At 51.0% G+C, this 118,538-nt stretch overlaps 3 protein-coding genes across 6 annotated transcripts; 2 read left to right on the plus strand and 1 right to left on the minus strand.

Moving 5' to 3' along the window:
• Positions 1–11,110: 11,110 nt before the first annotated feature.
• Positions 11,111–34,777, plus strand: Map2k2 (mitogen-activated protein kinase kinase 2). 2 transcript variants are annotated; one of them, XM_004654707.2, is made up of 11 exons: positions 11,116–11,266; positions 14,322–14,532; positions 23,294–23,440; positions 25,897–25,974; positions 29,030–29,081; positions 29,161–29,285; positions 29,370–29,583; positions 31,091–31,155; positions 32,235–32,296; positions 32,982–33,027; positions 34,527–34,777. In XM_004654707.2, exons 1-11 carry the CDS (start codon positions 11,175–11,177, stop codon positions 34,635–34,637), a joined length of 1,203 nt encoding a protein of 400 aa, XP_004654764.1. In that variant the 5' UTR covers positions 11,116–11,174; the 3' UTR covers positions 34,638–34,777. The 2 variants fall into 2 exon arrangements, with proteins under 2 accessions (XP_044990632.1, XP_004654764.1); XM_045134697.1 differs by lacking the exon at positions 25,897–25,974 and having other exon boundaries at positions 11,111–11,266; positions 23,294–23,474; positions 28,971–29,081.
• Positions 34,778–35,228: 451 nt separating this feature from the next.
• On the plus strand, positions 35,229–73,735 carry Zbtb7a (zinc finger and BTB domain containing 7A). Of its 3 annotated transcripts, none has more exons than XM_045134695.1 (3): positions 35,229–35,335; positions 63,721–65,006; positions 69,172–73,735. In XM_045134695.1, exons 2-3 carry the CDS (start codon positions 63,736–63,738, stop codon positions 69,644–69,646), a joined length of 1,746 nt encoding a protein of 581 aa, XP_044990630.1. In that variant the 5' UTR covers positions 35,229–35,335; positions 63,721–63,735; the 3' UTR covers positions 69,647–73,735. The 3 variants fall into 3 exon arrangements, with proteins under 3 accessions (XP_044990630.1, XP_004654985.1, XP_044990631.1); XM_004654928.2 differs by lacking the exon at positions 35,229–35,335 and adding an exon at positions 53,060–53,141; XM_045134696.1 differs by lacking the exon at positions 35,229–35,335 and adding an exon at positions 54,389–54,457.
• A 1,626-nt stretch (positions 73,736–75,361) lies between these two features.
• Pias4 (protein inhibitor of activated STAT 4) lies at positions 75,362–100,204 on the minus strand. The gene is made up of 11 exons (XM_004654929.3): positions 100,066–100,204; positions 95,590–96,001; positions 81,298–81,382; positions 80,624–80,665; positions 80,451–80,541; positions 80,242–80,370; positions 80,050–80,155; positions 78,626–78,699; positions 78,345–78,505; positions 76,867–76,997; positions 75,362–76,768 (listed from the first exon to the last, which is right to left on the minus strand). The coding sequence occupies exons 1-11, from the start codon at positions 100,090–100,092 to the stop codon at positions 76,506–76,508; spliced, it is 1,521 nt and encodes a 506-aa protein (XP_004654986.1). The 5' UTR covers positions 100,093–100,204; the 3' UTR covers positions 75,362–76,505.
• Between the last annotated feature and the right edge of the window lie 18,334 nt (positions 100,205–118,538).

The raw sequence follows: 118,538 nt of genomic DNA on the forward strand, positions 1-118,538 counted from the left end.
AGAACCCAGGTTTGATTCTTCAGGTTCCACATAAGACAGATGCACATAGTGGTGCATGCACCTGGAGTTTGTTTGCAGTGGCTCGAGGCCTTGGCACACCCATTCTCACTCTCTCTCTCTCCCTCTGGCTGTAATAAATAAGTAAAAATAAAATCTTTAAAAAATTAAGTAAAGCCCAGTATAGTGGTGAGTGCCTTTAATCCCAGCATTTGGGAGGTAGAGGTAGAAGGATCACCGAGAGTTCAAGTCCAGCCCGAGACTACAGCATGAGTTCCAGGTCAGCCTGGCCTAGAGAGAGACCCTGCCTTGAAGCAAAAAAAAAAAAAAAAAAAAAAGGGAGAGGGCTGGAGAGATGGCTCAGCAATGAAGGTATTTACCTGCAAAGCCTGATGACTTGGGTTCTATTCCCCAGTACCTACGTAAAGCCAGATGCACAAAGTGACGCATGTGTCTGGTGTTCATTTGCAGTGGCAGGATCTCTCACATAAATTTATTTTATTTATTTATTTATTTTTTTGGTTTTTCGAGGTAGGGTCTCACCCTGGTCCAGGCTGACCTGGAATTAACTATGTAGTCTCAGGGTGGCCTTGAACTCATGGTGATCCTCCTACCTCTGCCTACCGAGTGCTGGGATTAAAGACATGCGCCACCACGCCCGGCTTCACATAAATTTTTTAAACGTCTTATTATATTTATTTATTTATTTGAGAGAGAGAGAGAGAGACAAGGAGATATAGAGAGGAAGGAAGAGAATAGGCGCGTCAGGGCCTCCAGCCACTGCAAATGAACTCCAGACGCATGCGCCCCCTTGTGCATCTGGGTTACGTGTGTCCTGGGGAATTGAACGGAAGTCTTTTGGCTTTGCAGGCAAACGCCTTAACTGCTAAGCCATCTCTCCAGCTCCTCTCACATAAATTTAAAAAAATATATGTTTTAAATGAAGTAGCCAGGCGTGGTGGTGCACCCCTTTAATTCAGGAGGCAGAGGTAGGTGGATTGCTGTGAGTTGGAGACCACCCTGAGACTACATAGTGAATTCCAGGTCAGCCTAGGCTAGAGTGACAGCCTACCTCAAAAAACAAAAGAAAAAAAAGAAGTATAAAAGCCAGGTATGGTGGTGTACACATTTAATCCCAGAACTCAGGAGGGTCACCATGAGTTTAAGACCAACCTGGGCTACAGCGAGATCTTGCATCAAAATAATAATAATAGGGGCTGGAGACATGGCTTAGCCTTTAAGGCATTTGCCTGCAAAGCCAAAGGACCCAGGTTCATCTCCCCAGGACCCATGTAAATCAGATGCACAAGGGGGCACATGTGCCTGGAGTTCGTTTGCAATCGCTGGAGGCCACTATCTCTATCTGCCTTTCTCTCTCTCTCCCCTCTCTCTCAAATAAATAAATAAATATTTTTAAATAATAATAATCAATAAAATAAAGAAAAACAAAGCTAGGCATGGTAGGTCACGCCTTTAATCCCAGCACTTCGGAGGCAGAGGTAAGAGGATCGTCATGAATTCAAGGCCACCCTGAGGAAAAAAAAAGAGAGTGAGTGAGAGAGAGAAAGAACAGAAAACAAGCCAGGCATGGTGGTATAAGCCTTTAATCTCAGCACTCAGGAGGCAGAGGATCGCTGTGAGTTCGAGGCCAGCCTGAGACTACATAGGGATTTTCAGGTCAACATGGGCTAGAGTGAGACCCTACCTTGAAAGAAAAAAGGGGGGGCTGGTAGAGAGATGGTTTATTGACTAAGATACTTTCCTACAAAGCCAGAGGATCCCGGTTTGACTCTCCAGGACCCACGTAAGCCAATTGCACAAGGGGGTGCATGCATCTGGAGTTCATTTATAGGGGCTGGAGGCTCTAGTGTGCTCATTCTTTCTCTCTCTCTCTCCGTCTTTATGTGAAATAAATAAATTTTATATATATATATATATATATATATATATATATATATATATATATGCCAGGAGGCATGGTGACACATGCCTTTAATCCCAGCACTCTGGTAGGAGGATCACTGCGAGTTCAAGGCCACCCTGAGACTACATAGTGAATTACAGGTCAGCCTGGGCTAGAGTGAGACCCTGCCTTGAAAAATGAAAAAAAGAAAGAAGAAAGAAAGCCGGGCGTGGTGGCACACACCTTTAATCCCAGCATTTGGGAGGCAGAAGTAGGAGGATCGCTGTGAGTTCAAGGCCACCCTGAGACTCCATGGTGAATTCCAGGAAAGCCTGAGCTAGAGTGAAACCCTACCTTGAAAAAAACAAAAAAATAAGGAAGGAAGGAAGGGAAGGAAGAAGGAAGGAAGAAAGAGAGAAGAAAAAAGAAAAGAAAGAGTGGAGACTGCTCAGGTGAGCTGATGGCCTGGGTGTGGCCAGGCTGAATCACATCCTTGCGTTCTGCATCTTGTGCCCAGTGTGGACGTCCCCACCCCCAGAATGGTACTAAGCCAAGGACCAAGGTGGCCAGAGAGCGACAGGCCGCTGAGGGTCACGAGGCTGTGGCGCAACGTGCTTCTTTCAGATAGACACACTAGTCGTAACAGTGACATCATACAGACGCCAGGTTCATGTTCTCCCAGTCACGTGGGCTCTGTGGTCCTGAGGACAAACTCAGGGCTGTGCTCTTGCTGGGCTGGGCAGGTGTGCTTCCACTGGGCCACTGGGCCATGCCCCCATCCCTCTTTTTACTTCTCTGTTTTTCTTTTTTTTTGGGGGGGGGGGGACGTAGTTTTCAAGGTAAAGCCACCACTCCTGGCCTTTTTCTTTCTTTTGTTTTTAAGGTAGGGTATCACTATGGTTCAGGCTGGCCTCAAACTCACTGCAATCCTCCTACCTCAGCCCCCGGAGTTCTGGGAGCGAAGGTGGGCACCACCACGCCCGCCTGTGCACGTTCTTTGTGGGAGTGTTCCAAGGGCATGATGGAAAGGTCCAGGGTTTCTTTGCCCTTCATCTCCCTCCTCATCCGTCCCCCTCTACGTCCTCCTCATTCCCTCCTTCCTCCTAATCTTCCCCCTCCTCCTTTCCCTCCTCTTACTGCAGCGTCGCTTCGGGGACCCTCCCTTGTGGCAGGCCTGTGTCACGCCCTCTGACAGGGGTGTGGCAGGGCTGGAAGTCTGCAGGGGACTCTGGCCCCACTTGGGCAACTCTGACTCAGGCCTCATCCCCAGCCTATCCAGCTCCCGTCTCTTCAATCAGCACTGTTCCAGGAAGCCCTGGCCTCTGTGCTCAGGGTGGGGAAGATAGAACATTCCAGACAAGGCCTCCAAATGCCATGAGGAAGGAGTTTGGAGGCTTTGCTCTTACTAAAGAAGGGAGGCATTGGCCTGCCAATCATTTCTTCAGTAACAAATCTTTTGTACTATTTTATTTTATTTTATTCTGACCTAGAATTCACTATGTGGTCTCAGGGTAGCCTTGAACACTCAGCAATCCTACCTCTTCCTCCTGAGTGCTGGGATTAAAGGTATGTGCCACCACGCCCAGCTTCAGTTTGCCCTTCTACCTTGGCTAGGCAGGAGACTTCCATCACAAAGAGCCATGAAAAGGGAAGGGAGTGAGTCAGGGCACAGCGTGGGGAATCGTGTTTACAATCCAGAAACAGCCAGTGTGAAGGCCCTGAAGGTTAGATAAACACTTAGAGGCCTGTGGAGCTGCATTGAAATGAGCTGGGGACAGGGAGGTAAAGGTAGGACTGTGACCAAAGGTCTAGTTCCAGAGACTGAAAAGGTCAGTCCTATGACTGACTGAGGATGGCTCTACGCATTTCCCCAGGGGCTGCTGGACAGACGCAGGCCCAGCATGTTGAGGACGCTTTATTCTCCTAGCCGGGTTCTTGAGCTTCTCCTTGGCTTCATGGAATTACAAGCCATACATGCTCAGCTCCATCCTCTGGTCCACACCCTGCCGCCCTGTCCCCAGCCCTCCCTGTCTAGCCACGGACGGCCTCATGCTGGTGATTACTTTATGACCGGGAGGATCCAAAGGTCCCAGAAAATTCTGTCAATATGAAAGAGGGCTGAGACGCCCCATGGCTGCCCAGTAGGTGCTTTGCTTCCTGCAGAGGGGTGAGGGGCACAGACTGACTTCCCATGGCCCTTTCTTCTGTTGTAAGGGCTGTGGAGACCAAGAGCCACAGAGATTTATGATGGGACCTTCAGTGGGCTGCAAGTTCAAGTCCAAGATGCCCAGCAGCTGCTTCCTCCAGCTGGGCCTGTCTGTTCCCCTTTGTGGCCAAATTTTGTGGGGATGCTTTTCATCCCAGCACTCTGAGGTTAGAGGCAGGAAGATCAGGAGTTCAAGGTTATCCTCAGCTACTTAGCAAGCTAGGTCAGTTTAGGCTACATATGACCCTGAATTAAAGACCCAGAACTACTTCATCAGGAACACTGTCCTAATTCTTCTTTTTTTGTTGTTAATTTTTATTTTTTTAGAGAGAGAGAGAGAATTGGTGGGCCAGGGCCTAAGCTACTATAATTGAAAGCCAGAAGCTTTTGCCACCTAGTGGGCATGTGCAACCTTGAACTTGCCTCACTGTTGTGCATTTGGCCAACAACAGATCTGGAGAGTAGAACATGGGTCCTTAGGTTTCACAGACAAGCAAGCACCTTAACCATTAAGCCATCCAGCCCCTCATTCTTTCTTTCTCTCTTTTCTTTTTTCAAGGTAGGGTCTCACTCTAGCCAAGGCTGACTTGGAATTTACTATGTAGTCTCAGGGTGGCCTCAAACTCACAGTGACCCTCCTACTTCTGCCTCCCTCCCAAGTGCTGGGATTAAAGGCATGTACCTCCATGCCTGGCCCATTTGATTTTTGTATTTTTCTTATGAGAGAGAGAGAATTGGTGCTCCAGGGCCTCCAGCCACTGCAATCAAACTCCAGATGTGTCCATCATTCTTTTTGGCATCCACCATTTTGTGTGCATATGCAACCTTGCGTCACTTTGTGTGTCTAACTTATATGGGACCTGAAGAATTGAACCTGAGTCCTTAGGCTTCACAGGCAAGAGCCTTTAATCCTGTCACTTGGGAAGCAAGAGGTAGGAGGATCACCATGAGTTTGAGGCCATCCTGAGACTACATAGTGAATTTCAGGTCAACCTGGGCTAGAGCGAGACCCTACCTCAAGAAACAAAAAACAAACAAACAAAAAAGACAGGGGCTAGTTCTGTATTCAGGCTGGGCTGGAATTCACAGGCAAGAATGGTACCCCATTTCGGTCTCCAGAGTGCTGACATGACAGGGGCATACAACTTTGCTTGGCTAGGAGGAAGCTATGAGAGTCCGTCCAGGAGGATGACATAAGTTTTATTTAAAAAAAAAAAAAAGCCCTTGGCTACAAGATGAATGACAAAGATGACTTCCATCCAAGATTGTAGGACAGATGTCCTTCCAGAAGTTATTTTTTGTCAAGGAGTAAAGGTTCTGATGGCTCCTGTGAAACCTCTGTGTCACTCACATGAGGAAATAGTGCTGACCTAGTGTTTATTGTTTTTTTTCATCTCTTCTTCCCTTCCTTCCTCTCTCCTTTTTTGCCATGCTGGAGGATGGAACAGAGCATGCTAAAGATAAGCACTCACCACTGGGTTATACTTCCAGACTTTTTTGTTTGTTTTTTTTTCAGGGTAGGGTCTCTCTCTAGCTCAGGCTGGCCTTGAACTCACAGCAATCCTTCTACCTTGGCCTCCCGAGTGCTGGGATTAAAGGTGTGTGCCACCACAGCTGGCTATTTTTTAATATTTTATTTTTATTTATTTCAGATAAATCGAGAAGGGGGATGGGCATGCCAGGGCCTCTGGCCCCTGCAAAAGAATTCCGAACACATGTGCCACCTTGTGCATCTGGTTTACCTGGGTCCTTTGGCTCTACAGACAAGTGACTTAACCACTAAGCCATCTCTCCAGCCCCCAACATATTTTTATTTATTTATTTGTGTGCAGAGAGGTAGAGAAGAGACAGAGAGAGGGAGAATGGGAGAACGGGAGCCAGGGCCTCCAGCTGCTGCAAACAAACTCGAGATGCATGCATTACTTTATGCATATGGATTTACATGGGTTCTGGGGAATTGAACTCTAGTCATTAGGCTTTGCAGATAAGTGCCTTAATGGCTGAGCCATCTCTCCAGCCCCCTCGTTTGGTTATAAGACAGGGTCTCATGTAGCCTAGGCTGGCATGAAACTCACTATGTGGCTGAGACTAGCCTTAAATTTCTGCCCCTCATGCCTCAGCCCATACTGATGTGCCAGGCTTCCAGGACACTCTCGTGTGTTGTTGGTACAGAGGAATGAGCTTTTCTTTTTAAAAATTTTTTATTTATTTATTTATTTGAGAGCGACAGACACAGAGAGAAAGACAGATAGAGGGAGAGAGAGGGAATGGGCGCGCCAGGGCTTCCAGCCTCTGCAAACGAACTCCAGAGGCATGCGCCCCCTTGTGCATCTGGCTAACATGGGACCTGGGGAACCGAGCCTCGAACCGGGGTCCTTAGGCTTCACAGGCAAGTGCTTAACCGCTAAGCCATCTCTCCAGCCCAGAATGAGCTTTTCAAGGTATGTAATCAAAGGCTAAAAATGCCAGATTGTAAGATATTACAGACACACACACACACAAAAACTGCTTTGCAAGCATTTCCTTTTTTAAATAACTTCTATAATTATAGACAATAAACCATGGTAATTCCTCCCTCCCTCCCCCCACAATTCCACTCTCTTTCCCCTCTCAATCAGTCTCTCTTTTATTTTGATGTCATCATCTTTTCCTCTATTATACTGGTCTTGTGTAGGTAGTGTCAGGCACCGCAAGGTCATGGATATCCAGGCCATTTTGTGTCTGAAAGAGTGCATTGTAAGGATTCCTACCCTTCCTTTGGTTCTTACATTCTTCCAGCCATCCTTTCTGCAATGGTCCCAGAACCTTGGAAGGTGTGATAGAGATGTTTCAGTGTTGAGTACTCTTCTGTCACTTCTTCTCAACACTATGGTACCTTCTGAGTCATCTCAAGGTCACTGCCATCTGAAAAGAGGAGCTTCTCTAACCAAAAGTGAGAGTAGCATTAATATATGGATATGAACATTAAGAGAAATGCTTACTGGGCAATTTTGTGAACTAATATATGCCTTTAGTCAGACACCAGCAGATGTTACAACCCTAGGGCTCATAACTACCCAGTCATAGGTTTTCAGTATCAGGAATGTATTCCTTCACATGGAGGGCCTCTGGTGCAATTAGAGAGCAGTTGATTTCCCCTATAACAGAAATGGCAGTATTACACATGTTGGCTCATTTGGCCTTTGCAAGCATTTCTGACAACTGATCCCGAGTTAAACCATCACCTATGTGAGAGGAAGGACAATGTGTACATGTGAAATTAAAAGTAGCTTAAGGGCAGGAGAGATGGCTTAGTGGTTACAGTGCTTGCCTGTGGAGCCTAAGGACGCAGGTTCAATTCTCCAGATCTCACGTAAGCCAGACGTACAAGTTGGTGCATGCATCTGGAACTCATTTGCAGTGGCTAGAGGCCCTGGCATGCCCATCCTCACTCACTCATTCTTTCTCTCTCTCTCCCCACCTCTGTCTATCTCTAATAATAAATAAATCTTTTTTAAAAAGAATGGTTTTGGGCTGGAGAGATAGCTTAGTGGTTAAGTGCTTGCCTGTGAAGCCTAAGGGCCCCGGTTCAAGGCTCAATTCCCCAGGACCCACGTAAGCCAGATGCACAAGGGGGTGCACGCATCTGGAGTTTGTTTGCAGTGGCTAGAAGCCCTGGCGCACCCACTCTCCTGCCTCTCTCTCTCTGCCTATTTCTCTCTCTGTCGCTCTCAAGTAAATAAGTAAAAAATAAACAAAAAGAAGAATTTTTTTTGTAAAGTAGCTTGAGCTTCAATAAAGTGTCACCCTTAATCACATCAAGTAACATAGCCATTAAATATTTATTTCTGGAAGAAGGAAGCTAGGAGCAACCCAAGTCTCTGGAACGAGAATCAGGGATAAGAAGAAAGATACAAAGGTGAGGAGAGCTCACAAGCACAATGGTCTAAGTGGCAAAGATAAGAAAGGGGGTGTGCAATGCCCTGTGACTCCAACAATAAGCACTCCTTTGGTAAGAAGTGTGAGGAGATTGAGTGATTAGTTCCACACCACTGGGGACAAGAACATCCTGTACGTCCTAATACCCACGTGTGGATCAACATTCACCTGATATGGGAATTGGACTGAGGGATACCCAGACAGTATCATCCTTGTCCTCAAAAAATGTCATAAACCTAGCTGTGTGTGGTGGTGCATGCCTTTAATCCCAGCACTTGGGAGGCAGAGGTAGGAGGATTGCCATGAGTTCAAGGCCACCCTCAGATGACAGAGTTAATTCCAGGTCAGCCTGGACCAGAGTGAGACCCTACCTCGAAAAACCAAAAAAAAAAAAAAAAAAAAAAAAAGTCAAGACAACCTAATAAAAGTGTAGTGACAGGAACACAGAAACCACATAGCCATCATAGGGATAGGAACCACAGAAGCCATAAGCAAGGTGTCCAGAACTCAGGGAGCAGGACCAGAAGCTATCACAGGAATCAAAACGGTTGTATTATGACCTTTTTATTTAGACTGAGAATAAAACCCGAGGTCTACTGAATGCTGGGCAAGAGCTGACCACGCCCCCAGCCCTCACTGTGGGTTCCAGGCTGTCACTCTACCTCTCACCACGCCCCCAACCATCACTGTGGGTTCCAGGCTGTCACTCTACCTCTGATCACGCCCCCAGCCCTTACTGTGGGTTTTAGGCTGTCACTCTAAAAATGACCACATCCTGAGAACTTTTACTTTGTTTTTCGAGGTAGGGTCTCACTCTAGCCCAAGCTGACGTAGAATTCACTATGTAGTATTAGGCTGGTCTTGAACTCACCATGATACTCTCACCTCTGCCTCTCAAGTGCTGGGATTGAAGATGAGTACCACACTGGGCTGGCTTTGTTTTTACCTTTTATATAGGTCAACAGTTCACCAAATTTCTCAAGGTGGCTTTTCACTTTCTCCATAGTCTAGGCAGACCTTGAATTTGAACTTGTGATCCTACTGCCTCTACCTCCAGAGCAGCCAGGAAGCAGGAGTGCGTCAGCCCACTCTGGTTGTTCCTTACTGCACCAGCGCTAGTTAATCCTTGGCCATTACCACAGCCCAAGGTAGACAGAGAGGGTGGGGTAGGGAACAGGTGGGAAGCCCTTTATATGGAGAGGAACGGCTCCACCATGCAGTAGACCACTGTAAAAAAGTTCAAGGAATTGCACCTCAAGAATGGTACACTGATTATTTGCGATTATATAACGCAATAAAAAGATTACATAAAGGGAAAGATAAAATAAAATGAAATAAAGGAGTGGTCGGAAGGGAAGAACGTTGACAACATGCCAAGTTAGCAAAACGCTTGGCTTTGTGACCTTAGGAGTGCTCAGCTGAATTGTGGGCAGGTGGCTCAGGGCAGTAAGGAAACTGTAAAGACCGGAAGTAGGAGGGGAAGGATAAAAGTCTCCTTTTACAGCTTCAGCTTTTTAAATTTATATTTATTTTTTAACAACTTCCATGATTATTAACAATATCCCATGGTAATTCCCTCCCTCTCAATCAGTCTCTCTTTTTGATGTCATGATCTTTTCCTCCTACTGTGATGGTCTTGTGTAGGTAGCACTCAGGACATTGAGGCCAGAGGATTTCAAGTTCAAGGACCTTCCAAAACTATCACCATGTGATTGCTAAGGCCCACACTCATAACTAAACCATTGAAAGCTTGGCCTCAGACAGACTTTTACGCTAACCTGCGCTAGTAGTCAGAAACAGTTCAAGCATGCCCATGTACACAGATGAAAGAACAGTCCATCCATGCACTGAAACACTATTTAGCCAGGAAAGGAATGGGATGCTGACATGGTGTAGCATGCATGGGAATGGGTACGTGGTTCAATGAGACAGCGCTGTCAGATTCCTACAGACAGCAGTGGAACAGTGGGTGCCTTGGGCTGGAATGGGGACTGAGCTTCAGTGTGAGATCACATAAGACCTGGATGGCGGGATGGCTACAGAACATTAAATAGGTGCTTGAGCGGGGCGTGGTGGCACATGCCTTTAATCCCAGAATTTAGAAGACAGAGGCAGGAGGATCACCATGAATTCAAGGCCAACCTGAGACATCATAGTGAATTTCAGGTCAGCCTCAGCTAGAGTGAGACCCGGTCTCGAAAAAACAAACAAACAAAAATAATAATAAGGTGCTTGAGAGGCTGGGGAGAAGGCTCAGCAGTTAAATCGCTTGCCTGTAAAGCCCAAGAACCCAGGTTCGATTTCCCAGTATCCACATAAGCCAGATGCACATAGTGGTGCATGTGTCTGGAGTTCATTTGCAGTGAATGGAGACCCTGGCGCGCCTTCTCTTTTCTGCTGGCAAAAAAGAAAGGGGGGAGGGGCCGGGCGTGGCGGCCCACGTCTTTAATCCCAGCACTCTGGAGGCAGAGGTAGGAGGATCACCGTGAGTTCGAGGCCACCCTGAGACTACATCGTGAATTCCAGGTCAGCCTGGACTAAAGTGAGACCCTACCTCGAAAAACCAAGGAAAAAAAGGTGCTTGAGACTGAGGCAGGAGGATTGCTGCGAGTTCAGGGTCCGCCTGGGCTACCAAGTGAGACTCTGTAATCAAGGTTAACTTGAATCTGCTGGGTCTCCCACAAGGTCTTGGAATAACCCGCATCCTCGGGTCCATACCTACAACTATACACCCATCAGCTCGCTCTTCACAGCTCTTCCGCGGGCTGGAGGGGTCCTTCCCGCTGCACGCCTGAAGCGCATGCGCAAGCGCGCAAGTGCAAGGATCTATGGCGCATGCTCCAATCTCCGTCCCTAGTTCCTCAGGGCGGCGGGCTCGGCCTGGCGCGCATGCGCAGGCGTCGGGGGCGGGGCCCTGGCGGGGCTTCTCGCGAGATACCGGCGCTCCAGCTCGTGGCCTCCCCTCTGCTAGCTCGGCCTCTCGGTTCCCGCGGCGGCGGCGGCGGCAGTCCCTTTGCCTCAGCCCCGCCGGCCTCGGCCACGGCCCTCCATCGCCCAGCGCCGCTGTAGGCCGCGGACGCAGCCCCCGGCCCGCGTCAGCACCGCCCCCTATGGGCCCCGGCTGAGGCGCCGTCGGCCCGCAGAGCCCCAATGCTGGCCCGGAGGAAGCCGGTGCTGCCGGCGCTCACCATCAACCCGACCATCGCCGAGGGTCCGTCCCCTACCAGCGAGGGTGCCTCCGAGTGAGTGGGCGTGGCCAGAACAAGGGGAGTGGGTGGGGCAAGGTTGAGGGGCGGGGAGAGGGGATTGGGGCGGGGCCAGCGAGAACGGGACTTGAAGACCCCAGGTGAGGGGCGGGGTCAGGGTGAGGAGTCCCTGGGAGAGGGGGCTGACTGGATATATTCGGGAGGGGCTTGAGGCTTTGGGGGCTTAGTGAGGTGCACCCAGGAGGGGGTGTAGGGCGAGGGTTCCTGAATAATATCAGACTCAGAAAGAACCCCTAAATAAGAACAATCAGAGTGATGGGTGGATCCCTCATAATGTGGTCAGGATGGGGGCGATTGAGAAGACCCCAAAGGGTAAGGGGTTTTCAGATTAGGTTGACAGGTCCCTCAGCAAATTCAAGTTGATGGGGATGTGTGAGGGTCAGGACACGTACTAGGGGATCCCTGTAGAGAGAAGTTGGGGTCTGCAAGTGAAAAGAGTGAATGAATGGCACATTGAAGAAAGTATGGGTGAGGAAGGTCCCAAAGTCACAGAAACGGGGAGTAGCTCTGAGGGGATGGGACTGGGGTCTCTAAGTGACACAGGGATAGGGGGAGATGGGATAAAACTAGTTGCCTAGTTAGTATTAGGAGGGGTTCAGACACCTGGTGTTGGCCTCCGGGTGAGGATGGGAAATGAGGAGGGGGACTTGAATGGGGATGTTCTGGGATTCCTGCAAGCTGAGGGGATTATACAACAGCCATTGAAGAGGACAGATCTGGGGTCTCCTGAGACTCTGGGAAGAGACTAGGTACTGTCTTAAAGATGGTGGAATGTTCACCTGCATGGCAGAACTGCCACACAAGGGAAAACTGAAGGTTGGGGTACAGCTTGAGGTCCTGCCATTATGACCTCTTCCTTCTTGGTCCCCACTTGACAGGGTTCAAGAGAAGGAGGTGGGATGTGGGGGATAGTATGTTTGGTGGTCTCATGTACACATAGATGAAGAGTTGAGCAGGTGTTCTTTCATTTAAAGAAGCCTGGTCAGATGGCACAGGCCTGTAGTCACTGCACGTGGGAGACTCAGGCAGGAAGATCACAAGTTGAAAGCCCATTTGCACTACAAAATGAGCTCAAGGCCAACCTGGGCAATTTAGATCCTGTTTTAAAATTTAGAAAGCAGGACATCGTAGTGCACTTTTTTAATCCCAGCACTTGGGAGGCAGAGGTAGGAGTATCACCATGAGTTTGAGGCCACCCTGAAACTCCATAGTGAATTCCAGGTCAGCCTGGACTAGAGTGAGACCCTACCTCAAAAAAAAAAAAAAAAAATCTTTTTTTTAAGCCGGGAGTGGTGGTCCATGCCTTTAATCCCAGCACTCAAAAGGCAGAGGAAGGGGCTGGAGAGATGGCTTAGCGGTTAAGCACTTGCCTGTCAAGCCTAAGGACCCTGGTTCGAGGCTCAATTCCCCAGGACCCACATTAGCCAGATGCACAAGGGGTGCACGCGTCTGGAGTTCCTTTGCAGTGGCTAGAGGCCCTGACATGCCCATTCTCTGTCTATCCGCCTCTTTCTCTCTCTGTCTGTCGCTCTCAAATGAATAAATAAAAATATAAAAGGCAGAGGTAGGAGCATTGCCATGAGTTCAAGACCACCCTGAGACTCCATAGTGAGTTCCAGGTCAGCCTGGGCTAGCGTGAGACCCTACCTCAAAAAAACCAAAATAAATAAATAAGTTTTAAGAGGGCAGGGTGTGTGGCCCAGTGATAGAGTTTATGCCTAGAATAAACGGTGAGGGTTGGAGACGTGGTAAACAGAGTGACAGCCTAGAATCCACAATGGGGGCTGGGGTTGTGGTCCATGGTAGAGTGACAGTCTAACAAAAATACATTAATGGAGTGCAGGACTATAGCAAGTTATTATATCACTCTTGGTTCTGATTTTTTGCTCCAAAATAATTTTATTTTATTTTTTGTTTGTTTGTTTTGGCTTTTGGAGATAGGGTCTCACTCTAGCTCAGGCTGACCTGGAATTCATTATGTAGTCTCACGGTGGCCTTGAACTCATGGCAATGCTCCTACCTCTGCCATTTATTTATTTATTTATTTATTTATTTGAGAGCGACAGACAAAGAGGCAGATGGTACTCCCCCTACCTCTGCCTCCTAAGTGTTGGGATTAAAGTATGTGTCACCACACCTGGCCATTTTATTCTTTATTTGAGAGAAAGATGCAGATAGAGAGAATGGGCATTCCAGGGCATCTATTTACTGCACATGACCTCTAGACTCATGTGCCTCTGGCTTATGTGGGGACTGGGGAATCAAACCTGGGTCCTTAGCATTTGTGGGCAAGTACCTTAACTGCTAAGCCATCTCTCCAGCCCTCCAAAACTATTTTAGGGTTTTTTTTTTTTTAAGGTTTTATTTATTTATCTGAGAGTGACAGAGAGAGGAAGAGGCAGAGAGAGAGAATGGGCGTACCAGGGCCTCCAGCCACTGCACACAAACTCCAGATATGTGCGCTACCTTGTGCATCTGGTTTATGTGGGTACTGGGGGATTGAGCCTCGAACTGGGGTCTTTAAGCTTCACAAGCAAGTGCTTAACTCCTAAGCCATCTCTCCAGCCCCCCCAAATCCTTTTTTTTTTTTTTTCCCCGAGGTAGGGTCTCACTCTAGCTCAGGCTGACCTGGAATTCACTATGTAGTCTCAGGGTGGCCTCGAACTCATGGTGATTCTCCTACCTCTACCTCCTGAGTACTGGGATTAAAGGCCTACGCCACCACAACTGGCTTCCAAAACCATTTTAAACACTGCTCAGCCCTCAGTAAAGATGAGATATCTTGGTCCCACATCTGACCCCCACTTCCCAACTCCTGATGTGGTCTGGCAGCCTCCTGGGTTCCATGAGGTGCAGCATGTCCTCAGTTTTCCTTTTCAGTACAGGGATGGAGGCAGGGTCTTCTGTTCTGAGGATCAGCTTGTTTTCAGAAGCATGCCACTCCTTGATGTGGCCCTGTAGCACAGGCATGGGCAAACTGCACTTCTACCGGGTGAGTGGTCGCTGGGCAACTCCCTCCTGGCCTCTGTAGGGCAAGCCTCGTGGACCTGCAGAAGAAGTTGGAGGAGCTGGACCTGGATGAGCAGCAGAAGAAGCGGCTGGAGGCTTTCCTCACCCAGAAGGCCAAGGTTGGCGAGCTCAAGGACGACGACTTTGAGCGGATCTCAGAGCTGGGAGCTGGCAATGGTGGTGTGGTCACCAAGGCCCAGCATAGGCCATCTGGCCTCATCATGGCCAGGAAGGTGAGTGAGGCTGGGGTGGACCACGCATTCTCTTCCCAGGAGGGGTACAGGAACTTGGAGAGCCAGGTCTTAATGTTGTTGTCCACTGTGTCAGGGCTCTTGGTTCAGAATGGCTACTCAGAGTGTAGCAGTGTCAGTCAGATCTCATTTTTGTAAAATTTTATTTATTTATTTGAATAATAATAGAGCCACTGCAAATGAATTCCAGATGTTTGCGTCGCCTTGTGCATCTGGCTACAGGGGTCCTGGGGAATCGAAAATGGATCCTTTGGCTTTGCAGGCAAGTGCCTTAACTGCTAAGCCATCTCTCCAGCCCCAGTCAGATCTCATTTTTATAGAACTCTGGCTTCAACGATATTAGAAATTCCTATTCCAGATCTGGGGGTGCAGCTTATATAGTGTGTGACAGGCTCTGGGTTCCATATCCAGTACCACCTAAAGAAAACTGTTCCCAAAGCTGGACCTCTGAGTGCTGGCTGGAGATGGTCACACAGAGCTTGTCTCTGGATTCCTGCATGCCAGCTGGGAGTGTCGCACAGTTTTCAGGAATGCAGCCATTGAAAGTCTCAGTCATAGCTGGGCATGGTGGCACAAGCCTTTAATCCCAGCACTCGAGGGGCAGAGGTAGGAGGATTGCTGTGAGTTTGAGGCCACCCTGAGACTACATAGAGAATTCTAGGTCAGCCTGGGCTAGAGCAAGACCCTGCCTCAAAAAAAAAAAAAAAAAAGTAAATGGTGCACACCTTTAATTCCAGCACTCGGGCAGAGGTAGGAGGATTGCCGTGAGTTTGAGGCCACTCTGAGACTACATAGTGACTTCTAGGTCAGCCTGGGCTAGTGTGAGACCCTACCTTGAAAAACCAAAAAAAAAAAAAAAAGTCTCACTCATAGCTAGGCATGGTGGTGCTCATCTTTGATCCTAGTACTTGGGAGGCAGAGGTGGGAGGATCACTGTGATTTCATAGTGAGACTACCAGGTCAGCCTGGGCTAGAGTGAGGCCCTACTGCAAAAAGAAAAAAAAAAGTCTCAGTCATGTCTTTGGAGAAGCAGGAGGCGAGGATGTATAAATGTGTATACATGCACACAGAAGAGGTTGGCTTTCCTGAGCAGCAGGGTGGCTGTAGAGGAAGTGTCTTTGGACCACTTGACCCTGTAGCTGTGTCCCCCTACACTCGGTTGTATATGTGTGCCTGGGGTCTGCTCCACTGCTTGGCAGGGGCCACATGGTGGACTTGTCAGGTGGAAAATATACAGGTAAACATCCTCTGAAACTCCTGAAGGTCACAGAAATGCCAAAGCCTTCTGTGTCCACAGTTGTGGCCTGGAAGGAGTGGTCCCCATGACTGCCTTCCTGTGATTATAGTTCATCCTGGAAAGCTAGGAATAGTCATGATCAGTCTGCCATCCATACCTGATCCCGTGGCTGCCTATCTGCAACCAGATGGGGGCTGAGGATGTGCTTAGGTGGTTCTAGGTCCAGGCCAATCTGGCATCTCTGGCCCTCAAGTCTCAGCATGATTCCTGCAGTCCTTCTCCCAGGTGTACTTGGGCTCCAGCAGCACCTTGGGCAGGCTTTGGTGTGAACTCCCAGTCTCTCTTGTATAACCAGTCTGAGGTCAGCCATGACATGGGGTAAGGAACATGGTATGTGAGAAAGATAGCCCCAGTCCTGGCTTTGCCACTGGGCAGGAACCCACTTGACTGTCTACAGTGTCAGCAAGATGGGTTGTGTCATTCATGCCCCTGATCGGCAAGAAGGGTACATACGTGAAGACAGCTGCCCTCCTGACCAACTTTCAGGGACCTTGGCCAGGTTTGCCCAGCCTCAATTACAGCTGCTTCTCCTTTTTGGAAGGCCTGATGGGCTCTGGGTCTCTCATCCCTGCGTGTACCAGTTCCTTTGAGGCTCTTAGAGATGAGAGCAGCCACTAGCCAGGTGGGCCTCCAGGCATGTCAGGCACAGCCCATCCTAGTAAGAGGCTAGCATTCAGAACAAGCCCAGTTCTGTCATGTTGTGAGAAGGACTCAGTAGTAATAACCACATTCATTATTTTGACAAAACAGCAAGTCATCTTTTTTTTTTTTTTTTTTTTTTCTTCAAGGTAGGGTCTCACTCTAGGTCAGGCTAACCTGGATTTCACTATGTAGTCTCAGGGTGGCTTTGAACCCACAGTGATCCGCCTACCTCTGTCTCCTGAGTGCTGGGATAAAAGGTGTGCGCCACCACACGCGGAGCAAGTCTTGATACATTAGTGTTGTAGTCAGATCCATGTTGCTGGGACGAACATCCCAGACACCGTTTATGGGAGAAGGATTTCTGATCCAAGGGAAGTTCCATCAGTGGCGGAAGAAGGTGGCTGGCTCCTTTTCACAGATCAAAGCAGAGAGAAATCATGAACATCCAGCACCACAAATAAGCACAAACTGTCAGGTCAAACTGCTCTGCACACCTTTGGGCTGGAATCAAGATCCACCCCCAGGGCTGGAGGGATGGTTTAGGGGTTAAGGTGTTTGCCTGCAAAGCCAAAGGACACGGGTTCAATTCCCCAGAACCCACATTAGCCAGATGCATAAGGGGGTGCATGGGTCTAGAGTTCATTTGCAGTGGTTGGAGTTCCTGGGATGCCCATTCTTTCTCTTTCCCTCTTTTTCTTGTCAAATAAATAAGGGCTGGAGAGATGGCTTAGTAGTTAAGGTGTTTGCCTGCGAAGCCTAAGGACTCAGGTTTGATTCTCCAGGTCCTGTGTAAGCCAGATGCACAGGGGACACATGCACCTGGAGTTCATTTGCAGTGGCTAGAGGCCCTGGCGTGCCCATTTGCTCACTCTCTCCCTCTCTCTATCTCTAATAAATACATAAAAAAATACTAAATATACATATATATAATAAGTAAATAGTAGTTAAAAAAAAGAGGGCTGGAGAGATGGCTTAGCAGTTAAGTGCTTGCCTGTGAAGCCTAAGGACCCCGGTTCAAGGCTTGATTCCCCAGGACCCACATTAGCCAGATGCACAAGGGGCACACTCATCTGGAGTTCATTTGCAGTGGCTGGAGGCCCTGGCATGCCCATTCTTTCTCTTTCCCTCTTTCTCTTATCAAATAAATAAATAATAGTTTTTTGTTTTTTTTTAAAAGAGGGAGGGCTGGAGAGATAGCTTAGCAGTTAAACGCTTACCTGTGAAACCCAAGGACCCCGGTTTGAGGCTCAATTCCCCAGGACCCATGTTAGCCAGATGTACAAGAGGTCACACATTTGGAGTTCGTTTGCAGTGGCTGGAGGCCCTGACACGCCCATTTTCTCTCTCTGCCTCTTTCACTCTGTGTGTCTCGCTCTCAAATAAATAAATTACAAACAAAAAATTAAAAAAAAATGATCCACCCCCAAACACTTTAGGGCTGGGCCCTAGCGTCCTGCTCCAGTGATACCTCCTCTTGTAGGCTGCTGGAGACTTAAGCAGGAAGATTAACCTTAATCAAAAATACCTGAGACTGGGCTGGAGAGATGGTTTAGTGGTTAAGGCATTTGCCTGCAAAGCCAAAGGATCTCGGTTCAGTTCTCCAGGACCCACGTAAGCCAGATGCACAAAGGCTTGCATGCATCTGGAGTTCGTTTGCAGTGGCTGGAGGCCCTGTGGTGTGCCCATACTCTTCCTGCTCCCTCTCTCTCAAATAAGTAAATAAAATATTTAAAAAAATACCTGAGGCTATGTGTGACATACATTCACATTCAAACCACCAAAATTAGCACAATACAGGTGGGGGGGGGGCAGAATTGGTGACACAGGTCTGTTTTCCCAGCCCTTGGGATGCTGAGACAGTATGATCACCTTTTCAAGCCAGGGGTGGTGGCACATACCTTTAATCCCAGCAGAGGTAGGAGGATTGCTATAACTTTGAGGCAGCCTAGACTACACAGTGAGTTCAGACCAGCGTGAGCTGCAGAGTGAGACCTTGTGGAGCATTTTGAGTTTTGAAATGAGGTGTACTCAACCTGTACATGAAAAAAATATATATTATTTTGTGGTATGGTTTGTTGTTTTTTTTTTTTTCCCCCTAGGTAGGGTCTCACTCTAGCCCAGGCTGACCTGTAATTCACTATGTGGTCTTAGACTGGCCTCAAACTCACAGCAATCTTCCTACCTTTGCCTGTGGGTTTCACTCTGGGCTGACCTGGAAATCACTATGTAGTCTCAGGAAGGCCTCAACTCACCATAACCCTCCTACCTCTGCTTCCTGGTGCTGGGATTAAAGCTCTGCCACACCATGCAGGTGCTTTCTGTCCTTTAAACCAGTGGTGGGTGGTGGGTATTGCTCAGACAGCTCATCATGTAGATGTGTGCTTGCTTGCTCTCACTGTGTTCCTAGGGACAGTGGACACTGCTGTGGGCCTCTGGGCCAGCCTTCAGGGCCCTATACTATGTCCCGCTTGCCATTTGAAGTAAACCCCCAGCTCCCACACAGATCCCTGGCTTCTTTGCCAGTGTGTGAATAGTCCCTTTGGTTCACAGCTGCAGCCCATGGAAAAGGGGAATTTGTGGAATTCAGGGGTGTTTGGCTGGTGGAGAGGCTAGGCCAAGGCCAGCGCAGAGCTCTACAGGCCCAGGGCATGGAGAAGTGAGCAGCTGAGGGACAGGCTGAGCATGTAGACTTGGCAGACCTGAGTCATGGCCACAGCCAACTTCTCGTGCCCTGACCTCAGTACAGGTTCTTTATGCCCCAGTGCCCACCCACAGGCAGCTCTTTGTCTCCACCTGTCCTGATGACACCTTCCAGCTCACTGGAGGCCTGGTCCCAATGTCACCTTCAGGGTGAGGGCGTGTGTACTAGGGTGTGAACCCCAGCCTCGTGATTATTTGTGTACAACTGGCCTCTACACAACTGGCCTCGCTTCTGCAGATCTTCAGTGGCAGCTGTGTGCCTGAGGCTCTTTTGAACCTAACACAGCTTCTTCTTGCTGGGCCTGGTTTGTGGGCTCTCCTGGGCTTTGTGGTTGGGGTGCTCATGGTGTCTGTTCTGCCAAGACTCCCCCCTTTGGAGTTGTCTGAGGGATTGGATGACACTGACCTCAGTGGGTGAGGGCTTGGAGAAGGGATATTAAGGTCCTGGGGTGCTCTCCAAGGTCTCTGGTGAGTCTTAATTTTTTTTTCTTTTTTTCTTTTTTTTTAGGTAGGGTCTTGCTCTAGCTCAGGCCAACCAGAAATTCACTATTTAGTCTCAGATGGGCCTTGAACTCACAGCGAAACTCCTACCTCTACCTCCTGAGTGTGTCATTAAAGACATGTGCCACTGTACTCAGCATTTTTTGTTGTTTTTGAGGTAGGGTCTTACTCTAGCAAGCCCAGGCTAACCCAGAATTCCAGGGTGGCCTCAAACTCACGATGATCCTCCTATCTCTACCTCCTAAGGGCTGGGATTAAAAGAGTATGTCACCATACCCTACACCCAACATTTATTTATTTATTTATATTATTTTTTGCAAGGGGAGAGAATGAATGGGCATACCAGGGACTCTTGCCACTGCAAATGAACTTCAGACACATGCCACTTTTTTTTTTTTTTTTTTTTAGCTAGGGTCTCGCTCTAGTGCAGGCTGACCTGGAATGTACTCTTGTCATCCCAGGCTGGCCTTGAACTCACAGCCATCCTCTTATCTCTGCCTCCCAAGTGCTAGGATTAAAGGTATGCACAACCAAACCTGGCACTACTTTTTTTTTAATTTTTTTTTCAAAAGAGACTTTTTATTAACTTCCATGGTTATAAAAAAAAATCCCATGGTAATAGCCTCCCCCCCCCCACTTTCCCCTTTGAAATTCCATTCTCCCCATCTCAGTCTCTCTCTTATTTTGATTTCATCATCTTTCCCTCCTGTTATGATGGTCTTGTGTAGGTAGTGTCAGGCACTGTGAGGTCATGGATATCCAGGCCATTTGTGTCTGGAGGAGCATGTTGTAAGGAGTCCTACCCTTCCTTTGGCTATTACGTTCTTTCCACCACCTCTTCTGCAGTGGACCCTGAGTCTTGGAAGGTGTGAGAGATATTGCAGTGCTGAGCACTCCTGTCACTTCTTTCCAGCACCATGATGCCTTCAGAGTCATCCCAAGGTCACTGCCATCTGAAAAGAGAAGGTTCTCTATCAAAAATAAGAATAGCATTAATATAAGGGTATGAACATTAAGGAAAGTGCTTACTGGGCAGTTTGATAAGCATAGTATATACATTTAGCCAGATAGCAGCAGATGTTACACCCCTAGGGCTCATGACTACCCATTTTAAGTTTTCAGTATCAGGGATGTATTCCCTCCCATGGAGCGGGCTTCCAGTCCAATTAGAGGGCAGTTGGTTTCCACCATGACAGACGTACCAGTATTGCACCCATTGGCTCATTTAGCCTGATTGGCAACATATAAGGCTTGCAGTATCCACTATTCATTATCTTCACTGGTGATTTCTCTCTTTCCCATTGAACTGCATGCAGAATGGCTTCTTCCAGCTTTGTCAGCTGGTGGCTCTACTTTATGTGTGTGTGTAATTTTTTTGACAACTTCCATAATTATAGACAATAAGTCATGGTAATTCCCTGCCCCCTCACTTTCCTCTTTGCAACTCCACTTTCCATCAGATCCCCTCCCCCTCAGCCTCCTTTTTTTTTTTTTTTTTTGAGGTAGGGTTTCCACTCTAGTCTACGCTGACCTGAAATTCACTTTGTAGTCTCAAGCTGGCCTCGAAATCAACTGCGATCCTTCTACCTCTGCCTCCTGACTGTGGGGATTAAATGCGTGCACTACCCTGCCCAGCTCTTTTATTTATTTATTTTTAATATATTTAATTAATTTATTTGATAGAAAGAGAGAGAGAATAGGCACACCAGAGCCTCCAGCCACTGTAAACGAACTCCAGATGCATGTGCCCCTTGTGCATTTAGCTTACGTGGGTCCTGGAGAATCGAACCGGGATCCTTTGGCTTTGCAGGCAAACGACTTAACCTCTGAGCCATCTCTTCAGCCCGGCTCTTTTATTTTGATGTCGTCATCTTTTCCTCCTAGTATGATGGTATTGTGTAGGTAGTGTCAGGTACTGTGAGGTCATGGCTATCCAGGCCATTTTGTGTCTGGAAGAGTGCATTGTAAGGAGTCCTACCCTTGTTTTGGCTCTTACATTCTTTCCGCCACCTCTTCCACAATGGACCCTGAGCCTTGGAAAGTATAGACATGTCTCAGTGCTGAGCACTCCTCTGTCACTTCTCACCACTTTGGTGCCTTCTGAGTCATCCCAAGGTCACTGCCATCTGAAAAGAAAAGTTTCCCTAACCAAAAGTGAGTTTAAGCTCAGTGTGGTGGCGCATGCTTTTAACCCCAGCATGCAGGAGGCAGAGGTAAGAGGACTGCCGTGAGTTCGAGGCCACCCTGAGACAACAGTGAATTCCAGGTCAGCCTGGACTGGAAGACCCTACCTCGAAGAAACGAAAAACAAAAAAAAATGAAAGTAGCATTAACATATGGTTGTGAACATTAAGAGAAGTGCTTACTGGGTAGTTTGGTAAACATAATATATGCATTAACTGGACATCAGCAGCTGTTACACCCCTAGGTCTCATGACCTCCCCTGACATAGGTTTTCAGGATCAGGCATGTATTCCCTGGCTCATTTGGCCTGGGTGGCCAAATTTAAGGCTTGCAGTGTCCACTGTTGGTATCTTCTCTTTCTTCTTTCTGTCAGCTGGTCTACATTGCCACTTTCTGTATCTGGCTTTACCTGGATACTGAAGAATCAAACCCAGGCTGTACAACTTTGCAAGAAAGTGCCTTTGACTGCTGAACTATCTCTCCAGCCCTGGCTAGCAAGTCAGTCTTTCTTTCCTTCCTTTCTCTTCTTTCTTTCTCCTTCCTTCCTCCCTTCTCTCCTTTTTTGGTTTCTTTGTTTTTAGTTTTTTGAGGTCTCATTCTAGCTCCAGCTGACCTGGAATTCACTGTGCAGTCTCAGGTTGCCCTTGAACTAACGGTGATCCTCCTACCTCTGATCCTCCTATCTCTGCCTCTGGAGTGCTGAGATTAAAGGTGTGCACCACCACACTTGACTTGTTTTGTGGGAGGGGCAAGGTCTCATGTAGCCCAGGGTGGACCTGGAACCTGCCATGTAGATGAGGATGTCCTGTTCCTTCTGCCTCCTGAGTGCTAAGATTGTAGCAGCAGTTCGGTGGAGATGTTATTTACATTTCTGAAACACACCCCTCTTTCTTCTCAAGTATAGAATTCAGGGCTGATCTTGTTTAGAGGGTTTCATGTTATGTCTGTTACCATAGTCCATTTGAAGTGATTTTTATTTCCCTAAAGAGAAACCCTGTCCCCATATGCAGCTCTGGCTTCCCACCCCAGCTCTGGCATGCATGAACCCACTTCCTGTCTCTGGATTTCCTGTTCTGGACGTTTCCTACCCATGGACTCCTACACTGTGGCCTTTTGTGTCTGGTTCTCACTGAGCTGACATTATCAAGTCCTTCCACATGATGCTGTCAGTCCTCCTGTTCACAGCAGTGGTATTCCAGTGAGAACAAACCTTCTGATATGCTTAGCCTCCATCTGTGGGCAGGTGATATTTTCCCCATTAGGCCCATGGAATGACAGTGCCATGACCACTCAGGGACAAGGGTGTATAGACAGATGTGAGGGTTCTCCTCATGGGCATGTCCATACCCAGGAGTGGGGACTGAGCTACTATGAAGCCCCAGGGCCAGAGCACTAAGCTGTGGGTCTGCCTCGTTGCAGCTGATCCACCTGGAGATCAAGCCAGCCATCCGCAACCAGATCATCCGTGAGCTGCAGGTCCTGCATGAGTGCAACTCTCCCTACATCGTGGGCTTCTACGGGGCCTTCTACAGCGATGGCGAGATCAGCATCTGCATGGAGCACATGGTGCGAGCAGGGCTTGCATGCAGGAGCCATGGGGGTAGGCAGTGTGGCATGAAGTCCTGGCTGGTCCTGTTGCACCTGAGGAGCTAGGAAGACATGTCCTGGCCACCACTGGGGTCCCTGTATCACACTGGGCTTTCAGGGCTGGATGGGATGGAGTCCTGAGAACAGCAGTGGTCAGCCAAGGGCCAGGGATGAAGAATATCTCTCTAGGAGAGCCAGGTTCCACCCCACTGCAGTCCCCTTACACGTTGGGTTGACATCAGTTGTACCTTGCTTCCACGCTGTCGTCCCCTATGATCATTCTGAGATGAGGTAGGAAACGAATTTGAGCAAAAGGCCCTATATATCCAGGCATGGTGACGCATACCTTTAATCCCAGCACTTGGGAGGTAGATCACTGAGTTCAAGGCCACCCTGAGACTACATAGTGAATTCTAGATCAGCCTGGGCTAGAGCGAGACCCTACCTCAAAAACAACAAAAAAGCCCCATATATCTGTGGGGTCCCAGCCAAGTAGCCCTTTCTCACCTGGGATTGGGGTGGGGTGGTGATCTGTCCTCCCATGGCATAGTGACTGGTTGCTCCGGTGCCACCCGATCCCCTGCAGAAAGAAGGCCTCATCTTAACTGGTTCTACAGCAGCCAGGCACCTTGTTGGGACAAGCTGTGCCCTACAGGCTCCTCCCACACTGTTGACCAGTACATAGGGACAGAAGTGAAAAAGGCAGTCAGGTTGGGTACAGTGATTCATGTCTGTCATCGAAGCACTTGGGAGGCTGAGGCAGGAGGATCAGGAGTTGAAGGCCATCCTGGGCTCCATAAGATCCTATGCCAAGAGGGGAAAAAAATGACCTCAGGTTGGGTATGGTGGAGCACGCCTTTAGTACCAGCTTTTGGGAAGCTGAGGTAGGATCATTGTGAGTTCCAAGACAGCCTGGGCTAGAGTGAGACGCAGCTTCAAAAGGAAACAAAGACAAAAAAGCTAAGCCTCCACCCAGCCACCCTGTGGCCTGAACTTGACAGTGTGCTGAGCTGCAGGTGCTGCTGGGTGTCTTGTCAGGTGTGCTGAGGAACATTGACCAACCCCTGTTCTGCAGCATTGTCCCCAGGACACCTGATAAGAGCTACTGGAATACCCATTCCTACAAACTATGCTGCTCCCCTGTACATGGATGTGAGCAGCAAAGTGGAAAGGTCTAGAATCCCAGTCTCTTCTGGTAGTATTGTGGGGACTCAGCCTGATTAATTTACACTTGCATTTCTCCAGAGAAAAGTGTCCTCACACTTCCTGAGCTAAGCTTCAGGGCAGGATGGGTCTTCCAGAACATTCCAGTGGTGTCCTGTTGAGCACTATGGTTAGAGGGGAGGTAGGCACTCCCCTCTACAGACCTCCCTCAGCCTGTCAGTGTCCACAGTGAGGTTTGGAGGCATGAGGAACCTGTGGCAGTGGCCCTGGTTCCACACCCTGTCTGTAACTCAGGCGAGGCTCTGGTCATCCTCACTCCACCCATGGAGGGATCTCATCCCCAGGGGATACATGGCTGTGGTAGAGGCCTGGGATACTGCTCAGCACCCTGAGGAGCATGGGCCCTAGTGTCCATAGTGAGAAGCTACTGTCCCCAGCACCAGGCCACTATCACCTTCCAGTTCGCTCCTCCCTTGAGCCAGTCAGCGTGAACAAACCAACATGCCAAATGGGTCGCCCTCCTACTTACCCTACCACACTTGAGAAATAAGTACCCACCTTCTACCATGTGACTGTCACTTGCTCAGTCATTTACCCTAAAAGCATTCCAGAATCATATGTGGGTTTTCTAAAATTGTCCTGTGGTGTCAATTGAGCACGATGGGTAGACGGGACCAGACATCCCTGGGAGGCCACCAGAGAGCACAGAGGGAATGCTTCCCTGACCACACCTCTCAGGGACCTGGGACATAACCTAGGCAGTCCCATTTGGTGTCTTTGGCATGCTCAGTGCCCAAGGCCACCCCTGGCAGGCCAGTCTGGTTTGGAGCTCCAGGTTTGTCATCCAACAGCTTCTGAAAGGCATGGTGTATTTCCTGGTCCTCAGGTGGACTTGGGGCCACTGCAGAACACCTAGCACTGGCTCTGTACTGCCACTTCTAGCATCCCTTGTGCAGGATAGGGCCCTTGAGTCAGGTCCCATCCTCACTCTGGGATGAGCAGGGGATAGCAGCCAGCCTGTCTTGTCCCTTCTTGCCCCAAGCATCCTACTGTCACCGCTTGGGCCACACTCTGGAGAGTGCAAGAAATGCTAGTACCTTGGCTCTTGGCAGGGTTGTGCTCCTACAATCACCCAGGCTGCAGACAGCTGTGTGGCCAGGGCCAAAGCAGCAGCAAGACAAGCCACTAGGGAATAATCATTCATAAGGGCGCATCCTGGCTCCAGGTGCACCTAGCTGTGGGTCCTTTAGCCCTTGTCTCTCTCCACCCAGGATGGTGGCTCACTGGACCAGGTACTGAAGGAGGCAAAGCGGATCCCCGAGGAGATCCTGGGGAAGGTCAGCATTGCGGTGAGTATTGGGCCAGCTTCAGCCCTTCCATGTGGCCACACACAGTCATGGGCCTTGGGCACTGAGCCTCTGGAATGAGTTCCAGCCACATCCACTGTCTGTGAGACTCTGAGAAACTGACATCCTTTGGGTCCCCAATGCATTTGTCAGGTCTCTCCTGCCTTGTTGAGACGTGCAGGACCCCAGTTGAATAGCCCTGGGCACAGCATCTGCCAGTCTTCTGTGAAAGACTCCCACTTGTGGTGGGTCCACACTGTCGGCCACGGGGTCTCAGATCACAGAGTGGACTGCCTGTGGAAGGAGAAACCCTAGGGGAGAAATTGACCATGTCTCCCTACACTATGCCAATGCACAAAGCCTTTAGGGACCATGCCTGGTGCCACAGGCCTGTCCTCCCAGCTACTTGGGAGAATGAGGCAAAGCTGGACTTTAAGGCCAGCCTGTACTACAAAGCAAGACATTGCCTTAAAAAGTAAAGCAGCTGGGCATATCAACTTGGGCTAGAATGAGACCTTATCTCAAAAACAAATGATCAGATTTGGGCATGGTGTCTCACACCGTTAATCCCAGACAGAGGTTAGGAGGATCACCATGAATTTGAGACCACACTGAGACTACATAGTGAATTCCAGGCTAGCCTGGGCTAGAGTAAAATCCTACCTCAAAAAACCAAACCAAAAAAAAAAAAAAAACAGGGCTAAAAAGATGGTTCAGCAGTTAAGGCTCTTGCCTACAATGACCCAGATTCAGTTCCATAGTACCCACATAAAGTCAGATGCACACAAAGTGTTGCATGCATTTGGAGTTTGTTCATAGTGGCTAGAGGCCCTGGTGCACCCATTCTCCACCTACTCCCCACTTGGTGTAGTGGTCCCAGCACTCGGGAGGCAAAGGTAGGAAGATTGCTGTGAGTTCGAGGCCACCCTGAGACTACATAGTGAATTCCAGGTCAGACTGTGATAGAGTAAGACCCTGCCTCAAAAAAACAAAAAGAGAGGGAGGGAAGAAGAAAGATAGGAAAAAAACAGAAAAGTAAGGTAGCTGGGGCTCAGTGGGTAGAGCAGTTGAATGATGTCCTGGGCTCCATCCCCAACACCACATAAACCAGATGTGGTGACCCATGCCTGTTGTCCCAGCACTCGGGAGGTGGAGGCATGACGCGATCAGGTGTTCAGGCTTATTCTCTTAGTACATAGCAAGTTCAAGGCTAGTCTGGTCTCTGTGAGATCCTGTCTCAAAAGAGTGGGGCTGGGGAGATGGTTTAGTACTTAAAAGTGCTTGTTTGCACAGCCCACCAGCCTTGGTTCCCAAGCCACCCATGCAAGCCAAAAAGTGGCTCAAGGCTGGGTGTGATTGTGCACATTTTTAATCACAGCACTTGAGAGGCATAGGTAGGAAGATGGTTGTGAGTTTGAGGCCAGCCTGGGACTACAGAGAGTATCAGAACAGCCTAGGCTTAGTGAGCCCTTCCCTCAAAAACCAAAAAGGAAAAAGAGAAAAAAATGTAGCACAAGGGCCAGGCATGGTAGCGCATGCCTTTAATTCCAGCCCTCAGGAGGCAGAGGTAGGAGGATCACCATGAGTTTGAGTCCACCCTGAGACTACATAGTGAATTCCAGGTCAGCTTGAGCTAGTGTGAGGCCCTACTTCAAAAAAAAAAAAAAAAAAAAAGCGCAAACAACTGCTGTTCATTTGCAGTGGCAAGAGGCCCTGGAGCACCCATGCACTCACACATGGAAATAAATAAAAATTTAAGGGCTGGACATAAGGCTTAGTGGTTAAGGCACTTGGCCTGCAACGCCTAGGAACTCATGTTCAAATCTCCAGGTCCCACGTAGCCAGATGCATGGTGCAATGTTACACATGTGCACAAGGGGGCACACATGTCTGGAGTTTGTTCACAGCAGCTAAAGACCCTAGTGCACCATTGTCTCTGTCTTTCTCTGCCTCTCTCTCTCTCTCTCAAAAATAAATAATAATATTTTAAAATTTTAAGTCAGGCTCGGTGGTTCACACCTAGAATTGCATTGCTCACAAGGCAGATGTAGAAGGATTACTAAAAGTATGAGTGAGGCCTGCCCAGGCTACATAGTTAGAAAGGTAACTGGGGCGATAAGTCAGCAGTTAAAGGTGCTTGTTAGCAACGCCTGCTGGCCCAGGTTCTGTTTCCCAGCCACCTACATAAACCCAGACAGGCATTCATTTGCAGCAGTAAGAGAGAGACCCTTGCGTACCCATACACACATGCATGCAAATAAATTTAAAAGTAATTGAGTACACCTTTAAAAATAAATAAATAAAGCTGGGCGTGTTGGCTCACGCCTTTAATCCCAGCACTTAGGAGGCAGAGGTAGGAGGATTGGTAAATTTGAGACTATGCTGAGACTACATACTGAATTCCAAGTCATCCTAGGCTAGAGGGAGATCCTACCTAGAAAAACAAAAAACAAGTCAATAATAATAAACTGGGTGTGGTAGTGCACATCTTTAATCCCAGAACTCAGGAGGTAGAGGTAGGAGGATTACTGTGAGTTTGAGGCCAGTTTGGAACTACAGAGTAAGTTAGCCTGGCCTACAGTGAGACCCTACCTTGAAAAAAAAATTAGCCGGGTGTGGTGGCGCACGCCTTTGATCCCAGCACTCAGGAGGCAGAGGTAGGAGGAATGCCATGAGTTTGAGGCCACCCTGAGACTCCATAGTGAATTCCAGGTCAGCCTGGGCTAGAGTGAGACCCTACCTCGAAAAACCAAAAAAAAAAAAAAAAAAATTAAAATGCCTGTGGGAACTGAGGGGACAGGTGCGTTGCTGCCCTAAGACAGTACTGTGCTGCTCCCATAGCCTGTGACTACCTCTATCGCTGCACCCTTCACGCCTGCAGCCTCCTGGAGTTCCCAACACAGCTAGTGATCCAGGGCCAGGAACTGTCCTCGCTCCTGCCCCCATCCCTATCTTGTACCCAGCCTCCATGACACTGCTCTCTTACCTCTGCTTGCTAGCATTGGTGCCCACGGGACTCCAAGGCTGCCTGCGGTTCCATTCACTGTCCTGTCCACAGGTGCTCCGGGGCCTGGCCTACCTCCGGGAGAAGCACCAGATTATGCACCGAGGTAAGCACTGAACTCTGACCTCCGTGGCTGGGGCTGAGACCTCCATCCTAGGTGCCTCACCCTGCCTTTCTGTCTCCAGATGTGAAGCCTTCCAATATCCTGGTGAACTCGCGTGGGGAGATCAAACTGTGTGACTTCGGGGTCAGCGGGCAGCTCATAGACTCCATGGCCAACTCTTTTGTGGGGACACGCTCCTACATGTCCGTGAGTGTCCTGAGCTTCAGTCAAGGCAGGATGGGCACTGCTGCCTCTGACCGAGCCTAGCCACCCTCCTCCTCTCTCCGACAGCCAGAACGGCTGCAGGGCACACACTACTCTGTGCAGTCGGACATCTGGAGCATGGGTCTGTCTCTGGTTGAGCTGGCCATCGGTCGGTACCCCATCCCTCCACCTGATGCCAGGGAGCTGGAGGCCAGCTTTGGCCGGCCCGTGTTAGACACAGCAGACGGGGAGCCACAAAACATCTCACCACGGCCCAGGCCGCCTGGACGCCCCATCAGCGGTGAGGCTGGGGTGGTGACCTCCAGGAGGGGTGGATGGGGGACTAGGTGACAGCTGCCGCTTGCTGGCCCTCTGGGCACCAGCTGTCCCTGCAGGGGGCGGGCTGTGGTCAGCAGTCCTCAGATGGCCCTTGGCTTCCTGGGGACAGAGCTGTAGGCAGCAAGTACTCTCCTGTATGAGGGCAGCCACACCTGCTGCTGCCAGCTGGAAGGTTCCGGAAACTCCACTCAGCCAGGCTGTCAGCTTGCTGGCAGGCTTTTCCATTTTAGTTTGAAAATACTCAAGTGGAGCTGGGTATGCTAGTGTACACCTTTAACCCCAACCCCAGCCCTCGGGAAGGTGAGGTAGCGTTACTGTGTTCGAGGCTAGCCTGGGAGCAGCAAAGGAGAGGTAGAGGAAGTGCTCCAGCAGGGCAAAGGCACGTCTTCCAGGACAGTGCTCAGGCAGCGCACGTGGGGAACGCAGGCTTCAAGGGACCATTGGGCACTTAGGGAAAGACGGGCTGCTGGAGAGGGGAGGAGAGGCAGGGCTTGAAGTTGGGTGGGAATTAGGCTCATTTAGAGCCCACTGAGCCATGAGCAGGAACATGGTTGGTGTCTGGATAATATGGCTGAGAGAGACAGCTAGATAGGAGGTCACATGATACGCTCCTCACCATGCACTTGGCTGAGGTCTGTGGTCATCACTTCTAATTTTAGAACATTTAAACAACCCCCCAACACAGTCCTGTCCCCATGAGCTATGACCCCATCCCACAGCACCCACAGATCTACTTCCAGTCTTTGGATTCACCTGATCGTCACATTTCTGTCATGAAGGTTGCCTTTGTATCTGGTTCTTTTGCTGAGCATGGTGACCTCAAGGTTCCTCCACACTATGATATGTGTCAGTCTCCTCTTCATGGCTGAGTAATATTCCATTAAGTTGGGTGGCTCTTGATGGGTGTCCTAGGATGTGTTTAACAAGTGGACAGCTCAGCCCTTCCCCTTTCCTTTGTCCCACACAAGCTCCTTTTTGTCTTGGTATCATTCTTGGGCAAGGGCTCCCAGGTCTTTTATTGATTCCCCACCCAAGATGGTACCCAGGCACCATGCTGAAGCAAGGGATGATAGGGACAAGTGAGGCCTCTTGTTGGTAGGCTTCTAGACTGCCTAAGCCCACTGCCTCTGCCCAGACAGGTCAGGGTCAAAGTCCAGCTGCCAGCTTGACCTGACCAGCTGGATCTCAGATGGTCCAGCTGCCCCACCAGTCAACTGTTCCAAGTGCCATTGGGCATGCCTCTGTAACCAGCAGCACTTCTATGCAAGGTCACATTGCTGTCCTAGCTTTTGGCTAGCCCCTGTGGCTGTAGCACAAGACAGATGTAGCTCCACACCAATATGTGAGGCCCAGTATATTCAGGAGAGAGGCCATTTCCCCAGCAGATCCAGTGCAGGAGGGAGGTGGGGTGGGGGCCCCACTTCTGTTCCCAGGAGCAGCATGTCATCTTTCTTCTTGTCCTGCCATAGGTCATGGGATGGATAACCGGCCTGCAATGGCCATCTTTGAGCTGCTGGACTACATTGTGAATGAGGTGTGTGCCACTGACTTGAAGTGCTTTCCATGAGTGAAGTAAAAGGACCCTGGGGTACAGAGAGTGAGGGGGTGAGGGAGGCCAGACTGTCCTTAGGAAGCTGTCAGGTGTCAGAAGTGGCACAGCAGTCCCTCTCTCCCTAGGGGGCTGCTGCTTTAAAGTGACAGTGTCATAGGCCTATGATCCCAATTACTTAGAAGACCTATGTGAGTTCCAGAGCAGCCTGGGCTAGAGTGAGACTCTGTTTCAAAATGAAAATAGAGTTGGATATATAGCCTAATGATAGAGCTCCTGTCTAGAACCCACAGTGAGGGCTGGGGACATGGTCAATTGGGAGAGTGACAGCCTAGAACCCACAGTGAGGGCTGGGTTTGTGGTCAAAGGTAGAGTGACAGCCTAGAACCCACGGTGAGGGCTGGGGGCATGGTCAGCAGGAGACAACTGAAGTGTTGGGCAGAGGCCAATGTTCCCTTGCCCTCACCCATGTCTAGACAGTCATATGCTGCCATGCTCCTGGGAATGCGTTCAGTGAACCTTTGGAGCAGGCATGCTTCTGAGCAGGTCTCCTACTTAAGAGACTGAGGCTAGTGAATTATCTTTAATTTGTTGCTAGCCTGCACTACATAAATTCCAGGCCACGCTTGGCTCTTTCTTTCTCAGTCAGGAGTGGGAGGAGGCTGTAGTGAACACCGAGCGAGGTCTCAGGAAGGATCCAAGGGCCTGATGGGTTCCTCCTGAGGATTTCTCATGGCTCTTCTGGAGTGTGGGGTGGGGCACAGGTGGGTGAAGCAGGCATGGGGGTGCCTGGAAAGGCAGTCAGCAGCCTATAATTGTGGTCTTGGTCTGGGTTGTGTGGGGGTCCTGACAGTGACACCCCAAGCAGCTAGCACATCCTCCACCCCAATGAGCAGTAGGGACACATCTCCTGAATGACGAGGAGAGAGCACCAGATCATCTCCTTCTTGGTCACTGTGTCCACACAGTGGCTTTGTACAGTGCCAAGCTCAGAAGTAGCATAGACTCTGGGAGTGCCTGGGCCTCCGTGACCTTCTTGGTGACCTTCTCTCTAATCTCCACAGCCACCTCCAAAGCTTCCCAGTGGTGTGTTCAGCGCAGACTTCCAGGAATTTGTCAATAAATGGTGAGGCGAGTGTCTTGGAGTGGGTGGTATGGGACCCCACCCCAAACATACGGGTCCACCAAGACCAGTAAGGAGTTGTGATGGGTCAAGTATAAGATTTAGCTGGATACTTGAGCCCACCTGGGGACCAGAATCCCTTCCTAGCCACATCTATGAGCCCAGCTCACCCACAAACCTAAATGATCCAGGGCCAGCCTCAGCCGATATTCCTGCTTCCTGTGTGCCACCTCCCTGTGGGTTTCTGGGAGAGCCATCCTGCTGATTGGTCCTCACACCACTTATGGCCTCCTTGTGTCTGTGATGGACCTTACTGAGCACAGTGGGGCTCAGGCACTCTGCTTCCCCCAGGCTGCCTGTGTGTCCCAGTGGACAGCACATATGCCAAGGTGGTGAAGGTCTCCTTGGCCCTTTGCACAGCGCCCTGGCATGCCACGCAGCTGTCCTTCTCACAAGGGTGTTCTGTGTTCTGGAAGCTGCCGCCTCCTGCAGCATTGACACTTGTTTCTCTGAAGGGGGGGTGTCCCACTTTGGGCTCTGCCAGGGTGGAGTCTAGCCATCTATCCTGTCCTCCCTGTCAGACTCAGTATTTTCCATGGAGCTAGCAGTATCATTCCTCATCCATCCCTGGCCTCTGGTGCTGGCCCAAAAGCACTGATTAGCATCCCTATCTTGTCCCTTTCTGTAGCCTCATTAAGAACCCCGCGGAGCGAGCGGATCTGAAGATGCTCATGGTTAGTTACATGTGTGTCCTAACATTACTGGGGCATGGGCTACTGTCAAGCAGGGGTCACCAGCTTGGGTCTGGTGACAAGGTTGTGACTGTGGGCCTCAGCAGCCTGGCAGCAGGAAGGGTGGGAAGCTAAGGCTGTGCTTGCTTGGGAAGTGTCCGCCTCTCACTGAGGTGACTGGGCCACTCCCCTCCCTGGGACCTTTCTCTGACCTCACAGAACCCAATGTGTCCTTCCCAGCTGTGTCTAAGCCCACCTCCTGGGGTGGGAGACATGGTGGCAGCTGCCTGGGGACTCAGACCATGGTTGTTGAGGCCTTACAAGTAAGTGGGAGTTAAGATGCCACCTGTCATTCATGAATATTGCTGTATTGGGGGGGACCCTGCTAGCTAGGCCCGTTTGCACTTAGTGCAGAGTAGGCAACTGGTGTTAGAGCTGGTGGGACTTGTACCTATCGTCCCAGCCTGTTGGGAGTATGAAGCAGGAGGACTTGTATTCAAGGACAGGCTGAGCTACAGACTCAGACCCTGTCAGAAAAATACCTCAAAAAGTCACACATACCTACTATCCCAGCATTCAAGAGATGCAAGTAGGAGGATTAGCTCAAGGACATCCTCAGCTACAGAAGAATCTTGAAGGCCAGCCTAGGCTACTTGAGACCCTATCTTAAAAAAACACTAAGCTGGGTGTGGTGGCGCATGTCTTTAGTCCCAGCACTTTTTTTTTTTTTTGTTTTGTTTTGTTTTGCGAGGTAGGGTCTCACTGTAGCCCAGGCTGACCTGGAATTCACTATGGAGTCTCAGGGTGGCCTCGAACTCATGGCAATCCTCCTACCTCTGCCTCCTGAGTGCTGGGATTAAAGGCATGTGCCACCATGCCCGGCTTTTTTTTTTTTTTTTTCTGTTTTCTGTTTTTCGAGGTAGGGTCTCACTCTAGCTCAGGCTGACCTGAAATTCACTATGTAGTCCCAGAGTGGCCATGAACTCATGGCAGTCTTCCTAACTCTGCCTCCGAGTGCTGGGATTAAAGGAGTGTACTACCACGCCCTGCTAGCGAACACCTTTTAATACCAACACTTGGAAGGCTGAGTTAGGAGGATCCCAGTGAGTTCAAAGCCATCCTGGGCTAGAATGAGGTCAGCCTGGTCTGGAGCAAGGCCCTGATTCAAACAACAGTCAGTGGCTGGCCATGCTTTATGATTATGTAACCCAACCCTCCTAGACCCACATGGTCCTTGGCTTCCCACCTAGTGGAAGCCAGGAGGACCCAGGTCCCCAAGAAGCAGTACCACTAGGTCATCCCTAAAGTCCTGCTCTGCCACCCTAGCTCCTTGACAGCATGTGTCATATCCCCAAGCTACGCTCCCCAGCCTTGGGGAGGTGGCTGCCTTATTAGACCATCCAGCTTAGATCCCCGCCCCCAGGTGATCTTCCCCAAGGAACCCAGGACCATGCCTGGGGTCTCAGAGGGCTGGGGGGAGTCTCACGCCTGCCCCCTTTCAGAGCCACGCCTTCATCAAGCGCTCTGAGGTGGAGGAAGTAGACTTCGCAGGCTGGCTCTGCAGAACCCTAAGGCTCGACCAGCCCAGCACACCCACGCGCACCGCTGCCTGATGGTCACCAGCCACAGCCACCGGCCCACCACCTAGGAACATTTGTGTTCTCAGTCCGCCTCTGGGGAAGGTGACGCTGCTGTTGTCCTGGGACCTGCTTCTGTAGGTTTGAAAACCAAACAAATCGGAAAGAAAAAGCAACCTGCTTGCTGTGCTTCTTGTCCTGTGTCTCGGTGGGAGGCAGGGACATGGCCCGTGCCAAGATGTTACTCCATCTGCTGCCCACCTCCTACCTCTCTTGGTCTCTACCTCTTACCATGAGGCCTCCTCCCCAGCAGAGGGTGCAGCAGGAGGGAGGGCCTTCCTGTGGGCTCCTCAGCCCAGCTGGGCTACAGAGAGGAAGTGTTGGGTTTCCACACTGCTCCTGGTTGAAAACCCCAGCAGATCGTGAGATACTGTGTCCCTCCTGCCGCCTGCTGCAAGCCCCACAGATGTGGGGGTAGCCCTGTCACCTCCGCCCACCCGCCTGCCTGCCTGCCAGTTACAAGCCACCACTCAGGCATGCGTGACTGTCACTGCCACCTTGGGATCAAATATCAAGCTATGAGTCCATTTCCTAGTTCCCAGTTCTCTGAGGCTCCCACCAGGCCTTGCTCTGTGGACCTGAGAGTAACCAGCACTGGAGGCTGAGCCTGTGTTCCCTGAAGATGCCAAGGCCCTGAGCTGACCCCACCCCAACATGTCCTGGAGACCAGACAGGTGGGTAGGTTGGTGCTGGCTGTGTGCAGGCACACAGAGACCAGTGCTGGGCCAGTCTCTGCCAAAGTCAGGGCTTGTGGTCCTCTGGGATGCATGTGTCAGCTGCACCTTCCAGAGAGACCCTCGAGACTTCCTGTGGCCTTTCTCCCCACCCCACCCCCATGTAGAGTTTTGTTCTAACCCAAGCTGACCTGGAATTCACTATGTAGTCTCAGGTTGGCCTTGAACTCACAGGTATCCTCCTACCTTTGCCTCCCAAATGGCAGGATCAAAGGTGTGTGCCACCACACCTAGCTTCCTGTGGCCTTTTTAACTGCAGACAGCAGAAGGGCAATTTGGAGCCTCCTCCAGACAGCCTTCCAGGCTTTTGTCATGTCCCTCCCTCTCACATGATGAAAAAGTGTTTAGTGTTGCAAGTAGTGAAAGACTGGGGGACTGGGGCCACTCCCAGCCAATCAAGCACTGCTGCTGGAGGCCTCAAGGTGCTAGGAGCCCCCTCTCCTAAATGAAGACCAGGGCCTTTCCTATAGTTTATGAACTTCTGGCCAAGGGCCACCACCTACTGCCCACAGCTCGCAGCCAGGAGGGGCATCCCACCGCTCAGGAGGATTGAGACTGCTGGGCCAACCTGAGCTACATAACAAAACCATTTCCAAAATGTTTTAATAAAAATTGGGACTTGCTGGACAGGGTGGCACACACCTTTAATCCCAGCACTCAGGAGGCAGAGGTAGGAGGACATCCTGAGACTAGTGAATATATATATATTTATGTGGCTGGAGAGATGGCTTAGCAGTTAAGGCACTTGCCTATGAAGCCGAAGGACCCATGTTCTCTTCTCCAGTACCCACATAAGCCAGATGCACAAGGTGGCACATGTTTGCAGTGGTTAGGGGCCCTGGTGCACCCATTCTCTCTTTCTATCTGCCTTTAAGTTTTAAACATATGGGGCTGGGCATGGTGGTGCACGCCTTTAATCCCAGCACTTGGGAGGCAGAAGTAGGAAGATTGCTGTGAGTTTGAGGCCAGCCTGATCCTAGAATGAGACTGTACCACAAAAAAAAAGAAAAGAAGCCAGGTGTGGTGAGACCTTACCTTGAAAAAAAAGTTGGGGGGGGCGGAGAGATGGCTTACTGGTTAAGGATCTTGCCCATATAGCCTAACCACTGAGTTCAATTCCCCAGTAACCACTTAAAGTTTGTAGTTCTTTTGTAGGGGCTGGAAGCCCTGGTGCACCCATTCTGTCTAGCTGTCTGCTGGGCATGGTGGTCCAAGCCTTTGATCCCAGCACTTGAGAGGTGGGGCAGGAGGAACAGGAGTTTGAGGTCATCTTCAGCTCTGTAGCAAGTTTAAGGTTAGCCTGGGCTACACGAGAGACTCTGTCTCTAAAAATAGATAATGTTGGCTGGGCATATTGCTCAGTGGTTAGAGAAGCTTGCAAAGCCTACTGGCCAAAGTTCACTTTCCCAGTACCTTTATAAAATCAGATGCAAAGTACTGCATGCATCTGGAGTTCATTTCAGTGACAAGACCCACAAGGGCATACACATGAGCAGGTAAATTAAAATTTAAATATAGTAAAATAAGGCTGGGTTTGGTGATGCATACTTTTAACACTAGCATCCTAGAGGCAAGAACCTAGAGGGTGTCCTTAAGTTCAAGGCTGACCTCTGTTTTGAGTCAAGGCCATTTCAATGAAACAGTAATAGCCTGAGGGTGTGGCTCACTGGTGAGTGCCTGCACCCCCTTGTGCATCTGGCTAATGTGGGTTCTGGGGAAGTGACCCTTGAACGGGGTCCTTAGGCTTCTCAGGCAAGCACTTAACCGCTAAGCCATCTCTCCAGCCCATATTTTATTTTTTTATTTGGGGAAGAGAGAGGCAAGTAGAGAGAGATCAAGCACGCCAGGGCCTCCAGCCACTGCAGACTCCAGATGCATGTGCCACTCTGTTAATCTGGCTTATGTGGGTACTGGGGAATCAAACCCAGGTTGTTAGGCTTTGCAAGCAAGCACCTGAACCACTGAGCCATCATCTCTCCAGCCCTGCTGCCTTGTTGGATTCAAAGACTCTGGTGGGGTCTTTCCAGCCAGTGGCTACCAGATACGACCTTACAGAACGCAGATCCAAGTCATTTCTGGGATCTGTTCCAGGGGGCCTCGGACCATGTTTGAGGACATGTGTGGCTGTCTCGGGGGAGTGGGGGCTTATGACATGGTGGAGGCCAGGGCCGCCCTTCGGAGAACAGGCCTTGAGTCTACACTGCCATGGGGGACATCGTTGGGGCTGCTCTTCTGGAGGCCCTTGTGTTTTCTGTATCCAGAGCCTGGGGCTCAGTACAGAGCTGGGGGTGGGGGTCAGGGCAGAACTTTTTGGAAATTGGGCAGTATGGCAGTGTAGGTGTGTGACCAACAGCCTTTTTATGCTGGAGATGGACCTCTGCCCTGGGCAGTAGTGGGTTAACCATGTTCAAAGGAAGTATGACAGGCTTCCCAGAAAGCTGTGGTGGGCGCCAGGATAGGGACAATGCCTCAAAGCAAAATGTGCAGATGGGAGTGCCACCCTCCCTGTCCCCACTTAGGACTGGGCAGAGCAGGTGGGCCAGTCCTGCACCTGGAGCCCAGGCCAGGTGGTTCAGCCCACAGCTGGCTCCAAGTAAAAGGGACAATGGGTGGCAGGAAGCACGGGGCCTCCCAGCCTGGCCCTGGCTTCAGGTTCCAAGCGGGGGAGGAGCCTACTGAGCTGTGGGGGTGGGGGGGCTCAGCAGGTGAGGACACCACCTACTCCCTGGCCACACCTCACATGGTGACTCAGCCTCCTGCATAACAGCTGGGGAGGGGGTTCCAGGAGGACTATCAGGCCACAGCCTTGCAGCCCAGAAGTTTGGGAATAGCCATCCTGTCTGTCTGTCTGTCTGCCCACCCACATGGAAGGCATCTTGATACCCATCCTGCACTGGGTTAACAAGATTCTCCTGTCTCCACCCCTGCAGCAGCAGAGCCCCAGAGAGCTGAGGGAGTTGCCCAAGGTGACGTCACTTCATCCCAGGGGACCCACAGGGCCGGCAGGTCCCTTGATCACATGGCAACTCCCCTGGCTCTTGCTAACCGCTTTGATGGTACACAGACATGTAGGGCCAGCGACTGGTGTGGAGCTTCCAGCTGAGCCAAAACTAAGGAGTGAGCCCAAGGCTTTCTCAGGACCAAGGACACAACCCTAAGACCCCAAGAGTCTTGGAAAGGATGAACAGGAGTCGGAGCTGGGCTGTAGGTCTATGGGAGGTGGAAGGTGAGCCCTGCAGAAGAGCCTGGCCCGTCATCCTAGCCAAGTGGGAGGCACAGGCAGTAAGTTCTGGGGGCCTTGGCTATGTAGTCAATACACTATACAGCCAGCCTGGCTGACTTAGTGAGATACTGGTTTTTTTGTTTGTTTGTTTTTTTTTTTTGAGAGAGAGAGAGAGTGTGTGGGCATGTCTGGGCCTCCAGCCACTGCAAGGAAACTCCAGACACATGCACCTACTTGTGTATGTGGTGGGGAATTTAACCTAGGTCCTTAGGCTTTGCAGTCTTAATCTTAACCGCTAAGCCATTGCTCCAGCCCACGACCCTGTCTTTAAAATAGTAGAAGAGGACTGGGTGGATCAGTGGTGAGAGCTTTTCTAACATGTACAAAGACCCTGGGTTCCATACCCAGCACCACCAAAAAGAAAGGGCTAGCCAGGCATGGTGGCTCACACCTTTAATCCCAGCATTCAGGAGGAAGAGGTAGGAGGCCACCCTGAGACAACATAGTGAACTGCAGGTCAGCCTGAGCTAGTGAGACCCTACCTGGGGGTGGGGGGAGGGCTGCAGAGATGACTCAGCTGCCAAGAGGGCATCCTATGCAAGCATGAGGCTAGACAGGTCTTAGACCACTGGGTATAATTTCCAGAACCCACATAACTAGCTGGGATGGCCATGCACAGCTAATCCCAGCCCTGCAGGAGACTGGGGCTACAAAACCACGAGGACTCTGGAATCAGTAAAGACAGGGTCTCACTGTGGCCCAGGCTTGCCTTGGATTCACAGTAGTGCTCCTCCTGCTCAGCCTCCTGGGCAATGACTAAAAAATAAACCAGGCGTGGTGGCTCATGCCTTTAATCCCAGCACTCAAGGAGCATAGGTAGAAGGATTGCCAGTAGTTCAAGGCCACCCTGAGACTCCATAGTGAACTCTAGGTCAGTCAAGAGTGGGAGCCTAAACCAGGCATGGTAGTGCACGCCTTTAAGCCCAGCACTCTGGAGGCTGAGTTAGGAGGATCACTACATAGTGAATTTCAAGTCACCATGGGCTAGTACTAGACTCTACCTGGTGCCAGGCATGGTGTTTGACACCTTTAATCCCAGCACCTGAGAGGCAGAGGTAGGGGGAATCCCTGTAAATTCAAGACCACCCTGAGACTACATAGTGAATTCCAGGTCAGCCTGGGCTAGAGTGAAACCATACCTAACAAAAACAAGACCCTATCTCAAAAAGCCAATAAAAAAAGACTTTGGAAAAAGTGGGCCCCTGGGTAGATAAAGGCAGTTCCCTAAACAACTTTTGGTATCTTCAGGCCACCTTCCACAACCAGGCCTCCGGGCCTTGGCATCATCTGTTCCTGCCACCTATACCTCTCCTGTCACCTGCCTTCTCCAAAGCCTGTGACTTGGTCCCCTCCAGGCACACAGGATATATCCACACCCCAGCATGCAAAGACATTGGTCAGGGGTCCTAGGGAGCCTGGGAAGGGCATAGTGAACCCTAAGGGTCTCTGCCTTCCATCTTAGTTTTCCACTGTTCTCTGTTTTTCAATTTAGCACATGGACTTCAGGTCCTTTGTACATGCTAGGCAAGTATTCATCACTGAACTACTCTACAGCCCCTGCTTTATTTAATATATATATATTTACTATAATATATACATAATTTATTTATTTGAGACTGACAGAGAGAGAATGGTCGTGCCAGGGCCTCTGGCTACTGCAAATGAACTCCAGACGCATGCGCCACCTTGTGCATCTGGCTAACATGGGTCCTGGGGAATCGAGCCTCCAACCGAGGTCCTTGGGCTTCACAGGCAAGTGCTTAACCGCTAAGCCATCTCTCCCGTCCAATTATTTATACATACACACACACACTCACATATATATATTATTTTATTATTTACTTATTTGAGAGCGACAGACACAGAGAGAAAGACAGAGGGAGGTAGAGAGAGAATGGGCTCGCCAGGGCTTCCAGCCTCTGCAAACGAACTCCAGATGTGTGCGCCCCCTTGTGCATCTGGCTAACGTGGGACCTGGGGAGCCGAGCCTCGAACCGGGGTCCTTAGGCTTCACAGGCAAGCACTTAACCGCTAAGCCATCTCTCCAGCCCTATATATATTTTTTAATTTGCCAGAGAAAGGGAGAGAGAGAATAGATGTGCTAGGGCCTCCAGCCCCTGCAAATGAACTCCAGACGTTTGTGCCCCTTTGTGGATCTGGCTAATGTGTGTCCTGGGGAATTGAACTTGGGTCCTTTGGCTTTGCAGGCAAATGCCTTAACCACCAAGCCATCACTTCAGCCCTTACATATATATTTTTTTAATTTTAGCGAGAGTGAGGGTGGGGGAGAGAATTGGCACACCATTGCCTCAGCTACTGAAATCGAATTCCACACACTTTCGCCACCTAGTGGTCATGTGCAGCCTTACGCTTGCCTCACCTTTGGGATCTGGAGAGTCAAACATGGGTCCTTGGGCTTCACAGGCAAGCATCTCAACCACTAAGCCATCTCTCCATCTGTTTTTTGTTTTGTTTTGCTTTGGTTTTTTTTTTTTTTTGAAATTTTTTGAAGTGGGGTCTTGTTCTAGCTTTGGCTGTCCTGGAATTCACTATGTAGTCTCAGTCTGGCATTGATCTCAAGGCAATTCTCTTACCAATGCTTCCCAAGTTCTGGGATTAAAGATGTGGGCCACCACGCCCAGCCTATTTATTTATTTGAGACAATCTCATGCAGCCCAGGTTGACTTTGAACTCATTAGGTAGCCAAGGATGATCTTGAATTTCTGCTCACCTGACCGCACATCCCAAATGCTGAGTTTTACTTATTTCATGTGCATGTAAAGGCCAGAGGTTGACATCAGGTTCCTCCCTTGATTGTCGTCTACCTGATTTACTGAGGCAATCTGTCACTTGAACCCAGAGCTAGCTCCGCGATGCAGCTACTAGCTTACCAAGGCGATCCTTTTGTCCCTCCTGGAATTACAAGCATGTGCCACCATGCCTGCCTGGCATCTACTCGAGTGCTAAGGATCCAAATTTCAATCCTTACACTTGTGCAACAAGGGCTTTCTCCAGAGCCATTGCCTCAGCCTTTCTTCCTTTCTTGCTTGCTATTTATTTATTTATTATTGGGCTGGGGAGAGGAAGAAAGAATAGATGTACTAGGGCCTCTTGCCACTGCAAAGGGACACTTTGTGCATCTGGCTTTTTGTGGGTACTGGGGAAATGAATCCAGGCTGTTAGGCTTTGTAAGCAAGCAAGTGCATTTAACCACTAAGCCACCTCTCCACCCCAATTTTTAAAAATTTGTTTTATTATTACTATTTATTTGAGTGAGAGAGAATGAGCATACCAGGACGTCAGCCTCTGCTACGAACTCTAGATGCATGTGCCACCATGTGCATTGGCTTACATGGATCCTGGGGAATTTAACTTGGGTCCTTTGGCTTTACAGGCAAGTGCCATAACTGCTCAGCCATCTCTCCAACCCTCCACTGCAATTTTTAATTTGTTTTTTAAAAAAATCCTACTTTGGGCTGGAGAGATGGCTTAGCGGTTAAGCGCTTGCCTGTGAAGCCTAAGAACCCTGGTTCGAGGCTCGGTTCCCCAGGTCCCACGTTAGCCAGATGCACAAGGGGGCGCACGCGTCTGGAGTTCGTTTGCAGAGGCTGGAAGCCCTGGCGCGCCCATTCTCTCTCTTTCCCTCTATCTGTCTTTCTCTCTGTGTCTGTTAATAAAAAAAAAAAAAAATCCTACTTTATTTGAGAGGCAGAGAATGGGTGTGCCAGGGCCTTCAGCTGCTGCAAACAAACTCTGGACACACGTGCTACCTTCTGCATCTGGTTTACATGGGTCCTGGATAATTGAAACCTTAACCTTTAAGCCATCTCTCCAGCCCCCCAATTTTATTTATTTTATTTTTGTTTATTTTTATTTATTTTTGGAGGTAGGGACTCAATCTGGCCCAAGCTGACTTGGAATTCACTATGCAGTCTCAGGCCTGCCTCGAACTCAGCGATCCTCCTACTCATGCCTCCCCAGTGTTGGGATTAAAGGCGTATTTATATTGTATGTATTTATACTCATGGTGTGCTTTGCACAAGCAGAGTACTGGGTTCCCACACGTGATTTTCTTTGAAGGGACATGTATTATTATACCTGTGTCTATTGCCTTAACTCACTGTGGCCCAGGGCAGTCACAAGTAACTTGGAAACAACCCAGGTGTCAGTGTCACAGGCAGATGGATGGATAAACAGTACATGGGCTAGCCAGGCACTGGAGTATTACTCAGCCATGAACAGGAGGGGGAGTTGCGGGCTGGGTCCTAAGCCACAACTTCAGGGAACGGTGTGATCCCGGTGTTCAGTGAAAACCAGACACAAAAGGCCACACCGTGTGGGACTCCGTGGTAGGAAATGTCCAGAACAGGTCACTTCCACAGACAGGAAGTGAATTTGTGGGGACTGGGGAGGGGCTGCTGGGGTGGTGGCCGATGGGGCTTCCTTTGGGGTGATGGAATGTTCTGGAAGTAGAAGGGATGGTTGCGCAATCCTGGGCATGTGCTGAGAGGCAGCGAGCTGTACTAAGTGGGTAAACTGGAAATAGTGACTTCTCCCCGCCCCCAGCCCTGGCGGGGCTCAGGGACATCTCGGCTGAAGTCTCCCGGGTCCGGAGCACCTGCCCGGCCTTCACCAGGCCTCCTGTGGGGGCGCTCCGGGGCACCAAGAAGGTGGCTCCCTGGCATGGATACCAGCCAGGCTTAGCCAGGGGTGTGTCTGTCCCCAAGGCCAAGGGACCCAGCCGACCAGGCCCAGTCCCCACCTGCAGGAAGGGCGACGGGGTGGGGGTGGGCGGGCCCCGCCTGCCTGCCGCGCCCTTGAACTCAGGAAAACCCCGGCTCTGGCTCCGGCTCCGGCTCCGGAGGCCAGCAGGCAGGTGCTTGGAAGCCAGAGACCGAGGCACGGCCGGTGCGTCCCCAGGGACCGCGGTTCCCCCCAGCCCTGGACGTGAGCGGCGAGCACGGCCGCCTCCATCGTGGTGGCTTCTGGGCCAAGGGTCCCTCGCCGGACACGTGGGTGGGTGGCCCACATCCTGTTCAGCTCGGGACGTTACCCCGCCCGCTCAGGCGGGGGCGTGGGGGGGGGGCTAGCCACATTGCTTAGTCACTGGGAGTCCCTGCACCCCGCGAGGCCGACTCTGAGCCCCACTTTTAGTGTGGGGGGGGGCGAGAACGAAGGCCTACCCTCGAGGAGCAGAAGAAGGTCACGGCTCCTGTCCAAGGTCACACAGGGAGAGCTTGATCTTGACCCTTTGACCTTGGCTAAGGAAGGTCAGGGCGCCGGAGCCTCACACCTGCCACGGCCTCCATCCCGAGTCCCCAGCTCTGTGCCTCCTCCCTCCCCGTCTCTCGGGTGCCTGAAACTGAAACCTCGGTGCCACGGTGAAACCAGAGCCCTGTCCCTGCAGCCCGGCGGGAGGGCACCGAGCTGACTCCGCACACGTGGCAGGCGGCTTCCCCGAGGGAGGAGTCTCTGCATCACATCGCCGTGATTTAAAATAATAATACACAGTAGTGAGGAACCAGGCGCAGCTGTCCCCCCACCACGGGCCCTCCCCGTCCCACCCAGGCCCAAGTCTCTAAGCAGTCCCAGGGTTCTGTAACTGACTTTTGCACGATTTCTGGGGGGGGGGGGGGCGGTTCAAGACTGCTGTCCTTCATGTGGGGGTCCTTTTCAAAGGCTTCCAGGGTTACCTTGAATCAGAGAGACCCTCCCAGGGGCCCAGTCTCTCTGAGCTGTCCTGGGGCCATGTTTTCTCTGCAGTGGGAGAGACTAAAGTTAGACTCAATTGAGCACACTCAAGTGTGCTGAGGACAGGACACCAGTGCTTCCTGGGCCCTGCAAGATGCTAAGACAGACATTACCCAGAGTCCCCAGGGGGGTCAGGTTTGCCCCCATATGAAATCCATTGTCTTAAATGTGACCAGGTTTTGGTGGCAGGAGTTAGGACAGACGTCTGGGGAGACTGGGCTGGCCCCACCCACCATTTGGAATATGGAACAGCAGTAAAGGTGTTTGCCTGCAAAGCCCAGGACCCACGTTTAATTCCCTAGGACCCACATAAGACAGATACACAAGGTACTACATGTCTGAAGTTTGTTTGCAGCTGCTGGAGACCCCTGTCGCGCCCATCCTCCCTGCCCCCAATAAAATAAAGATCGAAAATTTTAAAAACTATCTTTAACCACGAAATCTCTCCAGCCCCCTGACTTCTTTTTTTAAATTAAAAAAAATTATTGACAACTTCCATAATTTTAGACAAACTATGATAATTCCCTCTCCCCGTTTCCGGCTTCATTTTTGTTGTTGTTTGTTTGTATGTTTTTGTTTTTGTTTCTCGAGGCAGGGTCTCACTCTAGCTCAGGCTGACCTGGAATTCATTATGCAGTCTCAGGGTGGAACTCATGGCCTCTCGAGTGCTGGGATTAAAGGCGTCCACCACCACGCCTCGCTCTCCGGTTTCATTTTTGAAAAAAAAAAAAAAATCTTTATTTATTTATTTGGCAGAGAAAGAGGAGGAGAGAGAGAATGGGCACACCAGGGCCTCCAGCCACTGCAAAGAAAATCCAGACGCATGCTCCCGCTTGTGCATCTGGCTAACATGGGTCCTGGGGAATCGAACTTGGGTCCTTTGGCTTAGCAGGTAAATGCCTTAACGGTTAAGCCATCCCTCCAACCTGAAGAAAAAAAAAATTTTTTAACTTTATTTGTAAGGAGAAAGAGAGAGTGTGTGTGTGTGTTTATGTGTGTGCGCGCACCAGGGCCTCCTGCCATTGCAAATGAACTCCAGATGCATGCACTGCTTCTGCATCTGGCTTTAGGTGGGTGTTAGGGAATCAAACCCTGGCCGGCAGGCTTTCCAAGAAAATGCCTTTAACCACAGAGCCATTTCCCAATCCCTATTTTTGGAGACAGGGTCTTATGTAGCTGGGAATGGCCTGAAACTCCTGATCCTCCTGCCTCTGCCTAAGCAGTGCTGGGGTGACAGGCATGTGCCACCAGCAAGTCATCCCAGCACTGGGGAGGTAGAAACAGGAAAATCAGGAGTTCAAGGTCATCCTTCACTACAGAGTGAGATTAGTGCCAGGCTGGGCTACATGAGATCCTGTTTCAAGAAAAGAAAAAAAGGGGGGTGCTGGAGAGATGGTTTCGTGGTTAAGGCGCTTGCTTGTGAAGCCTACAGACAGGGATTTGATTCCCCAGTACCCATGTAAACCAGGTGCACAAGGTGGCCCATGTGTGTAGAGTTTGTTTGCAGTGGCTAGAGGCCTTGGCACACCCACTCTCTCTATCTGCCTCTTTCTCTCAAATAAGTTTTATTGTTTTTTTATTATTATTTGAGAGAGTGAGAGAGAAAGAGGCAGACAGAGAGAGAGAGAATGGGCGTGCCAGGGTCTTCAGCCACTGCAGGGGAACTCCAGACCCATGCGCCACCTTGTGCATATGGCTTACATGGGTCCTGGGGAATTGAACCGAGGTCCTCTGGCTTTTCAGGCAAATGCCTTAACCACTAAGCCAAAGGATCCCGGTTCATTCTCCAAGGCTCACATAAGCCAGATGCACAGGGTGGCGCATGGGTCTGGAGTTTGTTTGTAGTGCCTGGATGCTCTGGTGTGCCCATTCTCTCTCTCTCTCTCTACCTCTCTCTCAAATAAGTAAATAAAATATATTAAAAACTAAACAAAATAAAGAAAAAAATTTCAGTAGCATTCATATAGCCATCAGCACAGTTCTAGAACTTTCCACCATCCCAAAGGGAGCTTCTGTCCCCATGAACTGTCATCCCACCTTCTTCCCAGGCACCCCTGAATCCACTTCCTGTCTCTGGTTTTGCCTGTTCCGGAAATTTCCTGTTATAAGAGTCCACTTGGCATGGCCTGATGTGTCTGGACTTCACTGCACATGGTGTCCTCATGGTCCCTGCCCTTGGTGCTTTGTGTCAGTGACTCTCATTTTTTTAAAATATATATATTTTTATTTACAACTTCCATGATTGTAAACAATATTCCATGGTAATGTCCTCCCTCCCCCCACTTTCCCCTTCGAAACTCCATTCTCCATCATATCCCCTCCCCCTCTCAATCAGTCTCTCTTTTTTTCTTTTCAATTTTTTAAAAATTATTTATTTATTTATTTGAGAGCGACAGACACAGAGAGAAAGACAAATAGAGGTAGAGAGAGAGAATGGGCGTGCCAGGGCTTCCAGCCTCTGCAAACGAACTCCAGACGCGTGCGCCCCCTTGTGCATCTGGCTAACGTGGGACCTGGGGAACCGAGCCTCAAACTGGGGTCCTTAGGGTTCACAGGCAAGCGCTTAACCGCTAAGCCATCTCTCCAGCCCCCTTTTCAAATTTTTATTAACAACTTCCGTGATTATAAAAATATATCCCATGGTAATATCCTCCCTTCCCCGACTTTCCCCTTTGAAACTCCATCCTCCATCATATCCCCTCCCCCTCTCAATCAGTCTCTTTTATTTTGATATCATCTTTTCCTCCTATTATGATGGTCTTGTGCAGGTAGTGTCAGGCACTGTGGGATCATGGATATCCAGGCCATTTTGTGTCTGGGGGGAGCACGTTGTAAGGAGTCCTACTCTTCCTTTGGCTCTTACATTCTTTCTGCCACCTCTTCCGCAATGGGCCCCGAGCTTTGGAAGATGAGATAGAGCTATTTGAGTGCTGAGCTTTCAAAGGTGTGATAGAGATGTTTCAGTGCTGAGTGACTCTCATTTTTGTCCTGAGTCTGTGACACTTTAAGTCAAACCTAGGGCTGGGATGTGGATAAGTGATGGGGTGCTTGTCTAAGTGTATGTGAGGCTCAGGTTGGATGTCCATCACCACAAAAACATTTTTAAAAAAAGTAAAATAAGGGCTGGAGAGATGACTTAGTGGTTAAGCGCTTGCCTGTGAAGCCTAAGGACCCCGGTTCGAGGCTCGGTTCCCCAGGTCCCACGTTAGCCAGATGCACAAGGGGGCGCATGCGTCTGGAGTTCGTTTGCAGAGGCTGGAAGCCCTGGTGCGCCCATTCTCTCTCTCTCCCTCTATCTGTCTTTCTGTGTCTGTCGCTCTCAAATAAATAAATTAATTTAAAAAAAAAAAAGAATCCTAGTTCCTATGGGAACAGGTTTAAAAAAAAAAAGTAAAATAATAAACTAAGTGAAAACCCTGTCCTCATGGCTTCAGCCACAATGGTCTCCTGGCTGTTCCTATAATAGGAAACTCAGGGCCTTTGCTGCGCCTGGTCCTCCTTGTTGTCTTTACATGGTGCCTGCTGTCAGATTTCTCTTCCTAGATTTCTCTTCCTGAAGTGACTATCTTCTGGCTGACCTGGAATTCACTATGCAGTCTCAGGGTGGCCTCAAACTCACAGCGATCCACCTAGCTCAGCCTCCCACCCGAGTGTAGGGATTAAAGGCGTGCGCCACCACGCCCAGCTGAAGTTACTATCTTGACCCACTTTTTTATTGTTCAGGCAGGGTCTCACTCTAGGTCAGGCTGACCTGGAACTCTGTAGCCAGGCTGGCCTTAAATTCACAATGATCTTCCTGCCTCAACCTCCAGAGTGCTGGGATTAAAGGAATGCGCTGCAACACCTGGCCAGGCAAAATATATATTTTTTTGTTTTTATTTTTATCTATTTATTTTTTGTTTTTATTTTTATCTATTTATTTGACAGAGAGAGAGAAAGAGGCAGAGAGAGAGAGAGAGAGAGAGAGAATGGGTGTGGCAGGGCCTCCATCTACTGCAAATGAACTCCAGATGTGTGTGCCTCCTTGTGCATCTGGCTAACATGGGTACTGGAGAATTGAGCCTCAAACCAGGGCCCTTAGGCTTCACAGGCAAGTGCTTAACCACTAAGCCATCTCTCCAGCCCCAAAATATTTTTTAATGGGCTGAAAAGAGTTGTGGTTCAAGGTGCTTGGTTGCAAAGCATGATGGTCCTGGATTCAATTCTCCAGTGTCCATGTAAAGCCAAATGTACAAAGTAGAACATGCATCTGGAGTTCTTTGCTCTGGCACAAGACCCTATAGCACCCATATTTACTGTCTCTCTCTCAAATGAGTAAATGGAAATATGTATTTAAATATTTATTCATTTATTCCCAAGAAGAAAGAGAAAGAGAATGGGCATGTGAGTTCAAGGCTGGTGTGGAGGATCTCTCTGAGTTCATGACCAGGCCAAAACTACATTGTGAATTCCAGGTCAGCCTGGGCTAGAATGAAATCCTACCTCAAAAAAAAAAAAAACAAAAAAAAAAAAACGCCAGACATGGACGGGAGAGAGAGCTCAAGAGGTTAAGGTGTTTACCAGCAAAGCCAAAAGACACAGGTTTGATTCCTTAGTACTCACCTAAAGCCAGATGCACAAGGTGGCACATGCATTTGGAGTTCATTTGCAGTGGCCAGAGGCCCTGGCATGCCCATACTCATTCTCTTTTTTCCTCTTTCTCTCTCTCTCTCTTAAATAAATTACTTAATTAAAAAAAAAAGCCAGGTGTGGTGGCACACACCTTTAATCCCAGCACTCAAGAGGCAGACGTTGGAGAATAGCTACCAATTCAAGGCCAGCCTGAGACTCCACAGTGAATTCCAGGTCAGCCTGAGCTAGAGTGAGACCCTACCTTGAAAAACCAAATATATATATATATGTATATATATATGTATGTATGTGTATATATGTATATATATGTATGTGTGTGTATACATATAAAATAAGTGAATTTTTTTTTGGTTTTTCTTTTTTTGATTTTTCAAGGTAGGGTCTCAGTCTAGATCAGGCTGACCTGGAATTCACTATGTAGTCTCAGGGTGGTCTCGAACTCACAGTGATCCTCCTACCTCTGCCTCTGCTGGGATTAAAGGCATACATCACCCCACCTAGCTTCCAGCCTTTTTTTTTTTTTTTAATATTTGAGAAAGCGACTGACAATGGGCATGCCAGGGCTTCTTGTGACTGCAAACAAACTCCAGACACATGCATCAGTTTGTCTATCTGGCTTTTCTTGGGTGCTAGGGATTTGAACTCTGGCCATCTCATAGTCCTTTTTTCCTTTTGGTTTTTCAAGGTAGTGTCTCACTCTTGTCCAGGCTGACTTGGAATTAACTATGTAGTCTCAGGGTGGCCTGGAACTCACGGTGATCCTCCTACCTCTGCCTCCCCAGTGCTGGGATTAAAGGCAAGCGCCACCAAGCCCAACTCATTTATTTTTGTTTATTTTTATTTATTTATTTGAGAGGGACAGACACACAGAGAGAGAAAGAGGCAGACAGAGAGAGTGAATGGGCGTGCCAGGGCCTCCAGCCAATGAAAACAAACTCTAGATGCATGCGCCCCCTTGGGCATCTGGCTTACATGGGAATTGAGCCTTGAACCAGGGTTTTTAGGCAAGCACTTAACCGCTAAGCCATCTCTCCAGCCCAGTGCATGTTTTCTTAACTTTTGTTTATTTGTGTATATTTGTGTGTGCACCCAAGGCCTCTTACCACTGCAAATGGAATGCCAGATACTTATGCCACTTTTTGGGTTTGGCTTTATGTGGGTACCTGGTAATTGAACCCAGGCTGTCTTTGCAAACAAGCACCTTCAACTGCTGAGTCATCTCCCCCCTCCCCCCCTTTTTTTTTTTGATAGAGCTTCACTTCAGTCCAGGCTGACCTGTAATTCACTATGTAGTCTGAGGGTGGCTTCAAACTCATGGTGATCCTCCTACCACTGCCTCCTGAGTGCTGGGATTAAAGGCATGTGCCACCATGCCCAGCTTTTTTTTTTTTTTTTTTTTTTTTAATTTATATGAGAGAGAAAGAGAAAGAAAGAAAGGTAGAATGGGCGCTCCAGGGCCTCCAGCCACTGCTACCAACAAACTCCAGACCCATGCACCACCCTGTGCATCTGGCTTTATGTGAATTGAAAGAGGGTTTTTAGGCTTTTCAGGCAAGTACCTTAACCACTAAACCATCTCTCCGGCCTTTGAGGTAGGGTTTCACTCTAGCCCAGGCTAACCTGGGATTCACTATGTAATCTCAGGGTGGCCTCGAATTCACGGCTATCCTTCTACCTCTGCCTCCTGAGTGCTAGGATTTAAGGCATGTGCCACCATGTCCAGCTTAGCCCATTTTTAGTTTTTTGAAGACAGGGTCTCACTGTAGCCTGGGCTGGCCTTGAACTCATGGCTATCCTCCTCCCCCTTTCTTTTGACAGCGGAGATGATAGGAAGGTGCCACTGGACCTGCCGCCTTCTTTCTACAGTTGGTATTCTTGGAGACACGAGTTTCAGTCATGGTCCTTTCTAGCCTGCATGTTCCTGTAATCCCAGCATTTGGGGACTTGGAGGAACATGAGGCCTGGGCCAGCCTTAGCTACATAGCAAGTTGGAGGCTAGCCTGGGCTACAGGGAGACCCTGTCTCAAAATGGATGGGCTGCTGGCTTCAGGAAGAAAGATTTATGTTCCCAGGTCCTCTGAGCAAAGTTCCCTGTTGGTCCCCACCCTCACCCTGGGCCCACATTACCCCACCCTGAGTCCCCTCCCACCTACTTGGCTGGTTTCAATGCCAGTTCTGGGGTAGTCACTTCCCCTCTGGGGGCCTCCTGGGTTTTCCCTTGAAGCTAACTTGTCATTACAAAAATCCAGTTCAATCCTTCTACGTGCTCAAAGGTGCCTTGAATGTTACCTCTAAAGAGTAATAAAAGGCTGGGCTCATGGTCACCCCAGCATGCGGGAGGCTGAGGCAGGGGGATCACGGTTGAGTTTGAGACCAGTCTTTGCTACAAAGAGACCCTGCTTCAGGAAACTACAAAAGAGAGAAAAAAAAGAAAATTAACGAAGTATGTGTTGTTGGCAAATGGGGGCAGGACTCAGAATATAGATCTGGACGTGGTGGCTCACGCCTTTAAGCCAAGTACAGAGACAGAGGTAGGATCGCAGTGAGTTCAAGGCCAGCCTGTGACTAACACAGTGAATTCCAGGTCAGCCTGGGCTAGAGACCCTACCTCTAAAAAACAAAATAATAATATAGACTGTGGTCTGTTTCACTTGGGCCAGATGGTAGTTTCCTGCCAGGAAGGTAGTGATGACAATAATTAATAACAGGAATAAGAATAATGACAAGCACAATTTGGGGGTAGAGAGTCCTCATAGGTACTGACCGCCCATATGTGGACTTGGGTACCAGCATGCTCCTCTCTCCGAAGGCGCGCGTGCACAAGGGGAAACTGAGGCATGGCGCTCCTCCCGCAGGTAGCTGATCGCACCCGGCGGAGGCATCGCCTGGGCGTCTACAGTGTGCACCGCGCCGCAAGGCCAGGATCAGGATCCCGTAGCACTCAAGAGTCTGTCCCCTCCTCTCCCGTCCCTTCCCCCTCTGGACCTCTCCCACGACCAGGGAGGAAGTGGCAGAGAAATGGACATGGGGGGAGGGCGAGAAAAGAGAAAAAACAGAAAAGTTGGTTTGGAGCGACGCTTCCCTACTCCCCACCTGCGAACCCCCGCAGTCACGCAGACGCGCACCGGGGCCCGGGCGGGGAGAACACGAGGGTCCCCGGGGCGTCCGTCCAGCGCACGCAGTCGGGTGTGGGGAGCGGCCGGTGTGGACGCCCCCGCCCTGCCCGGCCCTCGCCCACCCGGTGCCCGCGCCTCGCCCTGGGCGCCGCGGGTGGAGGAGGCGCCTCCTTTATGTAATCGCGGGACCGCAGGTTGGCGGGCTCCGCGCCCCTCCTTCCCCCTCCCCCCAGCACGGCCTTGGTAGGTAAACTGAGGCTCGCGGTGTGCGTGCGTGCGTGCGCGAGAGTGAGAGCGCCAGCGCGCGGCTGCGGGGCGCAGGGACACCCTCCCCGTCTCCCCCCCCATCCCCAGCAGCTCCCGGGGTTGGGGGGGCGCACGGTCCCCGACCCCCGCCCGTGCTCCCGCCCGCGCCCCGGGACTGTTTATCTGCGGCCCGCGCCCGCCCAGCTCCCCCCCGGCGCCCCGGGGAGCTCTGCGCCCAGATAAGCCGCGGGCTGGCACGGCGCCCGGCCAGGGGCGGAGAGGTCAGGGCGCGGGGCCGGCCGGGGGGCGCGCTCTTAGCCCCCTCCCCGCCGGGACCTCGTCACAGCCCCGAGTCGCGGGGCCGCGGGCGGGCGGGCGGACGGGCGGGCGAAGCCCCGCGGGAGGGCAGGGACGTGGCAAGAGCCGACCTGCCGAGCCTGTTCTGGTCTCCCGGGCCGGCTGGGGGTGGCGGGCTGGGCGTGGGGTGGGGGGGAGGCCGGCGGCTGCGGCACCTTTAAGACGAGGGAGGACCCCTGGTGCCCTCGGACAAACCAGGAAGGGAGTCGTGAGCATCATACGGGGCTTTGCTGTACTGTACGGTTACTGTAGGGGCAGTGACGCCGCCGCCCGCCTGCCCGAGCGCTCAGCGACGCGGCCGGCACCGAGCCCCGGCCAGGCGATCGGGCCACCAACACTCTCTGGGCTCCGGTCCCGCGAGGTAAGGTAGTCCGAGCTCGGGCTCCGGGTTCGGCCCTGGGAAAAGACGCTTAGGGTTTTGCAGGGTGGAGACGAGCTGGGTGGTGGGCACTGCGCGCACCGAGTGAGTGGTGGTGGTGGTGAGACCTGGGGACGTCCCCCAAGTTTCCTAGGAAAAAAACGGGGTTGCTTAGCAGCTGTCCGGAGCTTTCGGGGGCTCCCCGGATCTCCAGGGCTTTGGAGAAAGGGATCGGGGTCGAAGTGCACGATCTCCTGCGCCAGCCCCCCCCCCCATCCTCCCCAGCACCCGGGTGCATGGCTGGCTTCCCCGGGCTCCCGGGCGCGCGGTCAGCGGGGGAGGGGAAGCGGGGCTGCATTGAGGGTGCTGTGGGGGGGGAGAAGAGCCGGCGTGGGGACATAAGGGGGCGCGTCGCGTGCTAACTTTGCAACAGGGTACTGGGGAAGGGTGCGCTCTCGCCCCCCGAGGGTAGGGGGGAGATCCTATTCCGTGCTGCGTGCATACGTTGGAGTTGGCCAGGATGGAGCTCCATGGGGGGATGGGGGGGAGGGGGCTGAAAAAACAGGGAGGGGGCTTTGCAAAGGAGAGGGAAGGGGTGGGGTGTCCGGGTAGGCGGGCGGGGCCGCACGGTCCTCTGGCCGCTGTAGTTCTTTCTCTCTACTCGCGCCAGCTAAGTGGTAGGCAGCGCAAACTACACGTCCCAGGGTGCTCCGCTTCGGAGCCCCTCAGGGCGGGGCTCCGCGGAGGAGGGGCGTTGAGCGACGGGTTGGGTAGCCAATAGGCGCGAGGGATAATGCGGCGCGGTGCAGCGAGGGGGAGGAGTCTGCTCAAGGGGTGTAGGCGGAGCTTCCGCGAGCTCACTAGCCGGGGGCCGGTGGCGGTCCCGGCTTCCGGCTGCGCGGCCGCGGGCCGCCCCCTCCCCTCCTGGGCCCCTCCCGCTTGTTGTGTAACCGTCTCCTTAGTCCCCCCTCACCCCGGGCTCTGTAGGAAAAGGGGTTCCTCACTGCTTTTTCTTTTAATCAAGGCGTTCGCTTTCCCCCTACTGCCGGGGAAGGTAGCGACTTGGTGGGCTCTGCGATTCAGGAAAGGCTGGGGATGCGCGGCCTGGCGCGGGCCGGGCCGGGCGCGGGGGAGGCGACGGGCGGACCCAGATCCGGGGTAATTTGCATCGCCCTCCCCCCAGCCCGGGTGGGGATTGGCCGGCGGCGACGAGGGGTGGCGCGGGGCCGGGATCACTGCCGCCTCCCGGGCTTTGGATCCTCCAGCCAGCCGCAGCCGCTACCGCCGGGCCCGGGCCCGTCGCACTGCCCGGAAAGGAGGTAGGAAGGAGCCGGTCGTCGCCGTGCTTGGTGACCTGGCCTTGTCCCCTGGTCGCCGTCGTCATCACCACGTGCGCCCCTCCCCCGCCCGCGCGCCCCGGGTGGGACCGGCCTGGCCGGGTCCCAGTGCGCGTGCGCAGCCGCTGCCTCTCTCTTCCCCCCCAACAGACCGACCGGGGTGAACACTTGAAAGTCTTGGGGTGACACTCTCCGATAAAGCTCTACTGTGTCACCAGGAGGAAGTGAGAGGGCCATGAGCCCCACACAGGGGTGCACGTCCCCTCAGTGCACCCCACTTAGCTCATCACCCATGGGTGACGGCTTGGCTGCACCCTGCACCCCCTTCTTCCTCCTTGTCACAGCTGCCTTTTACTCCATGTCCAACAGCCCCTCAGTCAGGGCGTCACCCCAAGCGGCTCCTAGGCGATGAGGCCTCCCTGCCATCAGCCTCTGATCACTTTCTAGTAGCGCAGCTTGGGTAGGAGAGGTGGCCTTCGATCCTCCAGACGTCCTTCTTCTAGTCCAAGCTGGGGCAGAGAGCCCAAGCAAGGCTTTAAGGGGGTTGGGAACGGTTTCAGATTGGTGCTATCTTCTACCTTAGGAGCCACCGGGTCCATACAGCAGTGCTTGGGCCTGGCACCTCCGGGGCTGGGCTTGGGGCTCTGTTTACAGCCAGACATCACTGTGGTGACGGGAGCCTGGGGGAGGGGGGTGGCTGAGCAGAGGCTGGAAAAGAGAGGCCTCAATCAGGAAACAGGACCCAACAGGGACACTGAAATTTTAATTCGTGGGTCACGGGTGGTTATTTATTATTTAGTCCTTCCTGATTGGCTGTTGCGGGGCCAGACTGCACACCTGGTCAGGGCAAGGAGTCACACACCTCAGGAGAACTGCCCGACCAGCTCCGTAGGGCACATAGACCCTCACAAGCGGAGGGAGAGCCCTGGAATGGCCTGGGGTTGCGGGTGCGGGTGGACAGTTCCTGAGGTTGTCTGACCCAGAACTGAGTGCTTATTAGGAGGAAACTGAGGCTGGGAGGGGTGGTTCCACGGGAGCCCTGGTCAGCCTCAGAGCTGGTATGTGTTGGGTCAGGGAGATGGGAGGCACTGGGAAGCAACAGGAAGCTCAAGGTCACCCATCTGGAGCTGGGTCACTCCCCCCAGGTCCTATCTGCCATTGTGAGCCCTTTCCAGAGTCCCGCATGATGATCACATTACAAGGGTATCTGTCCACCTGTGTCTTCCAGGAGGTCTGGAGATGGGTGGTCAGATCTCAATGCATGGCCAGCACCAGTCTGTCCAGAAATGACATTGAGCTCAGAGAGGGCCAGCAGGGCATCAAGGTCACACAGCAGAAGCCATAGTCCTCTACCTCCCTGGCTCACACAGGGAGCACTTGGGTCTATGTAGGGGTGTGTCATGTCCTGTCCCATCCCCACTGAACCACAGTCTCACCCCCTGGCCTCTGCCTCAGTCTGGCAGTACTGTGGCTTTACATCTGATTATACCAGACAGCACAGAGGTCACCTCTCCAGAGCCAAGACTCAGGGCCACCCCTCTGAAGCAGAGCTGGCCCAAGTTGGGAGTTCACTTGCCCTGTGACCTTCTAAGTACCCCCTGGCCCTTGAACCCGTGGTGTGTTGTGATGGCGTGTCTCAGGGCCTCCCAGAGATCCTGTGTCCTCTTAGATTGTGCAGGGCACTCCAGGGGCTATTCTGCAGGGAGCTGGCCACCTGAGTTGCCTTCATCTCCTTCCCTTGTGTCCCTGGCTCCTGATGGGCCTCAGTCAGCCCTGGGGCAGAGTCTGGTGCCATCTGCAGCCCACCCAGGATAGCTACACCCCTCTGCCTCAGTTTCCCAGTAGTATAACTCAGAGGTGATCTTTGTCCTGAGTGTTTCCTCCTCCCTCTATTTTACTCAGCCCACTGAAAATTGTGGAGTGATTCCTGGCTAGGGCCTGTGGGATAGTCCCTTGGACACACCACTCCTCTGGGCCATGGAGGGGGCCAATCTGATTTGGGTGAGAAAAAAGCCCCCAGGCAGCCATGGCGTCAGGGTGGGGGCTCTGGGCACTGTTAATCCCTAGGGGCTGTGTTGGGGGTGGGGAGAGGCGCCCTGGGAAACTAGTTAGGCCAGACTAGTTCCTTAGCCTTCTTTCAAATTCCAGCTATGTTCTGTGACCCTCAGTTTAGTGGCTTCCCCTCTCTGAGCCTGTTGTCCATTGCAGAATAGACCCAGATTCCAGACCCTGCTTACCTGGGTGAGGACAGGGTGTGCACAGGTGTGTCTGAGGTAGGATGATAGTGACCAAGCCCTCCTCCCAGGTCCCCAACCCTAGCTCAGAGTAGGATCTGGCACTAAGGAGGAACATGGCGAGAAGACCAACCCCCTCCATCTGTCCCCCAGCAGGCTGGGGATGGCCATTCCATGGAAGTGTCCCCACCCACGCCTTTCTGGTTTGACTGGAAAACAGGCCAGGGCCCACCTTGCACCAGCCAACTATCTGCCTTGATTGCTTTTGTCTCTCAGGGCTGCCTGACCAGGGGGCGGGATGTCGCAGGTGGCCCTAGGTGACAAGCAGGTCCTCCGAGGTTCCCTTGGCCTCTTGTGGGCATCTTGGGTAACAGGTGCAGGCGAGCTCAGCAAAGGGCCAGACGGATGGGATTCTGTGGAGTGCAGTGTGTCTGGCTTGCTTGCCCCTGCTGGCAGGAAGCTCACTCCCTCCACTCCACTTGAAAGGCTCTGGCTTCCACTTGGAACAGACCCTGGTCTCCCGGCTGGGCTTCCTGGTCATACCGTACTCAGTGTGGGAACAGGGTGGGCCTTGGCCCCACCCTGGAGTTGGGATCCCCAGGCCTCCCTTCCCCCACAACCCACATGTACACACTTCCCACTGGGCCAGCTGCCTTCCTGCCTCTGGCCCTTTAAGGCCCAGGCAGGAAGCCCCTCCCCATTTAGGGCAATAAATGGACAGTGGAATGGCCCAGGGTGGTTGGTGTTTGTTCCTTGTCTAGCCCTAGGGAGGCCTGCTCTCTGCCCAGGAGGGCAGGCGGGCAGGGGGTGGACTGGTGCTGGCAGCCACCCTTGGCTACCCATGTCCCCTGTCCTCCCCTGAGTGGGACATTTCATTCCTGTTTTATTAAACCTGGGCCAGGCAGGGATTGGCACGAGGTCAGGGTGCGGTAACCCATGGGGACCGACCTTGCAACATAGGCTGGGAGGGGGCGGCCCCTCTGGGTGCAGCCTGGCAGGCCACACCTGTGCACCAGGCTTGCTGTGTGACCTTGAGCCCTCAGCCTACCCTCTCTGGGCCTGGTTTTGCCCTCCAGGTTCCTCCTTGGGGCGGGGGGGAATCACCTACTTTTGGGGACCAAATTCTTGGACTAACATTTGAAATGAAAAGTTTGAGAGCTCCTCAGTCCTCAAGAGGGTGGTGGGCACCCCTGCTGGACCACACTTCTAGGTCCATTGGACAAGAGCTAGATTCAGCTTTAGGTTCCGTGGCCATAGTCCCCAGGGAAAATGGGCCCAGAGAGGCATGGCCTTTCACTCAAGTTCACTCAGGAAGTGAGTGCACTTGAATTTGAATCCGTTACCCTGCGTGGTACCCAGTAGGCACCTGGGGAACCTTCTGTGAAAAGAAAGTGGATGGTGGGAGAGGTGATGGGCAGCAAAGGTTATGACCTAGCCCCTCATTAAACAGCTCCACCCCTGGAAGTGTCAGTAAGGTGGTGGGTGGCATTTGCCTTCGAAGGTTTCTCATGGGTGCCCCTACTCTTTCCTGGGGGCTTCTGGTGGCGTAAACCCCTACCTTTCCCCATGTGACCAACTTCTGTTACTCTTAACCCACCTTAGCTTTGCTCAGACCTGTCCACCCTTTAATAGTCCCTGAGGCTTTCCTGTGGCTCCAGTGGGAGGGCCTGAGTATGAACTTGGGCTGGTGTACTGTGTGACCTTGGTCTACTGTGTTCCCTCTCTGAGCCTCTCTGACCTGTAGGAGGATAAAGTGGCCTGGTTGGTTAGTTCCTGAAAGTTCTGAGGCATGGTGGAGGCTGATTGTCTCAAAAGAAGTTGTAGCAAGTAACCCTAGCTTAGACAAGAAGAGAGACAGGCAGTTGTCCCCTGATACTGGGTGTGCCGGCCAGCCAGGTGGGTGAGGCTGGGTGTGGGCCCGGGGCCTTGGTTCATCTGGCCTTTTACTGCATGCCTACTGTGTGTGGCTCAGGAGAGGGTGCCCCACCTCCCTAACCCCAGAGGAGCCTGCTGGGGCCTGCCCCTCACCAGGCCGCCAAGTCAGCACTGAACAGCCCCGGAAACCCACAGAGGTGGGTGTGGGACAAACCAGCTTGTGGGGACCCTGGCCAGGAAGGGGCTTTCAGGAGGAGGGGGCTGTGCACCTGCACCCCCCCCCCCCCACAGAACCCATCTTGCACAATGGGTCAGGAGCTTGGCTGGTACTTCTTTCTTTCTTTTTTTTTTTTAAGAATTTGCAAGCCAGGCGTGGTGGTGCATGCCTTTAATCCCAGCACTCGGGAGGCAGAGGTAGGAGTATCGCCCGTGAGTTCAAGGCCACCCTGAGACTCCATGGTGAATTCCAGGTCAGCCTGGACCAGAACGAGACTCTACCTAAAAAAAAAAAAAAAAAAAAAAAGAATTTGCTAGTTCTTTTTATTTAAGAGAGAGAGGGAGAGAATGGGCACACCAGGGCCTCCATCCACTGCAGATGAACGCCAGATGCGTGCGCCCCCTTGTGCATCTGGCTTACATGGATCCTGGAGAATTGAACCTGGATCCTTTGACTTTGCAGGCAAGTGCCTTCACTGCTAAGCCATCTCTCCAGCCAGCCCTGCTGGTACCTTTTGTTCAGGGGACCCTGTGGGTCCCCAGGACTCTGCTTTTCTAACCCCTAGAGGCCCAGGTAGGCTGCGGCCTGGGCATGGTGGCAGCTCACATTTGTTCCTGGAGAGGGTGGGTCATGTGTTTGGTGCTGTCCAGTTTAGTCTCCAGGGCTGGGGACTGCCAGTGGCTGGGGGTGGGGTGGTGGCTGCACAACCTTTCTAGACCTGCCTTGCTGGGCAGTCTCACCTAGGAGCTAGCCCTCTCTGTGTCTTGTTTCTTCCTTGTCATTGAGGGGCTTTGGTCCTCACAGGGGCTCTCCTGGGATGACACCTCCCAGGCCTGGCTCTTTGGAGAGGGGCTCTCGTCACTAACAGGCCCAGCCAGGACCTGTGGCCCAGAGCCCGGGTGCCTCCATCTTAAAATAGGGCCACCGCAGCCCCTGGCCCTGGAGCCTGGCTATTGGTTGGAAGCCAGGGTGGCTGTGCCCAGGGGTGGAGGAGCCACAGGCCTGAGTGAGTCACTTGGGCCTTTTTGGGTCCCAGCCTCAGGCCCCTGGAGACACTGCTGGGCCATCCCAGAGTGCTGGTGGCTGGGGTCACAGGTCCCCTCCTCCCTCCCATCCCTGGGGCGGGCTGTGGCAGGAGGGGGCCGCTGGCTTGTCTAATCAGGAGTCCCATCTGCCCACACACTCCCCGAAGCCTGGGGCCAGACAGCAGATGGTGGCAGGGGGTGGAAGCCACCAACGGGGGCTCCTCTAGGCTTCCCAGGGGCTGTGTCTGGTGTAGGGCCCCCCCAGACCCCCACTCCCTGAAGCCACATCTGAGCCTCCTCCCTACTACAGAAGGGGGGTGACCAGCAGCTGGTGTTGTGGAAAGGGGGTGGGTGGTGGCCAAGGGGCACAAAGGCCTGTGTCACCAGCTAACCGGACAGACCTGCCTTGGCCTTGAGTCTTGCCGGACCAGGCCAGGCTGGATGACTAACTGGGGACAGGAGGGTCCCATGAGCCTTAGGAAGTCAACGAAGGTGTCCCTCACCCCCCAGATGATGTCCAGCGCCCTCAGCTGGAGAGTGACAGGAGGATCTGTAGGAATGTGGACCTTGTTGGGTGGCGAAGGGCAGTCAGGCTCCCTGGAGAGGGCGGAGGGGTGGGGACAGAGCCAGAGAATTGCAAAAGGCCTAGTGGGCGGGTGAGTCAGCTCAGGGGACAAGGAGAGGAAGGGGGGGTCCCCTGCCCCACACTTCAAGAGACTGCCATCGACTTGACAGATGGGGAGACTGAGGCCCAGCAAATGCCATGGTGCTATCTCCAGCTGGATGGTGTGACCAGAGTGGCAGGAAGATAGACAGAGAGGAGGCCTTGTCCCTGCTCCACCTTGGGAACACGCAGCAGGGAAAGCTGTGCCTGTCACAGCAGGGCGGGCACACCCACGGGACCTGAGTTCTCCAGGTTGCAGGACTGGGTCCCCAGGGCGCACTCCTGTCCACTCAAAGGAACCAGAGGGACCTGCAGGGAGGAGCAGGGACCTGGTTGGCACCACAGTGTCTGACTCTTCATGTAGATAGGAGTTTCATGTGTGGCTTCCTCCATCTAGTGGGAAAGCTACCGCCTTCAGGGTTGTTTTTGTTTGTTTGTTTGTTTTTGCCACAGGGCCTTCCATGGAGGGAGGCTGATGGGCACTGGTGTGGGTTCAGGGCCTGTTTTTTATTTATTTTTATTTTCAATTTTTTTTTATTAACAACTTCCAAGATTATAAAAAATATCCCATGGTAATGTCCTCCCTTCCCCCACTTTCCCCTTTGAAACTCCATTCTCCATCATATCCCCTTCCCCTCTCAATCAGTCAGGACCTGCTTTGTTGTTGTTTTTCAAGGTAGGGTCTCATTCTAGCCCTGGAGTTCACTGTGAAGTCTCAAGGTGGCCTTGAACTCATGGCGATCCTCCTACTTCACCTTCCCGAGTGGTGGGATTAAAGGCGTGTTACCAAGCCTGGCTCTCTGGCCTCATGGGTTGGGTTTGTTTTTTTTTTTAAGTTTATTTGATTTTTTTTTTATATAAATTTTTTTCGTTCATTTTTTATTTATTTATTTATTTATTTGAGAGCGACAGACAGAGAGAAAGACAGATAGAGGGAGAGAGAGAGAATGGGCGCGCCAGGGCTTCCTGCCTCTGCAAACGAACTCCAGACGCGTGCGCCCCCTTGTGCATCTGGCTAACGTGGGACCTGGGGAACCGAGCCTCGAACTGGGGTCCTTAGGCTTCACAGGCAAGCACTTAACCGCTAGGCCATCTCTCCAGCCCTGATTTTTTTTTTTTTTAATTTATTTATTTGAGAGCAACAGACACAGAGAGAAAGACAGATAGAGGGAGAGAGAGAATGGGCACGCCAGGGCTTCCAGCCTCTGCAAACGAACTCCAGATGCGTGCACCCCCTTGTGCATCTGGCTAACGTGGGACCTGGGGAACCGAGCCTCGAACCGGGGTCCTTAGGCTTCACAGGCGAGCGCTTAACCGCTAAGCCATCTCTCCAGCCCATGGGTTGGGTTTTGATGGTGCTCTCTTGTGCTGATACAAAAGGAATGGGGTTGGAGAGATGGCTCAGTAGTTAAGGTACTTGCATGCAAAGCTTAATGACCCAGGTTCGATTCCCCAGTACCCATGTAAAGCCAGAGGCACAAAGTGGCACATGCATCTGGAGTTTACAGTGGCAGGAAGCCCTGATGTGCTCATTCTCTTTTCTTTAGCTTTCTCCTTTTTCAAAGATTTCTTTTTTTTTTTTTTTTTTTTTTTTAAGAGGTAGGGTTTCACTCTAGTCCGGGCTGACCTGAAATTCACTATGTAGTCTCTCAGGGTGGCCTTGAACTCACAGCGATCCTCCTACCTCTGCTTTCCGAGTATTAGAATTTTTTTTTTTTCCTTGAGGTAGGGTCTCACACTAACCCGGGCTGACCTGGAATTCACTGTATAGTCTCAGGTTGGCCTCAAACTGACAGTAGTCCTCCTACCTCTGCCTCCCGAGTGCTGGGATTAAAAGTGTGTGCTACCATGCCTGGCCTTAAAGATACATATTTTTTAAAATTTATTTTTGAGACAGAGAGAGTAGGCATGCCAGGCCCAGTAGCTACTGCAAACAAACTGCACACACATGTGCCACCTTGTGCATCTGGCTTACATGGGATATGGAGAGTCAAACCTGGGTCTTTGGCTTTGTAGACAAGGGCCTTAACCGCTAAGCCATCTCTTCGGCCCTTAAAAATATATTTTCTTAAAAACATGATAATGGGCCGAAGAGATGGCTTAGTGGTTAAGGCACTTGCCTGCAAAACCAAAGGACCTCGGTTCAATTCCCCAGGACCCACATAAGCCAGATGCACAAAGTGGCCCACATGTCTGGAGTTTGTTTGCAGTGGCTCGAGACCCTGGCACACCCATTCTTTTTCTCTGTCTTCCTCTGCCTTGTTGTCTCAAATAAATAAAAAATATTTTTGTAAAAAGATGATAGTGGGCTGGAGAGATGGCTTAGGGTTTGGGAGCACTTGCCTGCAAAGCCAAAGGACCCAGGTTTGATTCCCCAGGACCCATGTAAACCAAATGCACAAGGTGGCACATGCGTCTATAGTTAGTTTGTAGTGGCTGGATGCCATGGCACGCCCTCTCTCTTTCTGTCCCTCTCAAATAAATAAATAAAAAATTTAAAGATAGCGGGGCATGGTGGTGTATGGCTTTAATCCCATCACTCAGGAGACAGAGGTAGGAGGATCACCGAGAGTTCAAGGCCACCCTGAGACTACATAGTGAATTCCAGGTCAGCTTGAGCTACCCTACCTTGGAAAAAAAAATTAAAAAAATAAAAATAAAAAAAGATGAGAAGGCTGGGCATGGCGGCGCGCGCCTTTAATCCCAGCACTTGGGAGGCAGAGGTAGGATTGCCGTGAGTTCGAGGCCACCCTGAGACTCCATAGTGAATTCCAGGTCACCCTGGGCTAGAGTGAGACCCTACCTCGAGAAAACAATAAAAATAAAAAAAGAAACCTTTATATATATAAAAAAAAGATGAGAAGAGTATCCGGGTGGCTTCTTGCCTGGCTGAGGAAGCTGATGGTAGGGTGAGATAGGGTCTTGAGCCTAGTCAGTGGCCACAGAGGCCTGAACCCCCTCGCAAGCGGTCTCTTCTTCACTGACACTAAGTCTTGATGTGCTTTGCTGGGGGAGATAGGATGCCTGTGCAATGTCATACAGTCTGGGGAAGGTGGGGCATCTGATTTCATATGTGGAAAGCTGGAGAAATTGAGACTAAGAGAGGTGAAATACCTGACCACCCTCGTGCAAGCAGGGAGACAGGCTGGGGTTGTGGTAGTTTATGACATCCCTAAGATCTCCAGCCGGGTGGCATGTCTCCCACTCATGAATGTCCCCTTCTTCTGCAGGTCTTGGCGCGGAAGATGGCCGGCGGCGTGGACGGCCCCATCGGGATCCCGTTCCCTGACCACAGCAGCGATATCCTGAGTGGGCTGAACGAACAGCGGACGCAGGGCCTGCTGTGTGACGTGGTGATCCTGGTGGAGGGCCGCGAGTTCCCCACGCACCGCTCGGTGCTGGCGGCCTGCAGCCAGTACTTCAAGAAGCTGTTCACATCGGGCGCTGTGGTGGACCAGCAGAACGTGTACGAGATTGACTTCGTCAGTGCAGACGCGCTCACCGCCCTCATGGACTTCGCCTACACCGCCACACTCACCGTCAGCACGGCCAATGTGGGCGACATCCTCAGTGCTGCCCGCCTGCTGGAGATCCCCGCCGTGAGCCACGTGTGCGCTGACCTCCTGGACCGCCAGATCCTGGCGGCCGATGGGGGCGGGGACACGGGGCAGCTGGACCTGGTGGACCAGGTGGACCAGCGCAACCTCCTACGCGCCAAGGAGTACCTGGAGTTCTTCCAGAGCAACCCCATGAACAGCCTGCCTCCTGCTGCTGCCGCCGCCGCTGCCGCCGCCGCCTTCCCGTGGTCAGCCTTCGGTGCTGCAGACGAAGACCTAGACGCCACCAAGGAAGCCGTGGCAGCAGCTGTGGCTGCTGTGGCCGCAGGTGACTGCAATGGCTTGGACTTCTATGGGCCGGGTCCTCCTTCTGAGCGGCCCCCTGCAGGGGACGGGGATGATGGTGACAGCAACCCCAGCCTGTGGCCAGAGCGGGATGAGGATGCCCCTGCTGGGGGTCTCTTCCCGCCACCAGTGGCCCCACCAGCTGCCACGCAGAATGGTCACTATGGTCGGGCTGGGGAGGAGGAGGCAGCCTCATTGTCCGAGGCGGCTCCTGAGCCCGGTGACTCTCCTGGCTTCCTGTCCGGCACAGCTGAGGGCGAGGATGGGGACACAGCCGATGTGGACGGGTTGGCAGCCAGCACACTGTTGCAGCAGATGATGTCCTCTGTGGGCCGGGCGGGGGCCCTGCCGGCGGGGGATAGTGACGAGGAGTCCCGGGTGGAGGACAAGGGTGTCATGGACTACTACCTGAAATACTTCAGTGGTGCACACGAGGGCGATGTGTACCCCGCCTGGTCGCAGAAAGGGGAGAAGAAGATTCGCGCCAAGGCCTTCCAGAAGTGCCCCATCTGTGAGAAGGTCATCCAGGGCGCCGGCAAGCTGCCCAGGCATATCCGCACACATACTGGGGAGAAGCCGTACGAGTGCAACATCTGCAAGGTCCGCTTCACCAGGTGAGCTCTGGGCCACTGGCCCAGCCAGAGTGCACCATTCCATGACTGTAGTGGGGCAGGGGTACACTTCTAGAGTAAAGGAAATTACCACCTCAGTGGTCAGAACCAGGACTCTTCCAGGGTGGGGTGTGTTTCCAGTCACTTGTTTGTGTTCCCAGAGTTGCTTTCCTGTCCATCCATCCATCTGTCCTTCTTCCTCCCTCCCTCCAAGGTAGGGTCTTACTTTAGACTTTAGCCCCGGCTGACCTGGAGTTCACTGTGTAGTCTCCAGGTGACTTTGAACTCACAGTGATCCTCCTACCTCTGCCTCCCATGTGCTAGGATTAAAGGTGTGCGCCACCTCACCTGGCCCTTTTCTTTCTTTCTTTTTTTTTTTTTATAGTTTCCTTTATTTGAGAGGGAGGGGAAAGAACATGGGTACACTACTACTATTACTACTGTAAATGTACTCCAGATGTGCATAGGCCATTTTGTACATCTGACTACGTGGGTACTGGGGAATTGAACCTGGGCCATCAGGCTTTGCAAGTAAGCACCTTTAACTGCTGAGCCTTTTACCCAGGCCTTTTTCTTTTCTTTCTTTTTCTTTTTTTTGTTTTGTTTTGTTTCTGTTTTTCAAGGTAGGGTCTCACTCTAGCTCAGGCTGACCTGGAACAACTCACTATTTAGTCTCAGGGTAGCCTTGAACTCATGGCAACCCAGCCCTCTTTATTGAAAAAAAAAAATCATTTTACTTATCTCAGAGATACAGACAGAGAGTGAATAAGTAAGAGTGCACCAGGAAAGCCAGGCGTGATGGCGCACGCCTTTAATCCCAGCACTTGGGAGGCAGAGGTAGGAGGATCGCCATGAGTTTGAGGCCACCCTGAGACCACATAGTGAATTCCAGGTCAGCCTGGGCCAGAATGACCCTACCTCGAAGAAAAAGTGCACCAGGCCCTCCAGCCACTGCAAACAAACTCCAGGTGCATGTGCCCCTTTGTGCATCTGGCTTTATGTGGGTACTGGGGAATTGGACCCCGGGCCAGCAGCTTTGCAAGCAAGGGCCTTTAACCATTGAGCAATCTCTCCAGCCTGAGTCACTGTTCGGTTTTCAGAGTCACTTTGCTTCTGTTCTGGGCGTGGTTCTCCACATGGGAGAATTCCTTAGTGTTTTGCTTCAGGAGTGGTGATAGGCTCTCAAGTGAGGTCTCTGGTGTTGAGGACATCGTTGGCTTTATTCAGCCAACATTTATTAAGCATCTGTTGTGTGCCAGGCAGAACCTGTTCCGGGCACCCAAGGACGTGGCAGTGAAGAGGTGGACCAGAGTCCCCCTGGACTCCTGCAGCAAGCCTTCCCCTACCTGAGATTTTTCAGTTGAGATGCAAGAGAGTCATAGGAAAGAAGAGAGGCCAGCTGTGAGAGAGCAGCCTGTGCAAAGGCCCTTAGGCTGGTTAGCCTGTGGATCTCTGGGGCCAGTAGAGGCGGAAGCCCTGGGAGGGAGCCATGGGGCTTGTCCCGGAATTGGAGTTCAAGGCTAGGCCACGGGCCATTTGCAGTTGGGTCTGAGGAGTCCAGAGGTGTCTGGCTGGGCCATGTGGACCCAGGGTAGTCCAGACCAGTGGTGGGGGCTGGCAGGCAGGGGCCCAGCCAGGCTGGGTGACTCAGCGTCACCCCCTGCCCTGGGGTTCCCCTAGCCACGCCTACCAAGGCTGAAGAAAGAAGCCATTGTCCCAGTTTCCTGGCCCCACCCCCATAGGGCAGGAACTGGGGCTGACCCCCTCCCCAGCTCCTGGGCCCCCTCCCCAGCAGGCAGGAGAGGAGGGTGTGGCCTGATTCCAGAGCCTTGGAGTGCCAGGTGGGGACAAAGGGCACTGGCTAGGGGCAGGCTGTAGTGGAGCTGAATGCTCAGGGCTCCTTCCCCAGATGGTAGCTCTGGGGTGCTGCAGGCCCACCTTTGCGATGTCAGGCTCTAGAGGGGCCTGAATGTAGGTCTGGAGACTTTTACCCACCCAGCCCTGAGTCTGACACCTGTCAGAGAAATTGAGCCAGAGAAGGGTGCTAGGTGAAGCTCTTCTCCTGTGCCCTACTTGCTTCCTCCTTGGACCCTGGCCCAGCCTGGGGCCAGGCCCCACCCGCCCCTCCAGGTCTGGAGCCCAGGGGCCCCTCTGAGTCACACAGAGCGTTGAGTGTTGAGTAAGCAGGGCCTGTGGCAGCTGGGGCTATAATTACCCAGGCTGGGGCTTGGGGTGATGAAACTGGGGCTGTCTCCCACCTCCACCCTGCTTCTGTATGGCCCCTTGCCTGCTGGGCAACCCCAGGCAAGGCACATCCCCTCTCTGAGCCATTCAGCCTCCGCTGAGGAAGTATCTGCACCCAGCTGGGAGAATCAAGTCTCTGCTGTGGGGGCTCAAGGAGGAGACAGGGACATGGGTAGGGGTCATTTTGGCCCTCGTTCTACTGGCTCACAGGTCAGCTGTGGTAAACATAGGGGTCTGGTTGCAAGGATCTAAGCCATGACCCCTGGGAAGAAAGCTCAGGAAGGATTAGAACCAACAGGGTTGTCCGCTCTGGGCAATGTTAGAAGATTTGGGACTGGCAGAGGGGCATCTAAGCTCAGGTCTTGAGGAATGCTTAGGAGTTATTAGTGTCCACATTAAAGAAAGTCTTAGACCATTGAGTGTGATCAGGAGGAAACCTAGGGTGGCACTGTGGGGCATAAGAGACAGCAGCAAGGAACAGATCGAGGTCCCTGTGGATCGCCATCCATTTGGACCAGCCACAGAAATGTCATGTAGAAAGCCAGGCATGATGGCTCACGCCTTTAATCCCAGCACTCGGGAGGTAGAGGTAGAAGGATCACTATTAGTTCGAGGCCACCCTGGACTATATAGTGAATTCCAGGTCAGCCTGAGCTAGAGTGAGACCCTACCTCAAAAAAAAATGTCACGTAGAGCCAGGTTGGTGACATGCCTGTCATTCCAGCACTTCGGAGATTGAGGCAGGAGGATTGTGGGTTTGAGGCTATAAAGAGAGCTATCTGTCTCTCAGGAAAAGAAAACCCCCAAAAAGTAGTACACAGCCACATACGTGATTTCAACAGAGCGAGAGGAGAGAGCAGGCCATTTGAGTCGTTTTCCATGACCTGCTGGGTACAGCTCAGAGGTTACACTGTGCAGAATTGCAAATGAGCTCTTTTGTATAGCTTTGCAATATTAAGGCGTCAGGGGTCTTCCAAGCCTTTTTTCCCCTGTGCTTGTCTCTATTGGACTGGCCATCTTTCAAGGGTGGAGTACTCATGTGTGGCCAGTGGCTGCCAGGGGTTGGGGGACAGCAGTAATGCCTAGGCCATAGTTACACCACAGCTGACAGGGTGACTGGTGACCGGCTCTGTGGGACAAAGGCCTTAGGCAATCCAGTGTCCCCTGCCAACATAATGGGCAGGGAGGAACGAGAGCACATGTAGCCCCTGCTGTGTGGGGCTTGCAGACCAGGGAGGGAGACCCTGGTGATGCGGGCCTGTCATCCCAGCACTCAAGAGGCTGGGGCAAGAGGACCACAAGTTCCCTGGGCAACTTAGTGAGATCCTATCATCAAATAGAAAGTCCAGAGGGCTGAGAGAGCAGCTGGCTGGTGAGCACTCCCATGTGCAAAGGCCCAGGGTTCCACCCCGAGCACCACAAAGGCAAACATCAGTGAGCACACTGAGGAGGTCAGGTGGTAAGAGCTGTGGGTGGCCGGTCTAGCATATTTGATGGCAAGGATCTAGGAGGAGATGTGTTACAGGCAAGCAGGACAGCATGTGCTAAGGCCCTGGGAGGGGCTGTGTCAGGGTGACAGCCAGGGAGAGATGGGTAGGTCTAGGTGGACACTCCCTCCCAGGGGGTTCATGGCTATATGAGGATGCAGGACTTTGAGTACTAAAACCAGAATATTTGGTCACCTAGAATGTTACCAAACACCTGAGTGACCATTCATCTTTGTCCCCCTGTGGTATTTTCAGTACCTGGAACAGGGCAGGTGTCCAATCACTAAGTGGGCCAGTATGAACGAACTCACCTGCCACTCGCCAGCTACAGCCTCCCTGTGGCCACCGTGTCCTCTGTCCCCAGGTCCTGCGGGGTGAGTGCGGTGGGGTGGGGTGGGGGATACCCTGGTGCTGACTGTACCCCTCACCCCCCGCAGGCAGGACAAGCTGAAGGTGCACATGAGGAAACACACCGGGGAGAAGCCCTACCTCTGCCAGCAGTGTGGGGCGGCGTTCGCGCACAACTACGACTTGAAGAACCACATGCGTGTGCACACGGGGCTGCGGCCCTACCAGTGCGACAGCTGCTGCAAGACCTTCGTGCGCTCTGACCACCTGCACAGACACCTCAAGAAGGACGGCTGCAACGGTGTCCCCTCACGCCGAGGCCGCAAGCCCCGCGTGCGGGGTGCGCCCCCCGACGTCCCCTCTGCCACCCCTGTGGCCCCCGACGCCCCGCGCAATGGCCAGGAGAAGCACTTTAAGGACGACGAGGATGAGATGGACGAGGCCAGCCCTGACGGCTCAGGCCGCCTGAATGTAGCGGGCACCGGCGGTGGAGACGACAGTGCAGGTGGTCCTGGAGTGGCCACCACTGTCACTGAGGGTAACTTTGCAGCCGGACTCGCCTAAAAAAAAAAACAACAAAAAAAAACCAAAAAAAAAGAGAGAACAGAAGCCCAAGACAGAGAGAGCAAAATCCATCCCCGTCCCCCCAAAACACAAGCAAATTCTCTATATAACAGATATAATCTATCTATCTATATATATATACACAGATATATATATATATATATATATATATATTTACACGGCCGTCACGGGACGGGCACCTGCTTGCCTCAGAGTCTTCTCATGGCGTGTCCTCCCTTTGCAGGGTCCCTGCCCCTCTCTGTGTCCCCCACCTTGTCCATCATGGGGCCCAGGGCTCAGCTTGGGGTCCTGTGAGGTACGAGGACCCCAGGCTCTGATTAAGGCTTGGTCCCAGCCCTGGGCCCCCGTCCTGGCTGGGGTGATGGTGATGTAAGGATCTTATGGACAAGAGTAAGCTCTTGTCCCCCACCCCTCACTGGTTTCTCGAAGTCTTTTAGACAGACCTTAAATGCTTTCTGTCCGCTCTAAGTGGACGTTAAAATGGTCCCTGGCCCCCACCCTCCTTCCTCAGGGCACTTACTAAATGGGGGGGTCTCCCTTGGATCCCCGTGGCCTCCCCACCTCCCACCCCGCCTGTGGCCTCGCACCTCTGCAAACCCCCCTCCTGGCCACCACCGAGACACCAATCTATTTATTCCCAGGCCTGGGGCATGATGGAGCCAGGACTGGGGCCCATGGGGTTTCCAGGGGCCCCCAGAGTCCCCGCCACCCTCCTCAGCACTTATACCCGGGCGGGGCCCCCGGGGCCACCGCTCAGGGAACCCCTCTCCACCCCAACCCAGGCTACCCAAGACCCCCACATTTGGAGATTCAAAACTTCTGTCAACCCTATCCCCTTTTTAAAGCACTTTTTAGATTTTTTTCCCCTCCCTTTCCTCCTTAAAGACAAAATTTATATATAGATATATAGATATATATATATAAAATATACTTTTCCTCAGAGGAGCCGGAAATACTTTCGGGAGACATAGCCAAGATCGGAGGGAACCAGGGTCTCGCCAGGCAGGGATGAGGGAGCGAGCGAGAGAAGCCACAGTTCAGTGTCACAAAAGCAATAAAACCCCAAGACTTTACTAAATGGGAAGAAAGAATGAAAAACACACACACACACACAAAACAAACAAGCCCAGGCCACCAGCCACATTGGAAAATCTTGGCACTTTGTAGCAGAACGGGTACTTTAAATCTTAATTTAAAAAATGTTTACAAGTTGCACCCAACTTCTATGAAAAATTGAAAAGACAAAAAAAAAGAGAGAGAGAGAGAGAGAGAGAGAGAGAAAGCAAACAAAAATTCCTAAGTCAATTTATTTTTGTACAAAATAATAAAAAGAGAAACCCTCCACAGACCCAGAATCCACTTCTGTTGAGGGGGGTGGCCAGGAAGCCATGGGAGGGGACTTGAGGATCCCTGAATGTGCCAGGCCCACCCGTCTGCCCCAGTTTTTTCCTTCCTTTTTTTTTTTTTTTTTTTTAACTTCTGGACTTGACATGGGAGATGTCTAAGGCTTGCAAGCCTGACAGTGGCCACCTGTCCTGTCTGGCTCGCCACTTGCTCCCAGCTCAGGGATGGGCCCCAGAGAGGGCTGGTCTTCAACCAGCCAGAACCCCCCAGCCTGCATCCCCATCCCCACCCTGCTCCCCCACCCCCAGGCCCTGCCTTCTAATATGGCTGCCCTGAATGGGCATCGTGGATGTGCTGTACCCCTTCCAGGGCCTTCCACCCCCAGACACCCATTTTTACTCAGAGGCGCTGACTGTAATGCCTCCCCCCCACACACACACTGGCACCTCCCTCCTCCCAAACTGGCCCCACAAAAGGCCCGGTGTTGACCGAGCCCTAGGCCACGGATGGGGCCAGGGTTGGGGGGATGATGCTGCCAGGTGCTGGCATGCCCCCTCACCCCTGCAGGGAGGGTAAAGCCTAGTGTGGGACACTGGACATGGACCCTTGCTAAGCTAAAGCCCTTGTGGGTAGGCAGCCAGGAATGGGGGGGGGTGTCCCTGTGTCCTCCTGATGCCCTGACACCATGGTGGTCCTGTCTGTGACAAACTTTGTTTTTAAAGGGAAGCTTTTTAAGGAGGCAAAATTTACATTTTTCTTACCCTATAGTTTTTTCCCTTCTCTTTCCCCCTTTTCCCAGTCTCAGTGCCCCCAAATGTCTCAGGTTCTCCCCTCCTGTGGGGCCAGCAGAAGGGGCAGGCCCAGGGGCGAGTGGTGCTGGCCTCCCTTACTCCCCACTTGCATGGGAGCAAACTGTTTCAGAGAACCAGTTTTTGAAGCTGAACAGCAACCACCCCCAGTCCCAGAGAGGTCAGCCTGGGGTGGGAGCAGTGAATTCCCTTCCCCGTCCCTCAGCCCCCTCGCAATAAACCAACTCAAACCACATGTCATACTGGCCGCCAGACTTGGGGGGACAGAGCCCTAGGGGACTCTGGTAGGAACGGGGTGATGCACAGCCTGCCAACAACTTGACCATGAACCTCCTTGGGAATTGCACTAAACCCTAACCCCTGGCTCCGCACTCAGCTTCTGCCAGCCCTGCCCCCAGCCCTGCCTTAACTGCCCGCCCGTCCTGGGGGCCACAGCATCTGCATGGGCCCAGAGCCGGGACCCCAACCCCAGCCTGGCCCCCGCCCCAGCTCCACGCAATCACATACTGTATATAGAATGTGGATCGATTTTATTTTTCTTCTTTAAATTAAGGTCGTAATACAGTTGCCAAAGATCCCGCTGTGAGGAGGCCCGCTCTCACCTGAGAAGGAATGGCAGGAGGGGTTGTTTGGGTTGTTTTTTTTTTTTGTGTTTTCTTTTTTTAGTTTTGTTGTTTTTTTTTTTTTTAACTGCCTGGTACAAACAAAGAAAAAAGAAAAAAAAACACAAAGATTAATTGTTATTTGCATCATGGTAAAGTTGTGTGGGTGCCTGTGTGCGTGAATGTGTGCGGGAAAAGTCCAGGTGCAGGGGTTCCTGTGGGGGTTCTGCTGAGGGGACATGGCCAGAGCCTTTGCCTCAAGCTGTCCCCAGCCTGCAGGCCAGAGAGGGATGTCCTCTATCTAGTAGCTGCTGTTGTTGCCTTGCCCCTCCCCCCACTGGCCTTTTGAGATTAAGGGAAAAAAAGGCAAAAAAATTTTTAAAAATTAAAAAAAATATAAAAACTTTAAAACCCAATGAATGTAAATGCTGGTCCCGGCCCAACCTGGCACAGGTGTGGCCTGCACCAGCCAGGCTCAATGGGAGGCCAGCACCAAAGTCCACACCACTGGGTGGTCAGTGGGAGACCCCCCCCAATGTGGTCATTGCACCTTGTGCACTTGACCCTTGGCTTCCTTTTGGGGGTAAAATGGTGGGAGATGGACTCCCAGTCCCTTCCCTTGAGTGGCCAGGGGACACTTGGGCCAGGGGTGAGCCCAGGCTAGGGTCAGGGCCTCTGGGACAGCGATGGTGCAGGTAGCCGGGATTGTAGGAGGCAACACAGACTGAAAGGAAAAACAGGAGAAAAAAAAATAAAAAATAAAAACCAGAAAAAAAAGCAAAAATCCTATTTTTTGAGAAAGAAAGATATTTATATTTGCAGTTTTATTTTAAAAAGTTATTTAAGCTGAGGAAGCGGCCTTCCCGGAGGTGGGGGGTGGCTGGCGTAGGACGGGTCAGGGGTCTGGGGGCTCTGCACCCCAGGAAACTTACAGTTCAGACTAGCTCGCACTAAATGTATAGATTTACCATTGGGGGGCAGGAGACGGAGGGCCCGGGGAGACCCCACCCCAGGCCCAGACCCAAGGTGCCTTGGACTTTGGGGGGCCAGGCCTGGCAAGTGGGGGGCAGGACGGCACCCACAGGGTCCAGAGCACAGAGCAGACATTCCACGGACTGTATTTGAGAGTCTTTATAAACATGTGGGAGACTTGACAACAAAAAGAAAAATCAGTCGATAAAAATGCACTTTTGGGGGTGGGGGGAAAAGCTTTAAAATAAACAACAAAAGATGAAAAATCTTAAAACATTCATTTTTCTTGTACATAAAAAAAAACAAAAAAATCACTAAATGCAGCCTGTTATGACCGCGGCCGCCTCGTTGCCTGATTTTGATGTTTGTCGTGTCTCGTGGGATGGGGGCACGGAGGAAGGTTTATGTGGACTGAGTTCACCCAGACCCTGTCATGCAATCGTGACAGATGCTCCCTGTGGGTGGGGCCTGGGTGTAGAGAGCCAGCGGACCTGGGGTTAATGATGTCCAAGGCGGCTCCTAGGAAGAAAGGGAACCCATAGCCCAGGCCAGTGGTACTCACAGTCCCCGCTGGGCTGGCCCTTAGGCATCTCCACTTTCAGGGCTTTGGAGGCCCAGGGTGGGGTGGGTCTCTACTGGGCCCTCAGGCCCCCAAGGTGCTATCCCCAGCTGGGCCCCAGTGACCTTATCAGGGATATGGGGCCGGAAACCTCAGCCGGCTGCGGACAACTTCCTGTTCCCAGAAGGAAGTGGGGCCTGGGGCCCACTTACTGCATAGGGGTTGAGTGGACATAGGGTCTCGCCCCACCTCTAACGTTACTTAAGAGACTCTTCCAACTGCTCCCTTGTCTTCCTGCCGGCTCAGCTGTGGACCATGGGTGGGGCCCACTTAGATCCCAGTCTCTGGACACTGGGCTTTCCTTAGTAGGCACAGGGAACCTGCCTGGCCAGGCTCCTGCCATGCATGACACACCAACCAGCCCAGGTCCTCCAGTGCTAACATGTCTCTCCACTCCGTGGTAGTTGTCATGACTGAATAGCAAAGTCCGCTCACCTGAGACACTTGGATTCCCAGCTGGGTCGTCTTCAACCACCAACGCTCCTCAGGCTCTCCTGGCCCAGAGTCCCAGACTAAGGCCACACATGGCAGCACGAGCTGAGGGAACAATGGCTTTGGAACACAGATTCAGAGAGGAAGCAGCCTCCAGGCCTCTTACATGCTCCAGGCCACAGACCACAAGCCTCGCCCTTGCACAGTACAAAGAATGGTGCAACCACCACTTCCAGAACATTCCATCACCCAATAGGAAGCCCCATTCCCATGAGCATTCTATCCCTTAGAGCCCCAGCCCTCATGAATCCATTTCCTGTGTCTAGATTATCTTTTCTGGACATTTCCTGTCATGGAGTCCCACACTGTGTGACCTCTGTGTCTGATTGTGAGCACAATGTTCATGAGGTCCCTACATGCTACTCATGGCTTAGTCCAGCGTATGGATGGACCACACTGGGTGTGTCCATCTGTGCTTTGGCTACTGACTCCTGTCACTGGATAGACATCAGGTGGCCTCTCTGGATGGGTGCTCACCTCCAGGAGCACACCTAGTGGCAGGACTGAGTCATGCTGTGCTGTTGACTTTCTGATTTCTGAGGGGCTTCCTCGGTGGCTCCAAGTCAGTCCCACACACAGTGCCAGCAGACTCCTTTCTCTAACATCCTGGTGGTGGTGACTTTTCCTTGTGGCTGCCCGTACTAGCATTTCCTCATAACTTACTTGGCCACGTGTGTGTCTTTCACTCAATCAGGCTCAGCCCTGAGCTGTCTCTACCACTTGAGAATGGCCGGGCATGCCGACACAGATCTGGGATCCTGGCCAGTACCCACTCAGGAGGCTGAGGCAGGAAGACGTCAAGCTCCATGCTAGCCTGGGCTACAGAAAAACCACACAAAAATGGATACAGGGTGGCTTCACCTTGACCTTTTTTATTTGCATTTTTTAAAAACAATTAAATTAGAATACAAATATTAGAAAATGGAGCCCACCTCGGCTGCCCGTGCAAAGCCGGCTGGGCGCTGGGCCACCTGGTAAGTTCATAGTGACCAGCCTGCCCTGGACCACATCCCCGCTCTAGACCTGAACCTGTAGGTATTGCTTCCTGACTGGAGTTCTGCGTGGACAGAGAATCAGCGGGTTGGGAGGGGACAGCACACAGCGAGGCAGCCTATGGGGCTACCCCAGGGATCCTAGAGGTTAGGACCACCTGAAGATCCCCTTGGTGGGACCAGGGCTGGTGTGGTGGTGGGTGGGCTGTTCCGTTGGAAGAATGAAGCTCCCAGGGAAGAGGGGCCTGGCAAGCCTGGTGCCCATGGGAAATGCAAGAGCAAGGTGAGGGGCACAGCCAGCCGCAGAGCCCCTTGTCCCATGCCTCAGGACGTGCTGATGGCACAGGGAGGCAGCTGGGCTGCTCATAGGGAAGTTAACCTGAATTGGAGTTACCGAGGTAGCTGGCTAGAAAACTGAGACCCTCCCCCCCATGCCCCACGGGGCAGCACCGCGTGTCCACGCCCGCCCACCTGCCTCTGCACGCTTATTGCACATGTGTGGCGACCCTCCCTGGCCCGTAGGCCCCTCCATGGCTTCTTAGCTAAAATGCTGGCACCCAGTGTACCAGGCTCCAGGCCTGGACAAGGACGCCACTGCAGGGAAAAGCAAGGAACCAAAGCACAGGCCGCCCCCAACACCCACCCTGTGGTCCCTGCACCGGCTGGGAAGGTGCCGGGCATCCTTGAGGACGAAGGTGCAGCATCCTGGGTCCCTGCCGTAGCCCTCCCAGTCCAGCGGTCTCAGCCTGGACTCACCGGGGAGGCAGCTGTGTGGGTGGCTTGCCTTGTTTTTTCAAAAGTTTCCGTTGTTTTGTTTGTTTGTTTGTTTGTTTGTTTTTGTCTGTCTTTTTTTTTTTTTTGTACTTTTCTGTTTTGTCATTTTACTGTTTTTAGTCCCCCGGAGAAGAGTCCAGAGGTCTGGACCAGGAGCTGGGGAAGTAAGACAACAGAGCAGAAGGGAAGGTGGGCTCCCTCCTCCCGCGCCCTCCACAGCGCCAGGCCGCGCGGTCAGCAGGCTGGTACTAGGCCCTTCTGGAAGGGGCAGCGGCGCTTAGGCCGGGGGCCCTCCTCATCCTCATCCTCCTCCTCTTCTTCTTCTTCTTCTTCCTCAGAAGATGATGAGCTGTCCAGGGTGAGGTCCACCACATCTGCGCCTGGCTTTCCGTTCTCCACGCTTCCCGTTGTACTGGACCCGCTGCCCACACCTGGCACCACACTGCCTCCACTCGTCACACTGGGGGTTGGCAGGAGCCCGTTGGCATCCGCAGTGCCTGGGGGACAGGGCAGGTACAGTGCTCGGCATGCAGGCCTGGCCCGCCAGGGGTGCATGGCGCAGACTGAATGAAGTAGGCAGTAGCCCGGGACTCACCCAGCACCAGGATGGGGCCCTGTGGGCTGCAGCTCGGCTCCCTCTCTGCGCGCACCGGGCGCCATGAGCCATCTGCCAGGAACTCAATCTCATCTGCGTCCTCACACTCGCTCAGGATCCGTGACAGCAGCCTGTGGGGTGAGGCAGCAGGTAACTGTGGTGACCCATTGCCTCTCCTGCCAACCTGCCTCAGCCCCAGTCCCTGTGAGGTTAAGCTCAGTGCCCAGTTTCCATCTAGATCCACTCTGCCTCAGCCCCAGTCCCAGGAAGAAACAGGCCTGGAGGGAAGTACAATGGCCCCAGCCCTACAGAGATGTGTCCCAAAAGTCACAGGCTGGGCCACTCTGTGGGAAGTGACCACAGGGCCCCTGCACCTGTAGCACACATCACCATCAAAGCAGCACATGAAATGTGGCCTTGTCCTGCTCTGTGACTCCCTCTTGGGGACCCACCACATGTGCTCCTCCATCCGGGCTGCCTAACCTTTTCACCACACCCCTGTGGCAGGGTCCTGGGCTGTACTCTGCTCAGTGTGCTGCACTGTCAACACCTGCAGAAGGCCACCATGCAGCACTGCCTGGGCTCAGGAAGGCAGGGACACTGGCCTCACCAGTGTAGGTTCAGGGCCATTCAAGCAAGCAGAGCCTCCTGCGGTACCTTCCTTTAATAAGTGCTCATGACTAGGATGGCAGTCTGGGTCTCCTGCAGGGCACAGTCACCTGCTCAGCCCTGGCGCCAACAGTGTCCCATCCTCTGAGCCCTGCCTGAGGCCTGGGGGCTGGTGGCAACTCCAAACAGCTGGCCAGACGAGAACAGAGCAGCCATTCAGCCAACCCACGTGCCCAGCTCCAGGGGCCTCCTCACTCCACCCGAAGCAGACCTCATGGGGGCAAGCAGCTTGGCTCTTCTAGGGACAACCCAGTCTTGAGCTGCCAGCTGCCTCCTGCAGGCTGAGGTGCCAGGCTGGTGGCCACCTGTGCTTCTGTCCTCAGCAGAGTCCCTCACGGTGGCCAGGGATGCCAGCAGGTGCAGACACAGTGTCAGGGAGCTAGTGATCTGAGCTGTCTCCAGAGGTCAGAAGACTTGGAGGACCTCATCAGTGTAAGGACAGTGTGACATCAGCCACAGGCTGGTGTGGCCCAGCAGAGGGGGCACACAAACAAGTGGGACATACCTGTCCTTTCTCCTCCCCGTGTGGAGATGACTATGTCTGTTTCTGGGGCACTTGGAAAGAGGTTCTTGACTCCCTCAGGCTTGCAGCATTTATAAGCCCAAGGTCATCAATGCCACCCTGGTCCTGTCACAGCACCTCATAGCTGAAGCCCTGACAGTACCCTGCTCCTTGGCAGTTAGAGGTTCCCCAGCCCCTCCTCTGGGTTCAGGGCAGGGCCTTGAGGCTGGCCAGTCTCTGCAGTCCAGAGTCTGACTCAGTCCCTAGCATACACAAGCACCCAGCAGCTGGCAGGCCTGAGACTCACCCATCTATGATGAGCTGGTCATAGGGGGCCGGTTTGTCACACACTGGACACATCCAGGTGGGCTTCTTTTCATTCATCTGCAGGTAGAAGACGGCGTCGAAGCACTGCAGGTGGGCACAGGTTTCCGCCCGACAGGGTGCGGAGAGCCGCATCTTCACCAGCTGCCACAGGAGGGACAACAGGCAGGGTCACGAGGGTGCTGCTGACCACAGCCCAGGCCAGTTTGGCCTCCTGGGGTCACACCACTGTTGGGGGAGAGATGGAAGACAGCAGAGGCTCACCGGGCATATGAGGGAGACCCGCACGCCTGTGGTGGCAATCTCACTGTCAGGGTCCAAGCGCAGTTTCTCCTTGACTGGGAAAAACAGAGAATGTGTCAGAGGACAGGAAACAACCTGCACCTGACAGACCTGATGTGAAGCCAGCTCCAGAACAGGTCATAATGGCTTTTTCTTCTTTTCTTCTTCTTTTTTTTTTTTTTTTTGGTTTTTCAAGGTAGGATCTCGCTTTAGCCAGGATGACCTGGAATTTGCTATGTAGTCTCAGTGTGGCCTCAAACTCATGGTGATCCTCCTACCTCTGCTACCGAAGTGCTGCTGGAACTAAAGGTGTGTGCCACCATGCCCTAGATCCTTCTGTTTCGTTTTCAGACAGGGTCATATGTAGCACAGGCTGGCCTTCAACTATCTAGCCAAGGATGACCTTGAACTCCTGATCCTATAATCTCCACCTCCCCGGTACTGGGATGGCAGGGGTGTATTACCGTGCCTGGCCAGGCATGGGGTCATTTCTGACCAGCCTAGATGCCCTGGGAGCTCAAGATGCTCCAAAAATTGCCTTCTGTAACCTGCTGGGATTTTGCTGACCTGCAGGACACTTCTGGAAAAGATCCATGCAACACAAAGCCTTCCCCAGAGCCATGGTGGAGACTGGACTAGTCTGCTACTGACATGGCTGGAACCACAGTACAAAGTCCAAAGACCACAAAGCCACTCAAGGCCAAATGGTCCTGATGCCAGCACAGGTACAATACAGGTGAAGACGTGCTTCTGTGGCAAAGGGACAGATGGCTTCTATTTTATGGGAGAGAGGATCACTCTGTTAGTCATCTTCCATGGACCCAATGGACTTGTGTGAACATTCCATCCTTAGCTGCCTGTGCTCCCCTCCCCCACAACAGGTCATAGGTATCCAAGATGGATGCCACCCTTCTGTGGAGCAGGCTAGACCCTAGCTAGGTGGGATCCAGAGAGAAGTCTATACATCCCCCAAATGGCCCAGTTGGCTCTTCCAAAAGCACCATCCACTGAGTCAGCCAGGGCCTCGCAGAGAGGCAGAGAGCCTGGAGCGCCTGGGATGCATCTCCCACCTGCTAGCTGTCCGGCTGAACTTGTCTTTTCCAGCAATGCTACGTCTCTAAACACAGCCTTGTCCTGAGTATGGAAAAGACAAAAGCTGGCCACATTCCTCACTGGTCAACCTCCTACCTCCATGTTGACCCTGACCCAGCCTGACATGCCCAGAGGTTCTGTGAGCCCCAGATCAAGAACCAGGCAGCCTGGTGGACCTCTTCCCTACAACGTGACCCCACTTCTGCACCCTGACACAGGCATGGTGAGTCCCTCCCTGTGCCTTCCCTAGGGTGAAAGGTGGCAGCAGAGGGAGGCTGAGCCTTATATACAAACCCAGCACCCTGCTTACTCACCCAGGGCTTTGCAGAGCTCAGGGTGTTTGACGCCAATGGTCTTCAACCTCTGCAGCAGCTCCGAGGAAGTCAGCTGTCGCACCAGGTACAGTGCCACGGAGTAGCTCTGTGGGCAGAGCAAGTACTAGCACACTGGGGAATCAGGGAGACAAGGCATTGGGGCACACTAGAAGATAGGGCACAGGCACTCACCTTGCCATAGTTGCCCCACGTGACAGTGATGCGGTTGGTGGCCGAGGACAGGTACATGAGGTGGGTGAGGTTGATGGGGCGGCAGGGCCTCTTAGGCTCCACACCAGGCTTGTTGGAGGGGTAGTAGCCCTGGGGACAGCCAAACAACACGATCAGGCCTCTAGCCCTGCTGCTCCTCCACCCCAGCCCCCATGGCCATGCCCACTCACAGGCACAGAGCAGTAACTGTGGTTGACCTTCACAGCAATGTTTGGGGGGTACTGGTCCTCCTGGGGACCGCTGGTGTCGGAGTAACAGATTCTGCAATGACAGCAGACATGAGGCCTCGGGAGGGCACATGTGGAGGCAGGGGGCAGACGCTGAGTGGTGGGCTCCCACATACCTGAGCACAACCTGCACAGCCTTTACTCCGGGCTGCAGCTCCCTGCGGGTGGGTAGGTGAGTGAACAGAAGAGAAGTTAGCATCAACCCCAATTGCTGGGTAGATGGAAGCAGGTGGCTGCCCCTAGGGACCCTTCCCCATGGCAACTAGGTAAGGGCCATAGGAGGATGCCAGCCCTGTGGCCCAAGCTAGGCATCCCAAGGGTGAGGGGAACGATCCAACCTCCCCACACTGAATGGTTCAACCATTGAACACCAGGTTGGGGACACCAGAGTTCTGGCTGGGCAGTGGGTGCAGGGTGGCCAAAGCACACCAGCATGCGAAGTGGCGACAAGCAGCTAGTGCTGGAACTTCTCTTGGTTGGAGACAGAAAGATCTCAAGACTCCTAGTGGCACTCACTTGTCCCCACATGGCCCAGGAGGCCTCATCCTGCCTAGAGGACACTGGGCCATGTCTGCAGACGTGTGGCTGTCACAAGTAGGGGAGCTACTGGCGTGGAGTGGGTGGAGGCTAGGACACTCCTTGGCACTCTGCAGGGCCCAGGGCACCCCACTAAGAACGAGTGCCAAGTGTCCACTGTGCAGAGCTGGGGCATGTGTTCCACACGTGAGGGAAGGAGGTTTTCCTGCATGACTTAGGCTACGTGTTGGGCCTGCGGGGATGGCCAGTGCACCTGGAGTTCCGGATCAGCTCCACCTGCCGCGGTGTCAAGGCGAAGATGCAGGGGCTCTCCTGGAGCTTCTCTGTGTTCTGTGGGACTGAATGTGTACAGGATCAGGCCATGGGGGCAGGCAAGGAGACCCAGAGAACCTCACTTTGTCCTGCCCCTGCCTGTTTAACCACAAAGGGGCTGGCTCAGTGACACAATGTGAACCCAGCACACATTGGGCTCGACCAGCAGTGCCCCAAGATTAAAAAAGTCAAGGGTGGGGAGTTGGGCTGGGTGTGGCAGTACACACCTTTAATTCCAGCACTGGGGAGGCTGAGGCCTGAGAAACACTGTGAAGTTCTGGGTCAACCTGAGCTAGACTGAGACCACCGTGAAAGTGGGGGTTAGGAAGATAGCTTAGTGGTTAAAGGTGCTTGTCTGCAAAGCATGTCAGGCTTCATTCCCGAGCCATTGCAACAACAAGCAGCTTAGGGACGAGTGGTGTGTGTGCGCGTGTGTAGGTTGCCTCTTTGCTTTATTCACCGTGTCCTTTGCAGTGCACACACACACACAAATAAACAGCCAGAGAATGGCAGAAGCTATGGGAACTTTGCATAGACTTTGCTCAAGTAAACCAGCAACTTCAGGGTAGTGGTCAGGGAAGTTTGGGTCCCCATCAGGTACAAGTGACCATGCCATAGAGTCGGTTAAAGCCATCCTCTAGGGTGAGAAGACAGTCGGGGGGGGGGGGGTGTTAGTTAGAAAACGAAGGGGAGCTGAGTGTGGTGGCACATGCCTTTAATCCCAGCACTCGGGAGGCCAAGGTAGGATAGCCAACATCAAGGGCAGCCTGAGCCTACATAGTGAATTCCAGGTCAGTCTAGACTATGGTGAAATCCTTCTTCAACACAAGAAAAAAAGGGGGGTGGGGGGCTAGAGAGACAGCTAGTGGTTAAGGCATTTGCCTAAAAAGCCTAAGGACCAAAATTTGATTCCCTAGTACCCACATAAGCCAGATATACAAGGTGGTACATGTGTCTGGAGTTTGTTTGCAGTGGCTGGAAGCCCTGGTATGTCCATTCTGTGTGTGTGTGTGTCTCTAAATTAAAAAAAAAGAGCTAAAAATGGGGCTGGGGAGATGGGCCAGTGGTTGAAAGCAGTTGTTTGGAAAGCCTGATGACATGAGTTTCACTCCCCAGTACCTACATAAAGCCAGATGTACTAAGTGGCACATGTGTTTGGATTTTGTTTGCAGTGGCTAGAGTCCCTGACATGCTTATTCTCATTCTCTCTCCTTGCAAACAAATAAATATAATATTGTTTAAAAAAGTTTTTTAAGCAGATATGTAGATCAATGGAACAGAATAGAGGACCCAGATGTAAGTCCGGTTAGCTATAGCCACGTGATCTTCAATAAAAATGCCAAAAATACTCATTGGAGAAAAGACAGCCTCTTTACAAATGGTGCTGGGAAAACTGGATATGTATCTGTAAAAGGATGAAAACAGATTCTTCTCTCTCTCCATGTACAAGAATTAAATAATCCAAATGGACTAAAGACCTTAACATCAGACCTGAAACTCAGACATTGTTAGAGGAAAAAGTAGGGGAAACCCTTCAACATATTGGTCTTGGCAAAGACTTTCTGAATATAACCCAATTGCTCAGGCAATAAAACCACAGATTAACCATTGGGACCTCATGAAATTACAAAGATTTTGCACTGCAAAGGACACGGTGAATAAAGCAAAGAGGCAACCTACAAAATGGGAAAAAATCTTTGCCAGCTATATATCTGATAGAGGATTAATATCTAGGATATACAAAGAACTCAAAAAATTAAATAATAAGTCAAACAAGCCAATTAAAAAAATGGGCTATGGAGCTAAATAGAGAGTTCTCAAAAGAAAAAATACAGATGGCATAGAAGCATCTAAAAAATGTTCTACATCCCTAGTCATCAGGGAAATGCAGATTAAAACTACATTGAGATTCCATCTCACTCCTGTCAGATTGGCTACCATCATGAAAACAAATGATCATAAATGTTGGCGGGGATGTGGAAAAAGAGGAACCCTTCTACACTGCTGGTGGGAATGCAATCTGGTCCAGCCATTGTAGAAATCAGTGTGGAGGTTCCTAAGACAGCTAAAAATTGATCTACCATATGACCCAGCTATAGCACTCCTAGGCATATATCCAAAGGACTCATCTCATTTCCTTAGAAGTACATGCTCAACCATGTTTATTGCTGCTCAATTTATAATAGCTGGGAAATGGAACCAGCCTAGATGTCCATCAACTGATGAGTGGATAATGAAGATGTGGCACATTTATACAATGGAGTTCTACTCAGTGGTAAAGAAAAATGAAGTTATGAAATTTGCAGAAAAATGGATGGACTTGGAAAGGATTATACTAAGTGAGGTAACCCAGGCCCAGAAAGCCAAGCATCGCATGTTCTCCCTCATATGTGGATCCTAGCTACAGAAGACTGAGCTTCTGCATGAGAAGGAAAAAACTCAGTAGCAGAGGCCAGTAAGTTAAAAAGGAGATATAAAGGGAAGAGAAAGGAAGGGAGGAGGATACTTAATAGGTTGGTATTGTATATATGTAAGTAGAAGAATAGATTAACAGGGGTGAAAAGGCCCAAAGTGAGGTCAGGGGAAAAGATTGAGTAAAGGAAAGGTGGAGGGAGGGCTAATCAAAATTTAAGATTGGAGCAAATAAATCAAATGGAATCCTCCGGTTTCAGACAATGGAACACTCAGGAGTCATAGATCATTGTTAGAAAATTTTCATTGCCAGGGATGGGATGCCTCCAGTGAGTTGTTGGCCAGGGAGGTCCCTGATGCCCCCAAAACATTATAGGCCATTGCCGAGGCCCTTGGTTTCCCACCAGGAATAGATGGTAAGACCCTACTGCTGAAGGCTCTACATACTTGGGCTGCAAGGCCACTGAGAAATCCTGCTGGAACTGAACTGATAACCTCCTCCATGCAGACCAGCTGACAGAAAGCTGGAAGAAGCCATTCTACATGTAGTTCAATGGGAGAAAGAAATACCACCAGTGAAATACTCAATAGTGGACACTGCAAGCCTTATAACTGGCCAACCAGCCCAAATGAGCCAATGGGTGCAATAGTGGCAGGTCTGTCATGGTGGAAACCAACTGCCCTCCAATTGGACTGGAGGCCCGTTCCATGGGGGGAAACACATCCCTGATACTGAAAACTTAAAACAGGGGTAGTCATGAGCCCTAGGGGTATAACATCTGCTGATGTCTGGAAAAATGTATATACTATGCTTATCAAACTGCCCAGTAAGCACTTCTCTTAATATTTATACCCTTATATTAATGCTACTCTCACTTTGGGTAGAGAATCTTCTCTTTTCAGATGGCAGTGACTTTGGGATGACTCAGAAGGTATCATGGTGCTGAAAGAAGTGACTGGAGTACTGAGTAACATCTCAATCACACCTTCCAAGGCTCAGGGTCTAATGTGGAAGAGGTGATGGAAAGACTGTAAGAGCCAAAGGAAGGGTAGGACTCCTTACAACGTGCTCCCTCCAGACATAAAATGGCCTGGATATCCATGACCTCATAGTGCCTGACACTACCTACACAAGACCATCATAAGAGGAGGAAAAGATCACAACATCAAAATAAAAGAGAGACTAATTGAGATGAGGAGGGGATATGATGGAGAATGGAATTTCAAAGGGGAAGGGGGGGGGATATTACCATGGGATACATTTTATAATCATGGAAAATGTCAATAAAAATTGAGAAAAAAATAAAAATAATAAAAAGTTTTTTAAAAATTGGATGTGGGGCTGGAGGAATGGCTTAGTGGTAAGGTGTTTGCCTTCAAAGCCAAAGGACCCAGGTTCAACTCCCCAGGACCCATGTTAGCCAGATGCACAAGGGGACACATGCATCTGGAGTTCGTTTGCAGTGGCTGGAGGCCCTAGCGTGCCCATTCTCTCTCTCCCCCCTCCTCCCCTCTCTCTCTCTTTCTCTCTCTCTGTCAAATAAGTAAATAAATAAACCTAAAATTAAAAATAAAGTTGGGCATGGTGATACACGCCTTTAATCCTAGCACTTGCAAGACAGAGAGGTAGGATGATCACTGTGAGTTCAAGGCCAGCCTGGAACTATAGAATGAGTTATAGGACAGCCTGAGCTAGAGTGATGCCCTACCTTGGAAACCTCCCCCGCCCCTCCCCCCAAATGAGAAAGTTAAAATGGGACCAGGGAGGTGATTCAGTGATTAAAGGTGCTTGCTTTCAATACCTGATGGCCAGTGTTCAATGCTCTAGTACCCACAAAAAGCCAGATGCATAAAATGACACATGCATCTAGAATGTGTTTGCAGCAGCAGGAGGCCCTGGAGTGCCCATTCATATTCTCTCTCTCCCCCCTTTCTTTCAATAAGTTAAAATAAATGGTCTAGCTAATTTTTACCTTCCCCCATTTTTTTTTTTGTTTGTTTTGAGGTGGGGTCTCACTCTAGCCCAGGCTACCCTGGAATTCACTATGTAGTCTCAGTGTGGCCTCAAACTCACAATAATCCTCCTACCTCTATCTCCCTCCCCCACTTTCCCCTTTGAAACTCCATTCTCCATCATATCCCCTCCCTCTCAGTCAGTTTCTCTTTTATATTGATGTCATCATCTTTTCCTCCTATTATGATGGTCTTGTGTAGGTACTGTCAGGCACTGTGAGGTCATGGATAGCCAGGCCATTTTGTGTCTTGGGGGAGCATTGTAAGGAATCTTACCCTTCCTTCGGCTCTTACATTCTTTCCGCCACCTCTTCCTCAATGGACCCTCAGCTTTGGAAGGCGTGATAGAGACATTGCAGTACTGAGCACTCCTGTCACTTCTTTCCAGTACCATGCATGATGCCTTCTGAGTCATCTCCACAAAATATTTGTTCTCATTCTTTTTTATTTATTTATTTATTTATTTTGGTTTTTGTTTATTTATTTGAGAGCAACAGACAGAGAAAGAGGCAGATACAGAGAATGGGCACGCCAAGGCTTCCAGCCACTGCAAACAAACTCCATATGCGTGCGCCCTCTTGTGTATCTGGCTAACGTGGGTCCTAGGGAATTGAGCATCAAACCTGGGTCCTTAGGCTTCACAGGCAAGCACTTAACCACTAAGCCATCTCTCCAGCCCGTATTTTGGTTTTTCAAGGTAGGGTTTCACTCTAGCCCAGGCTGACCTGGAACTCTCCATGTAGTCTCAGGGTGGCCTTGAACGCATGCATGCACCACCATACCTGGCTCATTCTTTTTTTCAAAGGGGAAAGTGGGCGGGGGGGGGGAAGGGAGGGTATTACCATGGGATATTCTTTTTTTATAATCATGGAAAATGTTAATAAAAATTGAGAAAAAAAATTTATGAGAGCGAGAGAGAATCAGCATGCCAGAACTTCCAGCCACTGCAATTGGACTTCAGACACGTGTACCACCTTGTGTGCATGTGCAACCTTGCATGCTTGTGTCACCTTGTACATCTGGCTCATGTGGGACGTGGAGAGTCAAACATGGATTCTTAGGCTTCGCAAGCAAGCACCTTAGCTGCTAAGCCTTTTCTCCAGCCCCTCTTTCTTTTTTGAAAAAAAAAATTATTTATTTATTTATTTGCAAGGGTTGGGAGAGTAGGAGCACTGTGGCTTCTAGCTACTTCAAACGAACTCCATATGCATGCCCTAATTTGTGCATATGGCTTTATGTGGGTACTGGGGAATCGAACCCAGGTCATTAGGCTTTGCAGGCAAGTGCCCTAACTGCTGAACAATCTCTCCAGCCCAGTTCACATTTTTTTTTTCTCACGGTCATTTTCCTACCTTGGAAACCTCCCCCAAAATGAGAAAGTTAAAATGGGACCAGGGAGGTGATTCAGTGATTAAAGGTGCTTGCTTTCAATACCTGATGGCCAGTGTAGAGTCTCACTCTAGCCCAGGCTGACCTGGAATTCACTATGTATTCTCAGTGTGGCCTCAAACTCACAGGTGATCCTCCTACCTCTGCCTCCCAAGTGCTGGGATTAAAGGCGTGCGCCACCACACCCGACTTTTGTTCTCACTCTTAACATATGAGGCAAACAGTTAATGAAAACACTTCACCATATAGAATGGAAAGATAATCTTATAACAGCTTTAATACATGAGACTATTCAATCCTCTGCAGATAAGGGAACATTTCTTAGCGCTTGAAGACCTGTGAGTTGGAACTACATGTTACTTGAAAGATCTAATTAAAGCTAAATTTTGGTGCACAGCAGTTATACATGAGTTCATGTTTATGCAGCAACATATATTGAAATGTACTAGTATTGAAACATACATGTAAAGACACTTGTGATGACATCAAGTAAGAGAGACTAGCTAGGTGTGGTGGTGCATGCCTTTAATCCCAACACTTGGGAGGCAGAGGTAGGAGGATCACTGTGAGTTCGAGCAACCGTGAGAATACATAGTGAATTCCAGGTCAGCCTGGGCTAGAGTGAGACTCTACACTGAAACCCCTAACTCCCCAAAAAAGAGAAAGATAGACTGATTGAGGGGGAGGGGATATGGTGGAGTGGCATTGTGAAGGGGAAAGTGGGAGAGGGAAGGAATCATGGCTTATTGTCTATAATTATGAAGGTTGTCAGTAAAAAAAAAAAAAAAAAAAAAAAAAAAGTTGTTCTAGGGCTGGAGAGATGGCTTAGCCTGCAAAGCCCAAGGACCCAGATTTGATTCCTCAGTACCCATGCACATAGTGGCACATGCATTTGGAGTTCATTTGCAGTGGATAGAAGCCCTGTTGTGCCCATTCTATCTGCCTTTCTTTCTCTCTCTTTCAAATAAATAATTAAATAAAATATTTTTAAAAAGAAAGCTAGGGTTGGGCTGGAGAGATGACTTAACCGTTAAGGCACTTGCCTTCAAAGCCAGAGGACCCAAATTCGATTCCCCAGGACCCACATAAGCCAGATGTACAAGGGGCACACACATCTGGAGTTTGTTTGCAGTAGCTGGAGGCCCTGGCATGCGCTCTCTCTTTCCCCCCCCCCTCTCTCTCTCTACCTGCCTATTTCTGTATCTCTCTCTCAAATGAATAAAAATAAAATATTTTTAATTTTTTTTTTAAAGCTAGGCCTGACGTGGTGGGGCACACCTTTAATCCCAGCACTCAGGAGGCAGAAAGTTAGGAGGATTACCATGAGTTCGAGGTGCCCTGAGACTACATAGTGAATTCCAGGCTAGTGTGGGACAGAGTGAGACCCAACCTCAAAAAACAAAACCTGTTGTTAGAATGGAAAACCAATGGTCCCAACTGGATTGGACTTGCATGAGTTTGCCAACCTGGTCTGGAACCCTCCAGACCCACCTGTGAGTTCAAGTGACTGGTAACCAGAGCAAGACAAGAAGCTGGGTAATCAAAGTGACCCTACAGAACCCAGGACTGTTTGCAGAGAGCCTCAGGACCCTGGGCGGTAGCCCCATAGGGAGGAGGGCCATGTGACTAACCATGATTCCTGGTGCTGGAGAGGGCACCTGCAGACATGCACTACCTCTGGGAGCAAGACTCTACCTAGGGGAGGGGTGCCACACACACCTGAGCTGGTGTGGAAGCTGCGGGGAGAGGGAGGTTTGCAGGGTCTGGTGTGGAAGGGCCCAGAGGCTGAGGTATAGGGGTCAGTGCTATTTGCTGCTTGAAACTCCTGTCATCTGGCCACAACCCTCCAATCCTTTGGACAACGGGTGGGCACTACTCCATGTCTTGGTAGCCAGAACTCCCTGGCTGGCTAGACATTCCTATCTCCCTGTTAGGGCCCCCAACTCCTCAGCTGGGTACAAGCTGGGGACCATCTCAGCTATCCCAGTGTCCCTCGTGTCCATGGTGGTGCTCAGGACCATACCACTCCAGGGGTCATCAGGCTTTTACTCCACCACCCTGGAGGCCTTTTCAGATCTCCTGCAAACCAGGGTCAGGTGGCCTCAAATTCACTGTCTTCTGGTGTGAACATGAGATGTCCCAGACTCACATGTTTGAATGCTTGTTCCTCACCCAAGAGGTGCTGTTTGGGAAGGTTGTGGAACCTTTGGAGACTTGCTGAAGGAAGTGTATCACTGGGGGAGAGCCTTGAAGTGTTACAGCCCAACCCCACTTCCTGTTCCCTCTCACTTCCTGATTGTGGGTGTGGATAGCTCTTGTTCCTGCCACCATGCCTTCCCAGAATGAAATTTCTCAACTGTTAATCAAGAACCCTCTTTCCTGTGGTAACTTCAGGTCTGGAGTCCAGGTGTCTATTCACAGCAAGTGTTGACAGAGAGCCCCCCCCTTTTTTTGGGGGGTTGAGGTAGGGTCTTGCTCTAGCCCACACTGGCCTGGAACTAACTATGTAGTCTCAGGCTGATCTTGAGCTCAAGGTGATCCTTCTACCTTGGCCTCCCAAGTGCTTAAAGACAATATATAAAATAAATAAATTAAAGGCATTTGCCACCATGCCTAGCAGTCTCTTGCTTTCTTTGAGTCAGGATCTAACCATGTAAGCCAGGCTTGCCACCAACTAACTCCTACCTCACCTTTGCAAGTGCTGGGATGACATTTGCATTACCACTGCTGGCCACTAGTCTGTTTTCTAGAATGTTCCTCTTTGTGTTCTTGGTACACACATATTATCAGTGCTGATAATGTCTCTGAGCACGTGCAGTACAGGACCCATACTCAGTGACCACAAGTCATCCAGCACATGGGGATGGAAACCAGCCTACATAGTGAGGCCCCATCTCAAGAAAATAAATAGGTGTGGTGGTGCATGCCTCATCCCAGTAAAGGGAAGGATGGAAGGTAGGAGGATCAGCTAGCTACATAGGGAAGGAGGATAGGAGAAAGCTAGCTTTTCTAGGCAGTTTCAGTTAGGGAATTGAGGATCAAAGTAGACTATGAGTTATCACCCCACATGCCACCACAAAAATGGAACTTGGCTGATGGAGCCCTACCTATAGCACCCCCTGCTGTCCATAGGCTAGATAGAGCACTACTTGGAGAGAGGGCCCAAATGGGCCGGCTCTAGGATCTACCCTCCTCCTCTACAAACCAATCTGGTCTTACCCTTGACTATAAAGGCTGCTATTTTCCGGCTCCACCCCACTCTACTCAGCTAAGTTTTTCTGCTTCTCTGCTTGGCCTGCCTACCTCTCTTTGTTCAGGTCATACACAGGGACACACATGAGTCTAGCTTCTGCTTTATACTTTGGGGGCAACTTCTCACTTTGATTACATGCATGGTTTTCCTCTGGTTTCTGAATCTACCATGTGCATATTTTTCTTACACTCCAGATCTACCTCTGGGTAATTTCTTTAAATTTGGGATAACCATGATTGCAACTCTCTTCACTACTCATTTCTCCTCTGAATCTCTTGGTCTCTGCTTTGATATTTGCCCTCTCATTTTTTTCCCTGCTTGGGCCTCACCATTTGGTCTCTTAACTTCTCTAAATACACATGGCAGATGCCATGTGGGTTCTTTCCAAGTCTCCCTACACAAACTCCTAGATTCCACTTTCCATGTGCCAGCAGCTTTACTCTCATGTTAAAAGCCTCAGTTTCTCTTAAGTCCATGTGTGTGTAGCTTCACTCTAATTTCTCCTCAAAAACTTCCATTGTGGGCTGGAGCGAAGGCTTAGCAGTGAAGGTGCTTGCCTGCGAAACCAAAGAACCCAGGTTTGATTCCCCAGGACGAGATGCACAAGATGGCACATGTATCTGGAGTTCATTTGCAGTGGCTGGAGGCCCTGGTGCACCCATTCTTTATCTGCCTCTTTCTATCTCTCAAATAAATACATAACTTTTTTAAAAATATTTTTTGTTCATTTTTATTTATTTATTTGAGAGCGAGAGCAAGAGAAAGGGGGAGAGAGAGAGAGAGAATGGGCGTGCCAGGGCCTCCAGCCACTGCGTGAGCCCCCTTGTGCAGCTGGCTAACATGGGTCCTGGGGAATCGAGCCTCGAACCGGGGTCTGTATAGGCTTCACAGGGAAGCGCTTAACTACTAAGCCATCTCTCCAGCCTCATAATGTGTATTTTTTAAAAGCCTATCTTTCTCTTTCTCTCTCTCCTTTTTTTTTTTTGGGTGGGGGGTGTAGGAGATAGGTCTCATTCTAGCTCAGGCGACCTGGAATTCACTATGTAGTCTCAGGGTGACCTTGAACTCATGACAATCCTACCTCTGGTCTCCTGAGTGCTGGTATTAAAGGCATGCACCACCATGCCCTGCCTCAGTTTCTCTGACATCCACATGCTTGAAGCTCTACTCCAGTTTCTACCCCCCAAAAACTCCATTTCTCTTACATGAACCTTATAAACTATGTAGTGTTTCCACATGAGAAAATGTTTCCTAAGCCCCACAATTTGTGATTTCTCCCTAAATAAACTGAATAACTTATAATTTATCCTTATTGAGTCCATCTTTAACAATTTTTTGTTAAAGGTAGGACAGAACCCAAAACTTGGGATTCATAAATTCTGGGAGACCTCTCCTGAATCCCCAATTTCTGCATCAATAGTATAATTGAGGCCAGGCTGGGCTGCCTGAGTCCCAGTCTCAAAACAAGCACAGGCCTGCTGCCCTGCCCCTCCTCCAACTGACCAGCCCCAAACCTCCACCACCATGGCAGCCACTCACCCATTCACTTTGGCTCTGGGCCAGTAAAGCATGAGGCCCATGTCCTGTGTCATTACAACCCCACCCCACCCCGTATGTCTCTGGCACTGAGGCTCTGATACTCTAACATATGGACAGGTCAAAGAAAGCACTTCTGGGTCTGGGAAGATGGCTTGATGGTTAGAGGAACTTGTTCCACAGCCTACTGAGCAGAGCTCAATCCCCAGCACCCACACAAAGCCAGACACAAAGTGGCACAAACGTCTGTAAACACATATAACAATGGGAGACAGAAGTGAAGGATTCCCACAGCTCATGGGCCACACTGGACTTTCCTCAGGCCAACAAGAGACCCCATCTCAAGCAAGGTGAAGGGAGTGGAGCTCCATATGTGTGCCGTGGTACACACACAACCCCTCCCTATCTCCATGAGCACCTTTATACCCAGGGATCTGTGAAGATGGGGGACCACAGGTGACTCCTGTGGCTTGATGGAGCAGGAGGGAACTAGAATGGGATGCTTAGGGGGATCATGGAGACCTCCTAGGCTGGACAGAGGGCAATGGGGACCCACTGGGGACCCACTGGGGACCCACTGAGGACCAGGGCAACCCAGAAGCAGGTGCTGGGCACCCCAAGATGGTGAGAAGGCCAAGAGCTGAGTCTCCCTCCACCATCTCAGACCCAGGGGTCTCGCAGAGGCCACAGATGATGAATATTTCATGTTGGTGGAGGCTGGGCATGTGGGGAGGGACCACAGACCCAGAATGGCAGAGAGGCTTGCTCTGGGTGGCTAGGTCACTTTCTGTGACCACTGTGTAGTTCTCCCATACTCAAAGGGGACCAAACTGTGGTGACCTCACAAAGCTGATCAAGGGTCTGGTCCCCTCCCACTGTTCCACAACCCAGTCTTATCCTTCCGGTAGGTTTGTGCATCCCCTAGCCACAGGCCTCTGGTACCAACTCCTCACAGGGACCCCCAGGCTGCTGTGTGGAGCCACATTCTATAAAGGACTGGACCAGGTCTGGCCGTGTGCTAGGAAGCAGGGCTGACGTCTCTGTCTCTCTCCCCCCTCCCCATAGGCTCTATAGGGATGATCTCAGTCTCAAAGATCCCAGGTAGTAGGACCAGGGTACCTGGCTGCCAGGCCCTACCATTCCCTGAGCCCCACTTTCCTCAGGTTCTGAACACTGTACCCACCTAGGCTCCCCATACTCAACCACTACAGCCTCATTCAGTTCCTCAAAAGGAACTCTAGCTACCAATCCAGCCCTTGAAGGTCCCTGCACTCTTTCCTCCCTGCCTGGCTTTCTGCTCCTCACTCCTCCATCTGGACTAGAAAGCCACCTCTCCCAGGAAGGCCTCCCAAAAGCTCTACAAACACATAGCCCTGGTGTAAGCAGCAGCAGGGGACACAGATGTGCCCCAGGCATGGCGTGGTGACTGCCAGACTTCTGGGGCTGCTCACTGGGCTGTGGCAGATCAAGGTGTTTCCTCCCCCACCCAATCCCAGCAGCCTTCTTCCTGGAGGCCCTAGAGGAGGGTCTAGGCCTAGGGTATGGGACTTCTGCAGTGAGGGTTAGTCAGGGACAAGCCCCAGGCTAAGAGTTCCAGGGTTCTGTCACAGTCAGCAATGATCACTGCCCTTGCCTGCCTAGACAGGATAGTTAGATAAGGATGGGCTGCCCCTTGCTGAAAGGGTGACAGGCATTAAACATCTCTCCAGGAGGTGCTACAGCCTTGGGCAAAGGGACAGAAGTGCAAACTGCTGTGTGACCTTAAGCAAGTCTCCTGTCCCCTCTAGGCACTGGGTGCATGCCTGTCTCTGCACCTATCCCTCTTGGTGCTGCTGGGTGATTTACTGCCCATCTGCCAGTAGCAGACTCAGGCTCACAGGCAGCGAGTGTGGGTCTCAGTTTAGCCAGCAGGCCAAGGCTCTCATGAGGGGCAGGGGCAGTTGGCAGAGCTGGTTAGAGGACACCACGGTGCTAAAGTGGGGAACCTTGGATCCAAGATGGGAGCACGTGAAATGGTGGGTCCCATAACTTAGAGGGTCATGGCCTTGGACCTGCGTCTGTGCTCAGGAAACCCCTCCCTAAGGACTCCCAGCTTCCCAGAGTGCAGGGCCGGGGGGGTCCAAGGAATGGGGTGTTCTGGTGGGGGGTCCCCTCCCACGCCCCTTGCTTCAGGCAGGAGGAAGGCAGGGCGGGGTCAGCCTCTTTGTTCTGAGCTGCAGAGCTGCTGTGTTGACAGGGGAGCGGGCTCTGAGATCAGGTGACCGGGGTCCCTGGGGGCTCAGGGCACAGCAATGCATTGTGGGAAGGAGTGCTTGCCCTGCAGGAAGGAAGCCTGCCAGAAGGCCACGGGAGTGCAAAGTCACCTCCAGCGCCCAGCATTCACCAGGTCCTGCAGCCTCGGGGAGACCAGCCTGTGACTTGGGTCACTCTCAAGTCTCCACTTCGGCCTTCAGAACCAGCTGGCCCAGCCCCAACACCCCCAAGCACTGCAGAGAACCCTACCGAGAGAATGGCTTCACCCCGAGAGAAAAGGGGAGGGGAGGGGTGGGCCTGGCAGCTGGTCAGCATGATGAGCCTGTCCCTGTCCCCAGCACTGCCTATCAACTCCAGACAGTGTGGCCAACTTGTTCATCTGGAATCTCCTGCCCCACAGAAGGGGAGGGCAGAGCCACCACTAGGGGTGGGGCCTCAGGCCAGGGGCGGAGCCTCACATCAGAGGGCAGGGCCTCATCCAGCTGGGACACCCCTTTCTTCCTTCCTCCATCTCCTGCAGCCCCACTAGAACCACAGACCTCCTGCACAGCCACCTGAAGCGCAAGGGTAGCAGCAGGTCGAGCGCAGCACATGTCTCTTCACTCCCCCCAGAGCAGTGGCCAGCCTGCAGGAAAGAACCCTCAGCTAGCAGGCAGGACACTGGCTCAGAAGAGTCTGGGAAGGGGTAAGTGGGAGAAGGGCGGGGGTGGGGGGGGTGGGGGGGGTGAACAAGGCCTTCCCACAACAGGCAGGTGGTGACCCAAGGAGGATGTCAGGGGTCCTCAGTGAGCTCCAGAGCAAGGCCCCTGAATCACATGTGGGAGGTGAGGGCTTGGCCCTGGTCCCCACCCACTGGCTCTCTAATGCTCCCTGCCAGAAGGAGTGAATGGAGATCCAGGTAGAAGTAGGCAGTCCAGACAACAGAAGTCTCTAGAATCACTGGGGACTTAGTCCAAACCCAGTGGCCTGAAACCTTCCGCCCACTGTCTGGGGCCCTGAGGCTGGCCAGTGTCTCTCCCTAGCAGTCTGGTCTTGTGCTCCAGGAAGTGTCTGCAACTGAGACCCTGGCTTGACCCCCACCTGAGGCTGAGGCTGCCTGGGAGAATAGGGGGCCTGTCTACACTGCCAGGTATGGAGAGGCTCGGAACCCTTTGACACTGCTGGACATGACAAGATCTTGGCATACAATTGCAACAGCAACTGCTTATTGGCTTGTTTGTGATAGGGTCTCACTATGCAGTTCAGGCTGGTTTAGAACTCACAATCCCCCTGCCTCAGCCTCCAGACAGGTATTATCACAAGGCCCGGTGTACCCTGTACTCAAACCCTCTGGGTCTGGGGGTGACTGTGACCACCCCACACAGCACTCACACTCACCTAGCTCGGTGGGCTTGAGCAGCTCATCCAGCATGTTGAAGAAGGGCAGCTTCACCAGGCGCACTTCTGGCTTGAGAGGCTTGGCGGGCAGGCGCCCAAGTCCGTTCAAGTACTTCCCGTAGAGCACTGGGTAGTCCATGTTGGGCCCCGGCAGGGCAGTCCTGGGCACTGTGTGCAGTGCCAGGGGGTCCAGCGGCCGGGGTGGCGGAGGCGGTGGGCCCGGCTCCGTGTTCTTCTTGGCGTAGCGTGTCTCGTACAGCTCCTTGATCTTCCGGAAGAGCTCGGGGCTGCAGTCGAACTGTACCAGCTGCAGTGCCCGCGTCACCAGCTCATGCTTCAGCCCGCTCTTGCTGCGGCCCACGAAGCCCAGAAGCATCTGCAGGTCGGATACTCGGAAGCTCATCACCATGTTCTGCAGAAGAGTGACCACAAGACATTCAGGGGTGCTTGACACACCATGCCCCTCACACCACATCAAGCCTCCCCAAGGAGAATCTAGCTCTACCTGTCACCAGTTTGAGCCAGTCCCCAATGCTAATAGCCTCTCTTGCCCTCAGTCTCTTCAGAGCTGACAGCTACCTCTGCCTCCACAGGACATGGAGAAGCACCAGCTGAGGTCACCCACATAAAGCACCTGGCAGAGACAGTGCCCGCCCAGCCTTGGCCACAGATGCACTTTTCCCCTGTAGCCATGCTACTTAATCCTATGCACCTGCCAAGAAGTGAGCCGGATGTGAGACTGTCTCTCAAACATGCCGTTACAGGAAAGGGAATTTTAGGATTCGAACCCAGCCTGGCTCTGAAGCCACCAGCAGCTCCCCGCCAACATCCCTTCCCAACAGGCATCTTCCCAGTGTAGGCAGAGTTCCCTTGGCACTGTGGACCGGGATCAGGTCAGTCTCTGAGGAGCATCCACTGCCTCTACCCACTCCATGCCAGGAGCTCCCCAACTGCAACAGCCATATGTGCTCCCAGACATGGCTCAGGGTTCCCAGGAACAGGATGGGCCTGGTGAGAATGCCTGCGCAGGCTGATGACCAACCCAGTGCCAAAGTGAGAGGCAAGGTCCAACAGGGTCCTTCCTGCTCAATGAAACCAGCCAGAGCTGTGACTTGAGACTACTGGGGGGGGGGGGGAGGTCTTACCTTCATGACAATTGGACACCCAAGGCAGTGTGACTCCCTTAAATTATGGGCCAGGTGGACCCTAGGCCTCCTCCGCTAAGCCCTGAAGCTGGCTCGAAATGACTGACAGGTGGGGAGCAAACTTCTAGGAGACTATGAGAAATGAGGATTCCATGAAGGAATCCCACCCGAGCTGCTCAGATAGTGAGCCCACCAGGTGTTTCCACAAAGACTCAGTGACAATGGCTCTGGGCTAACCATGGCCACTCAGGGGGCCCAACTCTTGGAGGCAGGATGAACGCTCTAGGTAGCCCTGTTAAGTGTGAGGGACATCAGCCAGGCACCAGCTAGGCCTCTCTGTAGCTAGTTATCCTAGGATCTGCTCCTACAATCCTGCTGATGGGGAAGCTGAGGCTAAGAGAGGAGAACAGCTGGCCTAGAATTGGGACCTATAGCCACTGGGCTCCTGGGGACCAGGGAGGGCCCTGTCTCCCTAAGGACTCAGACTGGCTGACTCTCAGGGCACCAGTGCTGCCTAAAAATGTCCACCTCCCATAGCCAAACTTCCTACTCAGACAGGAGCAAACAGCTTGTGGACAAGATGTCTCAACTGGAACAAGCTCAAGCCCTCAGGAGAAAGGGGTGTGGTCAGGTGAGATCTGGCTGGGGCATCCATCCTCAGCCTGGACACCCACCAAGCCAGGTCAGGCCCCACCATCACAGACGTCTCAAGGGCAACGAGTCCTGCAATGCACCCATCTTGCTGCCATATGCTCCCCGTTGCATTGCTATAGCCATTGGAGGTGACTGGCAGGGTGTGGGGTAAGACTGGCTGGAAGACACCCCTGTTGCCCTGGCATACAGAGGATCCACAGCCTGCAATGCCTTCTGCTCAGCATCAAAGCAGCTGAGCCCGGTCACTTTTCCAGCCAGGGGTTCTGCAACAGCCTAAGCAAAGCCAGAAACAGAGCACCAGTAAACCTTACAGACTGCACCCCAAGCCCACGGCAGATGCAGGGCCTCACAGGAAGGCTCTCTAGAGTCCATCTACCAACAAACTGTACTGTCCTTACATGGGTCCTTTATATACCGCATGTAAGGTACTGTGAAGAGGTCTAGGAGACTCTGGAACACTGAGGCTCCTGTGGTCTGGGCAACTCCTGGCAACAGAAGCTCAGAGTTAGGGAACTTGAAATTAACATGGAATTGATTAACTTGGGGTTGGGGGGAATCTAGTCACTGTAAGGTCAAGCAAAATTCATCATTTATCAGATAATTTCTATTTTATTTATTTATTTTGGGGGGTTTTGAGGCAGGGTCTCTCTAGCTCAGGCTGGCCTCAAACTCACAGCAATCCTACCACAGCCTCCCAAGTATTGGGATTAAAGGCTTGCACCACCACCCCAGCTAAAATCATATTTCAATGTAGACATAACCCTTTGAATGATTGGGGAGGTCCAGAGGCACAGCCCCATGTTACATTTCAGGGGTACACAGAACTTCAAATGACTGTATCATGGGCTTACAGAGTTCACATGTCCCCATTTCCAAAAGCCCAGACAGAAGGCTGTGTGGGTGTGTGGTTTGGGTTTAGGGGAGCAAGGGGGGGAGTAAACACCCAGGGCAGTCTCCACATGTACTAGCAGGGACAAAAAGGTCTACATTATGAAGAGAAGAAAGCTAGACATGGTGGCTTACACCTTTAATCCCTACACTGAGGAGGCTGAGGCAGAAGGATCACTGTGAGTTCAATGCCAGCCTGGGCTCTGGGCTCAGAGTTCCAGGTCAGCCTGGGCTAGAGTGAAAGAAAAAGATATTGAGAGGCAGGCATAGTGGCACACTCCTTTAATCCCGACACTCAGGAGACAGAGGTAGGAGGACTGCTGCAAGTTCGAAGCCACCCTGAGACTACAGTGAATTCCAGGGCAACCTGGGCTACAGCAAGACCCTACCTCAAAAAAAAAAAAAAAAAAAAACAGCTGGGTATGGTGGCGCACGCCTTTAATCCCAACACTTGGAAGGCAGAGGTAGGAGTATCGCAGTGAGTCCAAAGACACCCTGAGACTAATAGTGAATTCCAGGTCATCCTGGGCTAGAATGAGACCCTACATCAAAAAACCAAAACAATAATAATAATAAATAAATAAAAGACAGGAAGGAGACAGAAAACAGACAAATCAGAACCTTAATGATGGGAACAGGTACTCCTAGGAGCAGTGAGTGGCCTGTGGGACACTTCTCAAGGGAGAAGGACCAGAACCAAGGATGTGGCAGTCTCACCTCTCAACAGTCTCTCACAATGAATGGTTCAGTGGAGCCCCAAGCCAGAAGGGGCAGCAGCCTGGGGGAGGGGCAGCGTGGAGCCTAAATGAGATACTTTTGGGCCCAGTTGAGGACACTCCAAGGATTCATTGACAGTAACTTAAACCAAGGTGGGCAACATAACTAAATGCTGGTGGCGCACGTCTTTAATCCCAGCACTCAGGAGGCAGAAATAGGAGGATCTCTGAGTTCAAGGCCTGCCTGGGATTACAAAGTGAGTTCCAGGTCATCCTGGGGCTAGCGTGAGACCCTACATCAGAAAATAAAATAAAAAGAGCTAAACACAAAAGAGATTCTCCAAGAAGTAGGGTTTGGAGATTGGGTACCGGGTACAACTGGAATCCTTCAAGTGTAAGGTCCCCCAAAGCAGAGATGCAACTCCGGAAGAGATGAAGGAGACAGACAACAGCTCCAAGTACACCAGACTGGAAAGTGTCGCAAGGGGGGCGGGGCTCGAGGACCCCAGAGTGATCCAATAAACTTGGGGTTCAGCACCCCAAGAGGCTATGCTGCAAGTGTACAGATTGAGTGAGGACTGGCCTGTCCACCTTGGGGGTGTGTCACGAAGGGAGAACCCCCCCAGCTGTGTCCCCAAAGTTAAGGGACCTAAAGGTCCCTCCACACTGGCTCACAGGGCAGAAAGGTGATGACCCAGACCTGAGTCTTCGTTGTCATGGAGACAGGGTGACACAGTCACTCCTCGTCCGGACTTGGGGGACCCCAAGGGGAACCCCCAGCTTCTTCTCACTGGGCCCGTCCTAAGAGGAGGGATACTTCGTCTGCACCAGGCATCCCCAGGAAGAGAGGGGCAGGAGGAGACCAGCATGTCGGGACGGCGTGAGGACACTCCAGTTAAGATGTTGGGGACCCCGCCCCCGGCCTCCCCGCCCCCGCCCCCCGCGTCCCCAAGTGCGCTATCCCCACCGGCCCGCGCCGCCCCGCCCCAAACGGAAGTCTCCGCACTTCTTCTGAAGCCCGGTCGCAACCCCGGCACCCGCCCGGCCCACGGGAGTCGCCACCGCTCACTCACTTTAGCCTCCACCAGTTCCGCCGCCATCTTGGCCACCAGCGTCCCCCGCGCCGGGAGCCCCCAGCCGTCGCGTCACGTGACTGCTCCTTACTGGTGGGCGGGGCAGAAGCGCGAGCCAATCAGCGCCAGCTTTCGCTCCTCCTCCCTCCCTCCCCAAACGAGTGGGAGTAGGCTGAGGCGTCGTGATGCGCACGCGCGAGCCACCGCCACCGCCCAGAGCCTGCTTTAACCAATCAGCGCCACTTTCAGTCAGGCCCCTCCCCCCGCCCGCTCTTTCGTTCGCTCGCGGAGGACACGCCCACTCCTGGCTGGCGGTATCCGGTTTCTTAAAGGGACAGGATCCCACGCGGCTGCGGAGCAGGTGGAGGAGATTCCCTGGGTCGGAACGTGGGGAGGTGGCGGCTACAGTTCCTGCAGGTGTCCAGGTCCCCTGCGAGTCCGTCGCCAGGTGCGGGCTCGGGCCGCCTGGGGCGTCTTCCGAACCGAGGCGGTTGCTCCAGCGTCGTGGTCGGCGGCGCGTGCTCTGCTCTGGGGCGTCGTGCTGGGAGCGCCGCGCGAGCTCAGCCGGGCGCGCTGCACATCCGGGTCCTTGCGTACGGATGGGCGCGGGCTCCGCACCCCTGGGAGACGCCCGAATCTGACACCCCGAAGTCCGAATACTCGTGCAGCCTCTGTAGGCTCCAGCCCTGCTCCAGAACGCCCTTGGGATCCCCAGTGCCATAAGAAACCGTGTGAAAACTTTTTGGCGGCCAAAAGTAGGAAATGTGACAACAACAACAAAAAAATCTACATATCCTAACCCGGGCATTGGGGCGCACGCCTATAATTCTGGGGCCTGAGACTGAAGGTTCGTTGAGTTCGAGGCCAGTCTGGGCTATAGAGTGTGTTCCAAATCAGTTTAGGCTAGAGTGAGACCCTGTCTCGTAAAAAATCCAAAAAAACATAGAAAAGACAGACGTCTTTCATTAAGGAGCTTGCTATACAGGCATGCACACCTGACTTCAAACTGCATAAATGGCTGGACCAGGGCGGGCCTGCTTGCAGCGCCAGGAGGTAGAGGTGGGATCCCTGGGTAGGCTGGCACCTGGTCCCGAATCAGTTCTCAGTTTATGTAGGACGCTATCTCAATGAGGTGAAGAGCAATTAAAGACACCCAATCTGAAAAATATTTAAAGGAGGGCGGGGTTGAAGAGATGGTTTAGCGGTTAAGGCACTTGCTGGCAAAGCCAAGGAACTCAGGTTCAATTCCCCAGGACCCACGTAAAGCCGGATGTACAAGGTGATGGATGCGCCAGGATTTCCCGTGCAGTCTCTGTCTTTTCTCTCTCTCTCAAATAAATAAGACATTTTTCAGCCTGGACCAGAGTGAGACCCTACCTCGAAAAACCAAAAAAAAAAAAAAAAAAAAATTAAATAAATAAATAAATAAATAAGACATTTTTAAAAAAATTGTAAAAACCTCAATCCAGATAAGAAATTAGGGATTTACCTTTTTTTTTTTTTTCAAGGTAGGGTCTTGCATTAGCTCTGGCTGACCTGGAATTCACTATGTAGTCTCAGGGTGGCCTCGAACTCTCTCTCGGCTATCCTACCTCTGCTTCCCAAACGCTAGGATTAAAGGTGTGCACCACCACGCCCGGCTGACCTGGAACTCTTTAGCCTAGGCTGGCCTGGAATTCACAGCAATCTTACCCTTTAGCCTCAGGAGTGCTAGGATTAAAGACCTGTGCCATCATACCCTACTTGTTTATGAGGCATGGTTGCACTTCGGCTCTGGCTGATTGGAGCCCACTGTACCACAGGCTGACCTCAAACCCATTGTGATCCTCCTACCTCTGCCTCCCCAGTGCTGGGATTAAAGGCATGAGCCACCACTCCTGGCTTTTTTTTTTTTTTTTTTTTTAATTAATTTTTTTTTTTATTTATTTAAGCAGACAAAGAGACCAGAGAATGGGCACACAAGGTCCTCCAGCCACTGTGCTTTATTTGGGTACTCTGGTCATTAGGCTTTGCAGACAAGCAATTTAGCCACTAAGTAATATCTCTAGTCTCTCCTTTTAATTTCAATTTATTTTATTATTGACAACTTTTATAATTATAGACAATAAGTCATGATAATTCCATTCCCCTCCCCACTTTCCCCTTCGCAATTCCATTTTCTGTCATATCCCCTCCCCCCTCAGTCTCTCTTACTTTGATGTCATCAATATTTCCTCCTATTATACTGGTTGGTCTTGTGTAGGTAGTGCCACCTTTTTTTTTTTTTTTTTTTTAAGGAGAGAGAATGGATGTGGCAGGGCCTCTAACCACTGCAATTGAACTTCAAACATGCGTGCCACCTTGAGCACTTGCATGAACTTGTGTGTGCATGCATCACTTTATATGTCTGGCTTACATGGGTTCTGGGGAGTTAAATCTGGGTCCTGAGGCTTCGCAGGCAAGCGCCTTAACTGCTAAGCCATCTGTCCAGCCACCCCCCACCTTTTATTGAGTGTACAATATAGATGGCATTTACCACAAGTTAAAGGGCACTACACTTTGACAATGGTGTTGTCTCCAGCCTGGTTTTCTTATATTTTTTGGTTTTTCAAGTTAGGGTCTCTAGGCCAGGCTGACCTGGAAATCACTATATATTCCCAGGGTGGCCTCAAACTTATGGTGATCCTCCTACCTCTGCCTTCCAAGTAGTGCTGGGATTAAAGGCATGTACCACCATGCCTGGCCTCTGTATCTAAATTGAGGGTAGAAAGAGTTGTTCTTGGCTCTTGCACAGATCCATTGCGTTGGTGAAGTCAAGAGTCTGAGCATCCCCAGTGACCACCAAGGAGAACCAAACACATATGCAAAGCCAAGGAGCTTTATTTTGGGCTTAAGCTCAGACTCTTTTTTTTTTAATTTTTTTTTTTTGTTTTTTAGTTTTATTTATTTATTTGAGAGCAACAGTCAGAGAAAGAGGTGGGGGGGGGATGGATGTGCCAGGGCCTCCAGCCACTGCAAACTCCAGATGCCTGCGCCCCCTTGTGCATCTGGCTAACGTGGGTCCTGGGGAATCGAGCCTTGAACCAGGGTACTGAGGCTTCAAAGGCAAGTGCGCTTAACCGCTAAGCCATCTCTCCAGCCCTTGTTTTTGTTTTTTGAGGTAGGGTCTCATTCTAGTCTAGGCTGACCTGGAACTCACTATGTAGTCTCAAGGGTGGCCTCGAACTCACAGTGATCCTGCTACCTCTGCCTCCCAAGTGCTGGGATTAAAGGCATGGGCCACCATGCCCGGCAACCTCCAGGTTCTCTTCTTTGAATTCAATGAATACAGTCCACGGGACACAGAGGATGGAGTTCAGAAAGACTATTATATACAGCTTAAGAGAAAGATAGAAGGCACAGCTCCAGGGTGGTCCCTAGAATTGGGAAAACTCCATTAAGACTGGGGTCCTTAAAAAAAAAAAAGATTTATTTTTATTTATTAATTTGAGACAGAAAGAGAGAGAATGGGTGTGCCAGGGCCTCTAGCCACTGCAAACAAACTCCAGGTGCATGTGCTACCTTGTGCATCTGGCTAACAGGAGACCTGAGAACCAAACTGGGGTCCTTAGGCTTCACAGGCATGCACCTTAACCTGTAAGCCATCTCTCCAGCCCAAGACTGGGGGGTCTTTAATGGGAATTCACTGACAGGGACCCAGCCAGCCTCCAGGCCAGGATGCCAGAGAAAGGGAACTCTTTTGATCTGGCCCCCAACAAGGTGGTGGCATAAAAGAGGCAAAGGAAGACCAGATTCCCCCTTACAGGCTCAAGGTTATGTCTTGATTTTAGCCATTCTCAGTTTACTTGCAGGGGCCCTGCTAACCCTAAATGGCCTAAAGGATGGGGGGGGGGGGAGTTCTTGCTGGGTGTGGTGGTGCACACCTTTTATCCCAGCACTCGGGAGGCATGGAGGCAGAGGAAGGAGTATCGCTGTGAGTTCAAGGCCACCTTGGGAATACATAGTGAATTCCAGATCAGCCTGGGCTAGAGTGAAACCCTACCTCAAAAAAAACCAAAACCAAAAAAAATAAAATAAAATAAAAAATCCAAAGTCTCATCTGAAACTCAAGGCAATCTTTTTATTGCTTTAGGGTTTTTCAAGATAGGGTTTCATGGGCTGGAGAGAAGGCTTAGTGGTTAGGCGCTTGCCTGTGAAGCCTGAGGACCCCGGTTCGAGGCTCAATTCCCCAGGACCCACGTAAGCCATATGCACAAGGGGGCGCACGCGTCTGGAGTTCATTTGCAGTGGCTGAAGGCCCTGGCACGCCCATTCTCTCTCTGTGTCTGCCTCTTTCTCTCTCTGTCGCTCTCAAATAAATAAATAAAAATAAATTTTAAAAAAAGATAGGGTTTCACTCTAGCCCAGGCTGACCTGTAACAGGCTAGTCTCAACCTCACAGCAATCATTTTGCTTCAGCCTCCTGAGTGCCTGGTTCAAGGTAATCTCTCTCTCTCTCTCTCTCTTTTTTTTTTTCTCCAGTGTCTCACCCTTGTCCAAGCTGACCTGAAATTCACTATATAGTTTCAGGTGGCCTCTAACTCACAGCAATCTTACTTCTCCATCCTTAGTGCTAGGATTAAAGGTATGCACTATCATGCCTCGCTTCAAGGCAATAAACTGTGAGCCTATAATATCAAAACACAAATTAAGCCAGCCTGAGTCTACATACTGAATTCCAGATCATCCTGGGCTACAGCCAGACCCTACCTCAAAAAAAAAACAAATAAAAGCCGGGCGAGGTAGCCCACACCTTTAATCCTAGCACTCAGGAGGCAGAGGTAGGAAAATCATCGTGAGTTGGAGGCCACCCTGAGACTACATAGTGAATTCCAAGTTAGCCTGCACTAGAGTGAGACCCTACCTTGAATAACCAAGTAAACAAAAAAATAAAATAAAAACTCCTCACTTCATTGGTATATAGAGTAGACATCTTCAGGTTAATTGAGATCAACTTCCAAACCAGGCACAGTTATGGAGGGAGGAATATTTATTGAAGTTTACAGATCCAGGGGAAATTCTATAGTGATACAAGTTGGCCCCCTCTTAAAGGACCAGGCAGAGGGAGAAAAAACCCGAAGCCAAACTACACAGCACACTTCAGGAACTGCAGGAGGAACTCAGGCATTTTGCATATCTTTACATTGGAATGTCAAATCCACCACCACACTTTAGGGCTGGACTACCCAGTGACACTTCAGCCAGCCAGGTGGCTGGAAATCCGAGAACTTTTAATAAACTTCTGAATCTATTGGGGTGGGGGCTATTTATTCAAACTATCACAGCATATATTCTAAAATTAGACTGACACAAAAAAAGATTAGCATGGCCCTTGTGCATGGATGAAAAACCAAAATAAATACATAAATAAAAGGGGGCCAGGCAGGGTAACGCATGCCTTTAATCCCAGGATTCTGGAGGCTAAAGTAAGGGGATTATCATGAGTTCGAGGTCAACCTAAAACTACATAGGCTAGAGCAAGACCCTTCCTCAAACACAAAAACAAAAAAAAGTTAAATACTTTCCGCACAGTAACAAGAGTAAATTTCCCCACTGCAAAAAGAAGGCACAGCAAGGATAGATTGGACTAAAAGCAAGATAGAAAACCATCAGGGCAAAACTTTGAATCCTATACCTCCATGTCCAACACTGGGACAAAGTCTCTGGGCTCCAATTCTACCCCTGCAGCCTTGACTACTTGCTTTCCAGACAGATCCACCTAAGCCAGAGCAAGCAGCTCCCCTTAGCAGCCATCTGACTGTCATGGAACCTGCAAGACCCTGAGGTCTCCACTGCAACCTACAGTTCGTCCTCCGTGCCATGGTGCCCATGCAGGGGCTGTGACCCTGCTCTGTGTTACATAGGGGCCTTCTTTAAAAACCATTCTGGAAATCCAACACTGTTTACTTCCCTGCACATATTTGGCACATACCCGAAACCAGTACCAGGTGGGCAAGGCTGCCAAAATTTGTTAATACAGGAGGGAATAAAGCAGACTTTGAAGAGCAGGAAATTCGTTCCACATTCTTCTGGCTCCCTCCTTCCAAGAGTCGGCACTCCTCAGCTCATTCCAGTGCAGAGCAGCCAGCGCATCCTCCCTGGTGATGATCTCTCAAACAACTGCCGTGCTGCTTAATCAGTCTGAAGTTTCCAACCCAAAATGTTCATTTTTTTTTTCTTCTGGGAAACACACCAGCCCATTACTTTTATATTGAATTCTGTGTATGCTCTTAGGACGCGGGCAGTGTGCAGCCAGAATATCACACACTGCCTCTAACCCAGGTGTGACTTAGTCCTTTCTTCCCTCTGAAACCTCCAAAGACGAGCCTCCACAGCCCACACTTGTCACTGCATTTAGACTTTTTTAAAAATATTTTTTAAATTTATTTATTTATTTATTTGAGAGTGACAGACATAGAGAGAAAGACAGATGGAGGGAGAGAGAGAGAATGGGCATGCCAGGGCTTCCAGCCTCTGCAAACGAACTCCAGACGCGTGCGCCCCCTTGTGCATCTGGCTAACATGGGACCTGGGGAACCGAGCCTTGAACCGGGGTCCTTAGGCTTCACAGGCAAGCGCTTAACCGCTAAGCCATCTCTCCAGCCCTGCATTTAGACTTTTCAAACTCTGACTGGAATGATCCATCAAGCTCTGCTCACAGCACTGCAAGGCTTCTCTCAGTCCAAAGTTCCAAATCCACATTCCTCCTGCAGATCAGATCCAAACAAACAAACAACAAAAAATTGTTGGTCTCTTTGCAGCAATGGTCCCTCTGCTCAGCATGAATTTTCAATTTTAGTTTGCTTCTTGTTCCAGGGACAAATTACCTGTTGTGGTCAGCTTCAAGTTGCTGGCAAAAAAGCACCCAACCAAGAGCAGCTTGTTGGAAGAAAGGGTTTATTTTGGCTTACAGACTCAAGAGGGAGCTCCATGATGGCAGGGAAAATGATGGTGTGAACAGGGGCTGGACATCACCTCCTGGCCATCTTCAGGTGAACAACAGCTGGGAGAAAGTGTGCCAAACACTGACAAGGGGAAGCTGGCCATAATACCCATAGGCTTGCTTCAATAATATCCTCCCTCCAGAAAGCTCCAATTCCCAAATCATCACCAGCTGGGGGCCCAGCATTCAGATATTCATGAGTTCATGGGGGACACCTATATCAAACTACCATAATACCCAACTAGAAGCTATAGCTGATGGGATTAAAGGGTTTATTTTGTTTTATAGTCTGAAGGGAGAGTTTCATCATGGTGGGAAAGTGTGGCCAGAGGAGGAAGCTGTCACATATCTCACATATTTGCTTGGAAGTAGTCTCCGAACTGCTATTGGGCTTGGAGCTGGACTAATACACCTCAGGCTCTGCTCCCAGGTGCATACTTCCTCCAGCAAGGCTCCACCTCCCAAATTACCACCAACTGGAGATAGAGTATGAAGCTTAAGTCATAGACACGTACGGATATGAGGGACGTTTCACATTCAAACTTCCACACCTTGAGCTGGGGAGATAGTGCAGTGTTTGCAAAACCTGACAGCTTAGGTTCAGTTTCCCAGCACTCACATGTGGCACATGCATCTGGAGTTGGTTTGTAATGGCAGAAGGCCCTGGCATGCTCAATCTCTCTATGTCTTTCTCTCCTTGCAAATAAAAAGCTGTCACTGAGTGGATAGAATATTTAGCTAACATGCATGAAGTCCTGGGTTTCAGCCCCAGCATAGTATAAATGTGGCATGATGGCATATGCCTGTTATCCCAGTACTTGGGGCGTAGAGGCAGAAGGATCAGGAGATCAAGGCCATCCTCAGCTACGTGAGTTTTAGGCCAGCCTGGCCCATATGAGGTCTTGTCTCACAAAAACACCCAGCTGGTTGCAGTGCTTCATGATTTTTTTGTTTTGTTTTGTTTTTCAAGGTAGGGTCTTGCTCTAACCCAGGCCACCTGGAATTCACTATGTAGTCTCAGGGTGGCCTTGAACTCACAGCGATCCTCCTACATCTGCCTCCCAAGTGCTGTGATTAAAGGTGTGGGCCACCATACCCAGCGCTATTATTTTCTATGAAATTTGTAAGTTTGGGGCTGGAGAGATAGCTTAATGGTTAAAGCAGTTAGTTGCCTGTGAAGCCTAAGGACCCAGGTTTGATTCCTCAGAACCCATGTAAGCCAGATGCACATGATAGCACACGCCTCTGGAGTTATTTGCACTGGTTAGAGGCCCTGGAGTATCTATTCTATTTCTCTCTCTCTCTCTCTCTCTCTCTCTCTCTCTCTCTTCCTGTAATAAATTTAAAAAAATAAATATATATATTAAAAAAGGCGAGAGTTCGAGGTCACCCTGAAACTACATAGTTAATTCCAGGTCAGCCTGGACCAGAGTGAGACCCTACCTCGAAAAACCAAAATAAATAAATAAATAAATAAATAAAAGGAAGAGGGGGGCTGGAGAGATGGCTTAGTAATTCAGTGCTTGCCTGTGAAGCCTGAGGACCCCAGTTTGAGACTCGATTCCCCAGGACCAACATTAGCCAGATGCGGAAGGGGGCACACACATCTGGAGTTCATTTACAGTGGCTGGAGGCTCTGGTGCACCCATTCTCTCTCTCTCTCTATCTGCTTTTTTCTCTCTCTGTCGCTGCCAAATAAATAAATAAAAATAAACAAAAACGTAAGAGGAGCCAGGGGTTGTGGCACACACTTTGGATCCCAGAACTTGGGAGGCAGAGGTAGGAGTGTCATCCTGAGTTTGAGGCCACCCTGAGACTACATAGTGAATTCCAGGTCAGCCTGGGTTAGTGTGTGGGTCATCTTGGGCTAGAATGAGACCCCCTTCAAAATTTTTTTTTAAAAAGCCGGGCATGCTGTTGCACGCCTTTAATCCCAGCACTCAGGAGGCAGAGATAGGATCACTGAGTTCAAGGCCACCCTGAGACTACATAGTGAATTCTGAGCTAGAGTGAGACCCTACCTCAAAAAAACAAAACAAATTAAAAGAGGGGAGGCTAGAGAGATGGCTTAGCAGTTAAGGTGCTTACCTATAAAGCCAAAGGACCCAGGTTTGATTCCCCAGGACCCATGTAAGCCAGATGCACAAGATGGCACATGTGTCTAGAGTTCATTTGCAATGGCTGGAGGCCCTGGTGCACCCGTTCTCTATCTTCCTCTCTCTCTCCCTCTCTTTGCCTCTTTCTCTCTCTCTCTCTCTCGAATACATAAATGAACATTAAAATATTTTTTTTAAAGGAAGAAATTTGTAACTTTGAGGTAATTTGTGCTGTCTGTCCCAAGGGCTTGAGAGTTTCCAGCAGGCCTACACCCTGGCCAGGATGACTGATCAGCCCCAATGGCCATTCTCACCAGTATCATTTTATTTTGTATTTATTTACATATTTCGGGGGGTGGCTGGGTGGCTGTCTGTGTGCCAAGGTCTGTGCTATTGCATCAGAGGGACTTGGGAATCAGATTTGAGCCTGATTTCCAAGCACTGAGCCATCTCCCAAAGACATTTTAATTTATTTTATGTGCACATGTATGTACATGCAGCAGGGTCTCTTGCTGCTACAATTTGCCAGAGCACAGTCGTAAGCAGAACACATGGCCTTCTGGATGAAACTACATTTCCCTGCATGCCCTTGCAGCTAACTTTGGTCACATGACCATATTCTGTCCAATGGTAGACATATCCTTCCCTGCCCTGCCTGCACTGTGATTGGGGTAATGCAATATCCTGTGCTCTTAGGACCCTGGCATTTCCCCAAGAAACACTAGAGTTATTATTATTCATTCTTTGCACATGTGTGTGTCTGACTGTGCAGGATCTCTTACCACTTTCAAATGAATGCACATGGGTTGTATTTGGTAGTTGGGGTGAATCTGGGAGGCCCCCTTTGCAAGCAAGGGCAGAACCATCTCCCTAGGGCTGGAGGGATGGTTTAGCAGTTAAGGTGTTTGCCTGCAAAGCCAAAGGACCCAGGTTCCATTCCCCAGGACCCATGTTAGCCAGATGCACAAGGGGGTGCAAGCATCTGGAGTTCATTTGCAGTGGCTGGAGGCCCTGGCACGCCCATTCTCTCTCTCTCCCTCTCTCTGTCTCTCTCTCCCTCTTTCTCTACCAAATAAATAAATAAATAAAATAAAATATTAAAAAAAGAACCATCTCTCTAGCCTCCCCACATTTAAGCCTAAAAATTTATTTTTACCTGGGCATTGTAGCATATGCCTTTAATCCCAACACTTGGGAGGCAGAGGTTGGAGGAACACATTGAGTTTGAGGCCACCATGAGACTACATAGTGAATCCTAGGTCAGGCTGAGCTAGAGCAAAACCCTACCTCAAAAACAGAAGTCGAGGGCTGGAGGGATGGCTTAGCAGTTAAGGAATTTGTATGCAAAGCCAGAGGACCCAGGTTTGATTTCCCAGGACCCACGTTAGCCAGATGTACAAGGGGACGCACACATCTGGAGTTCATTTGCAGTGGCTGGAAGCCCTGGCAGGCCCATTGTCTCTCTGTCAAATAAATAAATAAATATTAAAAATTAAAAACATACCAAAAAAAAATAATAAACAGAAGCCCAGAAGCCAGGCATGGTGGCACACGCCTTTAATCCCAGCATTTGGGAGACAGAGGTAGGAGGATTGCCAAGAATTCAAGGCCACCCTGAGACTACATAGTGAATTCTAAGTCAACCTAAGCTAAAGTAAAACCCTACCTCCAAAAACCAAAAATAAATAGGTAAATAAATAAATAAATAAAACATATATACATATATTATTTTTGAGAGAGAGAAAATAGGTGTGCCAGGACCTCCAGGCATTGCAAACAAACTCCAGATACATGATGCCTGTGCCACCCAGTGTATCTGGCTTTATGTGGGTACTGGGGAATTGAACTTGGGTCCTTAGGCTTCATAGACAAGCACTAAGCCATTTCTCCAGCCCCAAAATTTATTTTATTTTTTGTTTTATTTTCTATTTTAACATTATTATACAGCCGGGTATGGCATGCCTTTAATCCCAGCACTTGGGAGGCAGAGGTAGGTGGATCACTGTGAATTTGAGACTACCCTGAGAATACATAGTTAATTCCAGGTCAGCCTGGGCCAGAGTGAGACCCTACCTCAGAAAGCCAAACCAAAACAAACAAACAAAAATATTTTTATTAATTTATTTTATTTTATTTTTTTATTCGAGAGAGAAATAAGCAGGTAAAGAGAATGGGCATGCCGGGGCTTCCAGCCACTACAAATGAACTCCAGATGTGTGTGTCCCCTTGTGCATCTGACTTATGTGGGCCCTGAGGAATAGAACCTGGGTCTTTTGGCTTTGTAGGCAAGTGCCTTAACCACTAAGCCATCTTTCCAGCCCTATTCATTTATTTGAGAGAGAGAGAGAATTGGGCTAGGGCTTCCAGCCACTGCAAACAAAGTAGATGCATGTGCTACCTTCTGCATCTGGTTTACACAGGTACTGGGGAATCAAACTTGGGTCTTTAGTTTTTCCAGGCAAACGCCTTAACTGCTAAGATATCTCTTCAGCCCATGTTTTATTTATTTATTTATTTATTTATTTGTTTTTTTGAATAAATTTATTTATTTATTTATTTATTTGAGAGCGACAGACACAGAGAGAAAGACAGATAGAGGGAGAGAGAGAGAATGGGCGCGCCAGGGCTTCCAGCCTCTGCAAACAAACTCCAGATGCGTGCACCCCCTTGTGCATCTGGCTAACGTGGGACCTGGGGAACCGAGCCTTGAACCGGGGTCCTTAGGCTTCACAGGCAAGCGCTTAACCGTTAAGCCATCTCTCCAGCCCACCATGTTTTATTTTTGAGGTACATTCTCATTCTAGCTCAGGCTGTCCTAGAACTCTCTGTAGTCCTAGCTCACCTGGAGCTCACAGTGATCTTTCTACCTCTACCTCCAGCGTGCTGGGATTGGATTAAAGGCATGAGCCACCACATCCAATTTAAGAAGCATTTGTTTTGGGCTGGAGAGATGGCTTAGTGGTGAAAGTACTTGCCTGTGAATCCTAAAGACCCAGGTTCAATTCCCTAGAACCAATGTAAACCAGATGCACACAGTGCTGCACGCAACTTGAGTTTGTTTACAGTGGCTAGAGGCCCTGAGATGCCTATTCTCTCTCTCTAATTAAAAAAAAAAAAAAAGAAAGAAAGAAAAAATAGGCTGGAGAAAATGGCTTAGTGGTTAAGGCACTCGCCTGCAAAGCCAAATGACCGAGGTTTAATCTTCCAGGACTCATGTAAACCAGACGCACAAGAGAGACAAATGCGTTTGGTGTTTGTTTGCAGCAGCCAAAGGCCCTGGCACACACACCCATTCTCTCTAGCTGCCTATTTCTGTCTCTCAAATAAATAAAAATTTAAAAAAATAGAAAAATAAAAATAAATGTTTAAAAAATATTTTATTTACTGGGGACAGGAGGGAGTATGTGTGCACAAGGGCCTCCTGCCAAAACAGACTCTAGATGTGCCACATTGTGTATCTGGTTTTACATGGGTGCTAGAGAATTGAACTTGGACCATCAGGGTTTGCAAGCAACAGCCATTGAGCAATCTCCAGCCCTTTTTTTTTTTTTCAGCTTTTCAAGGTAGGGTCTCAAGCTACCCCAAGCTGACCTGGAATTCACTGTGTAGTCTCAAGGTGGCCTAGAACTCACAGTAATCCTCTTACCTCTGCCTCCCAAATGCTGGGATTAAAGGTGGTGTGTGCCACATGTCTGGCCTGTTTTCTTTTTTTTAGAGGTAAGGGTCTCATTCTAGCCTAGGCTGACCTGGAATTCACTATGTAGTCTCGGGGTGGCCTTGAACTCATGGCGATCTGCCTACTTCTGCCTCCCAAGTGCTGGGATTAAAGATGTGAGCCACCATGCCCGGCTCTGGCCTGTTTTGTTTTTGATGTTATACCAGATGTCTGTATGTGGCCCTGGCTGGAGTTGGATTCTTGTACTCATGGGATCCTCTTTCTGAGGCCCCCTGAGCTCCTGGGACTCCATAGGCCGGTGCCATTGCTCCCTTTTCACCTGGGACTTCATGTGAGAGGACTGTTCCAGTTACTCATGTTGCAGCACCTCCTGCTTCCTTGCTGGCATCCAAGACAATTCCAGATGCCATCTTAGAGCTAGGCCTCAACATAGTCGGTGTGGCAAGCACTCAGGGGGTTGGGTTCCATTTCTAACAACAATAATAAAAACAAAAACAAAGCCGAGTGTGGTGGCATACACCTTTAATCCTAGCACTTGGTGGGAGGCAGAGGTAGGAGGATTACCATGAGTTCAAGTCCACTCTGAGACTACATAGTGAATTCCAGGTCAGCCTAAGCTAGAGTGAGAGCCTACCTTGAAAAAAAAAAAAAAACACACACACACACATACACACACACACACAAACAACAACCAACGATCCTGGTGTGGTAGCCCAAGCTTGTAATCCAGCACTTGGTAGGCAGAGGCAGGAGGATCCTGTGAGTTCAAGAGCTCCATGAGACCATTTCAAAAAGCCCCACACTAAGCCGGGAGTGGTGGCGCACGCTTTTAATCCCAGCACTCGGGAGGCAGAGGTAGGAGGATAACCATGAGTTCGAGGCCACCCTGAGACTCCATAGTGAATTCCAGGTCAGCCTGGGCTAGAGTAGGACCCTTCCTCGAAAAACCGAAAAGAAAAAAAAAAAAAAAAAAAAAAAACCCACACTAGGGCTGCAGAGATGTCTTAGTGATTAAGGTACTTGATGGCAAAGCCAAAGGACCCAGATTCCATTTCCCAGTACCCATGTAAGGCCAGATGCACAAGATGGTGCATGCATCTATAATTCATTTGTAGTGGCTAGAAGCCCTGGCACACCCATATTCTTTCTGTCCTCTCTCCTCTCAAATAAGAAAATAAATAAATAAAATATTTTGGGCCAGGTGTGGTGATGCACATTTTTAATCCCAGCACTTGGGAGAATTACCATGAGCTCGAGGCTACCCTGAGTTTACACAGTGAATTTCAGGTTAGCCTTCATGAGAGTGAGACCGTATCTCAAAAAAAAAAAAAAAAGAAAAGAAAAGAAAAGGGGAGCCAGGTGAGGTGGCACATGCCTTTAATCCCAGTACTCGGGAGGCAGAGGTAAGAGGATCGCCATGAGTTCGAGGCCAGCCTGAGAATATGTAGTGAATTCCAGGTCAGCCTGAATTAGAGTGAAACCCTACCTTGAAAAACCAGGAAAAAAAAAGGGCTGAAGGGATAGCTTAGTGGTTAAGTTGTTTGCTCGCAAAGCCAAAGGATGCAGGTTTGATTCCCCAGGACCCACGTTAGCCAGCTGCACAGATGCACAAGGGGCCACATGAGTCTGGAGTTTATTTGCAGTGGCTGGGGGCCCTGGTGCGCCCATTCTCTCACTCTTTCTCTATCAAACAAATAAAATAAAATAACCAAATAAATGAATAAAATTAAAAAAAAAAAATCTAAGCCCCAGCCCATGACTTGTCTGTCCTGTCCATGGCCACTAAGGGCTTTCCTGAGCACCAAGTCAGTGCCTTTCCTCCTTCCCCCACAATCCAAGTCTCCACCTCCCTGGGGTCAAAGCCCTCAGGCCCCACCCTGTGCCATGGCCTTAGCACAGACTGTGTTCTCTGTCTCAAGGCATGAGTCTGTTTGTTCTTTTTATTTTATTATTTTTTTATTTGAGAGAGTGAGAAAGAGGCAGATAGAAATAGAGAAAATTGGTACACCAGAGCCTCCAGCCTCTGCAAACGAATGCATGCACCACCTTGTGCACCTGGCTAACATGGGTCCTGGGGAATCAAACCTGGGTCCTTTGGCTTTGCTGGCAAACTCCTTAACTGCTAAGGCATCTCTCTAGCTCGGGTCTGTTCTTTTTACCTCTGGTGGCCTGATGAGGTCTCCTATGATCCAAATTTAGACAGCTATCAAATTCATCTACTTTTTTTTCTCCCCCCATGGTAGGGTCTTGCTGTAGCCCAGGCTGACCTGGAATTCACTATGTAGTCTCAGGGTGGCCTTAAACTCATGGAAATCCTCCCATCTCTGTCTTCCAGTGCTGAGATTAAAGGTGTGGGCCACCATACCCAGCTAGAATTCTCTTCTGACTAGACCAGACTGTCTCAAAAAAAAAAAAAAAAAATCTGGGCTGGAGAAATGGACAAAGGACCCAGGTTCTATTCTCCAGGACCCACATAAGCCAGATGCACAAGGTGGCACATGCATCTGGAGTTCGTTTTGCAGTGGCTGGAGGCCCTGGCATGCCCATTTTCTCTCTCTCTCTGTCTCAAATAATAATAATAATAAGTTTAAATTGAGCTCCAAGGGAAAGAGGACTTTAACCCCAGGTTTTTTTTTTCTTTGTTGTTGTTACTTTATTTTATTTTATTTATTTGAGGGTGACAGAGAGAGAAAGAGGCAGATAGAGAGAGAGAGAGAGAGAGAGAGAGAGAGAGAGAGGGAGGGAGAGGATGGGCGTGCCAGGGCCTCCAGCCACTGCAAACGAACTCCAGACGCATGCGCCCCCTTGTGCATCTGGCTAACGTGGGTCCTGGGGAATCAAGCCTTGAACCGGAGTCTTTAGGCTTCACAGGCAAGCGCTGAACTGCTAAGCCATCTCTCCATCCCTAACCACAGTTTTTTTTTTTTTAATTTTTTTCAAAGTAGAGTCTCACTCTAGTCCAGGCTGACCTGAAATTCAACTGACGTTCCAGTCTTGAACTCACAGCAATCCTCCTACCTATGCCCCCCTATTGCTGGGATTAAGGATGTTAACCAAGATGCCTGACCCACTATTTCTTGTTGTTGTTCTTATTTTTATTTTTAATTTTTTATTGTTTTTTTTGAGGTAGGTCTCATCCTTGATCCATAATTCACTCTGTAGTCTCAGGGTGGACCTGAACTCATAACAATCCTCCTACCTCTGCCTCCTGAGTGCTGGGATTAAAGGCATGTGCCACCATGCCTGGCTCTTTATTTTTTATTTCTTTTTATTTATTTGAGAGCGACAGACAGAGAAAGAGGCAGAGAGAGAGAATGGGCACGCCAGGGCTTCCAGCCACTGCAAACGAATTCCAGATGTGTGCGCCCCCTTGTGCATCTGGCTAACGTGGGTCCTGGGGAATCGAGCCTTGAACCTGGGTCTTTAGGCTTCACAGGCAAGTGCTTAACCGCTAAGCCATCTCTCCAGCCCCTCTTTTTTTTTTTTTTTTTAAGATTTATTTGCTAGAAAATTTTCAGTGCCAGGGATGGGATACCTTCCAGTGAGTTGTTGGCCAGGGAGGTCCCTGATGCCCCCAAAACATTATAGGCCATTGCTAAGGCCCTGGTTTCTCATCAGGAATAGAAGGTAAGACCCTATTGCTGAAGACTCCACATACTTGGGCTGCAAGGCCACTGAGAAATCCTGCTAGAACTGAGCTGATAACCTCCTCCATGTAGACCAGCTGACAGAAAGCTGGAAAAAGCCATTCTGCATGCAGTTCAATGGGAGAAAGAGAAATCACCAGTGAAGATATTCAACAGTGGACACTGCAAGCCTTATACTTGGCCAGCCAGGCCAAATGAGCCAACGGGTACAAGAGTGGCATGTATATCATGGTGGAAACTAACTGCCCTCTAATTGGACTGGATGGAGTCCCACTCCATGGGAGGGAACACATCCCTGATACTGAAAGCTTTAAACAGTGGTAGTCATGAGCCCTAGGGGTGTAATGTCTGCTGTTGTCTGGCTAAATGTATATACTATGTTTATCAAACTGCCCAGTAAGCACTTCTCTTAATGTTCATACCCTTATATTAATGCTACTCTCACTTTTGGTGGAGAATCTTCTCTTTTCAGATGGCAGTGACCTTGGGACGACTCAGAAGGTATCATAGTGCTGAAAAGAAGTGAGCAGAGTGCTCAGTACTGCAATATCTATCACACCTTCCAAGGCTCAGGATCTAATGCAGAAGAGGTAGCAGAAAGAATGTAAGAGCCAAAGGAAGGGTAGGACTTAGAAAGTGCTCCCTCCAGACACAAAATGGCCTGGATATCCATGACCTCACAGTGCCTGGCAGTACCTACACAAGACCATCTTAAGAGGAGGAAAAGATTATGACATCAAAATAAAAGAGAGACTGATTGAGAAGGGGATGGGGAATATGATGGAGAATGGAGTTTCAAAGGGGAAAGTGGGAGGAGTGAGGGTATTACCATGGGATAATTTGTATAATCATGGAAGTTGTTAATAAAAATTTGAAAAACAAAGATTTATTTTGATTTATTTATTAGGGGGGGTAGAGAGAGAGAGAATGGGCACACTAGGGCCTCTAGCCACTGCAAACAAATTCCAGATGCATGTGCTACCATGTGCATTTGGCTTACATGGGACTTGGAGAATTGAACCTGGGTACTTAGACTTCAGAGGCATGTGCTTTAACCGCTAAGCCATCTCTCCAGTCTGCCTGACCCACTCTTAATTTTTTTTTTTTAATTCTCATGACAGTCTCATAAAATAGTGTTCAGGATTATCCAGTATTTTATATGTGGCATCCATGACCCAGAGAGATTAATTTACCCAAATTTACTTAGAAGAGCAGAATGGAATTCAAGCCTGACATAATGGCTCGTGCCTTTAATCTCAGCACTCAGGAGCCTGAGACAGGAGGATGGCCTTGAGTTCAAGGCTAACTAGGATTTCAGGGTGGACTCCAGGTCACTTTGGGCTAGAGTGAGACCCAGCCTTTAAAAACAAAACACAGCCGGGCATAGTGGCCCATGCCTTTAATCCCAGCACTGGGGAGGCAGAGGTAGACTACATAGTGAATTCCAGTTCAGCCTGGGCTACAATGAGACCTTACCTCAAAACAACCAAACCAAACCAAACCAAAACAAAACAAAAAGCTGGGTATGAGCACTTGGGAAGCCAATGTAGAGGGATTACTGTGAGTTCAAGGACACCCTGAGACTATAGAGTGAATTCCAGGTTAGTCTAGGCTAAGGGAGGCTGGATGTGGTGGTGTGAGACCCTACCTCCAAAAAACAAAAAGCAACTGCAAACCAGGTGGGCGTGGTGGTCCACACCTTTAATCCCAGCACTGGGGAGGCAGAAGTAGGAGGATCCCCATGAGTTGGAGGCCACCCTGATACTACATAGTGAATTCCAGGTCAGCCTGGACTACAGTGAGACTCTATCTCAAAAAAACAAAATAAAGGGCTGGAGAGATGGTTTAGCAGTTAAGCGCTTGCCTGTGAAGCCTAAGGATCCCGGTTCGAGGCTCAATTCCCCAGGACCCATGTTAGCCAGATGCACAAGGGGGCGCATGCATCTGGAGTTCGTCTGCAGTGGCTGGAGACCCCAGCGCGCCCATTCTCTCTCTCTCTCTCTCTCTCTCTCTTTCTCTCTCTCTCTCTCTGCCTCTTTCTCTTTCTGTCACTCATAAATAAATAAAAATAATAAACAAAAAAAATTTTAATT

The sequence above is a fragment of the Jaculus jaculus genome, chromosome 15 (genome assembly GCF_020740685.1).
Source record: "Jaculus jaculus isolate mJacJac1 chromosome 15, mJacJac1.mat.Y.cur, whole genome shotgun sequence".
NCBI lineage: Eukaryota > Metazoa > Chordata > Mammalia > Rodentia > Dipodidae > Jaculus > Jaculus jaculus.

What these genes read in the sequence shown, in the direction of transcription:
- Map2k2 (XM_045134697.1), top strand. Translation starts at nt 11,175, where the DNA reads ATGCTGGCCCGGAGGAAGCCGGTGCTGCCGGCGCTCACCATCAACCCG. An exon ending in GCCTCATCATGGCCAGGAAG is followed by an intron (nt 14,533 to 23,293) that starts GTGAGTGAGGCT and finishes GCCTCGTTGCAG; the next exon opens with CTGATCCACCTGGAGATCAA. An exon ending in TGGACTACATTGTGAATGAG is followed by an intron (nt 31,156 to 32,234) that starts GTGTGTGCCACT and finishes TAATCTCCACAG; the next exon opens with CCACCTCCAAAGCTTCCCAG.
- Zbtb7a (XM_045134695.1), top strand. Translation starts at nt 63,736, where the DNA reads ATGGCCGGCGGCGTGGACGGCCCCATCGGGATCCCGTTCCCTGACCAC. An exon ending in TGCAAGGTCCGCTTCACCAG is followed by an intron (nt 65,007 to 69,171) that starts GTGAGCTCTGGG and finishes CACCCCCCGCAG; the next exon opens with GCAGGACAAGCTGAAGGTGC.
- Pias4 (XM_004654929.3), bottom strand. Translation starts at nt 100,092, where the DNA reads ATGGCGGCGGAACTGGTGGAGGCTAAA. An exon ending in GCTGTGCAGGTTGTGCTCAG is followed by an intron (nt 80,542 to 80,623) that starts GTATGTGGGAGC and finishes CTGTCATTGCAG; the next exon opens with AATCTGTTACTCCGACACCA. An exon ending in GGGCCCCATCCTGGTGCTGG is followed by an intron (nt 76,769 to 76,866) that starts GTGAGTCCCGGG and finishes CCTGTCCCCCAG; the next exon opens with GCACTGCGGATGCCAACGGG.